Source organism: Gigantopelta aegis, chromosome 7 (genome assembly GCF_016097555.1).
Source record: "Gigantopelta aegis isolate Gae_Host chromosome 7, Gae_host_genome, whole genome shotgun sequence".
Classification (NCBI taxonomy): Eukaryota; Metazoa; Mollusca; class Gastropoda; order Neomphalida; family Peltospiridae; genus Gigantopelta; species Gigantopelta aegis.
The window spans coordinates 33,371,509-33,477,398 of record NC_054705.1 but is presented as its reverse complement, the minus strand read 5'-3'; the positions used below and the strand labels follow the sequence as shown (position 1 = coordinate 33,477,398).

General features: G+C 38.0%; 4 protein-coding genes and 1 non-coding gene across 6 annotated transcripts; 2 read left to right on the top strand and 3 right to left on the bottom strand.

Annotated features, from left to right (window-relative positions):
• Positions 1-20,769: 20,769 nt before the first annotated feature.
• On the bottom strand, positions 20,770-28,143 carry LOC121377417. The gene is made up of 4 exons (XM_041505399.1): positions 28,044-28,143; positions 26,302-26,840; positions 22,999-23,154; positions 20,770-22,139 (listed from the first exon to the last, which is right to left on the bottom strand). The coding sequence occupies exons 1-4, from the start codon at positions 28,138-28,140 to the stop codon at positions 21,759-21,761; spliced, it is 1,173 nt and encodes a 390-aa protein (XP_041361333.1). The 5' UTR covers positions 28,141-28,143; the 3' UTR covers positions 20,770-21,758.
• Positions 28,144-37,640: 9,497 nt separating this feature from the next.
• Positions 37,641-49,641, bottom strand: LOC121377128 (transmembrane protein 18-like). The gene is made up of 5 exons (XM_041505015.1): positions 49,488-49,641; positions 41,632-41,749; positions 41,131-41,185; positions 39,178-39,271; positions 37,641-38,286 (listed from the first exon to the last, which is right to left on the bottom strand). The coding sequence occupies exons 1-5, from the start codon at positions 49,539-49,541 to the stop codon at positions 38,179-38,181; spliced, it is 429 nt and encodes a 142-aa protein (XP_041360949.1). The 5' UTR covers positions 49,542-49,641; the 3' UTR covers positions 37,641-38,178.
• A 251-nt stretch (positions 49,642-49,892) lies between these two features.
• On the top strand, positions 49,893-49,963 carry Trnag-gcc. Its single transcript has one exon. It is a non-coding gene; the product is annotated as a tRNA-Gly (tRNA).
• A 4,655-nt stretch (positions 49,964-54,618) lies between these two features.
• Positions 54,619-86,998, top strand: LOC121377129 (exostosin-like 3). The gene is made up of 8 exons (XM_041505016.1): positions 54,619-54,688; positions 63,968-66,745; positions 67,262-67,363; positions 69,325-69,479; positions 70,845-70,972; positions 74,200-74,344; positions 81,280-81,408; positions 84,106-86,998. Exons 2-8 carry the CDS (start codon positions 64,687-64,689, stop codon positions 84,313-84,315), a joined length of 2,928 nt encoding a protein of 975 aa, XP_041360950.1. The 5' UTR covers positions 54,619-54,688; positions 63,968-64,686; the 3' UTR covers positions 84,316-86,998.
• Positions 86,999-93,571: 6,573 nt separating this feature from the next.
• On the bottom strand, positions 93,572-104,696 carry LOC121376987 (calmodulin-A-like). 2 transcript variants are annotated; one of them, XM_041504806.1, is made up of 6 exons: positions 104,548-104,689; positions 103,416-103,443; positions 101,562-101,705; positions 100,791-100,958; positions 96,532-96,612; positions 93,572-93,976 (listed from the first exon to the last, which is right to left on the bottom strand). In XM_041504806.1, exons 1-6 carry the CDS (start codon positions 104,551-104,553, stop codon positions 93,939-93,941), a joined length of 465 nt encoding a protein of 154 aa, XP_041360740.1. In that variant the 5' UTR covers positions 104,554-104,689; the 3' UTR covers positions 93,572-93,938. The 2 variants fall into 2 exon arrangements, with proteins under 2 accessions (XP_041360740.1, XP_041360741.1); XM_041504807.1 differs by lacking the exon at positions 96,532-96,612 and having other exon boundaries at positions 104,548-104,696.
• Positions 104,697-105,890: the final 1,194 nt, after the last annotated feature.

Here is a 105,890-nt window from a genome sequence, read left to right as displayed (position 1 = left end):
ATGCTCATTGGTGCGATATAATACAACCAGCTCGTTACACTCATCAAGCGCACCACGCCTCCTTCCAACCTTTATAGCAAAAGACGTGTTCTCCTCTCTCTCTCTCTCTGTCCTCTGTGTCTCGGTCTCTCTCTCTGTCTGTCCTCTCTCTCCTCTTTCTCTCTCTGTCCGTCTGTCTCTCCTCTGTCCACTCTCTTCTCTCTCTCTGTCTCTCTCCTCTCTCTCTCTCCTCTCCTCTCTCTCTCTCTCTCCTCTCTCTCTCTCGCCTGGCTGTTATGTCTGTGTCTCTCTCTCTCTGTCGTCTCTGTCTCTCTGTCACTGTCTGTTTCCTGTCTTTGTCTCTGTTTCACTCCTCTTCCCCCTCTCCTGTTCTCCTCTCTCTCTCTCTCATATCTCTTCCTCTCTCCTCTCCTCTCTCCTCTCCTCTCTCTCTCTCTCTCTCTCTCCTCTCCTTCTCTCTCTCTTCTCCCTCTCTCTCCTCCTCTGTCTGGCTGTCAGTCAGTCTGTCTCCTCCACATTTTGTGACAGTTATAATTTTATTATTTATTAATTTTCATCCCCCTCCAAACCTTCCCCAAAGTTCCCTTGGCATTCCGCCTCATGTTACTGACCCCCCCCCCCAATGGATTTTCTGGATCCGCCACTGCACGTACACAAACACGCTTAATTAGTAATTATAAGGGATGGGTACTGTGAGAATTTTGCATCGCGATGTATTGGGTGATCATATATATTTTTTTTAACCCTCCCCCCCCCCCCCAAAAAAAAAAAGAAAAAAAAAAAAAAAAAAAAGACCAACCTTTTGAATAGCTGAAGAAGTAATATCAATATGGACAATTATATATATTTTTTTTTTTTGCACAAAACTTGATCGATAGTGAAAACGGGATTGAACAGTAGGATCCTGATTATAAGAAGATTACAAAAAAGAATTAAAGAAAGAAAAGGAAAATGGTTGTAGCATAGTGAGAGAACAACTTCCTCTTTTATTAACTTCAAACACCAACTAAAAACGATCGTTGTCAGTGACGGATCCAGAAATTCCATGGGAACTTTGTGGGAGGTTTGGAGAGGGATCGTAAAACATGTTTAAATTAATATATAATAAAATTATAACTGTCGCTAAATTTATGCTCCAATGTAAAATTTTGAAAACTAGATGTCCTGAAATGCAATTTCCTGCCTTCTACAAGTAAAATTCATATCTGCCTTGAGAATATTTTTCATTCCTAATTACTGGGGGGGATGGGGGTAGAAGCCCCCCCCCCCAGCCCCTCCTGCTCCGCCGTGCCTGCATTCAGGCCATTAGTGATAAATGTGACAGTTTGTTGTCAATGTTTTAATTTATTTTTTCTGTTACATATATTTTTATCTGGGCAATAAATGTATGAGGTTTTATTTCATCTGGTACCACAGCTTTGTCCTTGAAACATGAATGGAAAAGGGCGAGACGTAGCCCAGTGGCAAAGCGCTCGCTCGATGCGTGGTCGGTCTGGGGTCGATTCCCGTCGGTGGGCCCATTGGGCTATTTCTCGTTCTAGCCAGTGCACCACAATTGGTGTAGCAAATGCCAACATTTGGTAATTTTGACATATTATCTTAACTGTATCCTTTAAGCGACGCGAGCCATTATCCTGTCTGGGATGGTGTATATTAAAAATTCTTGCTACTAATGGAAAAAAATGTGGCGGGTTTTCTCTCTAAAGCAGTATCCTAACCGGATATACACTATCCCAGACAGGATAGTACATACCACGGCTTTTAATATACCAGTCGTGGTGCATTGGCTAGGACAACAAATAGCCCAATGGGCCCATTGACAGGGGTCGATCCTAGACCGACCGCGCATCAGGCGACCGCGCACCAGGCGAGCACTGGGCTACGTCCCGCCGCGATATGTATGGAATACTTTTAAATCTAAGTACTATTTTATGCGAAACTAGAGGTGAGGGTTATAAAACAAATGTTTAGCCATGAAAGGTTCTTCTTCATCAGTAAATACTTTGGGAGAGGGACTGTAGCATTGGCGTAGGAAGGTGCCAAAAAGGGGTGGGGGGAGGCGCGCACACACATATAAATATATATAAACCATCGCTGCTGCTACTGGATCAAGAAGTGGAAGGGGGGTGGGGTGGGTGGGAGCATGCACCCCCGCTTCCTACGCCAGTGTGTGGTATTCATACATATGGGTCATAGTTTGGTTATTTTTAACCACATACCTGGCGCCAATGAAATTTCATTTGGTATAGTACACAATATACAGAACGAGATGGCTGTTGGATGTCAAACATTTGGTCATCAGAGGAAACCCGCTACATGTTTCCAAATGCAGCAAGGAATCTTTTATATGCACTTTCCCTACAGACAGTAAAACACATACAACGGCCTTTGACAAGATGTGGTGCACTGGTTGGAATGAGAAAGAAAACCCAATCATTTGAATGGATCCACCGAGGTGGTTCGATCCTGCGACGCAAGTACCTCAGGCGATCACTCAACAAACTGAACTAAATCCCGCCCCTATTGGAAGGAAGGAAAATGTTTTAGTTAACGACGCACTCAACACCTTTTATTTACGGTTATATGGTGTCGGACATATGGTCAAGGACCACACAGACATTAAGGGAGGAAACCCGCTGTCGCCACCCAATGGGCTAATCCTTTCGATTGGCAGCAAGGGATCTTTTATATGCACTACCCCATACAGGATAGCACACACCACGGCCTTTGATGTACCAGTCGTGGTACACTGGCTGGAACGAGAAATAGCCCAATTGTAGGTCCCCCGACGGGGATCGATCCCAAACCGACCGCGCATCACGCGAACGCTTTACCACTGGGCTACGCCCCGCCCCGAGATAGCTATTGGATGTCAAACATTTGGTCATCAGAGGAAACCCGCTACATTTGTCAAAATGCAGCAAGGAATCTTTTATGTGCACTTTCCCCAAAGACATTAAAGCACATACCACAGCCTTTGACAAGTTGTGGTGCACTGGTTGGAACGAGAAAAAATTAGTTGAATGGATCTACCGCTGTGGTTCGATCCCGCGACGCAAGCACCTGAGGCGACCACTCAACAAACTGAGCTAAATTGGCAAATGGTCAAAATATGTGTAGCAATGCTTGTGGTTGCCATGGAAACGATAATTACGTTAGTAAAATATACATGTACTACTTACGACCATGCTGATTAACAGCGGGATCGATAAAATGTAATGGCAAACGGCGAGTGAAAATGTCCATAAATAAATGTCTACTATAGCACAATGATAGGTTCTCTTTAGCGTGTTTTTTGTTTTGTGTTTTTTACTTGAGGGACTACTCTGGTAGCCAAAGACCGGCCTCGTTGGCGCAGTGGTTAAGCCATCAGTCTACAGGCTGGTAGGTACAGGGTTCGCAGCTCGGTACCGGCTCCAATCCAGAACGAGTTCTTAAGAGCTCAGTGGGTAGGTGTTAGGCCACTACAAGTTCTTCTTTCTCACTAACCACTAACCAGCTAACCCACTGTCCTGGACAGACAGCCCAGATAGCTGAGGTGTGTGCCCAGGATAGCGCGCTTGAATCTTAATTGAATATAAGCACGAAAATAAGTGGAAATGAATGAAATGGTGGCCAAGGGCATACGGGCTCTCCTTTTTGTTGGAGAGGTGGGGGCGGGGAAGGTCGGTTTTTTGGTGGGTATTTTTTTTTTTTTTTTTTTAGCTCGAATTAAACGAAAATAGATATTATTAACAACGTTGATTCCTGTTATAATTACTATCAAACAGCTATGCAGGGTTTCAAACTATTCAGTACACATTTTGATATGAATTATAACTAATATTGTTAGTAGAAGAAGTTTATTTTGTTTAACGACAACACTAGAGCATCATGATTTATTAATCATCGGCTATTGGATGTCAAACATTTGGTAATTTTGACATTACAGTCTCAGGAAACCTGTTACATTTTTTTCTATTAGTGGCAAAGGATCTTTTATATGCACCTTCCCCACAGACAGGATAGCACATACCACAGCCTTTATACTAGTCGTGGTGCAACAAGCTGTTGTAGTTCACACCTGTCATGGGCGCAGGTATCTTCTTTCGCCGGCTGGAACGAGAAATAGCCCAATGGGCCCACCGACGGGGGTCGACCGTAAACCGACTATGCATCAAGCGAGCGCTTTACCACTGGGCTACGTTCCGTCATTGCTGTTAGTAGAATGATAGAAATACATGGTGAAAAGGTTTCAAGACAGTTCATTTAGCCAGAATATCTCCTTCCGATCCAGTACTGGAGGGTGAGTGGTGGGGGTGGATGGTGGGGGGTGAAGGGACAGTTGACCGCCTCCCTCGACCCCCAAGTCTCGTATGCTTATAAATGTTAGAACCAACCATTGCTTTGCTTGTAACTAGCGTTGTTAATTTGTGGTCAAATATTTTCTTTTCGTGGACTTTTGTGATTTCCAGAACGCCTACCATGCCTGTACTGGAGCGTAGCCAGAGAGGAAACAAACAAAACAAAAAAACCGCCGAGGCAAACCCAGACCTGTAAAATAAATATCAGTGTCATGGGAAAAATAAAATAAATCTGGGGATTAACGGTTTACATGCTCTAAAACTCGCTTGATGCGCGGTCGGTCTCGGATCGATCCCCGTCGGTGGGCCCTGTGGGCCATCTCTCGTTCCAGCCAGTGCACCACAACTGGTATATTAAATGTCGTTGTAATACTATGTGCTATTCTATCTGTGGGATGGTGCCTATAAAAGATCCTTTGTTACTAATGAAAAAAAAACCCGGAAGAGCCTGCGAAAATCGACACCTGCGACCAAGACAAGTGTGTGCTACAACAGCTTGTTCCGAATGTGCACATTAAAACCTATTACCTGATCTGACATGATTAATACATCAATGTGCTTTAGTGGTGTCGTTAAACAAAACAAACAAACTGAAACACCCACGTATAGGAATAGATTTTAAAAAATCGATTATTCAATAACCAGTTTTCTGGTCGAGGTTTTTGTTTACACCGAGAGAATATCATTAAAATCTACAAAGTGCTCTGATTACATTTCCAAGGCCACAGCTGCGTCCAGTAGTTAGATACTGCATTGTGGGATTAATCTGCGATTTGCTTGTTATTTTTCCATATTAATTAGCGTAAACAAACGAGTGAAAAAAAAAGAGTAACGTTTAACGACACCACTAGAGCACATTGGTTAATTAATCATAAGCTACTGGATATCAAACATTTGGTCATTCTGACTCTGAAGTATGGAATCAAAAGTTTAATTTGGTGCACCTCTAATCTAATTAAAATTAGCTCCACTATTACATGTGGATCTAACACCAGCCAGTTGGAGCTCATGTCCATCAATCAAAACCTTACTTGCAGAATCATGCCAGTGATTTAAAACTAACAACACTGCGTAGTCCCCAATGTCCAGGTAACATTTCGTCTGTAAATAATAATTTAAATATTGACCAATCACACTTCGCCTTTTATAACGTTATTTGGGAGCATACAAATTCTAAAAATATCGGGCGATCTATTTTAGTGGAGCTAATTTTAATTAGATTGGTGCACCTCTAACGTTGATCCGATTTACAATTTGATGTACTGCTACCTGGAAAATTATCTAGCAATATAAGGTATACCAGAATGTTTTATTTTAAACCCAGTCTTAAGGCCGTCCCACACTAATGCAGCGCGTCGGCAGCGCATCAGCAGCGCGTCGGCAGTGAAGCGTCAATAATGCCCACATATACGCAGCGTGTCAAACAGAAATAAAAAAGAGAAAAAAAGCTGAAAAGAGGAAAAGAAAAACGGATTTGATTCGAAAACATGGCTCCCAGGAAGACAATTTCGAGTAAATTGGTTTTAATGTATTTGTATAGACGATTACTTGATGAAAAACGCAAGAGGACGTTTTGGGTACACGACATTGTTGACCAGGCATTGGCTGCCATTTCCGTGTCTTTGTAACTAACCGATTGGATGTCGGATATGCATGGGTGTTTCTGCACCTCTATGATCAACCTTTCTTCGTTAATATTTTGTTTTGGCATTGTTTTTCAGTAAAATAAAAATATTCGTCAATGGTGTGTGGGGTTTTCTGGTGGAAGACCTAAAATATTACAACATTATGACATCATAAACTGGGGGTTTCGGTGCGCGTCAGAGCAGCAAGCAGCAAAAATCGCTTTTGGAACGATCGAAAAAAACACGACGTTAACGCGTTGCTGACGCGCTGCGCTAGTGGGGGTATGTACATGGTAATTCATTGGAAGTGATTTTTTTCTGCCGACGCGCTGCGCTAATGTGGGACGGCCTTTAGAAGCAATAACGCGCGGTCGGTCTACGATCGATCCCAGGCAGTGGGTCCATTTCCTGGTGTTCGTTCCAGCCAGTGCACCGCGATAGGTATATCAAAGACTGTGATCTGTGTAATTCGGTCTACTAATGGAACAATTATTGTGCGGACTTCCTGTTACCAAATGTTTGACATGCAATACCCGATGATTAATAAGCCAATGTGGTCTAGTGGTGTCTTAAACAATGCAAACCTCACATTATTGTTTGGCAAAAAACACAGATGGACTCGGGTCTACGTAAACTTGGTGGAAATTGTCATAGGCATACGGGCTCCCATTTTTTTGTGAGTGGGGGCCGGGGGAGGCCCGGGGTGGGGTGCGGGGGAGGGGGGGGGGGGCAGGCTGGGTTAATGACTGTAAGTATGGTTCAAACAATCGAATGTCCTATTCAATATTCACCTGTAAATGCGTTACCAGACAAAATGCTTATTTCGATGCTTGCGTTCTCAAAACCAGGACAGCAAATACCATAGGTTTTGTAATACCAGCATATATAGACATATCCCCCCCCCCCCCCCCCCCCCCCCCGAGTGTACGGCTCAACGAATCATTAGAAACTACAGGTATGATCGATGGGAAATAATTAGTGTATACATTGAAGTCCTAATTAAATTTTTGCTCATTTCACACAAAACATGAAAATCACGTATCGGGAATGAAAAGCTAAATTAACATGTTTATTACTTATCATATACAGAAGAAAAAGAAAAAAAGAAAAAGAAAAAGAAAAAGAAAGAAAGATTTTATAAACATCAAGAAAGTACCATTTATAGTTAAAGTTTGCTTAATTTAACGACACCACAAGAGCACATTGATTTATTAATCATCAACTTATTGGATGTCAAAACATTTGGTAATTTTAGCATAGTCTTAGAGAGGAAACCCGCTACATGTTTCCATTAGTAGCAAGGGATCTTTTTTTATGAAAAATCCCAGACAGGATAGTATATACCACTGCCTTTGATATACCCGTCGTGGTTCACTGGCTGGAACGAGAAATAGCCCAATGGGCTCATCGACGGGGATCGATCCCAAACCGACCGTGCATCACGCAAGCGCTTTACCACTGGGTTACATCCTGCCTTGATAAGACAGAGGGAAGAATAAAAGAAATGTAGGTTGAAAACAATTAAGTGTAAATAGCAAATAATATTTTACTGCTGCATACAAATGTATATAATGTATCTCAAGTTGGCCCAATGGGCCCATCGACGGGGATCGATCACAAACCGATCGTGCACCAGGTAAGCGTTTTAACACTGGGCTACACCCCATCCCACTAATGGCCATGTGACATTAGAAACTGTTCCAATGAAAACATTCTTTGCAGGAAGCTAATATTACGTTAATTGTGAAGCTAAGAATTTAATATTACGTTAATTGCGAAAGCCATATTTATTTATACAGTTGAACAATTATTGCTATAAATGGATGTTTGAAAAATTAGCCAACAACTTACCTGAAAATGAGAAAACAATCGTCGTGCGTTTCCTACTAACTTGCTATCACACTGCCATGTCACTTGATAACACTTAAACAAGGCCCAAGTTATCATGCTAACAATGAAGTAGTTATTAGGCAGTGAGTTACAGAGTCAGAGTCCTCTGACGGTAAGAGAGCTGGACGGACACTTAGACAGTTATAACGCTCATACAACTGTCCAAATGTCCGTCTATTGCCCGTCCCATCTTCATACAAAAATGTTGTTGTTTTTGTGTTTTTTTTGTAAATAATTTCAGTTTTGTTTGAAGTAAGAAGAAAAATAAGTCTTTTGGAAATGACCAAAAAATACTATTTTTGTATCCAATTTAAAAACAAAAAAATCGGCTTAGAAATATATAACTTGTAGTCAATTACATAGCATGGAAAGAGGCCTTCCCTGTGGGACGGACTATAACTATCTTGCCGTCGGTTAAAAAGTTTGTTTTCTTTAACGACACCACTAAAGTACATTGATTTATTAAGCATCGGCTTATCAGGCAGTGACATAATATAATAACAGTTCAAAGTATCTGCTAGGAGTTACGGCGGGATGTAGCCAAGTGGTAAAACGCTCGCTCGATGCGCGGTCAGTCTAGGATCGATCCCCGTCGGTGGGCCCATTGAGCGATTTCTCGTTCCAGCCAGTGCACCATGACTGGTATATCAAAGGCCCTGTCTGTGGGATGGTGCATATAAAAGATCCCTTGCTGCTTGCTAATCGAAAAGAGTAGCCTGTTAAGTGGCGACATCAGGTTTACTCCCTCAATATCTGTGTGGTCTTTAACCATATAACCGTAAATAAAATGTGTTGAGTGTGTCATTAAATAAAATATTTCCTTCCTTCCTTCATTAACTAGTTATTCTCTATATATTGGGAATTTTCAGAGCCACTTTCTTTTGGGAAGGGGCCTATGTTCGGACCCACAGAACACCTGGATACATCCTTGTAGTTGTACAAAGGGGGCTTAGAAACATATGGACATTGAGGCATGTTTTATTTAACGACGCACTCAACACATTTTATTTATGGTTATATGGCGTCGGACATATGGTTACGGTTAAGGACCACACAGGTATTGAGAGAGGAAACCCGCTGTCGCCACTTCATGGACTACACTTTTTCGATCACCAGCAAGGGATCTTTTATATGCACTATCCCACAAGCAGGATAGTACATAACAGTTTTTGTTACACCAGCCGTGGAGCACTGGCTGGAACGAGAAATAGCCCAATGGGTCCACCGACGGGGATCGATCCTGGACCGACCGCGCATCAAGCGTCCCGCCCCCATAAGCTCAGTAGGATCTGCCAAAATTATTCAACCTGGTACAATAATAGCCATAGTATTTACTATCCTCAGGGCTTGAACTTAAGAATTTGTCTCACGGCAATTTTGCAAAGAATTGCCATGGGAGAAACAGCCCACCGACTGCAATTTTGAGCTTGCCTATGGCAATTTGTTTTCTTAACAGTGACATTTGCAGCAAATAAACATGACTGAAAGGTTGTTTTGCTGTATGTAGACATATTTCAAATGTGTAAATGTTAAATATTGGTAGACACTGTACACCAGAGGCCTAATTCACAAAGGTCTCTTAGGCTCTGCTAGGCAACAAAGCATCCCCGTTGCAAATATTTTAGCATTGCACTGCGAGATCGCAAAGTTGCGAGAGTTTAGTGAATTAGGCCCCAGGTGTATACATTTTACCATTGTTGAGGATCTTTACTAATGGCACAAAAGTGCTGCCGGTGATGCTCTCTATATACAGCAGTTTATCTCTCAACGACGGCATTTGCAAGCTGGTGCCATCATTAAGTTTGAGCCCTCTATCCTGTTTGTAAGACTGCATATAAAAGGATTTCATGCTGCTAATAAAACAAAATGAAGAAGAAAAGTATCTCTGGGAATGGTGGCAACAGGTTTTCTGAATAATAAAAAAAGTTTGTTTTCTTTAACACCACCACTAGAGCAAATTGATTTATAAATCATCGGCTATTGGATGTCAGCATTTGATAATTTTGACATATAGTCTTAAGAGAGGAAACCCGCTACATTTTCCCATTGATAGCAAAGGATCCTTTATATGCACCATCCAAACAGACGGGACAGCACATACCACGACCTTTGATATATCAGCACTTCAAGTGTTCAGCCTCAGACATTGCCCCAAACATCAGTCAACGTGCACTGGCTGGAACGACACCACTAGAGCACATTGATCTATTTACCACTGGGCTACGTGCCGCCCATTTTTTTTCTGAATTATGGAAAGTTTAATACTGTGTCAAACAAAGGTTTCCTCTCTCATTACCGATGTCGGTCTTTGCCAGGAAAGGTGAGTAATTATTCCCGCTCCCCTCCACTCGCCTGCAAAGTTTTAGGAGTGCGCCAAATTGATCACCTTGCAAGAAACGTTTTAAGAAAATGTATTTGAAACTTTATGACCGGCCTCGGTGGCGTCATGGCAGGCCATCGGTCTACAGGCTGGTAGGTACTGGGTTCGGATCCCAATCGAGGCATGGGATTTTTAATCCAGATACCGACTCCAAACCCTGAGTGAGTGCTCCGCAAGGCTCAATGAGTAGGTGTAAACCACTTGCACCGACCAGTGATCCATAACGGGTTCAACAAAGGCCATGGTTTGTGCTATCCTGCCTGTGGGAAGCGCAAATAAAAGATCCCTTGCTGCTAATCGGAAGAGTAGCCCATGTAGTGGCGACAGCAGGTTTCCTCTCAAAATCTGTGTGGTCCTTAATCATATGTCTGACACCATATAACCGTAAATAAAATGTGTTGAGTGCGTCATTAAATAAAGCATTTCTTTCTTTCTTTCTTTGAAACTTTATATGAATGCTCGCCTAGCATCATGTAAGGAGAATGATCTTCAGCTCGCCTAGCATCATTTAAGGAGTGATCTTCAGCTCGCATGGCATCATTTAAGGAGAGCGATCTTCAGCTCGCCTGGCATCATGTAAGAAGAGTATCTTCAGCTTGCCTGGCATCATGTAAGAAGAGAGATCTTCAGCTCGCCTGGCATCATGTAAGAAGAGAGATCTTCAGCTCGCCTGGCATCATGTAAGAAGAGTGATCTTCAGCTCGCCTGGCATCATGTAAGAAGAGTGATCTTCAGCTCGCCTGGCATCATGTAAGAAGAGTGATCTTCAGCTCGCCTGGCATCATGTAAGAAGAGAGATCTTCAGCTCGCCAGGCATCATGTAAGAAGAGTGATCTTCAGCTCGCCTGGCATCATTCAAGGAGAGTGATCATCAGCTCGCCTGGCATCATGTAAGAAGAGAGATCTTCAGCTCGCCTGGCATCATGTAAGAAGAGTATCTTCAGCTCGCCTGGCATCATGTAAGAAGAGAGATCTTCAGCTCGCCTGGCATCATGTAAGAAGAGTGATCTTCAGCTCGCCTGGCATCATGTAAGAAGAGTGATCTTCAGCTCGCCTGGCATCATGTAAGAAGAGTGATCTTCAGCTCGCCTGGCATCATGTAAGAAGAGAGATCTTCAGCTCGCCAGGCATCATGTAAGAAGAGTGATCTTCAGCTCGCCTGGCATCATTCAAGGAGAGTGATCATCAGCTCGCCTGGCATCATGTAAGAAGAGAGATCTTCAGCTCGCCTGGCATCATGTAAGAAAAGTGATCTTCAGCTTGCCTGGCATCATGTAAGAAGAGTGATCTTCAGCTTGCCTGGCATCATGTAAGAAGAGAGATCTTCAGCTCGCCTGGCATCATGTAAGAAGAGAGATCTTCAGCTTGCCTAGCATCATGTAAGGAGAGTGATCTTCAGCTCACCAGGCATCATGTAAGGAGAGTGATCTTCAGCTCGCCTGGCATCATGTAAGAAGAGAGATCTTCAGCTCGCCTGGCATCATGTAAGAAGAGTGATCTTCAGCTCGCATGGCATCATGTAAGAAGAGTGATCTTCAGCTCGACTGGCATCATGTAAGAAGAGTGATCTTCAGCTCGCCTGGCATCATGTAAGAAGAGTGATCTTCAGCTCGCCTAGCATCATGTAAGGAAAGTGATCTTCAGCTCGCCTAGCATCATGTAAGAAGAGTTATCTTCAGCTCGCCTGGCATCATTCAAGGAGAGTGATCTTCAGCTCGCCTAGCATCATGTAAGAAGAGAGATCTTCAGCTCGCCTGGCATCATGTAAGAAGAGTGATCTTCAGCTCGCCTGGCATCATGTAAGAAGAGTGATCTTCAGCTCGCCTGGCATCATGTAAGAAGAGAGATCTTCAGCTCGCCTGGCATCATTCAAGGAGAGTGATCTTCAGCTCGCCTAGCATCATGTAAGAAGAGAGATCTTCAGCTCGCCTGGCATCATGTAAGAAGAGTGATCTTCAGCTCGCCTGGCATCATGTAAGAAGAGTGATCTTCAGCTCGCCTGGCATCATGTAAGGAGAGTGATCTTCAGCTCGCCTGGCATCATGTAAGAAGAGAGATCTTCAGCTCGCCAGGCATCATGTAAGAAGAGTGATCTTCAGCTCGCCTAGCATGATGTAAGGAGAGTGATCTTCAGCTCACCAGGCATCATGTAAGGAGAGTGATCTTCAGCTCACCTGGCATCATGTAAGAAGAGTGATCTTCATCTCGCCTAGCATTATGTAAGGAAAGTGATCTTCAGCTCGCCTAGCATCATGTAAGAAGAGAGATCTTCAGCTCGCCTGGCATCATTCAAGGAGAGTGATCTTCAGCTCGCCTAGTATCATGTAAGAAGAGTGATCTTCAGCTCGCCTGGCATCATTCAAGGAGAGTGATCTTCAGCTCGCCTAGCATCATGTAAGAAGAGTGATCTTCAGCTCGCCTGGCATCATTCAAGGAGAGTTAATCTTCAGCTCGCCTTGATTTTGCTCATGACAAAGACTGTGTGATGCATCGATGTATCATGATATCACTGCTGACAATACAATACATGATACCTTTGCTTGTGTATCGATTCCTATTTTGACCATGTATCGATTCCTATTTTAATTCTGTATCCTTCAAGGGAACAGTGAAGTGGACAGAGAACATGTGCCTTCTTATGTCAACATGTATGTCTATGGTATGGTGTTTCCATATTAAAACTGTTTAATCAGTGTAACCGACATCGATGGCGCAGTGCTTAAGCCATCAGACTACAAGCTGGTAGGTACAGGGTTCGCAACCTGGTACCAGCTCCAACCCAGAGTGAGTTCTTAAGGGCTCAATGGGTAGGTGTAAGACCACTACACCCTCTTCTCTTTAACTAATCACTAACCGCTAACTAACCCACTGTCCTGGACAGACAGCCCAGACAGCTGAGGTGTGTGCCCAGGACAGAATGCTTGAACCTTAATTGGATATAAGCATGAAATTAAGTTGAAATGAAATAATCAGTGTTTCACTTTTATCAGTTTTATTTATTTTCAAATTATTTTATCCAAGCTTAAATGTCTTGTTTTACAGAGAAAACACTGAATCAGATATCGTGATACGTATTGTATCGTGGGTTATGTATTGTGATACGTATCGTATCGTAGGTTGTGTATCATGGGCTATGTATCGTAATACGTATCATATTGCTGGGTATGTATCGTGATACATATCGTATTGCTGGTTATTTATCATGATACGTATCATATTGCTAGTTATCATGATATGTATCATATTGCTGGTTATGTATCGTGATACGTATCATATTGCTGGTTATTTATTGTGATATGTATCATATTGCTGGTTGTGTATCGTGATACGTATCGTATTGCTGGTTATTTATCGTGACATTTATTGTATTGTGGGCTGTGTATCGTCATACGTATTGTATTGTGGGCTATGTATCGTGATACGTATCGTATTGTGGGCTATGTATCGTGATACGTATCATATTGTGGGCTGTGTATCGCGATACGTATTGTATTGTGGGCTATGTATCGTGATACGTATCGTATTGTGGGCTATGTATCGTGATACGTATCATATTGTGGGCTGTGTATCGCGATACGTATCGTATTGTGGGCTGTGTATCGTCATACGTATCATATTGTGGGCTGTGTATCGTGATACGTATGGTATTGTGGGCCGTGTATCGTGAGGTAGGTGCATCATGACACCCTAGTGTGTGTGTTGCTTAACTATATGTCTGGCACAACATAACCGTAAATAAAAAAATTAAAAATTTGGTATGAGATTAAATAAAACATTTCTTTCTTCCTTTCTAGTACAATTAAACTGTCTAACCTGAAATGGACTGTAACAGTTATGCTGTAATATGCAACATCCAGTGTATCACATCAACACTATGGTTTTAACACTGTTAATACAAATCTGCTGATCACAAATAAAACACAGTACCTTTCTATAATATATATATTATATATATTAATTATTGTACATTATTCTTGACACAGGACATAAAACAGTCATTGTAATTTATAACTTTTGCTACATTATATAGTTGCCATGGCAACCTAATTACAGGTAGAAAATGAAAAAACCCAACAATCAACCTCTAACCACCCTCGACACAGGACATATAACTTGTTCTTGTAGCTTATAACATTTGCTACATTATATAGTTGCCATGGCAACCTAATTAGAGTTAGAAAGTTTAAAACAACAACAAAATACTCCCCAAAATAATATCCCGCAAGAAAACACAAAAAACAACCCAAACAAAAACACAACAATTATAAAATGTGTTTTCTTCTGTACACAAAATACTTCATATTCAAAATATTTGTTTTTAAAAAATGTGACCTATTAACCCAGTTTTTATATTGTACAGTGAAAGCTCTCAAAACTGGACCCCCCCCCCGTAACAGTATGTGATAAAGGCATACACAAAATTTCAGCTCAATATCACAAGGCCGTGTGAGAATGTGTTCTTGAAACAAATGTTCACATCTTCTAAGTTCAAGGGCCATAACTCTGTACAAAAAAACAGTAAATCACAATAAAAGTCACACTTGATCTGTAACAGTACGTGATAAAGGTATACACAAAATTTCAGTTCAATATCTCAAGGCATTGTGTAAAAATAGGAAAACTATATGTGGTACAGACAGATGAATGGACAGAGGGACGGAGATGAAACCTATAGTCCCCTCTGGTTGGATTGGTAAGGGACTAATAACAGAACAGAACCTTTCTAAAATGGAAACCCTTTAAAACAAGACTTTTACTTGGTCCCACTGGTGTCCAGTTTAGAGGGCTATCACTGTGTGTATAAAATAACTCTTGGGTTTTTTCCTTCTTTTTTTAAAAATTCAGTACAATATTTCCCCACAAAAAAATTGCTCTTTTGTAAGGTTAATTTTGTCATTGAAATGATTTTACAAAACAGCTTTACAAACTGAATACAGCAAACTTATGGCAGTGCTTATTAATCCTGATGCCCCGCTTTTTAGGATGCAATGTAATTCCCTGAGATTTCATTGGTTCCACCCCCACTACATGTTCTGTGCAGGCTGTCTGTCAGACAATCTAATTAAAATTAGCTCCACTATTACATCTAACAGCAGCCCATTGGAGCTCATGTCCAGTTGACCTTTCATTTATACTAGTATACAATCCAGAGTTTATTACTGCACTTTCCCCCTGTTTTTTCAATGCTGAAATAGACCAACAAGTTCGCCTATTGCATAAATAGTCTCGCCTGATATTTTTAGAATTTGTATGCTCCCGAATAACTCTATAAAAGGCGAAGTGTAATTGGTCGATATTTAAATTGTTATGTATAGATGAAATGTCACCTGGACATGGGAGTCCACGCAATGCTGTTAGATCTACTGGTAGACCCAGTAGAGCTAATTTTAATCAGATTGTCTGTCGGATAATAATCTGAGGGTACGTAATAAAAACAAAACAGACCATAACTGCCCCTACTAGGTGGTTATGGGTTTGAAATCTTTTGAAATTCAACACTACATCTCCTGTACTTTGATGACAAATTTTAAACAACTATTCTCTTACTAATACAGTAAAGTACACTTATAATGAACATGATTAGAACGAACTGATCGTAAAGTCCCGTTTTATCTCCCTATAAATTAATAACCAACTTATGCAAAGGTTTACAACCAACTACATGTATATGGTACACAGTATAACTACACTTGTTTACAGTCACGCAGTTCTGAAATTGAACATAGAAAGTTTATGAAATTATTCAGTTCCACCCTATAGTGCATGTTCTTTTGGTAATGTGAAGAGTCTAGGGTGGCTCAAGACTCTATCTGGACGTGATGCCCTGTTAAAGGTCGAAATTTGGAGATCAGCTCAATATTCAGATTAGACCCACAATTCTGAAACTGAACATAGAATGTTTATCATATGATAAACAGGTGTTCAGCGGCGCACACCCAACCCATATATAGCAAACACGGGGTGGCTCAGGGGCAACTTCCCAAGTAACGACCCATCACTATATATGGCACACAATGTAAAATCAAGCTACCCACAATTCTGAAACTAAACATAGAATGTTTATCATATGGTCGAAATTTGGAGATCAGCTCAATATTCAGATTAGACCCACAATTCTGAAACTAAACATAGAATGTTTATCATATGATAAACAAGTGTTCAGCAGTGCATATCCAACCCATATATAACAAACACGGGGTGGCTCAGGGGCAACTTTCAAGGTAATGCCCCATTCACATACAGTACTGCTGTGTCCGGTTTAGAGGGGTTTCACTATACTGCTATAACAAACTAAGAAACATGGTCCCTTCCGGTTCGTTTTAAAGAGTACTTTACTGTATTATAATCTTTGTAAAAATTATAAAAATGTATCCATTAATTATCAGGGTTTTAGGGCTATGTAATTGTATCCTTCATACCCTCAGGCAACCCTGCTGTTTTTCTCAGCAAGTCCATTTACATTCGATTTACTTATCAAGCTGAAAAAATTTATTATTAAGTGGGGTGGGGAGGGAGACTCTTAGGAAATAGGGAAGCAAAGACTATCAAAAAGTACATATAATATGTATGATTTTAAAAAAATAATATACAAGAGGACATTTTCTGGCATTTCAGAATATTTACCAAGGGACAATCTTGGATTTTGAAAACGTCAATACTCAACATTTTATAAATATACATTTATCTGCAAAGGAAAATTTATTTTATTAATCATCCATTAAGCAATGGTGTAAGCGTGTCTATTTTGGGCAAACGCTCAATTTCCTGGGAAATGTGTGTAGACAGGTATTCTTATATGTCTATTAAAGACAACATGTTTAAAACACACCCAACACGTATTTATCATAAGTATGTCTATTTTGGGAATACTCTTGTGTCCTGGAAAACGAGTGCAAAGATAGGTATTCTTATAAGTCTTATAGGTCTATTAAATACAACCGGCCAAATTTACGAAGCCTGTTTTTCTTAAACGTAGTTACATGCGTGTAAGACACATACAGAACTTCACATACGTTGTTTTCGCTTCATATTTATTGCACGAGTTTATTTTGTGCAAGAATATATACCACTAGACCGCATAGCAGTCGAGTGGTATGTTCTTTCACAAAACAAACGAGTACAATAAACAGGAAGTGAAAACAACGCATGTGAAGTTCTGTATGTGTGATACAGGATAAATTTATTTCATGGTTTCAAAAGGCCTTTATCATTATAGTAAGATTGAATAGGTATGTAATAAATAAATAGTCTGTAAATTCGGCCCAATTTATTTAGAACACACCCAACATCTATTTATCATAAGCATGCCTATTTGGGGCATTATACTCAGTTTCCTGGGAAATGTGTAGTTACTTCTGGCATTGTTAAGAGGCACTTGTAACCATCTACTATGCACCCCTACTACCGGCGGTCGTTAGTTAGTGCCGTGGGTCAGACCAGCTTTATTAGCGGCAAAGGACGAGGATGCCAGGTGGGTGCAGGGATATACACAGAGACTGCACCCGTGGAGGAAGTTGAGACAGGTAGGCGATGGTGTGGACAGCTCAGAAGACAGAGTCGGAGGAAATTGACAAAAAGGGTCGAAACAGATTGAAATCGTGGGAGAAATTGGATTTTTTTTTTTTTATATTAAGATAATAAGAATGATAGGCAGAGGGTGATAGATGAGAAAGATGAATGAATGTGTGAGCCAGCTTTGACAGGATTTGAATCACTGTCATCAGCTTGATTGTCCAGCAGCTTATCCACTAGACCACGGAGCTCACAAATCATAAAATATTAGCAAACTTAAAATTTAGCGAAATCCAAATAAGTGACATATTAGCAACAAAGAACTTTAGCGAGGTTGTCATATCAGAAACTAAAAAACTACCGTAATACGCTTAAGTTGTTGGATCAGCTGAAATAATGTTTTTGGACGAATCTTGACATTATGCAGCTTACAGACATCATGGATTTAGTAGAAAATTGCAGTAATGTGCATGCTAACTAACTAGTTGTTTCCTGTTCTTTTCGTTCAATCAATACAGCATGTAACCATTGTTGTGCCTTCAGTTAATCACAGACAAAACAATCGCACAAATTGTTTTTAGAAGTCTGTTGTATGTCTCTTTAAATTTAGCGTGTGAAATATTAGCGCCTTGTATGGCCTTGCTAAGTTAGCTAAGATTTTGTGCTTGCTAACATTTTCTGATTTACAGCATATTCTGAAACAGAAATTGTATTGAATTACATGGAGAAATTAATGGTAGCAATCAACCTAAATGAATAAACAAGGGAAATAACTATATTTAATTTGTCACTACTATAGTTATGTCCCTTATTTTTACCAACCAACCATCATTTCTGGTTTAAAGTTGCAATCACTGGTAACCATCTTACATAGCTATTTACTACAAAAAAGGTTTCTTTTGTTTAACAACACCACTAGAGTACACTGATTTATTAGTCATTGGCTATTGGATGTCAAACTTTTGATAATTTCGACATATAGTCTTCGAAAAAAAACCCGCTACATTTTTTCCATTAGCAGCAAGGGACATTTTATATGCACCATTGCACAAGACTGGGTAGCACATACCACAACCTTTGATATACCAGTCGTGGTGCACTGGCTGGAATGAGAAATAGTCCAATGGGCTCAATGACGAAGATCGATTAGCTATTTACTAATGACAACACGTCTACACTTTTAATTTGTGTGTCTTTGCTATTGGAGTAACAGACCCTAGATTTTAAACATTACAACATATTTTTCACTATTAGAGCCATTTCTGATAACTGATATTAGATATTACTTGAATTTTATTGTTTATAGTATGCATTTTCATACATCCAAATCATCCTGGTGTTTGTAATACAAAAAAATGCATGTTTGTAATACAAAAAAATGCATGTAAAAAGAAAGTATTTTTTCCTATTTTAAAAAAAAAAAAAAAGCTCTATGGAGACAAACTCAGGTCCATTTAAAAAAAAAAAAAAAAATGGGGGGGGGGGGGGGGGGGGGGGGAGAGAGAGAGGAGAGAAGATGTTGCCCAGTGGGTACAGTGCCCACTTAATGCACAGTCGGTCTGGGATCGATCTCCATTGGTGGGCCCATTGGGATATTTCTTGTTCCAGCCAGTACACCACAACTGGTATATCAAAAAGTTTGTTTTGTTTAACAACACCACTGGAGCACTGGTATATCAAAGGCCATGGTATGTGCTACCTCATTTGTGGGATGGAGCCTATAAAAGATCTCTTGCTACTAATAGCGGGTTTCCTCTCTAACACTATATGTCAACATTACCAAATGTTTAACATACAATAGCCAATAATTAATAAATCAATGTGCTCTAGTGGATATAGGATACATCAAACAATAAATTATAATTTCACTCTGCATGGAGCAATTAAATTCTTCACTAGAGGTAGGCATTGCAATTGGATTATATCTTGACCAATATTTTATTTTATTTTTTAAAGCAAAAGTGAAATTATTTATGTAAAGACTGAGTGGAGACTGGGACAGGGTATAGAGTAGATACACAATCACACTGACTTCACTTGATCTATGTACAATAAAATTCCATTCTAAAGAGGAAGGAAGGAAATGTTTTGATTTAACGACACACTCAACACATTTTATTTATGGTTATATGGCGTCGGACATATGGTTAAGGACCACACAGATAATGAGGGAGGAAACCCGCTGTCGCCACTTCATGGGCTACTCTTTTTAGATTTGCAGCAAGGGATCATTTATATGCACCATCCCATAAGATAGGATAGCACATACCACGGCCTTGATATACCAATCGTGGTGCACTGGCTGGAACGAGAAATAGCCCAATGGGCCCACCGACGGGGATCGATCCCAAACCGACCGTGCATCAAGCGAGTGCTTTACCAATGGGCTATGTCTCGACCCCATTCTCAAGAGGACAATTTTTAGGTCCACTTTCCATTAATGTGGTTTTGTGCGTGAGTTCATTGATACAATGCATTTACATAAGACCTTTTACATATACGTGATTCCGTGCGTGAGCATTCAGCGCGCTGTAAACAAACCAAAAAAGTCGATCGATGAGTGATTTTTCCACGCACAAGTTTTTTCAGTGCGGTGACATAACAATGTGAACCATTTACTTTCGGCTTAAAGTACACTCTGACAACGTAAAATTTTGTATAGTATTCCGTTTGCAGAAACACAGATATGAAAAAGCACATTTCTGCTAGTGGAATACGCGTACGATAAAACGTGTGAAATCGCGTTAATGGTAAGCGAGGCTAAGGATTTTTAAAGACATTTCTGCTATCATAATCTATAATTCAATAATATTGGATTGTCAAGACGTGGATCACCTCTCTTTTTATGTTATTTGTAATGGACATTTAAAAAAAAGAAAGAAGCCCAATTCATAATTCCATGACTTTTCCGGCCTATAAACTAACATTCGGCAAATTCCATGACTTTTCAGGATTTCAATGACCGGTATGAACCGTGATATATAAACGATAAAAAAAAAAAAAAAACACACACAAAAAATAACATCAGTAACAATATATAATATACATACACAATAATGTTCAATGACATTCCATAACCCACCTGAAAATTCCATGACGTTTCTGGCCTGAAAACTGACATTTGGCAAAATTCCTTTCCATGACCAGTATGAACCGTAATAATATATAAACGATTACAAAAAAACTTTTAAAAAACCTAACATCAGTAACAACATATATGTACACACACACAACTTAAAACCATGATTAACATTTGACAACAATACGAAACCACACACACACTAGTCTCTCTCACTATAAAAAAAACTAACATCAGTAACATCATATATATACACACACACACACAACTTAAAACCATGATTAACATTTAACAGTACAAAACCACACACACACTAATCTAACTATATAAAAAAACTAACCTCAGTAACAACATATATATATATATATATACACACACACACACACCTTAAAACCATGGTTAACATTTAACAATGTAAAACCACACACACACTAATCTAACTATAAAAAGAACCAACCTCAGTAAAAACATGACGGTCATAATAAAGAGCCACTTTCGGAATACTAAAAGCAAAACCTATTAGCTCTCCTCACTATTTCAATTAGAACAACCATCAAAATTGCACCAAATTTCCTTCATGTAAACGCGCACCTCATCCTCTTTGACATAATCCTATGGGACTTTCAAAATTCCATAGCACCAATTACACCCCGCCTGTCACCAACACTGGACTGCTGGTGCTCCCTTGCACTTGTCAGTGCAAGCGTCCCTTCTCTAACCCTCCCCCAACTCTTTCCTGTCCTGGACAGAGGGAACCGGCCAAGGCCGGTCCCTGTGACCAGGATAGGCGTGTGCTACAACAGCTTGCTCTGAATGTGCACGTAAATCTTTTTCTCTCGTTCGTTCGTAACAACATATATATGAAACACACACACACAACAACTTAAAACCATGATTAACATTTAACAATACGAAACCACACACACACACTAATCTCTCTCCACTTTTTTCCTTCTGCCCCTGGCAACCGACTGTCTTTTGGGAACACCCCCCTGGCAGCACTTGTCATTGGGAATGTAACAGTCAATGTAGGAGTTATCTAGATTGATCATCTGTTTCTGTATCCGTGTACTGCTTTCCCGGTCTTCGACGGGGGTCCTCGGTTCGAATCTCAGCAACAGCGGCACCGACAGTCGGTAGCGGAACTTCATCAGCATCGTCACGAGCAGCAGCAGCACCGACATCATCATGATGACCGGCTGCCACTGCACGGGAATTTCCTGGAAAAACATGCGCATGCTGCGACCAAGTCCGGAAAACAGCTGCTCCATAGGGTGAAGGATACATCGGGACGCAGCCGAAGACAGGACCTGAAAGTGAAATAATTATTTTAAACAAAAAAGTTGGTTTTGTTTAACGACATCACTAGAGCACATTGATTAATTAATCATCGGCTATTGGATGTCAAACATTTGGTACTTCTGAAATATAGTCTTACAATAGAGAGGAAACCCACTTAATGTTTTTTCCATTAGTAGCAAGGGATCTTTTATATGCACCATGCCACAGACAGGATAGCACATAGCACGATCTTTGATATACCAGACGTGGTGTACTGGCTGGAATGAGAAATAGCCCAACAGGCCCACCAACGGGGATTGATCCCAAACCGACTGCACATCAAGCGAGTGCTTTACCATCGGGCTGCAGCATGCCCCTTATTTAAAACAACACCCCAGCACAGGGCATGAAATTAAAGAGTTTGTCATGCACAGCATTTTGTTTTTGAACTGACTTGGGTGAAAGGGCCCACTTAGAGCAATTTTGAGCCTGGCACTGGCAATTTTTTTTTTAATGTCTTTTGCAGCAAATAAATATGATTAAAAGGTTATTTTGTTGTATGTAGACTATTGCAGATGTACAAATGGTTACATACTGGCAGATAATGTACTACACCAGATATATTCCTGGATATACCGGTCGTAGTGCACTGGATGGAACAAGAAATAACTCAATGGGCCCACCAATGGGAATCGATTCCAAACTGACCGAGCATCAAGCAAGTGCTTTACTATTGGGCTACATCCTGCCCTGTGACATTTAAAAATGCCATGACTGTCCATGATTTCCTTTACCCATATGAACCCTGTCAAAGAAGGGTGGACCCTGGTGTGTGTTTGGGGGTGGGGATGTGGGGTGTGTGTGTGGGCTTTGTAGACATGTACCTACCATGAGAGGTGTGAGCTCCCAGAGCGGGTCCACAAGGAGGTAGTAGTAGTACTTCCCACAGGGGTCGTCGTCGCTCCACGAGAAGTGATGCTGGGACCACGCCCGCAGACTCTGGAATATCCCCATCCCTCCGGGGAAACACTCCTGGGGTTCACCCTGGGGAAACAAAAGTTTGTTTTATTTAACGACACCACTAGAGCACATTGCCCTGAGGAAACAGTTGATAGAAAGGCATGCTTGTTTAATCAAAGGAAAGAAAAGTTTGTTTAATCAAAAGAAACAAATGTTTGTTAATGACACATCAGCTTTTTAGAAGTATGGTTAACGTACGTACACAAGGAGAGACTGAAAGCGAGAGAGAGAGAGAGAGAGACAGAGAGAGAGAGAGAGAGAGAGAGAGAGAGAGAGAGAGAGAGAGAGAGAGAGAGAGAGAGAGAGAGAGAGAGCGTGTGTGAGAGAGAGAAAGAAAGAAGGACCTAGAAAGAGATACAGGTAGAGACAGAAAGAAAGAGAAATAGAGGAGAAAAATAGAGGCAGAGATAGAGAAACAGAGAGAGAGAGAGAGAGAGAGAGAGAGAGAGAGAGAGAGAGAGAGAGAGAGAGAGAGAGAGAGAGAGAGAGAGAGAGAGAGGTGTACAGCCTGATACCACCACTTTTTAAAGCTGTTCCTTCTTAAAAGCAGCAAATCATCTTTGATATGCATTTTCCGATTGACAGAACCATACCAGGGCCCCGTTCCATGAAGCAAACTCAGCACTAAGATCACCTTAAGTGCATAACTATATCATGTCAACACAGTGAACTTAGTGCTAAGATCGTTTCGTGGAACAGGGCCCAGGGATTTGCCCAGGATTGGTTGCCATGGTCCCATGTCTGATGAGAGGATTGGGAAAATTAGCGCAAGTAAATCATACTTGGGATATGTTTTCAGGCCACTGAATGATGCAGTACACCAACTGTGTTAAATGCATTTATAACCAGACATATAATTAAATACATATATTGGGAATTTCCAACATAGAAATTGGGAATTTTCAGTGACACTTTCTTTCGCGATGAGGCCTATGTTTGAATGGTAACCAGTCAATTCGTACCATAGTCATTTCGTACCCAATTTTACCATTTTGTACCCTGGTCATTTCGTACCATAGTTATTTGGTCAATTCGTACCATAGTCATTTCATACCATGGTTATTTTGTACCATATCTGTTTGGTCATTTCGTACCTCAATCATTTATTGTGCAGCTTAGTTGACTGATAGTAAAATATCGAATTACTGATTTAAAAAATAAACATTAGGCTAATGCAGCTATATTGAATCCCCACCCTTAAGAAAGAAAGAAACAAACAAATAACAAGAAAAAGATGATATATTACTTTTATCTTCAAACGTTTCCATCCATCATTATATTAATTACCAACTTGCACTTTGTGTTAGAATAACATATCAAGATCTTCTAAGACAAGCTGATCTCAGAAAAACCTTAATTACCCACGAAGAGTCTCGTATCATATGAAATGATCATCAGTGGCAACATACATAATATTATGTTCATTTAAACCTTTGCTCACTTTACAAGGTATATTTACACGTCAACGTTTATTCGACAACAATAGAAGAAGTGGCATACCGTAACAAAAATAAGATACAGAGTACGAAATGGCTATGGTACGAAATGGCCATAAACTACGGTACGAAATGGATGGTACAAAATGACTTTGGTACAAAATGACTAGTAACCATTCGAACCCAGAGAACACCTGGATAAATCCCTGATTACATATATGGCTATTAATGGACCGGTCTAAGGCTCAAAACTGATATGGAATAGGCAGCAAAATAGTGGGCAATTAAACATAACTTGTTCAAGGCCTTTTCGTTATTTATTTTTTCAGAAAGATTTCAAATGATTTTTGTTTTTCAAATATCAAAATGTGCATTATGTATACAGTTTACAGTATCTGTTGATAGTGAAAACTCACGAGATTTTTTCTTTAACGACACCAATAGAACACACTGATTTATTAATCACTGGCTACTGGAGGTCAATCATTTGGTAATTCAGATGTATAGTCTTAGAGAGAAAACCTGCTACATTTTCCCATTAGTATCAGGGGATCTTTCATATGCACCGGCCCACAGACAGGATAGCACATGCCAGTGTGTTTAATATGACAACTGTGGTGTACTGGCTGGTACTAGAAATAGCCCAATGGGCCCACCTATGGGGATCAATTCTAGACCGACCACCACACCAAGTGAGTGCTTTACCACTGAGCTACACCCCGACCTGAAAACTCATGAGAGTATTAACACTATAAATCTGTTTCTGAATCAAATAATTAGTAAAAAGTAAATTAGAAGATAGGAACTGAATTTACTGGGCTACTGTCCCACCCCCAGAAAGAAAACGTTTAATAAAAAGATGTTTTAAGTAATGACAGCGAAAACTTGCAAGTACATTAACAGAACCGTAAACATGTTTGCATTAATTTTTACACTAATAAAAGGTATTCATTTAAGTTTGATTTGTGTGATGACACCACTAGGGCACATTGATTAATTAATCATCGGCTATTGGATGTCAAACATTTGGTAATTCTGACATGTATATGAAACCTGCTAGATTTTTCCTATTTTATACATGCACTTTCCCACAGACAGAAAAGCACATACATATACCACAGCCTTTGACCAGTCGTGGTGCACTGGTTGGAATGAGAAAACCCCCATAAATCAGCTGAATAGATCCACCGAGGTGATTTGATCCTGCGATGCACTCAACTGACTGAGCTAAATCACACCCCTAAAAAATATTCTATGATGGAAAAGAAAAAAGAAAGAAAGGAATGTTTTATTTAACGACACACTCAACACATTTTATTTACGGTTATATGGCATCGGACATATGGTTAAGGACCAAACAGATTTTGAGAGGAAACCCGCTGTCGCTACTTCACGGGCTACTCTTTCCGATTAGCAGCAAGGGATCTTTTATTTGCGCTTCCCACAGGCAGGATAGCACAAACCATGGCCTTTGTTGAACCAGTTATGGATTCCTGGTCGGTGCAAGTGGTTTACACCTACCCATTGAGCCTTGCGGAGCACTCACTCAGGGTTTGGAGTCAGTATCTGGATTAAAAATCCCATGCCTTGACTGGGATCTGAACCCAGTACCTACCAGCCTGTAGACCGATGGCCTAACCACTATGCCACCGAGGCCGGTCATGATGGAAAGGAAGATAAAAGATGTTAAATAATGGAAAGTGGGACGACGTCTTAAAAAACCCTAAATTCTTACAGCTGTAGTCTTGGCTGCCCGCACTGAGACCTCTTTCTGATAAAGTCGAGCAAACTCCCACGGAATACTTATTAACGTCAACAGCGTGAAAGCCAGCCCGGCGATACGCCAAAACGTCCAAGTGCTGTGCCGATCAAATGAATGTGTTTTCGACTGAAAACCATTCTCTCTCCGAATCTTCTGCACCGTCTTCGTCGAGGACACTGCAACTACTACATCGTCGTCGACCAAGCCCTGCCATTTATACAGATTGCAAAGAATTACGCACATCACTATTACTGCGACAATAGACAAACGGATAATAAATTCTCTGAGGTCGGAGTCACGTGCTATTTCTGCAAGCCAGTAATTAATGTCTTCGGGAAGGTTTACAGTGAGAATGATGAGACATATCGCAACAATGTTTTTGTCACAGAGTTGCGACCGATAGTGCTGTGCAGTGATCACTGGGGTCTCAGAGCCGAACATGCGGTGGAAAAACCGTAGGACGGACTGTGAAAATGTAGTGAGTGATTCTTGTGACGAGCAGTGCAATTTGTCTGAAAAAAAGAAAGAAAAGAAAAAGAAATAAAGCAACCCCTACAATTAAGAAAATGTCCATGGCAAAACAAAACATGCATTTTAAATAAATCTGAATATAGTCCAAAGCAAAAGAATTCCATGGAGAATTAAAAACTCCACAGCATTGCGAATTACTGCAGGCAAATGCAGGGTTGTAAATGCAAAAATATTTAATATTGCACTTAAGATTTTGAAGCAATCACTGTTTTATTGAACGACTTCACAAAATTATTTCAATGTGCGATGAGCTATTCCAATATTATTCAAAGGGGTTGGGTCAGTGGGTATTTTTATCATTACCAATTCGCCAAAAAATGTGAAAACTGTATGCCATTTGTATGTGTATCTATCTAGTGAAAAAATAATTCTGTTTTGCTATGTACATGTAAATTTATGTTACTTGAATTTGGCTACAGATATATTCTGATCAAATTTGCCAAATTGGTTTAAATTTTTGGCATCCAGCTTAAACCATATACATTTTATACTATGTAACAAAATTACAAATTATTTCAAAACTTTTGTAGATCAATTGAAAACATGTATATATATATTATTATATAATGTATTATTGTATAATGTACATACATACAATAATTATAAATATATATCTAGTGCATCTGTGAAAATAAATCAGGCCAAACAGGCACATAACTTACAGCCCATATGCAATAATGAATAAATTAATAAATATTACTTATCAAAATTGTGAAAACAAAATGTTCCGTGAGAATGTCGTTCAGAAAAGCATAAAATTGATAAATGGAAAGCAGACCACATTTGTTCTGTCGTGTGTTACTTGTTTTGTGCCCTAACACCCTACCCATCTTCTTACAACATGCAACAGAAAACTGACATTGACTGACACATAAACACTAAAAGGTTACATATTATGATCAATATCGCACATAATAATAATAATAATAATGATAAATTAATGCGTCCGTGTAAAATATACCAAAAAGATCTAGGCTTTTATTTTGTTTGCAATACTGATTTAAGATGACGAAGATCAAAATGACTAAAATAGTAAAAATGACATTTGTCGATTTGACAGCAGGCCATAAATTCAATAATTTGGGACAAATCAATTTCGGTCGAGTCACAAAACGCCTGTTACGGCTTCTCTTAACTGGAACAGCGACTGGATATTATGACAGCATATTTTCTAATGATCTTACCTATTTTGTTTCGTATATATAAAAACATTAGACTAAATAAAAGGATAGGGAGAATAAATATCCATATTCTTCTGCTCGCTTTTATTTTTGCCGCCATTGTCGTTGTCGTTTCGTTGTCTTTCCTCCTTCATTTGAACAGCATCTAAATGGATTGGAGATTACCGGACGTTATATAACGAGGTTATATGACATAGTTCTATCAATAGATGCCTCGCCTGGGGTGCTTAGGTCGTAGGGTCGAACCTCTTAGGCGGAACCAGTGCGCCTTTCCCTATCCCAACCAATGTCCGACGACTGGTATATCAAAGTGTGTGGTATGTGCTGCCCTGTCTGTGGGAAATTGAAAATTAAGAAATATTTGTGATCATTATGCAAGTTTGTTATTTATTTTTAAAAAAGAAGTTTGTTTTGTTTAACGACACCACTAGAGCACATTGATTTATTAACCATGGGCTACTGGATGTCAAACATTTGATAATTTAGACAGACAGTCTTGGAGAGGAAACCTGCTACATTTTTCCATTAGTAGCAAGGGATCTTTTATATGCACCATCCCACAGACAGGATATCACATACCACGACCTTTGATATACCAGTCATGGTGCACTGGCTGGAAGTAGAAATAGCCCAATGGGCTCACCGACGGGGATTGATCCCAAACCGACCTCCCATCAAGTGGTTGCTTTACCACTGGGCTACATCCCACCCTGATAAAAGATCTCTTCCAGCTAATGATAAAAAACGGAGGGTTTACTCTGAAGGCTAAATGTTAAAATTACAAACAATATTACATGCTCTAGTTCAGTTGTTAAATAAAAGATCTCTTCCTGCTAATGATAAAAAACAGAGGGTTTACTCTGAAGGCTAAATGATAAAATTACAAACAATATTACATGCTCTTGTTCAGTTGTTAAATAAAAGATCTCTTCCTGCTAATGATAAAAAACGGAGGGTTTACTCTGAAGGCTAAATGTTAAAATTACAAACAATATTACATGCTCTAGTTCAGTTGTTAAATAAAAGATCTCTTCCTGCTAATGATAAAAAACGGAAGGTTTACTCTGAAGGCTAAATGTTAAAATTACAAACACTATTACATGCTCTAGTTCAGTTGTTAAATAAAAGATCTCTTCCTGCTAATGATAAAAAACGGAGGGTTTACTCTGAAGGCTAAATGTTAAAATTACAAACAATATTACATGCTCTTGTTCAGTTGTTAAATAAAAGATCTCTTCCTGCTAATGATAAAAAAACAGAGGGTTTACTCTGAAGGCTAAATGTTAAAATTACAAACAATATTACATGCTCTAGTTCAGTTGTTAAATAAAAGATCTCTTCCTGCTAATGATAAAAAACGGAGGGTTTACTCTGAAGGCTAAATGTTAAAATTACAAACAATATTACATGCTCTAGTTCAGTTGTTAAATAAAAGATCTCTTCCTGCTAATGATAAAAAACGGAGGGTTTACTCTGAAGGCTAAATGTTAAAATTACAAACAATATTACATGCTCTAGTTCAGTTGTTAAATAAAAGATCTCTTCCTGCTAATGATAAAAAACAGAGGGTTTACTCTGAAGGCTAAATGATAAAATTACAAACAATATTACATGCTCTTGTTCAGTTGTTAAATAAAAGATCTCTTCCCGCTAATGATAAAAAACGGAGGGTTTACTCTGAAGGCTAAATGTTAAAATTACAAACAATATTACATGCTCTAGTTCAGTTGTTAAATAAAAGATCTCTCCCTGATAATGATAAAAAACGGAGGGTTTACTCTGAAGGCTAAATGTTAAAATTACAAACAATATTACATGCTCTAGTTCAGTTGTTAAATAAAAGATCTCTTCCTGCTAATGATAAAAAAACGGAGGGTTTACTCTGAAAGCTAAATGTTAAAATTACAAACAATATTACATGCTCTAGTTCAGTTGTTAAATAAAAGATCTCTTCCTGCTAATGATAAAAAAAACGGAGGGTTTACTCTGAAGGCTAAATGTTAAAATTACAAACAATATTACATGCTCTAGTTCAGTTGTTAAATAAAAGATCTCTTCCTGCTAATGATAAAAAAACCGGAGGGTTTACTCTGAAGGCTAAATGTTAAAATTACAAACAATATTACATGCTCTAGTTCAGTTGTTAAATAAAAGATCTCTTCCAGCTAATGATAAAAAACGGAGGGTTTACTCTGAAGGCTAAATGTTAAAATTACAAACAATATTACATGCTCTAGTTCAGTTGTTAAATAAAAGATCTCTTCCAGCTAATGATAAAAAACGGAGGGTTTACTCTGAAGGCTAAATGTTAAAATTACAAACAATATTACATGCTCTAGTTCAGTTGTTAAATAAAAGATCTCTTCCAGCTAATGATAAAAAAACGGAGGGTTTACTCTGAAGGCTAAATGTTAAAATTACAGACAATATTACATGCTCTAGTTCAGTTGTTAAATAAAAGATCTCTTCCTGCTAATGATAAAAAACGGAGGGTTTACTCTGAAGGCTAAATGTTAAAATTACAAACAATATTACATGCTCTAGTTCAGTTGTTAAATAAAAGATCTCTTCCAGCTAATGATAAAAAACGGAGGGCTTACTCTGAAGGCTAAATGTTAAAATTACAAACAATATTACATGCTCTAGTTCAGTTGTTAAATAAAAGATCTCTTCCAGCTAATGATAAAAAACGGAGGGTTTACTCTGAAGGCTAAATGTTAAAATTAAAAACAATATTACATGCTCTAGTTCAGTTGTTAAATAAAAGATCTCTTCCTGCTAATGATAAAAAACGGAGGGTTTACTCTGAAGGCTAAATGTTAAAATTACAAACAATATTACATGCTCTAGTTCAGTTGTTAAATAAAAGATCTCTTCCAGCTAATGATAAAAAAACGGAGGGTTTACTCTGAAGGCTAAATGTTAAAATTACAAACAATATTACATGCTCTAGTTCAGTTGTTAAACAAAACAAACTTTGAATATGACCTTTTAAAGGGGCATTCTGAAATTTACATAATGACCTAAAATATTTATTAACTTTTCTGGTGAAATGTAAATATTGCCATGACTGGTATATCGAAGGCTGAGGTATGTACTGTCCTGTCTGTAGGAAAGTGCATTATAAATGATTCCTTATTGCTAATGAAAAAAAAGAAAGGTGTTTTTTCTGAAGGTTAAAATTTAATGTCAGAATTACTAAATGTTTGACATCCTATAATTGATGATTAATACTATTGGGCTATTTCTCATTCCAGCCAGTGCACCACGACTGGTACATCAAAGGCCATGGTATGTGCTATCCGGTCTATGGAATGGTGCATATAAAAGATCCCTTGCTACTAATGGAAAAATGTAGCAGGTTTTCTCTCTAAGACTATATGTCAAAATTAACAAATGTTTGACATCCAATAGCCGATGATTAACAAATCAAGGTGCTCAAATGGTGTTGTTAAATAAAACAAACTTGCATAATGAAAGATTGAAAGAAATGTTTTATTTAACGATGCACTCAACACATTTTATTTATGGTTATATGGCGTCAGACATATGGTTAAGGACCACACAGATTTTGAGAGGAAACCCACTGTCGCCACTACATGGGCTACTCTTTCCGATTAGCAGCAAGGGATCTTTTATTTGCGCTTCCCACAGGCAGGATAGCACAAACCATGGCCTTTGTTGAACCAGTTATGGATCACTGGTCGGTGCAAGTGGTTTACACCTACCCATTGAGTTTTGCCGAACACTCACTCAGGGTTTGGAGTCAGTATCTGCATTAAAAATCCCATGCCGCGACTGGGATCCAAACACTTGCATAATGATCACAAATATTTATTAATTTTCTTGTGAAAGGTAAATATAACTTGAATTACATGCCCACAAGAAGGAAGGAATGAAATGTTTTATTTAACGATGCACTCAACACATTTTAATTATGGTTATGTGGCGTCGGATATATGGCTAAGGATCACACAGATATAGAGAGAGGAAACCCGCTGTCGCCACTTCATGGGCTACTCTTTTCGAATAGCAGCAAGGGATCTTTTATATGCACCATCCCACAGACAGGATAACACATACCACGGCCTTTGATACACCAGTCGTGGTGCACTGGCTGGAGCGAGAAATAGCCCAATGGGCCCACTGACGAGGATCGGTCCCAAACCGACCGCTCATCAAATGAACACTTTACCACTGGGCTATGTGGCCCACAAGATGTTACATCCACATAATACAATTCTTCAGGAACCCACATTACAATTATGATATTTTTTTTTTTGAATTATACAAAGCTAATAGGAAGGACTGATTTATGTGTAGAATTTTATTGATCACAAATATATGGCATATGTAACTTTGAGGTTGCACCTGATGCCATATAACCGTAAATAAAATGTGTTGAGTGTGTCTTGTTTTTTGAGATTGCATAATTAATGTGCTCCTCTGGACGCTAACATTCACTTGATGCGCAGTCGGTCTAGGATTGATCCCCGTCGGTGGACCCATTGGGCTATTTCTCGTTCCAGCCGGTGCTTCACAACTGGTGTAACAAAGGCCGTGGTAAGTACTATCCTGTCTGTGGGATGGTGCATATAAAAGATTCCTTGCTGCTAATCGAAAAGAGTAGCCCATGAAGTGGCAACAGCAGGTTTCCTCTCTCAATATCTGTGTGGTCCATAAACAGATGTACACAATATAACCAGAATTAAAATATGTTCCTTCTTTTTATTATTTTAAAATATCATTTAGTAATTAAGCCACAGAATTGTACCGTAGTTTTATTAGTGTTAGAAAAAATATAGAGCTTAACAGAATGGACACACACAGATTATGGATTTACACAAACACATCCCCGATACACAGACAGACACTGACACACACACACACACACACACGCATAACACATTCAACACACACCACATTCAACACACACATATACATGCACCCAACACACACACACACACACATTGCACATTCAACACACACACATACATGCACCCAACACACACATTGCACATTCAACACACACATATACATGCACCCAACAAACTCACACATACACATATACATGCACCAAACACACAAAACCCAACACGCACACATGCATCACACACATTCAACACACACATATATACATGCACCCCAACACACACACACACACACACACACACATGCATTACACACATATATACATGTACCCAACATGCACACACATACATCCAGTCACACAAGGGGGCGAGATGTAGCGAAGTATTAAAGCGCTCGTTTGCTGTGAGATCGGTCTAGGATTGTTCCCTGTCAGTAGGCTATTTCTCACTCCAGCCAGTGCACCACGACTGGTTCATCAAAAGCTGTGGTATGTGCTATCCTGTCGTCCCTCAATATCTGTGTGGTCCTTAACCATTAAGTCCGACGCCATATAACCATAAATAAAATGTGAGTGCATCGTTAAATAAACCATTTCTTCCTTCCAACAGACACACATACATACATATATCAGACACACACACAAAACACACACACATACATCTGACACACAGACACACACACATGCGCACGCACACACACACACACGTTAACAATTCAGAAAGTAAAAATATCCAGATGACAGAAAATATACCTTTTTATTCACTGGTAAAAAGTGCACATTAATTAAATACATGTAAACACAATGATGGAATGAATAATTCAATAAAACATCATTATGATAACCACACATATATCTGAATACAACAAATCAAGTATTTAAAAAGAATATGTTTACATTTCAACAATTTTATTTGTGCTACAATTGAATTGTATTTATGAGAAAACAAATCATAAAGACTTTGTCACACAGCGTAAAATTTGAATCAGAATATGTTTGTGTTCATTTTATAGAACTAAAAACTTCTAAAGACCTGTTATTTAAAACAGCTAAATTCAAATGATAATACTGTTACTGAAAATTCAATATATACAAGATTGACACAAATCCCAAAAATCGAAAAGCTGTGACATTCTCACAAAATCAATGGAATACTCAGTTAAACAGCTACTGACATAAAACATTTAGATAACACCAACTTTCTGCCATGATGAACAGGCAAGATAGGGTGTCTCTGTATGCAGGATGTAGCCCAGTGGTAAAGCGCTCGCCTAATGCATGGTCTGTCTGGGATCGATTCCCGTTGGTGGGTGCATTGGGCTATTTCTCGTTTCAGCCAGTGCACCACAATCAGTATATCAAAGACCATGGTATGTGTTATGCTGTCTATGGCATGGTGCATATATAAGATCCCTTGCTACTAATGGGAATGAAAGGTAACAGGTATCCTCTCTAAGACTATATATCAAAATTATGAAATGTTTGACATCCAATAGCTGATGAAGAATAAATAAATGTACTCTAGTGGTGTCATTATAAAAACCAACTGTATGTCCATTGCACATATTAATGGCGTAGAGAACATTGAACAAACAAAATCGCAGCAGGTTTGTCTAGATTGTGTTGATGTGAAATTGACCTCTAATGCACTGATGTGAAATTGACGTCTATTGCATTAATGTGAAATTGATGTCTATTGTATTGATGTGAAATTGGCATCTATTGTATTGATGTTAAATTGACTTATATTGTACTGATGTGAAATTGACGTCTATTGTATTGATGTGAAATTGGCATCTATTGTATTGATGTTAAATTGACTTATATTGTACTGATGTTAAATTGACGTCTATTGTATTGATGAGAAATTGATGATTCTGTAGGACACTGATGGTGAGTAATAATGTTAGACACTGTAAGCATTTACCAGTTGCCCGGGGTAGATCCAGGATTTTGTAATGGCAAATTTGAGTTTTTTGAAGACAAATGAGCCAAGATCTGTTGGGGTCATGTTCCTTGGAAGCATTTTAAATAAAGAAGCTCTGATGCATTTTCAGGGCAATTTAGTGTTGTATAACATCAATGATGAAGTTAAAAACAAAGAAAATGTCATTAAAAACAGACTTCAAATAGGTGGGGAGGGTCAGGGGACCCTAGTGACCCCCCCCCCCCCCCCCCCCCCGATCCGCCAAAGGGCATGTAATAATAGTAGGTCTATGTTTGATCAATGGTTTGTTGGCGAATTGATGATTGTTCACATGACATAATAATGGTTAATTAATTATTATTCACATAATGTATGCCAATTATTTTATATGAAATATGATAACTGATTATTCTTCACATGAAACGTGAAGTAAGAAGAACCACATTCATTCCCTACCCAGTACCCGCTGTTACCAAGCGAAACCTTTTATAATACCCATAATTCAAATGTAAAGAAAAACACAAATTCTGACCATCTTTCATCTTATGGGGGCGAGACGCAGCCCAGTGGTAAAGCGCTTGCTTGACGCGAGGTTGGTCTGGGATCGATCCCCGTCGGTGGGCCCATTTCTCGTTCCAGCCAGTGCACCACGAATGGTATATCAAAGGCCGTGATATGTGCTATCCTGTCTGTGGGATGGTGCATATAAAAGATCCCTTGCTGCTAATCAAAAAGAGTAGCCCATTAAGTGGCGACAGCGGGTTTCTTCTCAATATCTGTGTGGTCCTTAATCATATATCTGATGCCATATAACCGTAAATAAAATCTGTTGAGTGCGTTGTTAAATAAAACATGTCTTTCTTTCTTTTTTCCTTGTAATGGGTTGATGGTACTGTAAATAATATTTTATGATACACATCATGATCCAGGAAACACATATTGCAAAACATTGCAATAAAAACATTCCTCATAATATCCATTTCTACCCATATTAATTAACATGTCCCATAAAATTCACATTGTCTCTAATAATAAACCAAAACATATTTCAACACCCTTCTTTTAAAGAAGCAGACCCTAGTTTCAACCTGTAAAAATGGACACTAAGTTTGGTCAAGTTAAAAACCTGTAACACATTTGGATAATGTTACAAGAGAGTGAAACAAGAGTCTGTGACGTTGAAATGGTGAAAAATCTTTAAAAATAGACTAAAACTCGACTCCATAGCTGTTATTTCTCAGACACACATGCATTTTTAAAAAATATGAAAAAAAAGCACTTTGTGGTATTAGAAACACCAGGATGACCAGAAACACTTTGGTTGTACGGAAATGGATTATCTAAACAATGAAATATAAGTAATGTTTGATTTCAGTGATCATAAACAGCTGTATTAGTGAAAAACATGCCTTAGTGTTTAAAAACTAGGGTCTGTCCCTTTAAAGGATTTAAAGGGACGGTCCCGAGTTTGCTGCCATTGTAACAGATCCTTTTTGATGACTAAAATTACACATTAAAGATATATTCCTGTTTAGAATACCAATTTCAGAAGAAAGAAAAAAGTGCTTGTTTTTGTCTCAGGCCCAAAACACACGGTGTCTGGGTCTGGCAAGTATGGTGCCAGTCCAAAATGAAAAGTATTGAATCGAATGTGACAAATCACACCGGGTCTGTTATGACGTCAACTACAGATCTGGCAACAAACGTCATAGAACATGCGCTGTATATTTTAACACTGCCAGACGGGCACATGCACAATGTTCAAACCGTACTAATTAATTTTTCTCAATAACCTACAAGAAAAGTATATATTAATCAATGTGGATTTCTCATACTTATTGTCGATGTTTATAGAAGTAAACTTATCTAAAGATATGAACGCATTAATATATACAGTAAAACCCCTCTAAACCAGACACCCTCTGGACCAAGTAAAATGTCTGGTTTTAAGAGGTATCCTGTTTAGAGAAGTTAAGTTCTGTACTGATGGTTAAAAAAGGACCATGAAAAATGTCCGGTTTTGAGGGAATTCCAGTTTATAGAGGATCCGGTCTTGAGAGGTTTCACTGTATTGATTATATGTTACAGTTACAGACCCAGACGTCAAAATGCACCAAAAATAAAATACACAAGACGTGGCATCTGTGCCACACTCGCCAAACCCAGACAGAGACCCAGATCCGGTGTGTTTTGAGCCTTAATCAGTGTACATAAGACCCAGACAGAGACCCTGATTTAGATCAGGACAGAGACAGAGACCCAGACCCAAGACAGACAGAGAGACCCAGACCCAGACAGAAACAGAGACCCAGACCCAGACTCAGTGTACATGTAGTAGCTTAAACCTTCAAATAAATTTGAACGTATGAAAACAATAATATATTATCCAAAGTAAACTGAACACTGACTTATACAGACATCAGCACACGATAGTACACACTGTGGATATACAGACTTTGGTAGGGTAAACAAGAAAATGTTTTTAATATGCAACTTTAGTAGCTCAAAAGACTCGGGTATTCGGAAAATATCTAACAATGGGTGAAAACACAGGACAGTTTATCCTTTAATAAAAACATGTAAAAACAACCCACATAAAAAGAGATCATGTAAAAACAAATATCAAGCATTGGTAATTTACAATTACGTTATGCTCGTTCATCCATGTACCAATTCTATTCAGGGGGGCAGAAATGGAAAATATTCAACTACCCCGCCAGACCAGAACAAACTACATTTCACTACCTAACCAGAACTTCTCAAGTCTGTTAGTCTACAGAATAATATATTATTAACAATATTATAATATATAGTGTCTTTACTCCACATGAAATATATAGATATATTGACAAAACATTATTAATAACACTTGGCAAGCGATCAACATCACGTGTCAAAACGAAATCAAAAAGACAGATAGACCGTCGGGCTGGTAGTTTCATTTATTAAATGGTCCGTAGGAATTTTTGCTTGCATTTGGCAAGCAGGCGAGTACTTTTTGCAGCCCTGCTGTTGCTCTAAAAATTAAAATCAAGGTTTTTTTTTAAACGATGGTTAAATTTAATATTTTAAATGAATTTTCTTCTTAATTCCATGCAGTATGAAATTATTTTCATTCTTTTAAAAAAACAATTCAATTCTGCACCATAAGCATCTGCATAAATCAGAGAATCATTGAGCGAAATTAATCGTCAAATTATTTTCATTTCACAAATGAAATAGTCTGTTAACAATTCCTCCAATTTCTATGATTATTTTCTTAACTCTTGTTGTTCAAATGCAGATAACCCAGCAAAGCAGGAACTATTTTTTGGTGTGTTCATACTCAAGCAATATGGCCGTCAGTCATTCTTTTCAGCTTCTTTGAGTTTCTGCCTTTTCGCTTCTTTAACTAACTGTACTCGTTTCACTTGCACCATCAAGTTTCCTGCATTAAACAGCCACATCATCTGTAAAAGATATTACAAACAAATAACATAATTAAAACAATCCTTGAAATTAGTGATGGTAGACACCAAAAAAGAGTTTGTTTTGTATAACTAGAGCACATTGATTTATTAATCATTGGCTATTGAATGAAAAACATTTGTGAAAGTTAAAAGTTTGTTTGGTTTAATGACACCACTAGGGCACATTGATTTATTAATCATCGGCTATTGGATGTCAATGTTTGTTATGTTTAATGACACCACTAGCACACATTGATTTATTAATCATCGGCTATTGGATGTCAAATATTTAGTAATTCTGACAGTCTTTGAGAGGAAACCTGCTACATTTTTCCATTAGTAGCAAGAGATCTTTTATAGGTACCATCCCACAGACAGGACAGCACATACCACTGCAATCACGGTTCTACTGGCTGGAACGAGAAATAGTACAATGGGTCCCAGACCGTCTGCGCATCAGGCAAGTGCTTTATCAATATGCTATGTTGTTCACGTACAACTGCAAAAAGCTGTTGCATGTTATTTGGTTTGAGTATTATTTGTTATCGCAAATACTGTTGCCTGATAAAATTGTGAAAAAGAAAGAATGAATTTTTTTATTTAACGACGCACAATGGCTATCTAAGGGAGGCTCCAGGGACCTTTCCCCCACCTAAATTTAGTGACAATTTCATAAATATATACATATATATACACATATACATACACATATACATATACATATACATATACATATACATATACATATACATATATACATACATATATTGTTTGGTTTGTTTATGTTGGAGAATCCAAGGAATCCCTTTATCCACATGTCATTGCCCCCCTCTCCCAACACCCCCTAAATGGATTTTCTGGATCAACCACTGTATAATTATACAAACTTACCACAATGACGAGACAGTTACAGAGAATTGGCATGGAGAACACCACCGAGATGAAGAGACCATTGCTGTCGAAATACTGCTGGTTGGAAAACAACCTGCAATTAAACAAATACAAACATTTATTTATATGTTATGCACGATGAAGCCAAAATAAAGCACTGGCCGAACAGAGCAACACTGGCTGTCAAGCTTTGGGGTTCCAAAGAACACTTGACAGCATGTTTTTTATCACCACAACCCGCCTCCAAATCTAAAGCATGATCAACTATAGCTTGAAGGAAGGAAGGAAATGGTTTATTTAACGACGCACTCAACACATTTTATTTACGGTTACATGGCGTCGGACATATGGTTAAGGACCACACAGATTGAGAGATGTAACCCACTGTCGCCACTTCATGGGCAACTCTTTTCGATTAGCAGCAAGGGATCTTTTATATGCACCATCCCATAGACAGGATAGCACATACCACGGCCTTTGATGTACCAGTCGTGGCACACTGGCTGGAGCGAGAAATAGCCCAATGGGGGTCGATGCCAAACCGAATGTGCATCAAGCAAGCACTTTACCACTGGGCTACGTCTCGCCTATTATGCATGGCGAAGCCAGGATAAAACACTGGCCGAACGGAGCAACACTGGCTGTCAAACTTTGGGGTTCCAAAGAAGACTCGACAGAGATGGCGTTTTTTTTATCACCACAACCGGACTCCAAATCTAAAGCATGATCAACTATAGCTTGAACGCAGAAGAAGAAAAGGAAGAAGTATATGATTAAAAATATAGGAAATCAAACACAGATTTTACCAATGTGTTGCAGGGTTAGCGCAAAATTTCACCAAAATTATTTATTAAACTTTAAAAATTGCAGAATCACAGTTATTTGTTAACAAAACGTCAATTACATGTAGTACATACATGTACATGAAATTAGTCTGACAATTTAAAATAACATCTGCCAATTGTTTTTAAAATTTACAATTGGTGAATTTGGTGAGTGCCAGAGCTAGCCCTGTATTGATTATATGGTGGAGAATCATCCTTTTCTCTGTTAAAGTGACGGACCCTAGTTTTTAAACACTGCAGCATATTTTTCACTGTTAGAGACATTTTTGATAACTGAAATTATACATTACTGATATTATATGGTATAGAATATCCATTTTCGTACATCCGAAGTGTTTATGGTCATCCTACTGTTTGTACTGTCCCTTGTAGACCAGGGCTTCTAGATTATGGTAGCCCCACTCCCATGGCTAGTGATATTCAATGTTGGGCTAGTAAATAACTACTGTTGCCATGCCCAATGGCTACTGAATATTTTGGGTCAAATGCTGCAGTTAAGTCTATTTTGTAAATAGGAATATTCTGCCCCACCCCAACCCCCCAATGTTAGTGTTTTTAAGCTCTATCTTCCTGTTTAGGTGACATATTTGATTATTACTATTAATTAGTAAAATTTTATTAACTTAAAGAGAAGTAGGGCTAGTGAATTTTTAATCATGGCTAGTAAATTTTAAAAATCACTGATCCCATGGCTAGTGGATTTTATATAAAGTCTAGAAGCCCTGTGGACTAATCAATCAATCAATCAATCAATCAATCAATGTTTAACGACACCCCAGCACGAAAAACAGATCAGCTGTTGGGTGTCAAACTATTGTAAATGCAAAAAATAAAGTGATGATCAATACCAACAAAAAAATGCAACAGTTAAACTAAAACAGTGTCACAGATAGGTAAAATTAAAATAAAAAATAAAAGTCAGTATCACAAAGAAATTGTAATAAAAGTTTCTGGTTGGAATCGAAATGATTCCATTACATTTCTTCGTCCAAATATATATTTTCTAGTTTCTTGCAGATGTGGCGTACCGTCAGAGTACACTGATAGTGTTGACTAATTATCAACTGTTTCACAAAGGTCTGTGATACCAGCTGTCTGCTAAACTTACTTCCAATATTTTGCTGCTTCCTCGTTGATATATTCGGCACACCATACCAGTAATACTGTAAAAAAAACAAAAAAAACAAGAACAAATTAACTTCAACAATACACTCGTGCATTTTTGACTCTCGGACAACCCCCATGATTAAAATAAAAAAATGTTTTGTTTAACACCACCACTAGTGCATTAAACAAAACAAACTTTAAACTTTAATGGCCACTGAGGCTTTGAAAGGAACAACTGATATCAAATCTTGATTTTGTTTTATTGGAGAGTCAAAGAATAATAAAATATATAACTAAATCTTTGTGGCTAAAAATGGCATTTAATTTTTTTCCCCAAAGACTGGGCAGTAGGTCTAAGATAACCGTAAATAAAATGTGTTGAATGTGTCGTTGAATAAAACATTTCATTCCTTTCTTTCCTTTGTGGCTAAAAATGGCATTAATTTTTTTTTTCCAAAGACTGGGCAGACTATCAGCCTCAAATGTGGGTGTGTTAACTTACATGAAACTGTAAAGTGAGCTATCTGCAGAGTTCCATTATGGCGGATGAGGTACGTGAGGCCAAATGATGCAAGGTGAAACAGTAGGAGCCCTTGCAGCCATTTTTCAGTCCAGTCTATCTGTAAGAGTGAAAGACATCAAAATTATTATTAATTTAGTAATAATTAAATCAATTACAAACAAGCCAGGGCTTCTAGAAAAAAAAATTAATCAAGTAACCATGGGATCAGTGATTTTAAAAAATTTACTAGCCATGATTAAAAATTCACTAGCCCTACTTTTCTTCAAGTTTATATAATTTTACTAAATAATAGTAATAATCAAATATATGTCACCCAAAGAGGGAGAGCTTAAAAACACTAACCTTGAGGTTTGGGGTGGGATCAGGATATTCATATTGATAAAATAAGACTTAACAGCAACCTTTGACCCAAAACAAATTCACTAGCCATCAGGCATGGCAACAGTAGTTATTTACTAGCCCAACATTGAATATCACTAGCCATGGGAGTGGGGCTACATAATCTAGAAGCTCTGTTGGGCATGGCAACAGTAGTTATTTACTAGCCCAACATTGAATATCACTAGCCATGGGAGTGGGGCTACATAATCTAGAAGCTCTGTTGGGCATGGCAATAGTAGTTATTTACTAGCCCAACATTGAATATCACTAGCCATGGGAGTGGGGCTACATAATCTAGAAGCCCTGTCTGGCATGACAGTAGTTATTTACTAGCCCAACATTGAATATCACTAGCCATGGGAGTGGGGCTACATAATCTAGAAGCTCTGTTGGGCATGGCAATAGTAGTTATTTACTAGCCCAACATTGAATATCACTAGCCATGGGAGTGGGGCTACATAATCTAGAAGCCCTGCAAGCTGTCACACATGAACATTTACAACTTAGCTTAACATCAGAAACCAAGTAAACATGTCTCAAATGTTAACTTGTTGTGTGTTGTTTTGTTTTGGGTGTTTTTTTTTGGGGGGGGGGTTGCATGGGGAAGGGGGGAGGGTGTCAAGATATAGCTTTTCCCATGTGAGAGCTCATATTAATTACTAAAATAAAGAGTGAAACTTAAAAGTTAAAAGTAGCAGACCCTAGTTTCAGCCCACAAAAATGGAGACTAAGTTTGCTTAATCTACAAACCTGTAACAATAACATACATGTATTTGGATAAAGTTATAACAGAGTGAAACAAGTGTGTAGAGATATGATGCTGACATGAGGAATTACCAGGGCTTCTAGATTATGGTAGCCCCACTCCCATAGCTAGTGATATTCAATGTTGGGCTAGTAAATAACTACTATTGCCATGTCCGACGGCTAGTGAAAAACATTATCAAATGTTGCAGTTAAGTCTATTTTGTAAATATGAATATCCTGCCCCACCACCCAATCGTAGTGTTTTTAATGTCTATCTCCATCTTTAGGTAACATATATGATTATTAATATTACTATAACTGTATTAAGTATAGTAGTAGGGCTTGTGAATTTTTGATCATGGCTAGTAAATTTTTAAATTTTAAATCACTGATCCCATGGCTAGTGGATTTTGTAAAAATTCTAGAATTAGCCTTAAAAAGAAGACTATCTAGAGTTCGTCTCCATAACCATTACTACCTTGACTTCTCAGATAAAAATAATAAAAATGCACTTTGTGGCATTAGAAACAGCAGGATGACGAGAAACACTTGGGAATATAATGGAAATGGATAATCTAAATTTAATCAAACCTAAGAAATGTTTAATTTCAATTGTCAAAAATGGCTAGATCTATTAATTAGTGAAACATGTGCTGTAGTTACCGGTATGTTTAAAAACAAGTGTCCGTTACTTTAACACTCTGCAACCAAGGTCATCACAAATTTGTATGGTACCAGTCCCCTTTAGGTGCAAGTGATATTAGATATGTTTCAAATTCAATATTGATTTTAATTTTAAGACTTGTGTTGCAGGATCAAACCACATCGGTGGATCCATTCAGCTGAATGGGTTTTTTCTTGTTCTAACAATTGTACCACAACTGAACAAAGGCAGGGTTTGCTCTGAGTGAGCATAACAATTCGCCAAATTGTCTATTAAACTTAAAAAATTGCAGAAATTGTCAGTTATTTTCTTTAAAATGTCAATTATTACATGAAATTATTTCACCAAAATAAAATAAAATTCGCCAACTGCTTTCAAAATTTGCAATTGGCGAATTTGACGAGTGCCAGAACTAGCCCTGAAAGGCAGTGGCATGTGCTATCCTGTCTGTTAGAAAGTGCATGTATAAAAAATCCCTTGCTGCATTATGAAAAATGTAGCGGGTTCCCTCTGATGACAACGAATTAGAATTACCAAATGTTTAACATCCAATAGCCGATGATTAATTAATCAATGTGTTCCAGTGGTGTCGTTAAACAAAACAAACTTTAATAAACTGTTTAATTTTTAGATTGGCAGATCTGTAATTCATGTAACAGATACTTAAGAGTACTACATGATTGGCCGTTAGATGTACCCATAATATTTCTGCAACTAACTAGATTATTCAGGCAACATTTAGACCAATAAATCTAAAATGACATTTCTTAGCCATTGAAATGGTCAGTTATTTTCGTTTTGTGGTATACTACTATAGTATTTGAAACTAACTAAATTTTAGTGGCACTATCAACTTGTAATTGTCTGTCTGTGTCCATTATATAATTTATAATACTTTATTGACATATTGTTATTCAAATTGCTCTTCAATTACACCTATAATTCTGACATACTATTTAGAAAACAAAGCTAGTAACTAAACTAAAATTTCGTCATTTATGTAAAAAAATACCATAACGTGACGTCATTCGAAGTAACCAACCAATAAACAACAATATTTTCTCCATTCCACTACCAAGTTCCAGCCAAGTTCTTAGTTTAACTATAAAAATTATAGTAGACGAATTGTCCAAGAACAATTTTTGGTTGTGGACGAATTGTCTTGAGTTCAACAGTAGACAAATTTTTAGTGGACGAAACATCCAGAGGACGAATCATCTGCATCCCTACCACGATGGTGCTCCTAATGACAAAATGTAGCAGGTTTCCTCAGTTACCAGTTGTTTGACATCCAAGAGCCGATGATTAATAAATCAATGTGCTCTAGTGGTGTCGTTAAACAAATCAAAATTTAACTTTAACAATAATTTAAATATCTGTCCAATCACCAATGATGAAATGTTTTTGCTGTAGGCAAAATGCTTACACATAGCAATTTTGAACCAGTAGTTTTTGCAACAAATAAATGAACCAAAAATAATTAATTCGACCGATGACAATAACTTTTATGCAGCGGTAAAAAAAAACCTGCTATTCTCAGAACCGGCGTGACGTCACACGGCCTAGTTACCGATCATCCGGGTCTTTGGGGGTGAAGCAAAGCCTTAGTGATTACTGGTTTACATAGAATAAAGTTATCATATTAACTTTTTACATGCTTTACATATTGTCATTTATTTTCTGTAGCTAACACATAGTTGCAATACGTCTTATGTGTATTATAACAGCTTGGGTTGCCATATAAGAGAAACGAACAACGGGAATCTGAATTAGTATAATCTATATTTAGTACTGATGTGTTTCCGTGTACTTTGAATGTCGAGGGGACAGGGCAGGTTGGGCAGAATATACTTTTTGTTGATGCAATTTTCAGGTAATGTTAATTATAAATTTTAACAATTTTGAAATGATAAGATAATTATTAATATAATAATTATGATGTGGGCTACAAAATATATAATTTGTATTTATAATAAAATTTGTATGCATGATTAAGTTAATTATTTTTATGATTTAATAATTATTTTATTTCCAAATAATATGTAATAATTAAACAATGGCAAAGTTGTTACTTTACAAGTTCAAAATTACAATAGTATTATTGTCATATCTTATTATATAGATGTATTGGCAACAGTATAATGTTCCACTGAATACATTCTTTTATTCTTAAAACAAAATAGTTTCTTAAAATAATTAAATGCTTTTGTTTTTACAGATTGCAAAATTACCACATGATGTTGCCCTTCCTTACCGCTTGAATGCAGGCAACAAAAAATAGCAATAATAAAATATAGCCATCCTCAGACCTAGACATCTAGGGGGAGCAATATCTCTCTCTACTTACCCATCACACCTGAGATTAGTTTCAAGGAGAATAATATATAGTTTCCTTTGGCATGTGAATTTATATACATGTAGTATCAATATGGTAATATTTTAAATTGCCCCCCATAAACTACATTAGGGAGCAAATAATCAGTTCCCTCAGTTATTTTCATGTCGAGGTCTACAACATAATAAAACATAAGTGTTACCTCGTCGAACAAACATGCAAATGTTTTAATAATAGGGTTTAACCTGGTATATTTAGTAATAAAACACAAAAACTTACCTGAGTAAATAATGGTTAATATATATATGTATAATATTGGTGTTGTTTTATATCTAGTCACAATGGATATTGCAGATATTTTCTTGTTCAGTCTTGTGCTGTATTGGAATTGTTATTGCAGTTCAATTTAAGTAATCTCTACAAAACCAATTTTTAATAGTATACAGCTGGAGAAAGGAGGCAAATATCATGGTTGTTAATAAACTGATCTATATCGGTATGCCTTCTACTAGACTACACATATTTAACCTAAGTTGCTTTTAACCCGGGTTAAATTACCTCATGTAGATGCACTTATGTAGCATATTCAAGGAAAATATATGAATGAGATAGTTAAATGCTATATTCTCTATGTCAAACAGTGTTTTCAAAATGGAAAACAAATATCAGATATGGCAGTTGACCATTCATTTTATTGCAGGTAATTTCTAAAGCAGATTACACACACAAACACACACACACTGAACTGTAGAATACCATGAAACTACATACATATGTAAAAAGGTAAGTCCTCTAACTTGAACAAGTAAAATTTACAAATGTACCACAACCACCAAATTACATTGATCCACAATAGAATAGATTTTTATGTATTTTTAGATTTATGTATATGTATATGTAGTGTTTTTCCTAGCTTGTTTTAGCACGGTGCAGCACCATGCCTCAATAGTCTAGCACCATCTTGCCTTAATCAGCACCCTGCTGCCCTGAGATTAAATAAGCCTTTTTCACTAATTAATTCTAAAATTGCCTTTATAAAACACCCAAAAAGGTATTATTAATTAATAAAATATGCCTTTTACATATTTTGCCATTCATTTATTAAAGCAAGCACATAAATTACATTAAAGTGCCCCGAAAATGGTGAAAATGCCCCAAAAGTATTTGGTCTACAATGCCTTGACAAATTTCTAGGGAAATATATATATATATATATACACACACACACATATACATATACATATATATATATATATACTGAAACAAAGGCACACACATTATTTACCCTCTGCACCAAAGTAAATACTAAACACATGGGGGGGGGGGGGGACGACAACCTATATTTTCTTACTGCAGGCCTGCTACAGACACATTTGCAAAAAAAAAATAATAATAAAGTTTAAACAAGAATTTAGGCCTATATTATAATTATTATATGTGTGTAATTTACCTGTATAAACTTATTTTAAAATTAAAAAATAAATAAATAAGATGTAGTAGCTGTGGTATGGCAAAAGAAATACAAGTATAGATAATATCCAAGCAACTAAGATTAAATGAAAAATAAAGACCACACAAATTTAATGATAAAGGAATATACTCTTTATTCAAGAACTGGATGAATCGTTTTATTGGGGGGGTTTTCATGGAAGACGATGGAATTGTGTATTTTATTTACAGTATAATGTGGGATTTTTGTCACTGCACGTGCTTTAACCATTTTGTTTGCTAAATTAATCTCTGCTGGTGTCAACAAGCAACAACATTAAAATCCACGTAGTCACATTCTGTGAGGGAAGCCATGGAATTCCATCAGGTTTGTCGTTTTAATGACCCTACCCACAAGCGGCGCCTAGTCTCTTCTTTTGGAAATTTGTAAAACGATATTTTTTTTAACATCATGTTATGGTTTATGCAGCCAACTGCACAACATGTGTTAGGCATCGTGACTGTTAACTGTTGTAAATGATCGACCATTTCACTATCAAACCATACGTAACTATCGAGAAGCTTCACCACGTCACGTGATAAACAATGGCGGCCAGGGGTCGAAGTACCTGTATGTTCGGTTCCGAGAATCAGTAAATTCCTGACCTTCTGCAATTGTTATCACTACTAGTAATAGTAGTATGGAAAATTGTTGTTGGTGATGTTGTTAAGTTTGAGCCCTGCACAATATTTTCATTTTATATTTAACTTTTAAACTTAACTTGAAAAATAATAATAATACCCCCCCCCACCCCTTTCCAGCAAAACATGAGTTTTAAAATATTAGTTAAAAAAGAAGAAAAAAGGCTGCAATTATTACTATGCAACTTAGACATAACCTCTTTAAAAAGTATTATTTATGTATTAACAGTAAATTATTCATTGTTCCCTTATAATATAACTGAAATAAAAATGAAATGTTTTAAAGCAGTGTACTAACGCCCACTCTGATTGTCTATACTAGTTATATAGTAGCCCGAGCTCTCTGACTGTAAGAGAGCTAGACGGACATTTGGACATAAACACGCTCTCATTACAGTCAGAGACCAACCTATGTCTTTTTTTGGCAATTCCTGACTACCAAACGGTAGGCAACGAGTCCCGCTCTAATACCACAACAATCCTATGTTTGACGTCAAATACCTTTACATCAATCATTTTCGAGTTAAGTGATACAAAAAAAATCCACATATTAATCACTAATACACATACTACAGAAAGAAACCCGACAGCACCCACGCTTCGTGACACTCCGTCGCAACAATTGCAAAGCTCGGCGATCTATTTCGAGACTGGGCGATTCCGCCTTGTGCAGCAGTTACAAGGGTCATCTCATAAGAGGAGGCAGTACGTAGCACATACTTTTGCCGTATCCTGTCGATAACACCCCAAATGTATCCTTCAAATTCAAAATGGAATCAATAATGTGTAATTGTTTTGGTTTAATGACGTAATGAAATCCAAATTCATCCAAAACGGCATTAGCCAACTCTTCCATGTTGTAACTTCGCTTGATATGAGACGGCCCCTGTAACTGCTGCACAAGGCGGAATCGCCCAGTGCGCGATCACGTGGTCTACGTCTCGAAATAGATCGCCGAGCTTTGCAATTGTTGCGACGGAGTGTCACGAAGCGTAGCTGAATGTGGGTGCTGTCGGGTTTCTTTCTGTAGTATGTGTATTAGTGATTAATATGTGGATTTTTTTTGTATCACTTAACTCGAAAATGATTGATGTAAAGGTATTTGACGTCAAACATAGGATTGTTGTGGTATTAGAGCGGGACTCGTTGCCTCCCGTTTGGTAGTCAGGAATTGCCAAAAAAAGACATAGGTTGGTCTCTGACTGTAATGAGAGCGTGTTTATGTCCAAATGTCCGTCTAGCTCTCTTACAGTCAGAGTACTCGGGCTAGTTATATAGTAGTAGGCATATACTGATATAGTCCGTCCCATCATCCTATTAAAATGTTTTTTCTAAATAATTTCAGTTTGGTTTGACGTAAGAAGAAAAGTAAAAGTGTTTTGGAAATAACAAAGAAATACAATTTGTGTGTGCAATTTACAAATCAATCGGCTCGGAAATAATAACTTGTAGACTGTAGTACAGTACATAGTACGAAAAAAAAACCCCGATCTCTGCAGGACAGACGATAACATGATAGACGAGTTTCTCTTCTTTTTTTTCTATCGCATAAACATTTATACACGGCCTATCACTTACCGACAAAACAAACGTCCAAAGACTGTCAATTTTATCTGTACGATGCCAATCCATGACAATTTTACGGTGTTAAACGCTGAAAAGAAAAATTGCATTTCGAAATAAAAAACACATGATTTTTTCTCTATCCACACTAGCCTAACACATAGCGGAAGTAAACACGTGTCGGCGTGTACCGAAACATATGATTCTTTCCCTCGGGTCATATCGGAAAATTTCGTACTGACCGATTCGGTTTTACAGAAATGGATTAATATTTCAGAATATAAGTCCGAAACACTTGCATCTTACATATATTAGTAATATAATAACATTTACAAGAATACTTTATATTCATTACATCTTTAAACTAGCAATATATGCTATGATGTTTATAAGACGTAACATCAAAATAGATGTTTATAGGCATCGGTGGTCTAGTGGTAGAATACTCGCCTGCCACGCGGGTGACCCGGGTTCGATTCCCGGTCGATGCACATTATTTTTATTGTTTTATATTATATTAACACGAGTTACACATTTTATTCGTTGGTGATTTATGTACAGTTAGAAAGAAAATAAACGGTACGCAATAATTTACGACTCACTCAACACATTGTCATGATAAATACGGTAATATTATGTCTTATATGTGGTTAAGTACCATAGATATAATTAGAGAAAAAAAAAGTGCTCCAATTAATTACCATCAAAGGATCCATTATATGCATTATCTTATAGACGGGATAGAATACACCACAGCCTTTGTGGAGCACTGACCGAAACGAGGACTAGCCCAATTGATCCACTGACGGGGATCAACCCTGAACCGACAGCTGGGCTACGTACATTACTGAGTTGGTGAATGAAATATATAAGCATTCCAATATCAATTATAGTTAATCCATATATATATATATATATATATATATATAATATATATATATATATATGTGTGTGTGTGTGTGTGTGTGTGTGTGTGTGTGTGTGTGTGTGTGTGTGTTAATACGTACATAATTGTATGGGAGGTAAAATCCAGTTATGCATCATCCAACAGACAGGATAGTACATACCATGGCCTTTGTTACTCCAGTTGTGGAGCACTGGCAGCGACGAGAATTAGACTAGAGTGTTTCTACCCGACAGACAGACAGACAGGCAGAGACGCGTCTTCGGGGCAATATAGTGTTGTATTTTGTGGATATATATATCCCCACCCCTGTGACCCACTAGAATAGAATATTATAATTTTGATATTATTGGGTTAATTTTGGCAAGTAATTATGTATTGAATCTTTACCTTATTTCCCCATTGGGATGCCCTTTGGGCGGGTTGGTCCATGTACCCTTTTCTCGTTAGTCAGCCACCCACCCCACCCCCTAAAATATTTCTTGGATCCGCCCCCGATCATTCTCGCTTCCCATCACTCCTCTGAAACTAATTAAAGGAGAGCACTTCTTAGCACACCTTAGCTCGTGAGTTTATATGCATAGGCGTATGAGTTCCATTTGTGTAGGGGTGGGTGGGTGGTGGTGGTGGTGGTGGTGGTGGGGGTGTGTGTCTGGACAGGCTGGCTTTTGCCAGAATTAAACGAAAATGCCCGAATCTGCATAATAATATTTATTCATATTACCATTACTACCAGACGAATCACTACGCATTTTTACATGGATTACAACTAATTTTGAGGGTAGAATGATAGAAATACATGGTGAAAACGTCTCAGGTTAGCACATTTTGACCGAATCTGTATCATTTTTGCCCGAATTTGAAGTTTTGCTCCAGCACTAGGGGGACAGTTTTCCATGTCCCCTGTCTTGTACGCTTATGTTTCTATGTTATCAGTGTGGTGACATCTTAAATAACTCCACATAACTTAGTGGAGCAATTAATCAACCCCCTAAGGTGTTTTTTCTCGTCGGGGTCTGTTAACGAAAACCTGATTTCTTTTTGTGTGTGGCTTTTAGCGAGTCACTATTTACAGCCTTACTCCTATAATTATAGCCACAGTGTGGCTACCTTTGCCATACTTGGAGTTAGCCGTGTTGTAGACACATAATGACCACTAACATCCCTGTCTCAATGCCTTTGACATCATTTTGAGGTTACATATTAAACTTATTGTGACCTCACTGTGATGGTACTGTGAGGTTGCACAATTAGCTTTGTGTGACCTCACTGTGATGGTACTGTAATGTTGAACAATTAGCTTTGTGTGACCTCACTGTGATGGTACTGTGAGGTTTCAAGTTTAACTATTGTGACCTCACTGTGGTGGTACGGTGATGTTGAACAATTAGCTTTGTGTGACCTCACTGTGATGGTACTGTGAGGTTTCAAGTTTAACTATTGTGACCTCACTGTCCGTCCCCCGTCTCGTACACATATGGTTACCACAAATACACGTATACAGACAGTTTTCAAAAAAAAAAAAAAAAAAAAAAAAAAATGTTTTAGTAAGTAAGGAATTTGATATTTGGCAGGACTGCACCCATATGTCTGTAATTCCATCACATATGTCTATCAGCCAAGAATTAAAGGACGCCTGGGGTGCAATGTCTTCCTAACCAGGCCAAAAAGTAATTTGAGGATGAGTAATAAAACAAAACCGATCATAAATACCCCTACTATAGGCGGTTATGGGTTTGAAATGTTTAAAATAAGACACCGTATTTCATGTACTTTGACAAATTTTAAAGGGACAGACCCTAGTTTTTAAACACTAAGACATAATTTTCATCAAGACTTTAGTTTCAACCCATAAAAATGGACACTAAGTTTGGTTAATTTACAAACATGTAACAAATTTGGATAAAACAGAGTGAAACAAGAGTCTATGACGTTGAAATACCCCTTAAAATAGACTAAAACGCGACTCCATAACAGTTACTTCTCAGATGCACGTGCGTTTTTAAAATATTTGTGGTATTAGGAACACCAGGATAACAAGAAACACTTCGGTTGTACAGAAATGGATAATCTAAAAAATAAAATATAAGTAATCTTTGATGTCAGTGATCACAAACGGCTCTAATAGTGAAAAACCGGCCTCGGTGGCGTCGTGGCAGGCCATCGGTCTACAGGCTGGTAGGTACTGGGTTCGGATCCCAGTCGTGGCATGGGATTTTTAATCCAGATACCGACTCCAAACCCTGAGTGAGTGCTCCGCAAGGCTCAATGGGTAGGTGTAAACCACTTGCACCGACCAGTGATCCATAACTGGTTCAACAAAGGCCATGGTTTGTGCTATCCTGCCTGTGGGAAGCGCAAATAAAAGATCCCTTGCTGCCTGTCGTAAAGAAGAGTAGCCTATGTGGCGACAGCGGGTTTCCTCTAAAAACAGTGTCAGAATGACCATATGTTTGACGTCCAATAGCCGATGATAAGATTAAAAATCAATGTGCTCTAGTGGCGTCGTTAAATAAAACAAACTTTACAAACTTTACTAATAGTGAAAAATATGTCTTAGTGTTTAAAAACCAGGGTCTGTCCCTTTAAGCAGCAGTTCTCTTCCCATAATCTTTGTAAAAATTACAGAAATGTATCCATTAATTTTTAAAGATTTTAGGGTACTTAGGCCTACGTTTATTCTTCGTACCCTTTAGTAAAAGCCATAGCTAACGCCCACGAAACGGCAAATTATGGAGTGCGTCTATAAGGAAAAAAAAGAAGGAAAAAAAGAAAGAAAAAAAACCAGAAGGAAATTCGGAAGGAAGGACGTGCTATTTAACGACGCACTCAACACATTATATTTATGGCGTCAGACATATGGTTAAGGACCACACAGATATTGAGAGGGGAAACCCACTGTCGCCACTTCATGAGCTACTCTTTTTCATTAGCAGCAAGGAATCTTTTATATGCACCATCCTACAGACAGGATAGCAGGTCAGGTCAGGTCATAGGGTTTTACGTGCACATTCAGAACAAGCTGTTGTAGCGCACGCCTGTCATGGGCACAAGAGCCGGGCTCCTTCGTCCATGACAGGAAAGGTGGGGGGGGGGGGGGGGGGAGAGGAGAGGAGGGACCGCCTGCACTGGCAGGTGCAAGGGAGCACCAGCAGCCCGATCGAATCGGTAGCAGGCAGGTGGGGGTGGTGGTGGTGCTATGGAATTTTGAATGGAGCCGTTAATGCCAAAGAGAAAGGGTGCGCAATTTTGATTGAGGAAGTTTGGCGCAATTTTGAACGGTCAGTCGAAAGATAAATGGCTGAGCTAGCATAGGTTTTGATATTAGTGAATCGAGAGTAGCTCGTTAATTATAGACCTTTATGTCGCTGGTTGTCTCCCTAGGTTGCCCATAGGGCTCTTATAAGGACCTGACCGCTTCTGGTCGTGGCATGACAACCCAGGGGAGACTCGTGCAATTGTGTCAGGATAGCACATACCACGGCCTTTGATATACCAGTCGTGGTGCACTGGCTGGAACGAGATATAGCCCAATGGGCCCACCGACGGGGATCGATCCCAGACCGACCGTGCATCAAGCGAGCTCTGTACCACTGAGCTACAAACAAATTCGGTCTCTAGTCAGAACTGATGCGGCGATGCGGTTTTTTAAAGCATGGATTGCACAGGAAAAGTGGGTATATATAGGGTCTTTTACATGCTCCTCATCCGCCTTGGTCCACCCTCAGTGGCCATGGTGGCCCCTCCTTTGCCTTAGTACCTTAAATATTTTCCTTAACAGTAGCACGGGGGTGGGGGTCTGTACAACCCACAGGTTACTCCTACAAAAATCGACATCATACCGTTGGAAATAATTAAAAAGTGTGGACGCGCGCATTCATCAGAGACCAGAAATTTATTTTGTTTTAACCGGTAGGTTTTTTTCTCTCCAGATTTAGATTCATAACAACTAATTCAGATAACTTTGAATAAAAAAAACCAACAAAAAAAACCATTGACTGGTTATTATCACTATGTATATTTGTGATTAACCAAGGAACAGTGTATTATAATTATGATTTACACCTCTGCTGTGCGTATGCAATGCAAAATGCTGTGCAAGACCGAGTGGACCATAAAAATCTGTCGAAATAAACCGAAGAGTTTCGTGTAATTCCGTTTAATTCCGTGCTGCCAGTACCCGTTAACTGGTTCCAAACATTCTATTATTGAAGGCGTAGCATTACTGTATTGCCGTATTATTTTGGATACCAAGTTGAGAAGCTGGCATGTAAATCCATGGATAAAACCACAACGAAGAATTGTAAAACTGGTAAGAAGTTAAATACGTTAGAAGTTATTGTAACAACCATATATTATACGCTACATACATGTCTAAGTTATAATTTACTTACACAAGCATAACAAGTCGATTTGTTTGCAGGGATCGAAATTGTCTTCACTTACTTCAGCCCGTCATTCAATTCATTCAATCATTGCACTGATTAACTTCGTCGTAACTTATCACACTATTAGTGTAGTGGGTTCGGTGGTGTCGTGGTTAAGCCATTGGACATAAGGCTGGCAGGTACAGGGTTTGCAGTAGCCCGAGTACTCTGACTGTAAGAGAGCTAGACGGACATTTGGACATAAACACGCTCTCATTACAGTCAGAGACCAACCTATGTCTTTTTTTGGCAATTCCTGACTACCAAACGGTAGGCAACGAGTCCCGCTCTAATACCACAACAATCCTATGTTTGACGTCAAATACCTTTACATCAATCATTTTCGAGTTAAGTGATACAAAAAAATCCACATATTAATCACTAATACACATACTACAGAAAGAAACCTGACAGCACCCACATTCAGCTACGCTTCGTGACACTCCGTCGCAACAATTGCAAAGCTCGGCAATCTATTTCGAGACGTAGACCACGTGATCGCGCACTGGGCGATTCCGCCTTGTGCAGCAGTTACAGGGGCCGTCTCATATCAAGCGAAGTTACAACATGGAAGAGTTGGCTAATGCCGTTTTGGATGAATTTGGATTTCATTACGTCATTAAACCAAAACAATTACACATTATTGATTACATTTTGAATTTGAAGGATACATTTGGGGTGTTATCGACAGGATACGGCAAAAGTATGTGCTACGTACTGCCTCCTCTTATGAGACGACCCCTGTAACTGCTGCACAAGGCGGAATCGCCCAGTCTCGAAATAGATCGCCGAGCTTTGCAATTGTTGCGACCGAGTGTCACGAAGCGTAGCTGAATGTGGGTGCTGTCGGGTTTCTTTCTGTAGTATGTGTATTAGTGATTAATATGTGGATTTTTTTGTATCACTTAACTCGAAAATGATTGATGTAAAGGTATTTGACGTCAAACATAGGATTGTTGTGGTATTAGAGCGGGACTCGTTGCCTACCGTTTGGTAGTCAGGAATTGCCAAAAAAAGACATAGGTTGGTCTCTGACTGTAATGAGAGCGTGTTTCCAAATGTCCGTCTAGCTCTCTTACAGTCAGAGTACTCGGGCTAGGTTTGCAGGTGGAGCAGATAAGCTAGCCCTAAAAGCAACTCAGCCCCTACCAACTCTATGTACCGCAGACCCAAAAAAGAATTTAAAACATTTTTTTTCTTCATGGTCATAGTTTCATTAAAACTATTGCTCTTATTGAAAAAACATCACTATATTATCCAAATGAAGCAAAATAAGGTCGTAGTAGCCTTGTACTTCTGTGACCAAACATGGCCGACATGACGATTTTAATTGTCATTTATGTCCACTTTTGTAAATAAAAAAATAACAGAGAAATTTCCGTTGTAAGCTTATAGATGTTACAAGCAGTTATTAATGTTGCATCTCTGAAAATTTCAAGTGAAAATATATAGGGTTACTATTATTTCTAATAACATGTATTCTTGGGGTAGGTTTGAAACTGCTCCAAAATGACAAAAACACACAGACATCTTAGAATACATAATTTAATGACATAATAATTTATGCAAATGTTATATCAGAATAACATTTTCAGTTCACATTTATTCACGCTTATACAATAATGTACATCCAGACCAATAATAAAAAGGAAAACGTAAAGGTTTAGATTGCAGATGGAAAGTGGATAGGCCCCTACATGTTACATAAAAAATAAGCTTCTTCTTTAAAAATATTTAAAAAAATAGAAGATATATATTTACCTAGACTCATAATAATATTGAATACTTGAAGATTTCAATAAAATAGAACTTATCATCTGTACTGGTCTTTTAACTCAACCAGTAAAAACCTATCACACGACGAATATTAGTGTCTGTATATTAAACATGTTTCTGATTGTTGTAATATTTGTACTAGGTTAAATTTCATTTTAGTTCCCAAAATGTAGTTTTTTTCGTACGTACAGAATTATTTGAAGACAAAACCCAGTTTGGGCTTCTTACAAATATTAAGACGACCAGAAACACATTGACTATACATACAGACACTGCTATTCTAAACAAGAAAATATATTTAATATGTAAGTTTAATTGTAGAAATATTTTATTAGTCGGAAAAATCTGACAATGTAATAAACTCAGAAATGTCCCTTTAATGTTGTTGCAGTTTGACAGGGTGTTGGCAAATTATGGTAAGAGAACCATGAACATGATTTTAATATGGAATACAAATATTAATAGTGTGTCATATTTTATGTCTCTAAAGAAGATTGCCCACATATTATTTGGGCGACTATAATGGCATTATTTAAAAAATATTTAAGTTGCCCAAACTGGACATTGGTCACATAATAGATATGGCGTCCTGGCCACAGGCCGTTTTGAGTCCTGGTTTGATCATGCTAATTTTCAACCCTGTATGGCATTGTCATAACATTACTGTCTCGGACTCTATTAGAGTCTCGAGTCCAGGGTTGAAAATTAGCAGTAGCCTGTGGTGACCTTTATTGGCTAAGGGCGACTAACAATTTTACAAAGGTAGTCCGTTGGGCGACCATCGATTTTAGAGTGGCGAGTATGGTACCAGTTAAAAAAGAAACACACTGAAACTGAATCAAATGACCAATGTGACAAAACAACAAATCTGACAGGAGACGATATTATTATATAGAACGTGTTCTATATTATGACTGCGCCAGGCTAACCAGACTTCTACGATTTTGGTCTGGGGCTGTAAACAAATATAGCTCAAAACGTATTGCAGACACTTGAATTTGTTTTCGAATTTTTAAGTCGTCGGCTTATTGTAATGGACTGAGATACACCATAATTATCTAGTAAACCTACTTTTTGACATTATTAAATGTTATGGTACAAATTAATCCTATTTAATTAGCTTACTAGGATTTTATTCTGGGACAAAATCAAAATATATATTGTAGTTTTAACTTACACTAACAATGAAATTGTCCATTACTACAGAGATTATTCCAAAATTCGATTAATTGGCATGTAAATATAAAATTCATATAAAAACATATTAATTTATTAAACTGTAAAGTTAAACCCATACCATCTGAAATAACTATTTTTTAGTGTAAATAATAAAAAAAAAATTGATAAAACTGCATAGGTTACTTTTCTGATACAGTTTTAAGGCATTGATGGAACATTCAAGGTAATTTGAACAATAAAACAGTAATACGAGATCATTTAATGGTAATTTGTAAAGAAACATTTGTATTTTTTAATGGATTTCTTTTTTCAAAAATATTATTTGGGTTGGTATGGGTTTAAAACTTAATAATATGTTTTTATATTAATTTTAATTTGAATCATTATGCAGTTCATGCCAATTCATCGTTTTCCTTTTGACACAAACAGACTATATACATAGTTATTATTATACATGGTTGTTATTCAGCAAAGAAAATTCTAGTTTTGATTTTCGCTGTGCAGTTAAATTGGGAGGGCTAGTTGAATTTGAGAAGGGTCAGTAAGATTTTTCTTCAACTGGCCCTGGTGGCGACCATGGTTTTCATGTTAATTTTCAACCCTGATGCTCATATACAGATGTTTCGAGCATGTCTGCCCCAGAGTTCAACCTCTGAGAGGCCAGGGGCCCAACCCGGGGCGGAACTAACTCTGATTTTATTCTCCCAGTTTGTCTTAATTCATATAACCAGTTTGTTTTAGATTGAGTTGTCCTGTAATTACTGTACTGATGTTGGCACCAGCAGCAATAGCTGAGTTGTGATATTTTACCAAAAGCTTGTGTTAAATAGAGAATAATACATGAGTGCATGGCCATTAAATACAATTTATCTCACAACGAGTTGTGAGATAAATGGTATCTAACGAACATTAATGTATTATTCTATTTCTTACATATCCTAAAAAATAATAAAGGCAATTTTAGAATTAGAATAAGAATTGAAAAATGTTTGTTTAATCTCAGGGCAGCATGGTGGTGTATGATTATGACACGGTAGCACTAGACTATTAGGTATGGTGCTGAAACAAGCTAAAAAAAACTACCATGGTATGTGCTTTTCTGTCTGTATATGTGTGGAATGGTGCATGCATATACAATCAAACTTCGTTAACTCGAAGTTGAAGGGGACGACGAAATAGTTTGAGTTTCAGGGAGTTCGAGTGTTCAAAATTCGTACAGCAGACCTCAAAGTGAAACTGCATTGCAGTATTATCATTTCGATGATATCGGACGTTAGCACATTTTTTCTGTGTATATGATGAAACTAAGTAAATATTAACAGAAACGAGATAAATCCGATCAATTTGATGTACATCTCTATGTACTTTTATTGTATTAACTGACAGTAAAGTAAAAAAACCCGAAAAAAACCCCCTGAAAGCACGTACTTACATATAACCGGAAGTAAGCGATAAATTAAAGTTGATATATTTTTCAAATGTCAAAACAAGGCGGAGCGTAACGTAATAAATTAAAATACTGAATGTCGATTAGCACTAAGTACGTTTGTTTACCAAATAAAAAATACACAATATAAATAGCAAAATTATTATAAATCACAAAAATCATTTTAAAAACCCTCACTAACAGTAACATAACGAGACATAACATAACAAATCAAAACACTGTATGCCAAATAGCACTTGGTTATGTACCTTTTTTTTACATATAAAACATTCACAACAGTACAAAATAATTTATATCTCTCAAATCACAAAGTACAAAGAGCAGAACTATTCAAAAATTTTTGTAATTAGAGATTGTTTGGCACACTTGCTTAAAAAATCGTCTTTCATTACTGTGTCTGTAATCTTGCACAGATTGAGCAGCATTTCTTCCGAATATTCACGGTTCTGCAAACAAACAGCGTTAATTGTTATTACAACAGTTCTTTAAAGATTACAAGACTATCCGTACTTTGTGTAATGAGGCCCGCTGCCGTGTACAAACACTGACAACCCAATGCAGGCATGTAAGATCATTTCGTTCCACATAGTCGGCGATCTATTATTCTGTAATTACAGCGTGTATCATCGATAGCCGAGACCAGTCGGGGCACTCACGCTTGGCTTGGGTGACAATTCATTTTTCTTTAAAGTATTACCGATACAGTTAAAAGGTTCAGTCACTCCACAAACTTCGAGTTTTGGAAGTGCAATATCCCTTATTTTTTTATAGTGGGACCACAAAAATTACTTTGAGAGATAGAGTTTTTCGAATGTTCGAAGTTTGAGTGTTCGAAGTCTGTTATTACTAGTTTGTATAGCAGTTCGGCCGGGACCGCTGTTTCACTTCGAGAGATCGACGTTTACGAAAGATCGAAGTTTGAGTTATCGAAGGTCGACTTTATATATCATATAATATCTTACATTTTCAGTGCAATCAAAGTATGTGATATTTTTCAGATCACATACTTTAAGAATTTGATAACTTTGCAAATTAGATGTAAATTAGTCAAGGTCTTGGCATTACGTTTATTGACATTTAAGCAAACGTACTTGGGTGACACTCCATGATTGACGTATGCATTCATAGTCATCAAATAAAAACATTTCATTGGCAATTTGACACTGAAAGCTGTCCAGTGTTCAGAAAACAAAAATCGTTAGGCATTACAGGGACATACCCTAGTTTCAACCCGTGAAAATTAACACTAAGTTCAGTTAATATACAAACCTGTAACACATTTGGACAAAGTTACAATTGAGTGAAACGTGAGTCTGTGACTTTGAAATGGTGAAATACCCTCTAAAAATAACCTAAAGCTTGACTCCATAACTGTTACTTCTCAGACACATGTGCATTTTTTAAAATATGAGAAATGCATTTTGTGATATTAAAAACACCAGGATAACCAAAAACACTTAGAACGTACAGAAATTGATAATCTAAACAATAAAATTTAAGTAAAGTATGATTTAAGTTATCAAAAATGGTTATAATAGTCAAAAATATATGTTAATGTTTAAAAACTAGGGTATGTCCCTTAAAACTTTATTTTGATGTAAGGACATCTAAAATAATGTCATTCGAGTTTGACATCATTTCCGTTCAAAAATACACCACGACCACATATTCTTACGTCATTTGAATATCTAGTAATGGCGGACTGGAATTGAAGTTGCATGTACAGTTTACAAAAACACGTATTAAGCTTGAGCTTATATGCTAAAGAGATTATTACCCTTGTATATTTCGGTATCGTCAATATCATATATTAGGAATAAAAATAACTGCATAATACAATTTTTATTCCTAATATATGATATTGACGATACTGAGAAACACTGGTAATAATCTCTCTCTCTCTCTCTCTCTCTCTCTCTCTCTCTCTCTCTCTCTCTCTCTCTCTCTCTCTCTCTCTCTCTCTCTCTCTCTCTCTCTATATATATATATATATACACACACACACACATCAGAGATGGGGTAATCATAATCAGTAATCATAATGGATTGTAATCAATTACATGTAATCGTAATCAATTACATTGGTAATGTAATCGTAATCAGCAATTACTTTCATGATTACTCATAATTATTTACTAAACTTAAATGTGTTTAGCATCAACATCAGTAACAGTCCTATAGTTAGAAGAAGTACTGGTCAGTCAGTAGAACTGATCTCCCATTGTTTACTACTCTCATAGTAAAACTATTATTTGCCTTGAGAAATGGGATCATAACGTCTGGATTATCAAATGAATGTTACCCAGGGGATGAAGACACACATTCACATAATGGTATCGATCGTGTTTACGTTTACTATAAAACCACTTGAATGAATACAGTGTTCTAGCTAGCAATATATAAAAGGGCAGTGCACCATGCCCCAGTTTTGTGTCCTAATTCATTGCCGTAAAAAAAATGAATAATATATATATATATATTTTTATAATAAAACACTTGCGTTCCTCTGAATGCATATACAGCGTTATCACGGGTCTGATTTCAACTAAGAAACGCTTGACAATATCTCATTTTGTCACAGGTGTGAAATTCCACCAATGGTACTGTGGCAAATTTTCTTTCCTTTTGTTAGTGGTTACGCCTGCAGACGGACAGCCAGCCAGTCATATCAAACTTGATTCAATGGGCAGTCATCCTCACCCTGTCGCAGACACAACCACAAATAAATAACTAATTAAGCAAACACCCAGTTGAAAGTAGTCTATCACGATAAACCTTGATTTATTTTCCTTTAAAATAACTTAAAATATTAATGCGTCTGATAAAAATTCCTGAAAGCTGATTTTAATAGATGTTCTACGAAACGCGGCGCTTCTAATGATACCAAAATAAACACACCCAGACCAAGATACTTCAGATGCAAATCGATTCATTAATAATAGTCATTTTTAGAATGTCAACAATTAAATGCAATGAGCAACTTGTGCATATGTACATGTATGCAGATATCAATTTAATTATTTATTTACTTGTTTGTTCTTTTCTTTCATTCTTTACTTCTTCATTTATAGATTTAAAAAAAAAAAAATTTTTTTTTTAATTTGTGGATGGTATTCAATGGTATAGTTTCTACAAACAATAAAAAAAACCCCCAAGTAATAGTGATCAGACAGTTTGCAATTACTAATTATGGCTTATTTCAATAATATAACACAATATATATGTTATGCATTGATACAGTAATTATACCTACATGTATAGTTATGGGTACCTTTTCGTCAATAATCCAAATTTAAGAATAATAAATCTGGTTTTGGAAACTGATTCCCTCCCTGCAGTATACATACATGTATGTTTATAAGTGTTTGAAATAATTTAATAAATAATCCAAAATTATCCATTATGTCTTTCAGTGAATGAAATCGGTATGGTTGTAAAATAAAGTGCATAACTTCATGGTGGTAACTTCATTTCATTATTTGTGTAGATTTGTGGAAATGTAATCATGATTGCTAGACAATTTATTCGTAATCGTGATAATCCAAAGTAATCGTAATCGATTACTTTTGTCAAGTAATCACCCCATCTCTGATACACACACACACACACACACACACACGCATATGTATGTAAAAGATCCCTTGCAACTAATGGGTAATGTAACAGGTTTCCTCTAAGACTATATGTAAAAATTACCAAATGGTTGACATCTAAACAAAACAAATTTAACAAATTTAATTTCATTATTGTGTTTAATGTACCTGTTTGATGGTGTATATTCTTAATATTTTTAGTAACATATATTCAATAATTAATTATGTTCACAGTGAAAAAACCTCAACAGTTTACAGAAGAAATTTATAGTACATGTACATGTATGCGCAACTGAGGAAAAATTATTTTGTTCCCCAATTTTAACATCCAGATTATTACAAAACATTGTCATAAATATCACATCTAGCCAGTGTAAAAAAAAAATCGTACACACATGTACATGTAACAAAATATTAAACATATCAAAAATAAAATAAACAGAAACTCCCAGATTATTCCAGCTAGTGTTTTGGAAAGCGCTATCTAAGTATCTTGTGTGTTGGGTAAACCGTTTTCCAAAAACTGATCTGCATGAATCTCTCTTATGTTACCAAGATCCAGGGCTTGTGTTGAAAGTGTTTTCATGGTTGAGTGCTTTTATATTACTTCTCGAAAGATAAACCAGTGGTAATAAAAGAAACCTTTCACAGCAATGTACAGGAAGGCTGGATTAAAAAAACACACATAATCCTCGTTTGAAGCCAGCTTGAGATACAGTATACACACTTGTACTCAGTAACAGATTATTTGTACTTTATACACTCAATTGTTTTCAACCTAATTTTTTCTTCTTCTTCTTCCCTCTGTGTTTGAAGGGGCGGGGTGTAGCCCAGTAGTAAAGCACTCGCGTGGTGAACAGTTGGTCTAGGATCGATTTCCGTCAGTGGGCCCATTGTGCTATTTCTCGTCCTAGCCAGTGTACCACGGCTGGTTTATCAAAGGCTGTGGTTTATGCCATCCTGTCTGTGGGATGGTGCATATAAAAGATCCTTTGCTACTAATTGTAGAAAAATGTAGTGGGTTTTCTCTCTAAGACTACATGTCAGAATTAACAAATGTTAGACACCCATTAGCTCATGAATAATAAATCAGTGTGCACCAGTGGTGTTGTTAAACAAAACAAAAACAAAATGGTGGTTTTTAATTTATTTTTTATTTATTTTTATAGGAACAAGTCCAGGAAACAACCAAAAATGTGTCTGGAATCGTGCAATGATGCTATGAAAATGCTGGATCAACATGGATTTATTTTAGATATAGACACATGACGATTGAATTTGAGAATTTTTCTGTTTGGAAGTGTTACAGGGTCTACAGAGAATGGTAGACAGGAAATTTGAAGAAACGCGACTGGTATGTGTTGATAGACCTCTGTATGTTTTTGACATGATGATTGCTGGGAATAATTTAAAAACATAAAATGAATCTTTCAAGATTTACCAGCAGACGCAGGGACCTGATAAGTGTATAATAAATACACTTCAGTTTTTCAATGGTCAAACTTCAAAAAAAATAAAATGAACATCCATATTTCGAAATATTCATATGTTTGTGCTAAGAACCAGTCATGTGATGAATACCAGTCTAGGATATACATTGTACCAGTCCATAATTCTCACAGGTTTGAATGTTTCCTGTTTTGAACTGAAAAAAGATATATATATATTTTTTTAATCATTTCCACCCTTCCCTGATCAGGAAAAATGCCATGAAGTTATATTTATTCAAGTGAAATTTGCTAACTTCGATATGTTTTGGCACGAACTCTACTGTTTGATGTTCCTGTTCCAATAAAAATTTAACAGGTTAATAATGAATCTCGTCTTTAAAATGTTCTGATTTATCAAATTTCTGACAACAAAGTCTGGTTGAGAAAAAACCCCTAACATGGATCGAAGCACAACTAAACGGTTGCGTCACAGTCTCGGCTGCTACATTAGAAATCTTCTCCGATCAAAGGTGATTCTGTCTGTTTTGGTTGTTTTCATCACAATTTCTCTCGTCGGCCATTACTACATTTCGAACATCGGCATCGACATTGACAGTCGAAATGAAATCCACCGCTCGCGCTCGAAACTCGACTACCCCGACAGTGACGGCGAAACGGGTAAAGTCTCTGAGTTGAAATTGCAGATTGACGAGCTCCGCGGAATAAAAGCGTCGGTGAACAACGAGCTCCGTGACCTAGAATCTCGCCGTCAGAAGCTGCAGGCTGAAATCTCGGGATACACGTACCACATCGACAGCCTCCGATCGCAGTACGAGTCGTTGAGTAAGGAGATCAGCCAGATCCGAGTGGCGCTCGACCAGCTCAAGTTGGAGAGAGAGGAAACGATTAACCAGTATGTTCCGAACATAAAAGCTCCGCAGCAGATTCTGATGGATCCTCGTCCGGCGAAAAATATTCAGCCCCCGTCGTCTCCGCAGCTGTGTAAGATGCAGACGTGTTTCGACTACTCTGTGTGTTCTCTCGTCTCCGGGTTTCCCGTCTATGTGTATAGCACTGCTGACAGTGCCATTGGATCCCGGGGTGTCGAAGATTTCATTAAAACGTCCGTTATTTCGAGTCTTTCTCGCAGTCCCTACCGGACTACGGAGCCAAAACGGGCATGCGTGTTCGTTGTGTTGGTGGGCGAGGTGCAGGGTGGTGCTGTTAGTGCGAAAGATGTTGAGACAATGCTACAGGAGCTACCATATTGGCAGGAAGATGGGCGGAATCATCTGTTGGTTAACATGCATTACGCTCACAATTCGGATATTTTTGGGGGTGTAAATACAGGGAGGGCCATACTGGTGCAGTCGCCTTTCGTCGACAGTATTTTTAGAAAGAATTTTGATATTGTTATCCCGCCAAGCTTGGGAATGGCTCACGGGGAAGTGTGGCAGGAGTTGTCTCCCATTTCTCCCGTCAGGCGGAAATATTTATTGTCCTTCTGGGGCGAGATATCGTCTCGGAAAAGAGACATACAGAATCAAATGGGCACCTTTCAGAAGAAGCTGTTTCAAAAGGAAAATGTTATTGGCAAAAATATTCAAAATATTTTGAATGCGCAGGTTGCGAAAAATGACGCGGTACCTGCCAACGATGATGATGGAGAGGAGGACGAAGAAGATAATGACGATCGTGATAATTCGTTCAAACTTCGGCGCTTAAAATCGGCTTCGGAAATCGTCAGCCTCATTTCGTTAGAAGTGTCGGTCGTTGCCGCTTTGAAGCTACTGCAGGAACAAGTTCCAGACAGTCTATCCTTCCAGTTCTCGTGTGCGCGTGCGAAGCAGGAAGGCAATAATGCGGAGTGGGCACTGTGTGCCACCTCGGAGGAACGTCGCAGCATGCTGGTACAGTCGACGTTTTCGTTGATTTTACTTCCTAGCAACTATTCGGTGGTGACCACCACAATAATTCAACTCAGGATATATGAATCTCTCAAAAATGGAGCCATTCCAGTTGTTCTTGGAGACTACATTGAGATGCCGTTTTCAGAAATTTTGGACTGGAAGCGGGCAGCCATTTTTCTTCCGGTCGCACGGGTAACTGAAATATTTTTCTTCTTGAGGACATTCACGGACAGTGATATCGCGGAGATGCGAAAGCAAGGCCGGTTCATCTGGGAGACGTATTTCGGCTCCACGGAAAAAATCGTCGTATCGTTTTTAGCTGTCATGAGAACCAGACTTCAAATTCCCGCATCCCCGGTTAACGCGGAACCTACGCTGAGCGTGTTCAATGCAACTTTCATTCCATTAAAGATAGAGGGCGCTGACCCTGAACCGGAAACCGACGAGGTTCTGGGTCCAATAGAGGCTCGGTTTCCATCGGAGAAGTTCTATCGGAACTTTACGCAGTTCGTGCAGTGGGAGCGCTTCAACCAACCGGGAGATCCCTTCCATCTATATCCTAGTCGACCCTGGGACGTCGTGCTGCCGTCAGAAGCCAAATATTTTGGTAAGTTTCTCTATCTGTCTCTGTCTCTTCGTTATCTGTCTCTAACTCTCCTCTCTCTCTCTCTCTCTCTCTCTCTCTCTCTCTCTCTCTCTCTCTCTTCTCTGTCTCTCTCTCTCTCTCTCTCTCTCTCTCTCTCTCTCTCTCTCTCTCTCTCTCTCTCTCTCTCTCTCTCTCTCTCTCTCTCTCTCTCTCTTCTCTGTCTCTACTGTCTCTCTCTCTCTCTCTCTCTCTCTCTCTCTCTGTGTCTCCTGTCTCTCTCTGTCTCTTCTCCCTCTATCTCTCTCTCTCTCTCTGTGTCGCTTCCTCTCTTGCTGTCCTCTCTATTTTTCTCTCTCTCCCTCCTCTCTTTCTGTCTGTGTGTCTGTCTCCCTCGCTGTCTTTTTTCCTCTCTCTCTCTCTCTGTCTCCCTCGCTGTCTTTTTTCCTCTCTCTCTCTCTCTGTTTGTCTGTCTCTATCTCTAGATCTGTCTTTCTATTTCATGAGGTGCTGTTAACTTTACATGCCCTTCCTTTGTAGGTTCAGGCTATGGATTTCGATCAATCGGGAAGGGCGTGGGTGGAGCAGGGAAAGAATTCAGCGAGTCTCTCGGGGGGAATATACCAAGAGAGCAGTTCACAAGTAAGTACCGTACATTAAAGAGACATACCGTTGTTTTTAAACACTACTGCACATTTTTTACTATTAAGAGCCATTTTTTATAACTGAAATCATACTTTACTTAGATTTTATTGTTTAGATTATCCATTTCCGTACATTCGAAGTGTTTTTGGTCATCCTGGTGTTTTTAATATCACAAAATGCTTTCCTCATATTTTTAAAAACGCACGTGCGTCTGAGAAGTAACAGTTATGGAGTCGAGTTTTAGTCTATTTTTAGAGGGTATTTCACCATTTCAAAGTCAGAGACTCATGTTTCACTCAATTGTAACTTTATCCAAATGTGTTACAGGTTTGTAGATTAACTAAACATGGTATTAATTTTCATTGGTCGAAACTAGGGTTTGTCCCTTTGACAGTACTGAAGCACAGCACTAAAGTATAGTTACAGTACTGGAGTACACTTATAGTACTGTACTCACAACACTAAAGTACATTTGCAGTACTAAAGTACAGTTGCAGTACTAAAGTACTGTTCCTGTACTAAACTACAGTTACAGTACTAAAGTACAATTACAGTACTAATGTACAGTTACAGTACTAAAGTACGGTTACAGTACTAAAGTACGGTTACAGTACTAAAGTACGGTTACAGTACTACTGTATGAAAATTAAGCTATACATGTATTGTATGCATGTATATTGTACACATACTAAAAAGCTTTCTAAATGAACTGTTTGTTCGTGTCTACAGATCTGTAATACTGAGGTACAAGCTATTGAACTGTTTTCTAAATGAAGTTTTCTTGTTTTTCTCTACAGTTGTAATATGACATGAATGGGAATTGGTGCTTATAAAGTATTGAACTGGTTTTTAAAAAACAAAATTGTTTATTGTTTTTGTCTACATTTGTGATCCTCACGTACAAGCTGAAAATGGTGCTCATAAAGTATTGAACTGTTTTCTAAATGAAGTTTTCTGGAGTTGGAAATGGTGTTCATAAAGTATTGAACTGTTTTCTAAATGAAGTTTTCTGGAGTTGGAAATGGTGTTCATAAAGTATTGAACTGTTTTCTAAATGAAGTTTTCTGGAGTTGGAAATGGTGTTCATAAAGTATTGAACTGTTTTCTAAATGAAGTTTTCTTGTTTTTGTCTATAGTTGTAATACTAATTTATGAATGGGAATTGGTGCTCATAAAGTATAGAACTGTTTTCTAAATGAAGTTTTCCAGAGTTGGAAATGGTGCTCATAAAGTATTGAACTGTTTTCTAAATGAAGTTTTCTCGTTTCTGTCTACAGTTGTGATCCTCACGTACAAGCTGAAAATGGTGCTCATAAAGTATTGAACTGTTTTCTAAATGAAGTTTTCTTGTTTCTGTCTACAGTTGTGATCCTCACGTACAAGCTGAAAATGGTGCTCATAAAGTATTGAACTTTTTTCTAAATGAAGTTTTCTTGTGTGGGAAATGGTGCTCATAAAGTATTGAACTGTTTTCTAAATGAAGTTTTCTTGTTTTTGTCTATAGTTGTAATACTAATTTATGAATGAGAATTGGTGCTCATAAAGTATTGAACTGTTTTCTAAATGAAGTTTTCCGGAGTTGGAAATGGTGCTCATAAAGTATTGAACTGTTTTCTAAATGAAGTTTTCTCGTTTCTGTCTACAGTTGTGATCCTCACGTACAAGCTGAAAATGGTGCTCATAAAGTATTGAACTGTTTTCTAAATGAAGTTTTCTTGTTTCTGTCTACAGTTGTGATCCTCACGTACAAGCTGAAAATGGTGCTCATAAAGTATTGAACTGTTTTCTAAATGAAGTTTTCTTGTTTCTGTCTACAGTTGTGATCCTCACGTACAAGCTGAAAATGGTGCTCATAAAGTATTGAACTGTTTTCTAAATGAAGTTTTCCGGAGTTGGAAATGGTGCTCATAAAGTATTGAACTGTTTTCTAAATGAAGTTTTCTCGTTTCTGTCTGCAGTTGTGATCCTGACGTATGAGCGCGAGTTGGTTCTAATCAAGGCACTGCAGCGTCTGAAAGGTCTGCCGTTTCTCAACAAGGTGATCGTTGTGTGGAACAACCCAATCCCACCAGCTTCCGACCTGCGGTGGCCAAATATTGGTGTCCCATTACATGTGAGTACATTTATATACTTTTGGTGAGAACATCATTTGTTATTTTTGATAACACATACTTGTTTACACATGTACGTGTGTTAACAATTTCAAGACATACAACTGTCTGCTCCTAGGTGATGCAAGTTGTTTTGCATTGCACTGCAATATCACAAAGTTGTGAGAGTGTAGTGAATTATGTCCCAGGTCACTAATGTCATACATCCAATGAAAAAACAGCATGGTGGTAATCGATTACACTGTGATGTATAGGTAACGCATAAGTTAACTACAAGTGCAAAGGCTGTAAATAACTTTTAGTTGAAAGAGATGTTAAAAAATTTGCAAGAAATGTAAGAATAATTCATTCGTGTCCGCGTTAGATACCATTTATCTCACTCGTTGTTTAAAAATGTATCAAACTCGTTTTTACTTGGACTTAAGAAGTTGTTATTTGTGAACTTTGTTTTGCTGTAAAAAAATTGCTAAAATATGGCATGAATGAATGAATGTTTAACGACACCCCAGCACGAAAAATACATCGGCTATTGGGAGTCAAACTATGGTAATGCAAACAAATAAAGTGATGATCAACATCAATATAAAAATTCAAGATTTAAATAAAAACAGTGTAAAAAAACTGTGCAAAAATATAAATATCACAGATAGATACTGACTTTTACTCAAAATTTCAATTGTATCTCGAAAAAAACAAGGAGATTTGTGCTGTATTGGCCATTCTCAAAGAGAATGTTACACCCCTGCATCACGGTGAGGTTACAGCATGCATAGGGGAAAATATGGGAATTTTGAGCTTGCCTTTGGTAAATTATAAATCAGTAACCTTTGCAACAATTGTTTGTTTTTTTGTGGCTAGAGAAGAAACCGTGCTTATCCTTTACAATTTGATAGCTGCTATTAATCATGGACGTGTTTTTTTAGTATTTTCCTTGTGTTTAATTACGGTGGGATTCAGCTCAGTCGGTTGAGTGATCGCCTGGGGTTCTTGTGTAGATCCGTTCAACTGATTAGGGTTTTCTTGTTCCAACCAGTGCACCACAACTGGTCAAAGGCCGTCGTATGTGTTTTCCTGTCTGTGGGAAAGTGCATATAAAATATCCCTTGCTGCATTGGGAAAAATGTAGCGGGTTTTCTCTTTGACTACGAGTCAGAATTAACAAATGTTTGACATCCAATTTAAAAATTTTTTTTATTTTATTTACTATAATTTTTTTTAAATCCCCTTTCGTGCTAAGAAGCACATAAGGCTGTCACCAGAGATCGCCACTGCTGCCTGTTGACATCCAATAGCTGATGATTGATTAATGTGCTGTGGTGGTGTTATTAAACAAACAGAACTTTACTTTTTTTGTTCTTTAATTACAGGTTGTGAAAACTGCTAAAAACAGCCTGAACAACCGCTTCCTCCCGTACGATGCTATAGAAACTGACTCGATTCTCAGTATCGATGACGACGCCCACCTTCGCCACGACGAGATTGTGTTCGGTTTTCGGTAAGAAGTGCAGACATTTTTAGGATCTTGGCTATGTCCAAACCGGAGAGGACTATAGATTTCATCTCCGTCCTTCTGTCTGTCTGTCTGTCTGTCCATCTGTCCGTCCCTACGTCCGACTGTCTGTGTGCCCATCTGTCTGTCCTGTATATAGTTTTCCAGATGTGGACATTTTTAGAATCTCTGCTGTGTCCAAACCAGAGCGGACTATACATTTCATCTCTGTCTGTCCTGTATATAGTTTTCTCTGTCTGTGTCCAACCAGAGCGGACTATACATTTCATCTCTGTCTGTCCTGTATATAGTTTTCCAGATGTGGACATTTTTAGAATCTCTGCTGTGTCCAAACCAGAGCGGACTATAGATTTCATCTCTGTCTGTCCTGTATATAGTTTTCCAGATGTGGACATTTTTAGAATCTCTGCTGTGTCCAAACCAGAGCGGACTATACATTTCATCTCTGTCTGTCCTGTATATAGTTTTCCAGATGTGGACATTTTTAGAATCTCTGCTGTGTCCAAACCAGAGCGGACTATAGATTTCATCTCTGTCTGTCCTGTATATAGTTTTCCAGATGTGGACATTTTTAGAATCTCTGCTGTGTCCAAACCAGAGCGGATTATAGATTTCATCTCTGTCTGTCCTGTATATAGTTTTCCAGATGTGGACATTTTTAGAATCTCTGCTGTGTCCAAACCAGAGCGGACTATAGATTTCATCTCTGTCTGTCCTGTATATAGTTTTCCAGATGTGGACATTTTTAGAATCTCTGCTGTGTCCAAACCAGAGCGGATTATAGATTTCATCTCTGTCTGTCCTGTATATAGTTTTCCAGATGTGGACATTTTTAGAATCTCTGCTGTGTCCAAACCAGAGCGGATTATACATTTCATCTCTGTCTGTCCTGTATATAGTTTTCCAGATGTTGTTTTCACAAGGCCTCAAGGTATTGAGCTGGACCCAATTGCACGAAACATCATAAGCCTAGTTTTGCACGTAAATGTAAATCTACAACTAAACCACAATTCTTATTACTATTATATTACAGCAAATATAGTTAGAAATACACATAGTTCATTTTCTTTTGTCTTTAAAATGTTCAATCTTCAGTAATGATGCAATTTTCTGTGTGAATTAGATGCCAAACACGTGTAAACGCATGACCCGTATAACTCCTAGTAGCAGATGTAAACTTACGATGTTTAGTGAAATAGGCCTCTAAAATTTTGTGTATCATGTTCTATTACAGACCAAGTTTAACATTTATGGAGATTTACCCATTTTTCACAGAGTTATGACCCTTGAATTTAGGAGATACGGTCTCACAACACAGATGTCATATGCGATTGAAACCCATGTTAAATTGCCCAACTTCAAATGAAGATTGCAAATAGAACGGGTTCTCGTTGGCACTAACAACATACACCATTGCGAACATAAATTATATAAGCATTTAGTTTTACTCCAAAATTGAGAACATTTCCATGTCAGTTTTTTGCTATATGACCGCATCTGGCTGTAATACCGGTCCGAACAGGTTGTTCATTAATCGATTCACTCCAGCTGTCTCTTGCGCTATATACCCATGTCCCAAAAGGTCGATGCACAATATTACAAAATAGCACGGGCAAAATACAACCAGAAGGCTTACCATTAAACATACATATTGTTTTAATTCTTCACCGTTTCCTAGAAGTGAATATGTGGACCATAACTTGTGTCACAATTAGGAACTATAGTGGACCGAGATCAATGAACTCTGACCCGGAAGTGATCTGTGTAGTGAGACCTACAAAAATTTGTTGAGCCCGGTAGTGGACATGTATTGATTTAGCATTACTCTTACAATTCTTGTTTGTATCCAGCCAGTGCACCACGACTTGTACATCAAAGGCCATGGTATGTGCTATCCTGTCTGTGGGATGGTGCATATTAAAAGATATCTTGCTGCTAATCGAAAAGAGTAGCCCATGAAGTGGCGACTGCGGGTTTCCTCTTTCAATATCTGTGTGGTCCATAACCATTTGCCTCATGCCATATAACCGTAAATAAAATGTGTTCAGTGCGACGTTAAATAAAACATTTCTTTCTTTCTTCCTTCTTGTTTGTATTAACTTATGTGTTAAGTGCCATTCACCATTTTCGTCATTTTTATAAGCATACAAACTGGGGTTAATGCTAGTGTATACCTTATCAAAATGAGTCTGATGATTAAATTTATATGTACAGGTATGATGTACCTGTATGGTATTAATAATTTACAACATATAATATAAAAAGGAAGATATGGCATCCTCCATATATGTTAATGTTTTAGTTTTTTTCACAATCCGAACAATGTTCAGAAGGTTTGTGGGAGGTAAAATCTACATTTGGATTGCTTTTCACGTACCCCACCCCCCCCCCCCCCCCCCCCCATTGTTTGGATTGTGAGAAAAACTTCAACATTTATAGATGATCTCTAGAACATACTACTTTTAACTCACTCTTTTAGAAAAATTAAAAAAGAGCATTCGAAGAAGAAGAAAAATAAAATAAAAGCTAAAGTCCGAACCAAATTGTTAACAACTACGATAAATTACTTTCCTGTATCGACTTCGCTGAGATCGCATAGGCCAAAATACATGCAGTTTTCTGCCGTCTGCCATTTTGCTTTTTTTATGGAATACTTGAGATGGGTGAAAGCCTCCAAAGTATGTGACAATTAATATAAAATCAATGTTTTCTAGTGGTATCTTTAAACAAAAAAAACTAAACAAAAATTATATGACGTCATCACGTTTGCTTTTATATCGTAATATGTTATGGCGTTGTTAGGTTAAGTCATATGCTTTCACCCCTCTTGGAGAGTATTCCATAAAAGGTCAAAAGGGTAGCTGACACAAAATTACATGCTTTTTGCCCTATGTGATCTCAGCGAAGTCGATATAGGTGATGTAGTTATCATCTAGTATGTGGAATCAGTGTCATTGTAATGGTTTTTTCAAGATTTCTGTCTGGACAAAATGGTGGTAAAATCTAACGAAAAATAAAGATAGGAGAGCACTTTATCATAGTTGTTAACATTTTGGTTCGGACTTTACCTTTTATAACTCAACCTTTATAATTTTTCAATATTTTTCTTCGTTACATTTAATGTATACATGTACTGTTATGTATTAATATTTTGTATTTCATTGTTACAACTTTCTATGTTGAGATAATATATTTTAACTCTGGTTCTCTAGCGTTTGGAGGGAAGAGAGGGACAGAATTGTGGGATTTCCTGGTCGGTTCCACGCGTGGGATGGTATCCATCACTCCTGGCATTACAACTCCAACTACTCATGTGAACTCTCCATGGTTCTCACAGGGGCAGCTTTCTACCACAAGGTACATAATATTACTACTACTACACAAGGTACATAATATTACTACTACTACACAAGGTACATAATAATAATTACAACTCCAACTACTCGTGTGAACTCTCCATGGTTCTCACAGGGGCAGCTTTCTACCACAAGGTACATAATAATAATAATACTACTACACAAGGTACATAATAATAATTACAACTCCAACTACTCATGTGAACTCTCCATGGTTCTCACAGGGGCAGCTTTCTACCACAAGGTACATAATACTACTACTACTACTACACAAGGTACATAATAATAATTACAACTCCCTACTCGTGTGAACTCTCCATGGTTCTCACAGGGGCAGCTTTCTACCACAAGGTACATAATAATAATAATACTACTACACAAGGTACATAATAATAATTACAACTCCAACTACTCGTGTGAACTCTCCATGGTTCTCACAGGGGCAGCTTTCTACCACAAGGTACATAATACTACTACTACTACTACACAAGGTACATAATAATAATTACAACTCCCTACTCGTGTGAACTCTCCATGGTTCTCACAGGGGCAGCTTTCTACCACAAGGTACATAATAATAATAATACTACTACACAAGGTACATAATAATAATTACAACTCCCTACTCGTGTGAACTCTCCATGGTTCTCACAGGGGCAGCTTTCTACCACAAGGTACATAATAATAATAATACTACTACACAAGGTACATAATAATAATTACAACTCCAACTACTCGTGTGAACTCTCCATGGTTCTCACAGGGGCAGCTTTCTACCACAAGGTACATAATAATAATAATACTACTACACAAGGTACATAATAATAATTACAACTCCCTACTCGTGTGAACTCTCCATGGTTCTCACAGGGGCAGCTTTCTACCACAAGGTACATAATAATAATACTACTACACAAGGTACATAATAATAATTACAACTCCAACTACTCGTGTGAACTCTCCATGGTTCTCACAGGGGCAGCTTTCTACCACAAGGTACATAATAATAATAATACTACTACACAAGGTACATAATAATAATTACAACTCCCTACTCGTGTGAACTCTCCATGGTTCTCACAGGGGCAGCTTTCTACCACAAGGTACATAATAATAATACTACTACTACACAAGGTACATAATAATAATTACAACTCCCTACTCGTGTGAACTCTCCATGGTTCTCACAGGGGCAGCTTTCTACCACAAGGTACATAATAATAATACTACTACTACACAAGGTACATAATAATAATTACAACTCCAACTACTCGTGTGAACTCTCCATGGTTCTCACAGGGGCAGCTTTCTACCACAAGGTACATAATAATAATAATACTACTACACAAGGTACATAATAATAATTACAACTCCAACTACTCGTGTGAACTCTCCATGGTTCTCACAGGGGCAGCTTTCTACCACAAGGTACATAATAATAATAATACTACTACACAAGGTACATAATAATAATTACAACTCCCTACTCGTGTGAACTCTCCATGGTTCTCACAGGGGCAGCTTTCTACCACAAGGTACATAATAATAATAATACTACTACACAAGGTACATAATAATAATTACAACTCCAACTACTCGTGTGAACTCTCCATGGTTCTCACAGGGGCAGCTTTCTACCACAAGGTACATAATAATAATACTACTACTACACAAGGTACATAATAATAATTACAACTCCAACTACTCGTGTGAACTCTCCATGGTTCTCACAGGGGCAGCTTTCTACCACAAGGTACATAATAATAATACTACTACTACACAAGGTACATAATAATAATTACAACTCCAACTACTCGTGTGAACTCTCCATGGTTCTCACAGGGGCAGCTTTCTACCACAAGGCTTTCTACACAAGGTACATAATAATTACAACTAATACTACTACACAAGGTACATAATAATAATACAACTCCCTACTCACATGGTTCTCACAGCAGTACCACAAGGTACATAATAATAATACTACTACTACACAAGGTACATAATAATAATTACAACTCCAACTACTCGTGTGAACTCTCCATGGTTCTCACAGGGGCAGCTTTCTACCACAAGGTACATAATACTACTACTACTACACAAGGTACATAATAATAATAACACACAAGATACTCCCTACACAAGGTACATAATAATAATTACATACTAATAATACAACTACTCGTGTGAACTCTCCATGGTTCTCACACAGCTTTCTACCACAAGGTATAATAATAATAATACTACTACACAAGGTACATAATAATAATTACAACTCCAACTACTCGTGTGAACTCTCCATGGTTCTCACAGGTACATACACAAGCTTTCTACCACAAGGTACATAATAATAATAATACTACTACACAAGGTACATAGGTACATAATTAACAACTCATAATAATAATACTACTACTACATAATGTGAACTACTCCATACACAAGGTTCTCACAGGGGCAGCTTTCTACACAAGGTACATAATAATAATACTACTACACAAGTACATAATAATAATACATGAACTCTACATAATAATAATAATACTACTACACAAGGTACATAATAATAATAATACTCGTGTGAACTACACAAGGTACTCATAGGGGCAGCTTTCTACCACAAGGTACATAATAATAATACTACTACTACACAAGGTACATAATAATAATTACAACTAATAATACTACTACTCGTGTGAACTCTCCATGGTTCTCACAGGGGCAGCTTTCTACCACAAGGTACATAATAATAATACTACTAATACTACACAAGGTACATAATAATAATTACTACTAATACTACACGTGTACATACTCTAATATGGTTCTCACAGGGGCAGCTTTCTACCACAAGGTACATAATAATAATAATAATACTACACAAGGTACATAATAATAATTACAACTCCATAATACTCGTGTGAACTCTCCATGGTTCTACTACTAATAATACACAAGGTACATAATAATAATACTACTACTACACAAGGTACATAATAATAATACTACTACATACTACACAAGGTACATACACAAGGTACATAATAATAATACTACTAATAATACACAAGGTACATAATAATAATACTACTAATAATACACAAGGTACATAATAATACTCATTCTACACAAGGTACATAATAATACTAATAATAATACACAAGGTACATAATAATAATACTACTAATAATACACAAGGTACATAATAATAATACTAATAATACACAAGGTACATAATAATAATACTACTAATAATACACAAGGTACATAATAATAATACTAATCATAATACACAAGGTACATAATAATAATACTACTAATAATACACAAGGTACATAATAATAATACTAATCATAATACACAAGGTACATAATAATACTCATTCTACACAAGGTACATAATAATACTACTAATAATACACAAGGTACATAATAATAATACTCATTCTACACAAGATATTTAATAATAATACTAATCATACTACACAAGGTACATAATAATAATACTCATTCTACACAAGATACATAATAATAATACTAATAATAATACACAAGGTACATAATAATAATACTCATTCTACACAAGATATTCCATAATAATAATACTAATACAGGGGCAGCTTTCTACACAAGGTACATAATAATAATACTAATAATAATACACAAGGTACATAATAATAATACTAATAATAATACACAAGGTACATAATAATAATACTCATTCTACACAAGATATTTAATAATAATACTAATAATAATACACAAGGTACATAATAATAATACTAATAATAATACACAAGATACATAATAATAATACTAATAATAATACACAAGGTACATAATAATAATACTCATTCTACACAAGATATTTAATAATAATACTAATAATAATACACAAGGTACATAATAATAATACTCATTCTACACAAGATACATAATAATAATAATCATACTACACAAGGTACATAATAATAATACTCATTCTACACAAGGTACTTAATAATAATACTAATAATAATAATAATAATACACAAGGTACATAATAATAATACTCATTCTACACAAGGTACATAATAATAATAATAATCATACTACACAAGGTACATAATAATAATCATACTACACAAGGTATATAATAATAATACTCATTCTACACAAGGTACTTAATAATAATACTAATAATAATACACAAGGTACATAATAATAATACTCATTCTACACAAGGTACTTAATAATAATAATAATCATACTACACAAGGTACATAATAATAATACTCATTCTACACAAGGTACTTAATAATAATACACAAGGTACATAATAATAATAATACTTATTCTACACAAGGTACATAATAATAATAATAATCATACTACACAAGGTATATAATAATAATAATCATTCTACACAAGGTACATAATAATAATAATCACACTATACAAGGTTAATAATAATAATAATAATACACGAGGTACATAATAATAATAGTACTACACAAGGTACATAATAATAATAATACAGTAAATAATAATACTACACAAGGTACATAATAATAATACAGTAAATAATAATAATACTACACAAGGTACATAATGATAATACTACACAAGGTACATAATAATAATACTACACAAGGTACATAATCATAATACTACCCAAGGTACATAATAATCATAATACTACACAAGGTGCATAATAATAGTACTACACAGGGACAGCTTTCTACCACAAGGTACATAATGATAATACTACACATGGTACATATTAATGATAATACTACACATGGTACATATTAATGATAATACTACACATGATACATAATAACAATAATACACGAGGTAAATACATGTAGTAATAATAATAATAGACAACGTTCATAATAATAATAATAATAATACACAAGGTACATAATAATGATAATACACAAGATGCTCTGTAACAATGATACACACGGTAAATAATAACAATAATACACAAGGTAAATACATGTAGTAATAATAATAATAATAAACAAGGTACATAATATTTTATGCACTCGTTTATCTGTCGTTCCAGCCAGTGCACCATGACTGGTATATCAAAGACTGGTATGTGCTATCCTGCCTGTGGGATGGTGCATTAAAACATCCTTTACTACTAATGGAAAAATATTGCGGGTTTTCTCTCTAAGACTATATGTCAAAATTACCAAATGTTTGACATCCAATGACCGATGATTAATAAATCAATTTAAACAAAACAAACTTTACTTTACTTTCGTTTATCTGCTTGAGAAATTTATATGTCACACAGAGTTATCTGTTCTTGCATGTAGTCATTCGAGTAAAATAAACAGTCTGAGGTATGTTCAGGAGAGCGAGCGATTGCAGTTGCTAGCTAGACTGGTTTTTACTGTTAATGTTAGGTGAATGTTATATGATAGGAGATTATGGTACCAGTCAAATGGTTCATGGGCACACTGCCATCCATTCCAGGGCTTGAAATGCAGTGTTAGTACATGCACCGGTGCATGCTGATTTTTGTGTGTGCATGTAAGTTTTAAAACTGGGTGCACGCGGTGCATGCTTATATTTTTCAAGTACTGTGTATTACATATATTAGTATCCTCAGACTCAAGTTGTTGAATTTTGCGTATGCATTACGTAATCTGTTCGCCATATGAAAACGTTAACTTTTACTTATGGGCGCATCCATTTTGTATCCCATAATCCTACTTACAACAATTAGCGCCCTTTCGGTCATTTCCGTGAAATATATTTGGGAAAATTGCTGGCAATATCTCGGTTATATCCGTGAACGGTATTAGGGAAGGTGGTCGAGAGCGACTTTGGGGTATCCACGCGCACAACACAGTTGTTGTCATCACTGACAAATTGAACTGCCAGATCTGTGATCAATACAAAGTACCGTAACTGCCTTGAACATTTTCGACCTCAGATATGGGCACTTGATCAGATGATTGCGAACGTGCAGGTGCGTTACTCGCGTAGTTGACTCAAAGTCAGCCAGTGATTATTTTAATCGCAACTTCTCGTCGAATTCCGTAGGCTAATTTATATTATACCAACAGATCTTATCGAGTTAAAAAAGTTGATAACTTGCTTAATACAAAACATAAATATTCGTACGTTTTTGTAATAGGCCTATTATAGATTTATGTATGGCGTTTACGTTGGGTGAAATTTTCAAATTTGATCAATAATCAGTAATAAACGCAGTTGTATAACGTTCCGGTACTGTTAATAAATAAATATAGGTATTGCCGAATAATTCCGAATAGCTTCGTATAAAAAAAACCCCGAAGTTGCCTTATTTTTGGTGCATGCAGAATTTTAATGGTGCATGTAACTTGTTTTTCAGCATGCACCTGGTGCATGTAGAATTTTTTTTTCATTTCTAGCCCTGCATTCTGGATACGCCACTGTTAAAAGTGGGCTTTTACAAAACCTGTTTAGTATACAAGATGTCAGTTTAAGTTGATTAAATCTCTACATTTCAATTAAAAAATTTATTGATTTATTTTTTTATTATTTCGTTTTATCCCACTGCCCCCTTTCCTTTCTCTCCTTTGAATTCCATCTCATTTGTTTCCAATCAGGCAACTCCTATTATCTTTCAACTTCTTTTGCTGTCCACCTCCACATCCCAGTTCTTGTCTCTTGTGGCTGTCTGTGCCACACACCTGCCATTCTCGATCAGCTTTTAGTAATTTTAATAATTTGCTGAATTTCATTGACAATACATGTAATAATAATAATATACAAGGACAATGAAAATTATTTTCTTGGCCTGTTTTAATAAATTAAATATTGTATTTTTAAACTTACCCATACAAAATTGCTATTAAAAAATTAATACTGTGGCCCCATATTCAATACCTGCTATAAATATAAGCAAAGTTCGATATTTAAAAAAAATAATAATTTATGTTTGTTTCAGTATTACGCCTACTTGTACAGCTACTCCATGTCTCAAGCAATCCGTGACAAAGTGGATGAATACACGAACTGTGAAGACATAGCTATGAACTTCCTTGTGTCACACATCACGAGAAAACCGCCGGTCAAGGTAGGTGGATGAATACACAAACTGTTAGGACATAGCCATGAACTTCCTGGTGTCACACATCACGAGAAAACCACCGGTCAAGGTAGGTGGATGAATACACAAACTGTTAGGACATAGCCATGAACTTCCTGGTGTCACACATCATGAGAAAACCACCGGTCAAGGTAGGTGGATGAATACACAAAGTTCCTTGTATCACACATCATGAGAAAACGGCAGGTCAAGGTAGGTGGATGAATACACAAACTGTTAGGACATAGCCATGAACTTCCTTGTGTCACATATCACGAGAAAACCACTGGTCAAGGTAGGTGGATGAATACACAAACTGAGATAGCCATGAACTTCCGTGTGCCATACATCACGAGAAAACCACCGGTCAAGGTAGGTGGATGAATGCATGAACTGTGATAGCCATGAACTTCCTGGTGTCACACATCACGAGAAAACCACCGGTCAAGGTAGGTGGATGAATGCATGAACTGTGATAGCCATGAACTTCCTGGTGTCACACATCACGAGAAAACCACCGGTCAAGGTAGGTGGATGAATGCATGAACTGTGATAGCCATGAACTTTCTTGTGTCACATATCACGAGAAAACCACCGGTCACGGTAGGTGGATGAATACACAAACTGTTAGTACATAGCCATGAAGTTCCTGGTGTCACACATCATGAGAAAACCACTGGTCAAAGTAGGTGGATGAATACACAAATTTTGATAGCCATGAACTTCCTGGTGTCACACATCACGAGAAAACCACCGGTCAAAGTAGGTGGATGAATACACAAATTTTGATAGCCATGAACTTCCTGGTGTCACACATCACGAGAAAACCACTGGTCAAGGAAGGTGGATGAATACACAAACTTATAGCCATGAACTTCCTGGTGTCACACATCATGAGAAAACCACTGGTCAAGGAAGATGGATGAATACACAAACTGTTAGGACATGCACATGAACTTCCTCGTGTCACACATCATGAGAAAACCGCCAGTCATGATAGGTGGATGAATACACAAACTGTTAGAACATAGCCATGAACTTCCTCACCAGAAATCCACAGGTCAGGGTGACCTAACTTTTTATTATAAGACGGTCTTTGATGTGTTGTATTGGGGTATCATCTTATCCATCCATCTGTAGACCTCTTATTTCCGGGCATATCTTTCCTATCCGTTCACATAGTACAGCTTGGGTTAATGGTGTTTTGCATACCATAACTAGGTCACTGCGACCTACTTTTCATGCATTCCTGCACATTAATAGAAATCTTAGTCCGGGCCATATAATCCTTATCAATTCATGTTGGATTGTCAAACCTTGTAGGTAAGTATAACTTGGGATGACAGTGTGTTGTGTACCATAACTAGGTCACTGCGACCTACTATTGATAGGACAATTCATGTACCTCACCAGTACTCCTTATTCATTGTTACTTGTTCAGAGCTGAACATCTAGAACATGTGGGGGTGGCATTTACCTACTATTTCCATTAGCAGGTCAGGTCAGGTCATAGGGTTTAACGTGCATACTCCGAGTATGCACGTTAAACCCTATGACCTGACCTGACCTGTTTTAGCGCACGCCTGTCATGGGCACAGGTGGCGGCCTCAGCCGGCTCCTCCATCCACGAAAGGGTTAGGGTGGGTGGGAGAAGGGACCGCCTGCACTGTCGGGTGCAAGAGAGCACCAGCAGCCCGACTGGGATAGGCAGAGGGTTCCATTAGCACAGTGGTACAGTGCTTGCTCTATGCGCGGTCATTGTAGGATCAATCCCCGTCGGTGTGCCCATTGGGCTATTTCTCATTCCAGCCAGTGCACCACGACTGGTATATCAAAGGACATGGTATGTACTACCCTGTCTGTGGGATGATGCTTATAAAAGATATATATGGTTTTTAACCATATGTCTGACGCCATATAACCGTAAATAAAATGTGTTGAATGCTTCGTTAAATAAGACATTTCTTTCTTTTTTGGTTAGCAGCAAGGGATATTCTATGTGCACTTTCCTGCAGAGGAGGAGTGAAGTTAGAATATATTACCTACGGCAATTTCAAAAAGTTTTTGCCGTAAGCAAACTGCTCACCTATAGCACTTTTGAACCTGGCTACGTCAATTCTAAACCAGTAACTTTTGCAAGAAGTCAGCACAAAATTAAAAACCAAACATTATCCCTTCAACCTGCATGTACATCAATAATCTTTATCCAGTGGCAAAAAAAGCCCTGCCATCAGTATAGCATCTGATCTCTTGCAATTTTTTTTTTTCTTCTTATTAATTTTTTTTTATTGGCCCATAAATGTTGATAATGTCAGGAATGGGGTCCTGAATCACTATCTTAAAGATAATGTTGAACATAAATAATATTAAAAAATATATATAATACATAAAGAGTTGTTAGAGTAAATATGTTCATATTGATTGTAAATTTTTTGCATAGAGAGAGAGAGAGAGGGAGAGAGGGAGGGAGGGAGGGGGAGAGAAAGAAGAGAGGGAGGGATGGAGAGAAGGGAGAGAGAGAGAGAAAGAAGAGAGAGATGGGATCTATTGCAATTCATATCTCGTCTCTGGCAGTCGCCTTTAGTGCTGCTGTTAACTGTAATATCTGATATCCAATTCCCTGTGTATTACGACTATTTATTTAACCTGTCAGTATTGTATACGGGCTGTATCATATGGTTTCAGGTGACCTCCAGGTGGACATTCCGCTGTCCAGGCTGCCCACAGACGCTGTCCAATGACGAGACACATTTCCAGGAGCGGCACAAGTGTATTAACTTCTTCGTGAAGGTCTACGGCTACATGCCGCTGCTGTACACGCAGTACCGGGTCGACTCGGTGCTCTTCAAGACGAGGCTGCCGCACGACAAACAGAAGTGTTTTAAATACATCTGATCGGATTTTGACAAGATGAGACTGCGATATGACAGACAGAAGTGTTTTAAATACATGTGATCACTATTTGTTGAAGACAAGGAACATTATATCTTTTTTGCACCATTGTAATTTATATCTTTGCAAATCTTTTTGCATTGCTTTGTGAGATGACAGTGTTGTGAGAGATTAGATAATTAAGCCTTGAACTCCCACACAGTAAAAAAAAGAAGTTTTTATTAGGCTGACATGGTATTATAAGTAGTGGTCAGTAATACAACTAGTGGCAACAGTGCTGGTTACTGGTAATAACAGTGGTGGTTATCAGTAGCAACAGTGTTTATTACCAGCGGCAACAGCGCTGGTCACCAGTGGCAACAGTTATTGGTCACCAATGGCAACAGTGTTATTGGTCACCAGTGGCAACAGTGCTGGTCACCAGTGGCAACAGTGCTGGTCACCAATGGCAACAGTATTGTTTATCAGTAGCAACAATGCTGGTCACCAATGACAACAGTGCCAGTCACCAGTGGCAACAGTTATTGGTCACCAATGGCAACAGTGTTATTGGTCACCAGTGGCAACAGTGCTGGTCACCAGTGGCAACAGTGCTGGTCACCAGTGGCAACAGTGCTGGTCACCAATGGCAACAGTGCTGGTCACCCGTGCAACAGTGTTATTGGTCACCAATGGCAACAGTGTTATTGGTCACCAGTGGCAACCGTGCTGGTCACCAGTGGCAACAGTGCTGGTCACCAATGGCAACGGTGCTGGTCACCGGTGGCAACAGTGTTATTGGTCACCAATGGCAACTGTGTTATTGGTAACCAGTGGCAACAGTGCTGGTCACCAATGGCAACGGTGCTGGTCACCAGTGGCAACAGTGGTGGTCACCAGTGACAACAGTGGTGGTCACCAGTGGCAACAATGCTGGTCACCAATGGCAACAGTATTGTTTATCAGTAGCAGCAGTGCTGGTCACCAGTGACAACAGTGTTATTGGTCACCAGTGGCAACTGTGTTATTGGTCACCAGTGGCAACTGTGTTATTGGTCACCAGTGGCAACAGGGTTGGTCACCAGTGGCAACAGAGCTGGTCATCAGGCTTTCTACAGGCTTATCTGTACACCCACCACCCCCATTACCTAATTTTTAATCGACCCTTCCACTTTAATTTTGTGGCTAGTAGAAACGAGCTAAAGAAAAGGTATATATATATATATATATCTATATATATAAATTGTTAAAAATATTTATATTTTGAATATGATATATTTTATGGACATTTTTTTTTTTGTGTTTGTCAATATTTTGACATTTTAATGCTTCTTTTTTTTGTAGTTTAATGTGAACGTTTTTGAAGTGAAATAATTTGATATCAGGTGTGTGTGTGTTGTATAAAAACAATTATGTTTATAATGTATTTTTTTTTAATGCTTTTGGTGCTATCTTTTTAGTATTTCGTTCATGTTGTTTTTTCCAGGTTTCTGAGAATAGAATATTTGCATAAACCTTTAAATATGGATTACGCTTTAAAAATATTAATGCAACCCGTTTTACAAAACCCATATTGAGTGATAGTGTTAAATGATGTTTTAAATTTAACGTCCGAATGAAACATGGGTTAGTTAAAATTAGATTAGTGATGGGAAAATGAAATGATCATCAGCCCAGTATTCAGAGCAGGCCTGTAGGAACCGGGGTAGATGGTGGGGGTGGGGGGGGGGGGGGGGGGGGGTGGTGGTGGTGTCTGGGGATCTATGTCCCCCACTTGAGGATGTTTGTTTTTTGTCCTACTCTATACAAATAAATATAAAAGTTGCATGTCAACCCACTAGATACATTGCACCCCCCACTATAGGCTGTGCCCCCCCCCCCCTTTCTAGAGGATGTCACCCCTACTAGAGACAGTCCTCCCCAACCACAGACATATTTCCTACAGGCCTGCAGAGGTATGTAATTTGCCATAATCAAACTAAAATGCAGATTAAGTTCTTAGCAGATTTCTTCAGAAAATCAAGATTATAGGCCCACTTACACCATGAAAATCAAAGCTACATGCATTCTGTACATATTTTGTATAAAATGCATTGTATTTGACTGTTGGCGTGTGATAAGGAAAGGGTTTACAATAAAGCATGTAATTAAATGTGATAGTTTTTACCCGCTGATAATCAAAGATTTTTAGAAACACTTTGATGTACATGTGAATAAATTACTGATTTGACTGGTGTACCCATCCACCCCACATCTATGAAAAATACTCGAAAAGGTACGCTTTTTAGTGTGTGCCCTTTTTGTTTTGCTGGAGAAACAGGGCTCGAATTTAAGAATTTGTCTCACATGGCAATTTTTTATAAAATTGCCATAGGTGAAACAGCCCACCGACGGCTATTGTGAGCCTGCCAATGGCAATGTTTTAAAAAGTGACAAAAATAAACATAACTGAAAGGTTGTTTTGTTCTATGTAGAAATATTTTAAATGTGCAAATGTTAAATATTGGCAGACAGTGTACACCAGATGTATATAAATTTTGCCATTGCTGAGGAGCCATCGGTGATGGTCTCTACCTATGGCAATTTATATCTCAACGATAGCAATTGCCGTTGATGTCGTCATTAAGTTCGAGCCCTGAAAATACTATATAATTGTGATGTAATACATGTAGGTTTTATTTACTTACTGTAAACTAAATTACTAATATTGTGATGTTTTTGTTTTTTTTTGCGAATACACCCCTTACTTAGTACATGTTCGCAATTCGTACATTTTACAAATGACCAACAGTCTAACTTAAAAAATAATGCTTGTATATAAACTTCACAACTCGAGGTTGGGTGTGAATGATGCAATATTTATATGCACACATGTTCTCTCTTCCTCACCCCCCCCCCCCCCCCCCCCACCCCCCCGTTTTACAGTAGTTATTTTAAGTTAAGTATGTCCCGAATGTAAATTACGGATTACTGACAATTGCCCCCCCTCCCCCATTCCCATGCCCATCCATACAAAATATATAATAAAGTAAACTTTGTATCCTGTATGAAAAATGTTCAATTTTTTGGGGAGATTCCAAAATACAGAGGGGATGTGGCACTGATATTTAAAAAGGGACCGTTAAAAATGTCAAATTTTGAGGGGAATTCTGTTTTATAGAGGGATTCGGATTTGAAATCATGTTCTATGATGATATTTATAAAGGGACTGAAAAATGTCCATTTGTGGGAACATTCCACCGGAGGGTGGGGGGTGGGAGGTGGGGGTCCGATTTTGATATTTAACAAGGAATGGAATCATGTTCTGCTTTGGTTCCGGTTTTTAGGTGTTTCACTGTACTTTGGCTCTATTAAGTAGAAGTATATCATTTGCCATTTAAACACTTGAAAGCAAGGAACAATTTCAAAATCTTTGTGTAATCAATTACCTAAAACTTACATTGATCAGATGTTTTGATGACTGAGTACAGTATTTCCAGCTGATATTAAAAGTGGAAGCGAAATAAAATAATTTACTTCAAATCATTATTACGAGCGTAGGAAGGTGCCAAAAAGTTTGTGTGTGTGTGTGTGGGGGGGGGGGGGGGGGATACCCACAGATATATATGTATAAATACATGAAAACCACCGCTGCTGCTACAAATTTTTGTTTTTGTGGGTTTTTTTTTTATACACCTACTTGATTAAGTGACTTGCGGAACCGTATAATGGTTGACGTAAAAGTCATTTGATGGTTTATGAACGTTGTGAATTTTCATTAATGTTGTGTCCCGTTTGTGCCTGGGGAGGGATAAAGCTTACTAGTGTTGTATGGAGAAATGCATTTACACTGAACGACTATTTGCAACTAAATTTGGTGGGAAGCATTCTTGACCCATGGAGAAACAAAGTCATTCCGACCCCTGTCCCCCTCCGAAGAAAATGGGTATTGTGCATTCTCTCAGTATGGTAGGTGGTGTAAACAGTGTTCTTCGCTGACTGTTTAAGCCCACGTGCCTCTTGTTAATAATTATTATTATTTTAAAAATTGTTGATAAAAAAAACAGTAAATCAAAACCAAGTTTGCCGTAATTTATGTCCCAATAAAAAAAACGTTGGTCACCGCCTTCGGTGTTGTAGCTATTTTGCCACCCGACATACGTGACAGGCTGGTAGCATTCTGGGTTCGCATTGCGCTACCGGCTCCAACCCAGAGCGAGTTTAACGACTCAATGGGTAGGTGTAAAGCCACTGCACCAACTTATCTTTCACTAACCTATAAATGGGCGGGACGTAGCCCAATGGTGAAGCGCTGGGCTGATGCGTTGTCGGTTTGAGATCGATCCCCGTTGGTGTACCCATTGGGCTATTTGTCGTTCCAACCAGTGCACCACGACCGGTATATCAAAGGCCGTGGTATGTGCTATCCTGTCTGTGGGATGGTGCATATAAAATATCATTGCTACTAATGGAAAAATGTAGTGGGTTTTTATCTCTAAAAAGTTCGTTTTGTTTTAACGACACCACTGGAACACATTTATTAATTAATCATCGGCTATTGGATGTTAAACGTTTGGTAATTCTGACATTTTTGTCATCAGGGGAAACCCGCTACATTTTTCATAATGCAGCAAGGTATCTTTTATATGCACTTTCCCACAGAAAGGAAAGCACATACCACGGTATTTGTCCAGTTGTGGTGCACTGGTTGGAACGAGAAAACCTTTTCTCTGACACTATATACATGTCAAAATTAACAAATGTTTGACATCCAATAGCCTTGATTAATAAATCAATGTGTTTTAGTAGTGGTGTTTGTGGTAACTTTAAAAAATAAATAACTACTAACCCACTATCCTGAACAGACTTGGGTAGCCCAGATAGCTGAAGTGTGTGCCTACGACAGCGTGCTTTAATGCTAATTGGATGTAAGCACGAAAATAAATATTAACAGATAATTATTGGTCAACAGGTTGCTTCCATGATGTATGTCACTAAAAACCGTTTCCTTACGCTGTCTCCACTAAAATGTGTTCCATTTTTTATAAACATATTTATTTATAATACCTTTGCGTATGTATGCTGCTGAACTGTATTTTCGTGTATGTTATGAAATCGGTAATACTCTATTGGATTAGAACAGTGTTGTCTATGTATAGTAGGGTCTGCAGTGTTCTCGCTACTCCATTTAATTTTTTGCTTTTCGTTGTTGTTTTTTTTGAAGGGTGTGTTGCCGCGCGGCCGCCCTCCTTTAATTTCACCCAGCGAGAACACTGGTCTGACTACATTGCAGTTTCATACACAAGAACAAGGTTGCTACACATGAAAGCAATAAAAGCGAACTTTATACAGGGGGGCGGGACGTAGCCCAGTGGTAAAGCGCTCGCCCGATGCGCGGTCGGCCTGGGATCGATCCCCGTCGGTCGGCCTTTTGGTATATTTCTCGTTCCAGCCAGTGCATCACGACTTATATATCAAAGGACGTGGTATATGCAATCCTGTCTGTGGGATGGTGCATATAAAAGATCCCTTGCTACTAATGGATGTTTTGTTGTTGCGGTTTTTCTCTGTGAGACTGTACATTGTATGTCAAAATTACTAACACTAAAATGTTTGAAATCCAATAGACGATGATTAATAAATCTATGTTCTCAAGTGTTGTCATTAAACAAAACAGACTTTTAACTCTTTTTTACATTACCATTGTTAACATGTATGTGAGACGTTCAAACAGGGTTTGATAAAAAAAATTGTGTACTCTTGTATCCATATATTGAGAGATTTTGTTTACTCGCATTTTAATAAACTAATCCATGTTTTACAAAAAAGACGGAACAAACGTGTTTCTTATTTCTTTATTTCGAAGATGACGTACTAATTGTAATTTTTTTTTGATGAAAGGCATGCATAGGTGTCGGAAAATAAGGCATTCCCCCCCCCCCCCCCTGCCCCCAACACACACACACACACACACACACACACACACATCCCCCAGCTAGAACTCCAGTTAATATATAGCTGCCGCCCTCCCCCAGTTGGTGTCGTCTGCTGATGCTGTCTCGTGACGAGGACGGGATTTAACTCAGTCGGTTGAGCGCTCGCTTGAGGTGCCTGCGTCGGTGGATCCGTTCAACTGATTCGGGGTTTTTTTCTTCTCGTTCTAACCAGTGCACCACAACTGTTCAAAGGCCGTTGTATGTGCTTTCTTGTCTGTGGGAAAATGCATATAAAAGATCCCTTGCTGCATTAATTTTTTTTTAGCGGGTTTCCTCTATTGACTACGAGTCAGAATTACTAACATTCCTCCCCAAAAATCCCCCGCCCCCCCCCCCCCCCCCCCGCTTCCTACGCAATTGCCACATACGCTATATAGAAGCATATAGGGCCTAACGTTTATAGTTGGTGTCTGCGACTGTGTGGGCTGTTACAGGAGGACGATTGTGTCTAAATTTCACAAAACTAGTTTTACATAATAATTGAACAGGTCGTAAATGCTCTAAATGTCACACAGTCAACAGACAGGAAATGGAAATTCCAGTTTTATCAGTCACTTCCACCGTATGCCTACTTTGTACGCATAGGCGTACGGGCTCCCATTTTTGTTATGGGGGGAGGGGCTGGCTTTTGCCGGAATTAAACGAAAATGGCCGAATGTGGATAACATTCATATTAGCATTACTGCCAAACAGGTTGCAAAGTAAAGTTTGTTTTATTTAACGACGCCACTAGAGCACATTGATTTTTTTATCTTATCATCGGCTATTGGACGTCAAACATATGGTCATTTTGACACTGTTTTGAAGAGGAAACCCGCTGTCGCCACATAGGCTAATCTTTTTTCGACAGGCAGCAAGGGATCTTTTATTTGCGCTTCCCACAGGCAGGATAGCACAAACCATGGCCTTTGTTGAACCAGTTATGGATCACTGGTCGGTGCAAGTGGTTTACACCTACTCATTGAGCCTTGCGGAGCACTCACTCAGGGTTTGGAGTCGGTATCTGGATTAAAAATCCCATGCCTCGACTGGGATCCGAACCCAGTACCTACCAGCCTGTAGACCGATGGCCTGCCACGACGCCACCGAGGCCGGTAGGTTGCAAATGAATGACTACACATTTTTACACGGATTATAACTAATTTTGAGGGTAGAATGATGGAAATACATGATTAAAAGGTCTCGGGTTAGCACATTTTACTTGAATATCTGTAAATTGTCAATCTAATTAAAATTAGCTCCACTATTACATGTGGATCTAAAGACAGCCAGTTGGAGCTCATGTCCACCAATCAAAACCTTACTTGCAGAATCCTGCCAGTGATTTAAAAATAATTTGAAAACATTCCGAATTATCCTGAGGGTATACGACATGTTTCGTGTGAATTACGAATGCCTTAAAACATGTTTTATTTTATAAAATAAATAATTTGTAATGTAAAACTGAAGACTGATTTAGTTTTTTTTAATTTTATAAATAAATAAATAATTTTTAATGTAAAATTGAAGAGTGATAACCCACTCCGTACGTATTGGTATGGTTCGCTGTACTGCGGCCACTAAAATAGACTCGCCCGATATTTTTAGAATTTGTATGCTCCCAAATAACGTTATAAAAGGCGAAGTGTGATTGGTCAATATTTAAATTATTATTTACAGACGAAATGTTACTTGGACATTGGGGACTACGCAGTGTTGTTAGTTTTAAATCACTGGCAGGATTCTGCAAGTAAGGTTTTGATTGGTGGACATGAGCTCCAACTGGCTGTCTTTAGATCCACATGTAATAGTGGAGCTAATTTTAATTAGATTGATAAATGTTTTGCCCGAATTTGAGGTTTTGCTCCAGCACTGAGAAGGGGGGGGGGGGGGTGGGGGGGGGTGGGTGTGTGTGTGCAGTTCACCCCCAAGCCCCCCCCCCCCCCCCCGTCTCGTACGCTTATGTTTGTACGCATTTGGGGCGGGACGTAGCCCAGTGGTAAAACGCTTGCTTGAAGCGCGGTCGGTTTAGGATCGATCTCCGTAAGTGGGTCTAGTGGGCTATTTCTCTTTGCAGCTAGTGCACCACGACTTGAATATCAAAGGCCGTGGTATGTGCTATCCTGCCTGTGGGATTGTGCATATAAAAGATCCCTTGGTACTAATGGAAAAATATAGCGGGTTTCCTCTCTAAGACTAAATGTATAAATTACAAAATGTCAAATAGCCCATGATTAATAACTAAATGTGCTCTAGTGGTGTCGTTAAACAAAACAAACTTTTTTTTGTTACGCATTTATAGTCCATCGCACAAGGGACACCTTTTTTTTCATACTATGGAATTTACTACATGTTATTTATTTCTGAGCCGATTGTTTTCTAACTTGCACAAAATATTATTCTTTTTTGGTTATTTTCAAACACTTTTTCTTTGTTTCTTACATCAAATAAAACAGAAATAATTGACTTTTTGTTTTGTTTTATTTTTTTTGTAGGAGGATGGGACGGACTATAAGTATGAATGAAATTCTAGTACATTGTTTAAATACATTTATTTGCTATACTAATAAACAGTTTTGGGATTGGCCAACAGACAGGTCTGTTAGTACCCGAAAGTAAGCTTCATTATCTACAACATATATAGACAGTACCACAAACTAAATACATTTGTAATACAGTTTGATCTTTGCCGCCATAATCAGTATTGAGTAAAATATAAAATCACAGAAAACAGATTTTGCACGCATGAACAATATTATTAGTATTCACAATAGTGTAAGTTAAATACATAGTCAGATCTATGCTCTCAGAAATCGCAGCATAGTGTAGAATTCCACCTCCAATAAAAAATACCCAACAACAACAAACTCCCCCACACAACCCCCCAAAAACCCCCAAACAAACAAACTCCCCAACCCCACCCCCCCAACAAACAAACCTAAACAAACAACCCAACAACAACAACAAATAACAACAACGACAACAAACAAAAAACAACAACAGATTTTGCACTAGACACCTACCACAAATTAAATACACTTATTATTTTTTTTATCTTTGTTGCCATAATCAGTATTGTGCAAAATCTAAAAATTACAGAAAACAGATTTTGCACTCGGGAATTATATTAGCAACAGTATATTATACACAACAGTTTTAAAGACATACTGTCACAGATTTAAGAACCTTATGTCTCTAAAAATGGATAATAAATGAAAATTACATTAAAATTTGGAAATCAAATCTAGCTATCGCATCATCGTAACTGAACCAAGATGGAGTGAAATCCATGTCAACCCTGTTGATAATATTTGTTTTTGAATTATATACCATTGCCATAATTCAATTATTTTTACGAAATATCATTAATAAGTGGAGTATGGTGACTATGTAGATGGTTGAATAAAGTACATTTAGGGACAAATCAAATTTATATATTTTTTAGGTAATACCTTCTTAGGCTATTTAATAGGTCAATGATCTGTGACAATATGCCTTTAAGGTGTATTCCGATCTATGTTCTCACAATTCGCATTACGGTGAAGAATCCGACAGAAAAACTTATTTTGCACTGGACGTTTATTTAACTAACAGCACTTGATGAACTTTGATGCTGGAGTCTGTTGTTAACTGTTACGTTAAGTAGCACGCACAGGTCATCTAGTACAACGTCAAGTAGCACGCGCAGGTCATCTAGTACAGCAGGTTCTTAGATAAGTGAGCACAAAATTCTGAAAATAAAAATGAAACATTTTTTTTTATCTATCCTAATTCATACCTTTGTTTGACACCAAATAGCCGATCTCTATTTTTGTAACGGGCGATACGCTGCCCAGTGGTAAAGCGCTCGCTTGATGTGCGGTCAGTTTAGGATCGATCCCCGTCGGTGGGCTCATTGTTTCTATTTCTCGTTCCAGCCAGCGCATCACGATTGGTATATCAAATGCAGTGGTATGTGCTATCCTGTCTGCGGGATGGTGCATATAAAAGATCCTTTGCTACTACTGGAAATCTGTAGCGGGTTTCCTCTGAGACTATATGTCAAAATGACCACATATTTGATATTCAATAGCCGTTGATTAATAAATCAATGTGCTCTAGTGGTGCCGTTATAGATAGATAGATAGATTGATGGATAGATATATAGATAAAATAAATAAATAACTAAACAAAATAAAATAAAATAAAATAATAGCTGGTTAACAAACAAACTGACAAACAAACAAACAGACAAATTATAGATGATAGTTAGATAGTTATATAGATAGACAGAGGTAGATAGATAGATAGATAGATAGATAGAAACATAGATAGACAAAAAGAAGAAGAAGTAAAAATAGAAATTAGCTAGCTAGTGAACAAAGAGACAGACAGATAGGCAGGCAGGCATGCAGGCATGCAGGCATGCAGGCAGGCAGGCAGGCAGGCGGGCAGGCAGACAGGCAGGAAGACATGCAGACAGACCGACAAACATAAAACAAACAAATTATAAATATATATATATATATAGATAGATAAATAGATAGATATATAGATAGATAGATAGGTAGATAGATAGATATATAGATAGATGGATGGATGGATGGATGGATGGATGGATGGATGGATAGTAACAAACAAACAAACAAACGAATACAGAGTCAGTCAGTCACTCTTACCTTTGTAGTCAATGGATGAATGGATGATGGATGATGGATGAATGGATAGTAACAAACAAACAAACAAACGAATACAGAGTCAGTCAGTCACTCTTACCTTTGTAGTCAATGGATGGATGGATGATGAATGGATGGATAGTAACAAACAAACAAACAAACAAACAAACGAATACAGAGTCAGTCAGTCACTCTTACCTTTGTAGTCAATGGATGGATGGATGGATGATGGATGGATGGTTATAACAAACAAATAAACAAATGAAGAGTCAGTCAGTCACTGTTACCTTTGTAGTCAATGGATGGATGATGGATAGATGGATAGTAACAAACAAACAAATAAACGAATACACAGTCAGTCAGTCTTACCTTTGTAGTCAATGGATGAATGGATGATGGATGGATGGATAGTAACAAACAAACAAACGAATACACAGTCAGTCAGTCACTCTTACCTTTGTAGTCAATGGATGGATGGATGATGGATGGATGGATAGTAGCACACAAACAAACAAACGAATACAGAGTCAGTCAGTCACTCTTACCTTTGTAGTCAATGGATGGATGGATGATGGATGGATGGTTATAACAAACAAATAAACAAATGAAGAGCCAGTCAGTCACTGTTACCTTTGTAGTCAATGGATGGATGATGGATAGATGGATAGTAACAAACAAACAAATAAACGAATACTCAGTCAGTCACTCTTACCTTTGTAGTCAATGGATGGATGGATGATGGATGGATGGTTATAACAAACAAATAAACAAATGAAGAGCCAGTCAGTCACTGTTACCTTTGTAGTCAATGGATGGATGATGGATAGATGGATAGTAACAAACAAACAAATAAACGAATACTCAGTCAGTCACTCTTACCTTTGTAGTCAATGGATGGATGGATGGATGGATAGTAACAAACAAACAAACAAACGAATACAGAGTCAGTCAGTCACTGTTACCTTTGTAGTCAATGGATGGATGATGGATAGATGGATAGTAACAAACAAACAAATAAACGAATACTCAGTCAGTCACTCTTACCTTTGTAGTCAATGGATGGATGGATGGATGGATAGTAACAAACAAACAAACAAACGAATACAGAGTCAGTCAGTCACTGTTACCTTTGTAGTCAATGGATGGATGATGGATAGATGGATAGTAACAAACAAACAAATAAACGAATACAGAGTCAGTCAGTCACTCTTACCTTTGTAGTCAATGGATGGATGGATGATGGATGGATGGTTATAACAAACAAATAAACAAATGAAGAGCCAGTCAGTCACTGTTACCTTTGTAGTCAATGGATGGATGATGGATAGATGGATAGTAACAAACAAACAAATAAACGAATACTCAGTCAGTCACTCTTACCTTTGTAGTCAATGGATGGATGGATAGTAACAAACAAACAAATAAACGAATACAGAGTCAGTCAGTCAGTCACTCTTACCTTTGTAGTCAATGGATGGATGGATGGATGGATAGTAACAAACAAACAAACAAACGAATACAGAGTCAGTCAGTCAGTCACTCTTACCTTTGTAGTCAATGGATGGATGGATGATGGATGGATGGTTATAACAAACAAATAAACAAATGAAGAGTCAGTCAGTCACTGTTACCTTTGTAGTCAATCTTTCCGTTTCCGTCTGTATCAGCGTCTTTCATCATCAGTTCCACTTCCTCCGTCGTTAGATTATCTCCTACGTGTATTAGAGGAGACACATTCAGCGAAGTCTTTCACATCAGGGCCGTACCCTGATCAAAATCCTAGGTTGGGGGGGGGGGGGGGGCACTACTTTTTATAAACAAATGAAACACTATACAAATTAAACCCTGAGATGTGTATGCTATTTTCTGGAGTTAAAAAAAGAAAAGAAGAACAAAAAAGTGAGATTCTCATGGGGGCAAATGCCCCCTCTCCCACCCCATCCTCCGGATGGTACGGCCCTGCATATACTGATACTATTGTGAGAAAGAATTCGGGCTGACATGGTGAAATGTTATTGGGGTTGAAAAGAAAGGAATGTATGTTGACCAACATCTGAGTAAATTTTAAACTACGGCTATTTGTCGTGTAAAGGCTTATATAGACGAGGATGTGGTGCGTGCACTCCCAATATACCCAATTAAAGGGACATACCCTAGTTTTTAAACACTAAGGCATATTTTAACTATTAGAGCCGTTTTTTGATAACTGAAATCATACTTTACTTAGATTTTATTGTTTAGATTATCTATTTCCGTACATCCAAAGTGTTTTTGGTAATCCTGGTGTTTCTAATATCACAAAATGCATTTCTCATATTTTTAAAAACGCACGTGTGTCTGACAAGTAACAGTTATGCAGTCGACTTTTAGTCTATTTTTAGAAGGTATTTCACCGTTTCAAAGTCACAGACTCATGTTTCACTCAATTGTAGCTTTATCCAAATGTGTTACAGGTTTGTAGATTAACTAAACTTAGTGTGCATTTTCGTGGGATGACACTAGGGTCTATCTCTTTAACAATTATAAGTTTGCAAACGCACACATCGCTCGCATCCAGTTTAGACACTACCATTGAAACTAATGTTTTTTTTGTTTTTAGCCAGACCGCACGCACGCACGCGCCGCATCCAGTTTATATGAGCCTTTATATACATTTGGTCGACATAGTGAGAGAAAAAGAGGAAGCCCGATGCTGCCACCACAAAGGCTACTCCTGTCGATAAAGCCCTTTGCACCCACTTAAAACATCCTTTAAAATCACTGTAGGGGACACCAACATGGACACGGGGCAAGTTCAAAGCAGACTTGGCAGCAACATCTGCCTTTTTGTTACCCTTAATGCCAACATGGCTGGGTACCCAACAAAATATAACATCTTTACTGGCAATTGATAAAAAGACACACTTTCGTATCACCATCCCAACTAAGGGATGCTCCAATTTCATGTACTGTAAAGCTTGGAGACACGAAAGTGAGTCTGTAAAAATAATATATTTGGATGCACATGAATCCTTAATCTGTTCCAGAGCTTTAATGATTGCCCAAATTTCAACAGTAAAGATTGATGCTGAAACGGGCAGTCACATGGAAATTATTGCGTCTGATGGAAAAACTGTAGCACAAGCCACAGAATTCCCATCCCGTGATCCATCTGTGTAAACAGGAATGTAATCACAATACCTGTCTTGATTTCCATGAAATGTTGTTTATAAATAACTGCATCTGTGCGATCTTTCTTTAGATGCACAAGATCAAATACAATTTTTGGTGGTTTGATACACTAAGGTGGCAAAATAAAATATGAAGGTGTTTTCAAAATGTCTGTTAAATCAATGTTGGAAACTAATAAAAACTGCTTAATGCGAAGACCAAATGTTCGAATCGCATTTGCCAAGCACAAAGCATCCATTAGTCGGGGGCGAGACGTAGCCCAGTGGTACAGCGCTCGCTTGCTGCGCGGTCGGTCTGGGATCGATCCCCGTCGGTGGGCCCATTGGGCTATTTCTCGTTTCAGCCAGTGCACCGCGACTGGTATATCAAAAGATCCCTTGCTGCTAACAGAAAAGAGTAGCCCATGAAGTGGCGACAGCGGGTTTCCTCTCAATATCTGTGTGGTACTTAACCATAAGTCCGACGCCATATAACCGTAAATAAAATGTGTTGAGTGCGTCGTTAAATAAAACATTTCCTTTCCACTGAATTAGTCAACGATAGCGCCGAGTCGCCGACGCGACGGTCTTGTCGGTGTTACGCATGTTCTAACGACATATAACGCAAGTTCTTACAAAACTATGATTCAAATTCTGACGTAATATGATGCTAAACAAAAAACAAAAACTCCTCCAGTCATATATTAGTCTCTTTTTTGCCCAACACGCGCCTACCAGGGCCGGATTTAGACCTTGGGGGGCCCGGGGCACTTCAGGTTTGAGGGCCCCATAACATAGAAATTAAATTACATGATACCCTGTCTTTCTATTTTCTGATGCCCCCCCCCCCCTCCCCCCACACTTTGTTTATTCTTTTTCATAATAAAACTAATTTTATAATTATTGCATTTTTTTTTAATAAAGGAAATCCTTAGTCTGGGGGGCCCCTCTGGCATGGGGGCACGGGGCAATTGCCCCCTTATAAATCCGGCACTGGCGCCTACCTCACCTTCTCAAGCCAAATATCCTATTCAGTACTGACTCCATATGTACTACTAATTATTAAGTAACGTCACGCAATAGCACCCTCATCTTCATAACTCAAGGCTAATATTCGTTCCTCGTATTCAGCCTTGATACATGTAGTCAAGATTACGAATATCCACTACTAGCACCCTCTATTGGAAGAAAATTTGTAACACCGATTATGTCCCTTACACGATGACATCGCTGACCAATCACAGCATCGGTAACATGTGACAATCTTGAAAGCACTATCAAAAATTAACCGCCGAAACCTTTTTTTTAACATATCGTGACAAACACGACACGTTTCCACGGACGCTGACGCTGCCATCTTACAATAACAAGGGAATCTATAAGGAGCGTTGCGATTCGTTGCAATCAGATCTCATCGCATCCAATGAAATTTAAGCATTTTGTGGCACGATTTCTTGACTACATGCATCAAGGCTGAATACGAGGAACGAATATTAGCCTTGATTTATGAAGATGTAGGACCCTCGGCTAGCGATGATTACCTTCCCATTAACTAGTTGGAGGTCTTGTGTCCAATACTCCTCCACGAGTCCAAAATATTGGACTGGCAGAGGCGGATCTAGGGGTGGGGTGGGGTGGGGGACAGGGGCCCGGCCCCCCCTAAATCTTTGCGATAGTTATAATTTTATTATATATTAAGGTTCATTTTTTTACGACACCCTCGAAACCTCTCCCAAAGTTACCTTGGCATTCCACCTCAAGTCACTAGCCCCCCCCCCCCCCCCCCCCCTGGATTTTCCGGATCCGCCACTGACTGAAGTACTCGAGGGTCAAACGCGACCCGAACCAGAGTACCCGACACTTACACTAGATGATGAGATTACGAAATAAAGTAAAATAGCATTATGCATCTTAAATCCAGCGCTGAACATGGATGCCAGATCAAACCATTGTATTGCATTTAGAAACCGGTTGATATGTTCAGCGTTGTGAAGGACGGATGGCCAGTTTAAAAAGAGAAACTAGCGCATGATCATATAATTATTGTATAACTTGTATTGATGATTAGTTACTAGTGAAATTAAATGTCTTACCTTTGAAGGGTACTCTTAGTCCTGTGTACGGATTCGAGTCCTGCTAGACTCGGCCCACTGAGCACTCGACTACTCGTGGAGAGCTTAGTGTCCAACTCAATCTGATTAAAATTAGCTCTACTGGTCTACCAGTAGATCCAACAGCATTGCGAGGACTCCCATGTGCAGGTGACATTACATCTATAAACAACAATTTAAATATCGACCAATTACACTTCGCCTTTTATAGCGTATAAATTCTAAAAATATCGGGCGAGACTATTTATGTAATAGGCGAACTTGTTGGTCTATTTCAACATTAAAAAACAGGGGGAAAAGTGCAGTAATAAACTCTGGATTGTATACCAGTATAAAGAGATTGTATGGCTATACTATCACGGTTATGTTTTTGTTCGTCTTGAAACGAATTTTATATAAAATTTTATATTGAAATTAGTTTCCGGCATACTTCGTAATTCACCCGAATCATTTCGTATTCCGGAATGTTTTCAAATTATTTTCAAATCACTGGCATGATTTTACAAGTAAGGTTTTGATTGGTCGAATGAAAGGTCAACTAGACATGAGCTCCAACGGGGTGCTGTTAGATCCGCAGGTAATAGTAATTAACCAGTGGAGCTAATTTTAATTAGATTGTGTCCAACTTACCAACTGACGTCATAATCTCGCGAAACTCGGCAGCGTCAATGACGCCATCGCCGTTCTTATCAAAGACATTGAACGCTTCGAGTAGTTCCGGATCTTCCGGTGTCGGCTTCGACATGTTCGTTTTCAGTATGAATGTCTCAAAGTTGTGGTAATCGACATATCCACTTTCTGAAGAAAAACAAGACTTGTTCCTGTTTTGCAAGTTATACACATCTGTAGACTGGGTTGTGATTGGTTAAGAAATAGAGAGAGAGAGAGAGAGAGAGAGAGAGAGAGAGAGAGAGAGAGAGAGAGAGAGAGAGAGAGAGAGAGAGAGAGAGAGAGAGAGAGAGAGAGAGAGAGAGAGAGAGAGAGAGAGAGAGGGAGAGAGGAGAGAGAGAGAGAGAGAGAGAGAGAGAGGAGAGAGAGAGAGAGAGAGAGAGAGAGAGAGAGAGAGAGAGAGAGAGAGAGAGAGAGAGAGAGAGAGAGAGAGAGAGAGAGAGAGAGAGAGAGAGAGATAGACTGGCGTAGGAAGGTGCCAAAAAGTGTGTGTGTGTGGGGGGGGGGGGGGGCATACATCTATTAATACATGTATAAATATATAAAAAACCATTGCTGCTACTACAAAGTGAGGGACACATGCCCCCTGTCCACACACACCCCGCTTCCTACGCCCGCGGTAATTATGTAAATTTATTATGTAAAAATATGTTTATGTCTATAGGATATTGCTTTGGCAAATAAATGAATTGAAATGAATTGACATAATTGAATTAAACTCCAACTAGTTACCGTCTGTGTCGAGTTCCCGGAGAAACGAGCCGAGTTGTTTATCGCTGGCCACCATAAAGTACGCCCTGATCACGGTAGACAACTCTTGCTTCGACAGTTTGCCGTCGCCGTCCGAGTCGAACATTTTAAATGTTGCCATGATATCTAAGGAAGGAAGGAAATGTTTTATTTAACGACGCACTCAACACATTTTATTTATGGCTATATGGCGTCGGATATATGGTTAAGGACCACACAGATACTGAGGGAGGAAACCCGCTATCGTCACTTCATGGGTTACTCTTTTCGATTAGCAGCAGGGGATCTCTTATATGCACCATCCCATAGACAGGATAGCACATACCACGGCCTTTGGTGTACCAGTCGTGGTGCACTGGCTGGAGCGAGAAATAGCGCAATGGGTCCACTGACGGGGATCGATCCCAACCAGACCGCGCCTCAGGCGAGCGCTTTACCATTGGGCTACGCCTCGCCCTCACCTATGATATCTGAGAGAAAATAAACAAGAGTACTGGTCAGGTACATGATACGCCCGTCAGGAGTTTGATGGAAAACCACAGATATTAATGAATATGTTACGAGTATGATTCATTTCTAATATTATGTGAATTGTTTTACAATGTGGATGAACAGTTTGTTTTGGACCAACTACTGACGATACTGTATCCATTGAAGAAGGTGCTGTCTGATTAATGAAGTTATTGTTCTTTATTTGGTGACACAGTTATATTGGCAGAGAAACAGTTTATGTATGTAACGTTAACAACACAGTGACCCAGTAATTGTATGTGACAGTCTGTCATCCCAATTTGTTCCTACATGTGAGGTTTGATGGTTCTGTATGCATCTGTATGCAAGATATGATCAAGACAAGGATTTACTGTTATGTGCAGTAGACCGTGAAAAGAAGGTCGCAGTGATCTAGTAATAGTACGTGACACACCACCATCCCAAGTTGTTCCTACGTGTGAGGTTTGATGGTCCTGTATGCATCTGTTTGCAAGATACGGTCCGGACAAGAAAACGTTAACAGACGGACGTACGGACGGAGGGATGGACGGGCGGACGGACGGACAACGCCATACCATAATACGACCAATCTTAGACGGGCGTATAAATAGAAATAAAGAAAGAAAGAAGAAAAACTTTATTAATGAACGAATGAATAGATGGACGGATGGATGAATGGAAAGATGGATGGCTGGCTGGAGGGATTTGATGGATGGATGAATTGGGTGGACGGATGGACGGACGGACGGACGAATGAATGGATGGATTTACCGATGGACTGAGGGACGGATGGTTAACGTTTGTTTTGTTTAACGGCACCACTAGAGCACATTGATTTATTAATCGTCGGTTATTGGATGTCAAACATTTGGTTATTCTGACATAGTCTTAGAGAGGAAACCCGCTATATTTTTCCATTACAAGCAAGGGATCTTTTATATGCACCATCATACAGACTGCAACGAGTAATAGCCCAATGGGTCCACCGACGTGGATCGATCCCACACCGACCGCGCATCAGGCGAGCGCTTTACCACTGGGCTACGTCCCGCCCCTGGACGGATGGAGGGGAAATAAACAAATTGAGATATGAATGTTTTATCGACATCCTAGAATCAACCTCATTACTAGGAGCTGTTACATATTATTATGCAGTTTAATATGATTTCTTTTCTTTTTCTTTTCTTCTGTTTTTGTTGTTGGTTGTTTGTTTGTTTTGTTTTGTTTATTATTTTTATTTTTGTTCTGTTGTTTTGTGTTTAAATTATTATTATTATTTTATTAAACAGTATTAAAAGGAGAGAAAAGAGAGAGAGAAATAATATTAATGATTTAATTTTATACCTGCCTTTTCTTCATCCCCAATTCCTTCCTGAAACAAAAACAGACAAAATCTAAATCAATTTGGGTGAGGTTGTTTCTAACATAAGTGTGTGTGTGTGTGTGTGTGTGTGTGTGTGTGTGTGTGTGTGTGTGTGTGTGTGTGTGTGTGAGAGATATTGGGGTATACTACTCTACAAAATACCAAATCAGACTGAGTTATCACTGATTAGGTTATTTTGACATACGATACATTGTGTTAGTTTGTTTTGTTTTACGACATAACTAGAGCACATTGATTAATTAATCATCGGCTATTTGGTATTTCTGACACATAGTCATCAGAGGAAACCCGATTTTTTTTTTAATGCAGCAAGGGATATTTTTTATGCACTTCCCCACAAACAGAAAAACACATACCACGGCCGTGATCCAGTTGTGGTAAACTGAATGGGACGAGAAAAAACCCCAATCAGTTGAATGGATCCATCGAGGTGGTTCGATCCTGCGACGCAAACACCTCAAGCGAGCATCCAACGCGATATATTGTGATATAGGTGCTCTGTATCGCGATAGGTATCGTAATAGTATACCCTGTTCCAGCAAATATTGTAAGTGTTTCAGCTACACGTAAAAACCCCAACCCGGGAGAACTCTTTTAGAAAAAAGAAGTTCTAATGAGATTGAGAAAGACAGAGAGACAGAGACAGAGAGAGAGAGAGAGAGAGAGAGAGAGAGAGAGAGAGAGAGAGAGAGAGAGAGAGAGAGAGAGAGAGAGAGAGAGAAAGAGAGAGAATCCACTGTCATCACGCCATGGGCTACGTTTTTTGATTAGCAGCAGCAAAGGTACTGTTATATGCATGCACCATACCATATTATTATAATACAAGATCGTACGTACCACGGAATTTGTTACACCAGTTATGGAGCATGGCTGCAGCGGGAAATAGCCCAATGGGAATCGAAATTAGCTAATTGTTATTAAAGCATATTCGTCGGAAGCGATGTGTGAATCGGAGGTATCGGCTTACACCTTGCCCCCCCCCACCCCCCCCCCCTCAAATTTAAAAGCGAAATACCAATAAAAACGTCTGCTCCCTCCCCCGTTGCTGTCATCTTACGACGCCCATGCTAAAGTAAACGTATATAAACTTACCGCCATGTTGGGTGTGTGTCGTAACTACCTGTGATACTTTCGTCTTACATTCCCTATAGTTGAAGATAAGCGGTTTTAATACATGTACGAAGTCACCAACCGCCACAAAACAGCATACATAACTCATTATAGTCTGTCAAAGCGTTCCGCATGTTTTGGTTGTCAAATGGAGTTAATATACCGTTAGACTTAGGATTTAGAGCACAAAGCCAGTTAATGTACAAGGTCGGACTGAAGGGATGGTGTCACAATGAAAACAACCAGGGGCACTAGCGTAGCCAGGGGGTGGGGAGGGGGGTGGGGGTGGGGGGGGGCAACCCACACTATGTAAGTATGTATTGATGTATGTATACCGGCCTCGGTGGTGTCGTGGTTAGGCCATCGGTCAACAGGCTGGTAGGTACAGGGTTAGGCATGGGATTTGTAATCCAGATACCGACTCCAAACCCTGAGTGAGTGCTCCGCAAGGCTCAATGGGTAGGTGTAAACCACTTGCACCGACCAGTGATCCATAACTGGTTCAACAAAGGCCATGGTTTGTGCTATCCTGCCTGTGGGAAGCGCAACTAAAAGATCCCTTGCTGCTAATCGGAAAGAGTAGCCCATGAAATGGCGACAGCGGGTTTTCTCTTTAAATCTGTGTGGTCCTTAACCATATGTCTGACGCCATATAACCGTAAATAAAATGTGTTGAGTGCGTCGTTAAATAAAACATTTCTTCTTCCTTTCTTTTGATATATGTATGTATGTATGTATGTATGTATGTATATATATATGTATGTATGTATGTATGATTTTATAAAATTTAATACAGTACATTGGGCTATTTCTCACTCCAGCCAGTACACCACGACTGGTACATCAAAGGCCGTGGTATGTGCTATCCTGTCTATGGGATGGTGCATATAAAAGATCCCTTGCTGCTAATCGAAAAGAGTAGCCCATGAAGTGGCGAAAGCCGGTTTCCTTCCTCAATATCTGTGTGATCCTTAACCATATGTCCGACGCCATATAACCGTAAATAAAATGTGTTGAGTGCGTCGTTAAATAAAACACTTCCTTCCTCAAATAATTGAACAGAACAATAGTTCAAGATCCATGGGTTTTCTTTTAAAATGCAGAAAGGATTTAAGAAAATAATTTCAAACTTCACGAGCAGACGACGTACAGCACTAGGGGTGAAACTATATAATAATAATAATATTTATATTTGTAGTATGACCAATGTTTTCACAATTACTTGCTCATATCAATAGAACATTGATATTATTTTCAAAAATTTTTTTTTACTCTTTTATGTTAAAGCCGCAGACCCTAGTTTTAACCCGTAAAAAATATGGACA

What these genes read in the sequence shown, in the direction of transcription:
- LOC121377129 (XM_041505016.1), top strand. Translation starts at nt 64,687, where the DNA reads ATGGATCGAAGCACAACTAAACGGTTGCGTCACAGTCTCGGCTGCTAC. An exon ending in GTCAGAAGCCAAATATTTTG is followed by an intron (nt 66,746 to 67,261) that starts GTAAGTTTCTCT and finishes CTTCCTTTGTAG; the next exon opens with GTTCAGGCTATGGATTTCGA. An exon ending in GAGATTGTGTTCGGTTTTCG is followed by an intron (nt 70,973 to 74,199) that starts GTAAGAAGTGCA and finishes CTGGTTCTCTAG; the next exon opens with CGTTTGGAGGGAAGAGAGGG.
- LOC121377128 (XM_041505015.1), bottom strand. Translation starts at nt 49,541, where the DNA reads ATGGATTGGCATCGTACAGATAAAATTGACAGTCTTTGGACGTTTGTT. An exon ending in TTTGGACGTTTGTTTTGTCG is followed by an intron (nt 41,750 to 49,487) that starts GTAAGTGATAGG and finishes TCACTCTTACAG; the next exon opens with ATAGACTGGACTGAAAAATG. An exon ending in GAAGCAGCAAAATATTGGAA is followed by an intron (nt 39,272 to 41,130) that starts GTAAGTTTAGCA and finishes GTTTAATTGCAG; the next exon opens with GTTGTTTTCCAACCAGCAGT.
- LOC121377417 (XM_041505399.1), bottom strand. Translation starts at nt 28,140, where the DNA reads ATGGCGGCAAAAATAAAAGCGAGCAGAAGAATATGGATATTTATTCTC. An exon ending in GGGCAGCCAAGACTACAGCT is followed by an intron (nt 23,155 to 26,301) that starts GTAAGAATTTAG and finishes TTGTTTCCCCAG; the next exon opens with GGTGAACCCCAGGAGTGTTT. An exon ending in GGGAGCTCACACCTCTCATG is followed by an intron (nt 22,140 to 22,998) that starts GTAGGTACATGT and finishes TTTCACTTTCAG; the next exon opens with GTCCTGTCTTCGGCTGCGTC.
- LOC121376987 (XM_041504806.1), bottom strand. An exon ending in TGGGGATGAAGAAAAGGCAG is followed by an intron (nt 101,706 to 103,415) that starts GTATAAAATTAA and finishes TTCCTTCCTTAG; the next exon opens with ATATCATGGCAACATTTAAA. An exon ending in CGAGATTATGACGTCAGTTG is followed by an intron (nt 96,613 to 100,790) that starts GTAAGTTGGACA and finishes TAATACACGTAG; the next exon opens with GAGATAATCTAACGACGGAG.